The 144,179-nt window shown below is 39.5% G+C and overlaps 1 protein-coding gene across 1 annotated transcript; it reads left to right on the forward strand.

Annotated features, from left to right (window-relative positions):
- Positions 1-39,884: 39,884 nt before the first annotated feature.
- Positions 39,885-105,009, forward strand: LOC128664955 (carboxypeptidase A1). The gene is made up of 11 exons (XM_053719745.1): positions 39,885-39,967; positions 62,867-62,948; positions 63,504-63,638; positions 63,977-64,075; positions 64,380-64,481; positions 65,976-66,074; positions 70,296-70,406; positions 70,916-71,006; positions 75,253-75,452; positions 102,478-102,562; positions 104,675-105,009. The coding sequence occupies exons 1-11, from the start codon at positions 39,903-39,905 to the stop codon at positions 104,860-104,862; spliced, it is 1,257 nt and encodes a 418-aa protein (XP_053575720.1). The 5' UTR covers positions 39,885-39,902; the 3' UTR covers positions 104,863-105,009.
- The last annotated feature ends 39,170 nt before the right edge of the window (positions 105,010-144,179 follow it).

Raw genomic sequence — 144,179 nt, forward strand, 5'->3', positions numbered from 1 at the left:
CACAACTGTTTGCGAACATTACAGTGGCAATTGTCTAACTTCTTAACTATGCTATGCACAAGTACTCACCAACGAGCCACCCATGGGAAAACTGTCTGTCCTCAAACTGTTGTCAGAGTGAGCACTGCCTGAGGATATGGGCGTCGTGACTGGCGCCCCTGAAATTCGCAAACACGTTCATAATTTGCATCCGTGCGTCGCAAATTAACTGCATGTTCAAACTATGAAAGTGTTTGCGATTTCGGAAAGGACCCACAGAGCAACATGGGTGTAATCTATTGCTCCCAAAATATTTGACATTTCGCTATTTGATAGAATTCCCTCTTGAGGTGTCTCCAATCGTCCTCATTTGGAGGGAATCCTATGAAAACATCAAAAAAGACAATCCCACACTCCGACAATTAAAATAGCAAAATTTTATTCCCAAAAATTTAAAACTTGACAGCTTGCCACCTACAAAAAATAATAATGTGAGAGGAGAGCGCAGCACACGGGCTTACGCGTTTCGGCAGTCTGCCGTATTCATAGCCTAGTGTGTCTATTCCTTCCTAAATCTATATATATATATATATGAAAAGCCTACAAATTCTTTTCATGGCGTTCAGAAACCTGTCAAAAACCACAGAGAAGGTTCATTGAGACATACAGGACAAGTAACCCTCTGCGGATTGAAAGCTTCCGGATGCCAGGACATGTATACAGCAAAGCATCTTGGACATGCCAGGTATAGCAGTGCGCATACATCTGCGTGGCTCCTGATAAGGTCTTAGTACATTGTACAGGTTCAATAGCTGCTGTCAAAAACCTCGGCATCGCTCATGTTATCCAAGGTGAGCCTCACCCTGTGAACAGGAGGAGCCCTAATCCTCAGGTGTTCCACATGCTCCTCTTCGAGGCGCCGCACCCGCCTGAGTCTGTTATACATAACTTGTCCAACAGCACCAACATAATCTAACTGGGGGTTGTCCATATTTGCAGAGCCAAGCAGCACAAGCCTAATAGCAGAGCAAACAGGAAATGAGTAACAAGGTATTCAAACACACAAAAAGCGATCCGATAAAATGTCGGTCATAAGGGACGTATTGGCCATGGTGTTTGGGTGATTTATAGTGCAAAATGTCCAATGGTAGCGTGTTCGTAATGATTGATGATTGTGTACACTTGATTGTATCTGAGCGGCGCGAATGCTTTCAAAGTGGACGTTTTTCTTTTTTGTTGTGTTTGTTGAGATTTTGATATTCCCTATTAAATCGTAACGTGAAAGTGTTAAAGTGTAAAATATAACATATACAGTGTATCTTCGTAATGTTTGTTCATAAGCATAACAAATACTTAGTATACACAATGTTATATTAAAAACCACAAGTCCATGCTAACATGATTCAAAGTGCATACTTGTGTATAATGTGTGCATAGACATGGCATAGAATCTGATTGAGCAATGTTGCTGCAATATTGTTGCAAAACTATAAAGCAATGGCTGACATATAATATTATATATATAAGTGATTGTCGAGATTTCAATATTTCATGTGTACCATTGAAATCGCAATAATAATGAAGATCTTCCAAACCTCTTGTCTACGTATATGTAAGTGAGAAACTGATTAAAGAGGTAGTAAAGTCCTAATGATACAATCCCTATGGTTCAAGCTTAGAATGATGTTGTCATATTAGCTACATGCCTGTCTACTTTCCAAATATTCGTTCTCTTGTTCTACTTTGCAATATTATTATTGTGTGATGATTAAAAAGATAAATATGTGTTTTGTTGTTGTGTGATGTGTGTTATGTAAATATATCTATGTATTGTGATTCTCCCCCACATATGTTCATTTAAATAAAGCAGTATAGCATTGTTGTTCCTTCCAAAAAAGCGACAAATAGAATATTTTCTAATGATATATTTGAATTAGACTAAATACCTAATGGTATATTATGTTTAAATCCTGATCTTAATGGGACAATAAAGCCATAATTTATCTTTCATGATTCAGACAGAGAATACTATTTTAAACAACAATTACAATGTACTTCTATGATATAAATAGCTTCATTCTTTATATATCCTTTGTTGAAGAAATAGCAATTTACATGGATGAGGCAATCACACAAGGCATCTATGTGCAGCAACCAATCATCATCTACTGAGCCTATCTAGATATGCTGTTCATCAAAGGATATCAAGAGAATAAATCAAATGATATAATAGAAGTAAATTAGAAAGCTGTTTAAAAATTGCATACTCTTTCTGAATCATGAAATATAAAAATGGTGTTTTATGTCCCTTTAAATATGTGTTAATTTTTTAAAATGATTTCCTATTTGGGATGATACAATTGATCGTGCTTTATAGTTGATGTAATGTAATTTCCTAAATGGTTTTGACCTTGTACTGATGTTCACACATGTAAAACATATAACTACAGTGCCAAATAGTATATTTTGTTATCTATTTGTCATTGTGGGACCTACGCAAGAATGAATGAATTAGCGCAAACCGTAGACTGCCAGTATTACAAGTTTACATTTTTTTTATTTATTTATTTTTTTTATATTTTATTAAAAATTAAGTTATTGTACAGTGTTTGTATGAGTGTAAGTGTACTTTGTATAATATTTTTGAAGTGATTAGTGAAGGTTTTTGATTGCGATATATCAATAACTACTGGTCTTGGATAACGTTATGGATTTGTGCGTAGATGGAGATTTTTGTTGCGTAATGTAGGTTTTTTCAAACTTGTAATGGCTGCGTTATGGAAATTGATGCGTTATGGGCCATAACGCTACAATTTGAGTCGTAACGCACAACTTGTAATCTAGCTGTATGTTTCCTATCATATTTTACTTTAGAAACTGACCTATATCAATCAGTCATTTTCATATTTTTATGGGTCAGTCACTGAGTCCAGTATGGGTGACCAATCAGTCAGTATCAAAAAGCTCCATAAAGGTAAGAATAAAATTTGTTTTCAATATTATTTAGGAACCTACTAATTTTTAACCTGTGAAATGAGTACTTAGTTTAGGTTTATTATATCTCTTTTTAAAACATGTTTCATCACAACTGTAAATGTTCATAAAAAGTTATCTATACTAAAACATAAAAACATACGGTCACTTTATAGCTTAGTGCATAAATGGAACGTTTTTCTGTGAGTGAGCAAAGCTGTGAAGAAAAATGTTGAGCATTTTTGTTTTGAGTTTTGTTAACTGTCTATATTGCTCTGTGATATTTAACCTTGGCATTTAGGCACTGTGGCAAACCTCGCCACTTATGAACTATGCGGGAATTGTTATTTAGGCTAATGGTTAAAATGTATGTTACTGTAATACAATTATATGTTGATGATGTCATTGTATCAGTTCGGAAACCCCTTCTAGGGGAGACTGTTTTAAAAGTTGGTTGTTTTTGCCGTTGTAAAATAAGTCGTTGTTAACTCCCAGACTATGTGTACAGCAAGTCGTAGGACATGTGATGTATACGAACGGACGGTGAATGGGGACAGATTATACCAGACTAAAGCGAACTGCATTGAAGGAATTACTGGAGATGAGAGGAATTATTGCCAGCAATAAAACCAAAGCAAGGCTGATTGCGGAGCTCATGGAGGGAGACTGGGTAGCAGGTACGTCCATACCCATGGCGAACAACGAAACTGAATTCCAAAAAGAGATGCGGACACGGTTGGCTTTTTTTCCGCTACCCCATTCAGAGGAGCTCCTGACATGGACATCAGCAGATGTACAGGAGTACTTGATGGTGACCCGACAAACGAACCCGAGACCCGGAGAGGGGCTACCAGTACACTCCAGTGCTGGTACAGGGAAAGCTAAGATTCCCTACCACGCATTCAAGGATCATACCGACACGGAGGATATCGATGGGTACCTACAGGACTTTGAGCGACCAAGTTCCCCTACTGGCTGGCAAGTTATCCAGGCGCTGAAGCCTACCGCACCATACCAGATGAGGACAGCAGGGACTACCAGAAGGTAAAACAGGCCATCCTGACTAGGTATGCTATTACCCCGGAGGCATACCGACAGTGGTTCCGAGACCTGAAGAAGCTGGAGAAAGATACCCACACTGAGTCGGCGCATCGGCTAACCAGGGCCCCTAAAGGCTGGTTGCAGGCAGCCCAAGTCACCCAGTTGGAAGACCTTTTACAACTCCTGTTGATGGAGCAATTCTTCCAAGGGGTGTCCACCGAATTGCAAAACTGGCTGAGAGATTGAAAACCGTGCACGGTATATACCGCAGCGACCTTGGCCGACGAATACCAAGACGCCCGGAGAGCTCAACGAACACAGCAATGCTCCAGTATTGGGGTCACCCCAAACCCCACTGCAGCTCCCACACCTCTGCTACCCCGACCTGGAGGGGGAATCCACCCACCCCTCCCCGATACCAGACTCGATCAGCTATCCGTTGCCATCTTTGTAACCAACAAGGGCACATTCAGAGAGACTGTCCCAGGAACAAGAACCGATCCACCTGGAACAACCAGAACAACCGTGCAGCTGTACACTGCTACCAGAACGAGCCCCGACTACAGACCCAACCCGCAGTCTTCCACAAGGAACCCTTGGGCATCTTACACGAAGTAAACCCAGTACAGGCCGCGTCAGACAACCTACAAAGCCACCGCCAGGTGGTCTATATGGAGGGCTGACGTGTCCAAGGGCTGCGTGACTCTGGGGCCACCATAACCTTGCTCCGGCAACATTTTGTTTCCACCAATCAACTCACCGGAGACTGTGTAGCTGTCCGGGTGGCTGGGGGAGCCATTTACAAGATTCCCACGGCCAAAGTACACTTGGATTGGGGAGCAGGGTCGGGGAACGTAGAAGTGGGCCTTATGCAAAATTTGCCCGCAGACATTATTTTGGGCATCGACTTAGGGGAGCTGACTTCAGCGTTTGCACCCCGAACCTCCCCACAAGCAGCACTGCCCGTGGTTACCCGACAACAGGCCCGCACCAACGCACTGGCTGATCACTCTGAGGCTCAGGTAAGCAATCACCCCTCTAATGTCTCTTGGGCCCCTCCACTAGAGTTTGGTAGCGAAGTGGCCACTGACACCTTGTTGCAAGTATATAAGGATAAGGTAGACCAGAATCAGGTGGGGTTGGAAGAAGAGAGGTACGGTTGGAACAAGGGGTTACTGTACAAGTATGCAGAGAAGATAGTGGCCGGATCTATTCCCCTGTCCATTCAGCAGTTAATAGTACCTCAGAGGTATAGACGAGAACTGCTACGGGTTGTCCACGATATTCTGCTGTCAGGCCACTTAGGAGTTAGTCAGATGAAGCATTGCCTAACTCAGAATTTCTTTTGGCCAGGGATCACCAAAGATATTAGGCAATATTGCCAGACGTGTGACACCTGCCAATGAGTAGGGAAAAGAGGAGACCGATATAAGGCGAAGCTACACTCCCTCCCCATAATAGAGGAGCCTTTTAGTCGAGTGGGGGTGGACCTCATTGACCCCCTAGCCAAGCCTAGCCCCTCGGGAAAGAGGTATACACTCACAGTCGTGGATTATGCCACCCGATATCCCGAGGCGGTGGCTCTGGCTAATATTCATGCCGAGACCGTGGCGGATGCCCTCGTCAAAATCTTCTCCTGCATGGGATTTTCCGGGAGATTATTTTGGACCGGGGCACCCAGTTTACGGCCGAGATTACCCACCAGTTGTGGAGGGCATGTGGGGTGAAACCCATTGTAAATTCCGCTTATCACCCCCAGTCTAATGGGCTCTGTGAACGGTTTAACGGAACACTGAAACAGATGCTCTGCATGTTCATGGATACCCAGAAGAACTGGGAGCGATTTGTTCCCCATTTGCTTTTCGCCTACCGGGAGGTACCTCAGGAGTCCATGGGGTTCTCTCCCTTTGAATTATTATTCGGAAGGAGGGTACGGGGTCCCCTATACTTAATCCGAGAGCATTGGGAGGGGGAAGTCACTAGTGCTGGAGTTTAGGGAGCACCTGGAGGCCCTGACTCGGACCATCCGCTCCAACCTCCAGACGGCTCAAACTCGTCAGCGCCGTTGGCATGATAGGGGCGCCAGGGACCGCAGTTTTCAGACTGGGTAGAAGGTGCTAATCTTAAAACTGGTCAAAAATGATAAACTGCAGGCCTCCTGGCAGGGCCCATACAAGGTGGTGGAACAAATCTGTGCTGGAGCAGGCGGTAAACGCATACTCCATGTAAATATGTTGAAGCCGTACCATGAACGCGCAGAGGAGGTGAATGCTATTTGCTCCCTGCCGCGGACGACGCAGACAGTTTACCTCTTCCCGACCTCCTAGGAATGAAGAACCGGAACGAAGGTCTGGGAGAGGTACAATTGGGTGAGCGGTTAAGTCCTCAGGAACAAGCTCAAATAGTGGAACTACTGCAGGAAAAGAGAGAAACGTTCTCCAACGTGCCTGGATATACCCGACTGGCCACCCATAGGGTAGAAACCCCAGGTCACCTCCCCATACGTCAACCTCCTAACCGCATACCAGAATCGGTGAGAGAACATATGCAGAAGGAGATTGACAAGATGCTACAGTTAGGAGTGATTGAGCACTCGGACAGCCCCTGGGCCTCGCCGGTAGTTCTAGTGCCGAAGCGGGACGGCACGACCCGCTTCTGCGTAGACTACTGGAAACTTAATGATAAAACTGTCTCTGATGCCTACCCTATGCCCGGATAGATGAGCTCCTGGATAAAATGGCTCGAGGCCAGTACCTCACCACCATAGATTTGTGTAAGGGGTGCTGGCAGATCCCACTAGCCGAGGATGCCATCCCCAAGTAAGCGTTCGTCACCCCGTTTGGCCTGTACCAATTCAAGGTCATGTCATTCGGGATGAAGAACGCTCCAGCTACTTTCCAGCGGATGGTAGATCGGCTACTGGATGGGTCCCAAGAGTACGCATGCGCCTATTTAGATGACATAGCTATATTTAGCAGCTCCTGGGATGAACATTTGAACCATATAGGGGCGATCCTAGATCGCATTTGGGAGGCAGGATTAACCCTTATGCCTAGCAAATGCCATATAGGGATGGCGGAGGTCCAGTACCTAGGGCACCAAGTAGGTAGCGAGCAGCAGAAGCCCAAACCGGCCAAGGTAGAGGCCGTAGCCAAGTGGCCCACTCCCCATACCAAGACCCAAGTGCTAGCTTTTCTAGGTACCGCAGGCTATTATAGGAAGTTCATACCTAATTATAGTACCCTAGCCAAACCCCTCACCGACCTCACCCGTAAAAACCTTCCTAAGATTGTTACCTGGAGCCTAGAGTGTGAACAAGCATTCCAAGAACTGAAAAATGCTCTTGTAAATGCCCCTATCCTTGCTGCCCCGGATCCATCTAAACGCTTTCTCGTCCATACAGACGCTTCTATGTTTGGATTGGGAGCCGTGCTGAGCCAAGTAGGGGCTTATGGCGGCGAGCATCCTGTGGCCTACCTAAGCAGGAAACTGTTACCCCGAGAAGTTAGCTACGCCGCCATCGAAAAGGAATGCCTGGCCGTGGTGTGGGCCCTCAAGAAACTTCAGCCATATCTATATGGACAACAATTCTCCCTGCTCACAGATCACAACCCGTTGGTGTGGCTGAACAGGGTATCCAGAAGCAATGCCCGGCTGTTGCGCTGGAGTTTGGCGCTGCAGCCGTTTGACTTAACAATCCATTACTGCCCTGGGAAGCAAAACGGCAACGCCGACGGGTTGTCCAGACAAACCGAACTTGAACCTTGATCTATGAACACTCCTCCGGATCTCCCCAAGCCAATCCGTTTGGATCAGACTGGGTATGCCGGCTTGGTTCTGGGGGAACATTGTGGCAAACCTTGCCACTTATGAACTATGCGGGAATTGTTATTTAGGCTAATGGTTAAAATGTATGTTAAAATGTATGTTAATGTAATACAATTATATGTTGATGATGTCATTGTATCAGTTCGGAAACCCCTTCTAGGGGAGACTGTTTTAAAAGTTGGTTGTTTTTGCCGTTGTATATTAAGTCGTTGTTAACTCCCAGACTATATGTCGTCTAGTTACTTGCTTGTCTCTGCCTACCAAAAAGATATTACAGATCCTACTACCTCTCCGCTACAGGCACTTTGAGGTGTCACAACAACCTACTAGTGGTGACCAAAATTTGTGATGAGTGCGACAATTATCAAAAGGGCTCATTATATGTTTTTTTCTTTCCAATAGCATATAGAGTCCACAAATCCATTCTAATTACTAGTGTGAATTCAACTCCTGGCCACCAGGAGGAGGGCGAAGAACACCCCAGTATAGCTGTTAAGTATCACTCCCACTTCCCATAAACCCCCAGTCATTCTTTGCCTTGTACATCAGGAGGATGTGCGAAGATGGTGTCTGAAGATATTAATCCTTTAATGGGTACTTTTCCCTGCCAGCAAGGATTGGGGCTATGCTGTGTCCATGTGTCCATCTTTAGTAAGAGTAATGGTGGCTTTTAGCAGTTAGAAGGCGGCGAGGTAGTCCTTGCTTACCTTCTAACATTTATGCTACCCCTTATATGGAAAACCAGGGTTGGTTACTCTGCTTTTCCTTTCTCTCCAGGTCCCTGTCAGAGGCCATCTGGATCTGTCAGACCTGGAATATGGTTCCTGCCCTGCAGCTGAAGCTCTAAGGTCCCTGTCAGGATGAGGATTTTTCAGTCAGACTACGGGCTTAACAGGGACTTACCAGCTGCAACACTGGTAAGTCCCTGGATTCCCTTATCCCTCGATGACTTGTGGTCTAAGTGAGGGGGGCTTAATGGCTAAGGGTGGGGGACTTTTGCCATTTTTTGTTTTTTCACATATCATTTTTATTGAAATTGGGTAGAGCAATACACATATCATCAGTTAATGGTAGTGTAGATACAAGAAAAAGAAAAACATACATTACATAGCAATGATATAAATAATGCACAGGTCATCTACAATCAGTACAGCAAATTGGTAAGAAAACAGGTTGCAAAACTGTGAATTGTGATCCATTCCTAGCTGTATAAGTCTGTGATGTGTTCTTATTAAGCAAAATTTCTGACATTTCTTTTTTTATTTTTTATTTAAAGAACAATGACATACAAACAAAACAACACACACAGGGTTTACAATAATAAAATCAAATTTTGTAGATTTTTTTTTTTATTTTTTATACAAGTATCGCTTAATTGTATTACTTCCTTTTATGCTATTACATCCTTACCCACCTTATTACCCTGAGGCAGATGGAGAAACTTTTGTTAACCTCTCCCACAGAACTTTTGCTTCCCTAGGGATCTCATATCTATTCCTTTGTAGGAAATAATATTCCTCATTCAACATATTTTCATTGACTTTATTAATCCATTCTTCTTTTGTAGGGACCTCTGCTGTTTTCCACTTAGATAAAATTAAGTTTTTTGCACTATTAAGCATTATCTGATATAAATATCTTCTAACTTTATCACCCTTTAATTCTAAGTTATTTAATATGGCCATAGTAAAAGTCTGTAGTTTCTTCCTGTCTTCTCTTCTATCTATTACTTGTAAGATGGATCCCCAAAAAAGCCTTATTTTGGGACAATACCACATAATATGAGATAGTGATCCCTTTTCCCCACACATTCTCCAACATCTATCTTGAGTATGTGGATATATTTTTTTAATTCTAGTTGGGGTTAGGTACCATCTCGTTGTTATCTTTAAATTTTGTTCCAGCATTTTCGCTGAGACGGAGGATTTAGCTATATTCTGGAATATGTTTAGCCATGTCCTATGGTCTATATCTTGTTCTAATTCATCAGTCCAATTCTTACAATAATTTGGTAGAGATACTTTCTGCTCTTGTACTATGCTATATGCTTTAGAGAGAGTATGCTTTATATTAATTTTAGCGTTACATAAATTTTCCATTTTTGTTAATGCCCTAAATATCTTCTCTTTTTCTTTGAACGTTAATACGTAATGATGTACCTGAGAGTAAGTAAACCAATCCGTTATTTCCATTAAGCCCTTCATTCGAAGGGCTTTATGTGATTTCAATTTGCCCCTCTCTATTAAATCTAACATACGATAACAGTTCTCTTTTTCGTCTCCTTTAAATTGTCCAGCTAAAAAGTTTTTATTCTCCACTAGGGCTAATAATGGGGATGGGATTGATGATATTTCTCCTTTTTTCCTTATTATTTTATCCCATATCTTGAAATTTTCTTTCATTATACTATAATTTTCTATTTTTATAGATCTATCCTTTGGGTGTAACCAACACTGGTTACTTAAAAATTTCCTATCTATAAGGTCTCCTTCCAATTTTACCCATCTTTTCCCTTTCTCTTTCACATGCCATTCTATTATCCTTTGGAACATAGTTGCTTGTCTATATTTAGCCAAGTTAGGTAACCCCATTCCTCCCTCCATCCTTTTCCTATACATTGTCTCAATACTTATTCTTGGGTGTATTTTCCCCCATACATAATTATTAATTATTTTTTGTACTTCTATTATGTATTTAGACGGTAGAGGAATTGGTAATGCCTGTAACAAATATAAAAATCTAGGTAAAATATTCATCTGAATTATGTTTATCCTCCCTAACCAGGATATCCTTTTGGGAAACCAGGATAGCAGCTCATTTGTTATAGTTTTCTTAAGTTTAATATAGTTAAGATCATACATTTCCTTCATTGACTTCGCTAAAACTATCCCTAGATATTTCACCGTCTCTACCTTTTTGAAGGGTGAGAGTTTAAGAATATCTTGTTGAGTCCTATCGTCTATTTCTACTTGAATTAATTCTGATTTATCTAAATTTACTGAAAAATTAGATAAGATCCCAAAAATCCTAAACTCTTCCTTCAATTCCTTAATTGAAAGAACCGGGTCAGATAGAGACAGGAGAATGTCGTCTGCGAACAAAGAAGTTTTATATTCACTATCTCGTACTTTAATCCCCTTTATCTCATTGTTGTACCTAATACGTGCTGCTAAAATTTCTATCGATAAAATAAATAATGTTGGGGATAGTGGACAACCTTGTCTCGTACCATTATGAATCTCAATGCTATTGGACATACTCCCATTTATCTTTATCTTAGCTGTTGGGTTTGAGTATAGGGCCATTATCCTCTTGATCATTACCTGATTGATATTAAATAAGTCTAGTGTTTTTTCTAGGAATGACCATTTGACCCGGTCGAATGCCTTTTCGGCATCCACCGAGACAAATACTGAAGGTATTTTTTTATGTTGCACATATTCCATTAAATGTATATTCTTAATGATGTTATCTCTAGCTTCTCTGTTCTGTACAAAGCCAACTTGGTCCAAATGAATAATTCTTTCCAGTATATTTCTTAAGCGGTTAGCTATAATTTTTGCATAAATTTTTAAATCTAAATTTAAAAGTGAAATTGGTCTATAATTTTTAACCTCTTCCTTATTTTTGTCTGGTTTGGGAATCACTATTATACAGGCTTCCTGCATTTCTGTGGAGAATTTCTTCCCTTCATCTATTGATCTAAATAACCTCCATAGGTGTGGTGTTAAGATCTCCTTATAGTTCTTATAATAGGCCGCCGTAAAGCCATCTGGCCCTGGTGCTTTTCCTTCTGGGAGGGATTCAATTGTCTCTTGTATTTCCTGTATAGTTATTATTTCCTCTAGCTTTTGATTTTCCAGATCTGTAATTTTATTTAATTTTAGTTTATTTATATACTTAATCCAGTCTATGTCTTCACTATTTCGGGAGTCTATATTATATAGGGAATTATAGAATTTTTCAAATTGTATACTAATTTCTTGTTGGTTCTTGCAGAGTTTTTTTTTTATCATTTCTTAATTTATATATCCCATTACTTATTTCTTTTTTCTTGATCGCCCTGGCCAAGAGCCGACCGTTTTTATCCCCTTCTGTATAGTATTTACGTTTTAACCACATAGCTTTTCTTTTATTTATATTAGACCAATATTCCTGTATATTCTTTCTTTTCATTGCTAATTCTTCTAGAATCTTTTTATTATCTGGGTCTAATTTATGTTTCCTATCTAATATATAGATCCTGTTCATTGTTTCCTGAAAAAGCTTATCCCTTGATCTTTTTTGTTCCGCTCTCATTTTAATTAATTCTCCTCTCATAACGCATTTATGTGCGTCCCAGAGAACCGTGACTGATATATCTTCTGTATTATTTAAATCGAAGTATTCTTCCATTATTCTTGCTATCTTATCTTTATCTTCTGATCTCTTTAAAATATGGTCATCCATTCTCCATGTATATTGATACTTCTCCTGTGTTCCCCATTTTAAAATCAACTTTACTGGGGCGTGATCTGACCATGTCATTGGTAATATTTGAGATTCCTGTATTTTTGATAACCCTTTTAAGTTAAGACAAAGATAATCTAATCTTGAATAAGATCTATGTGGATGCGAATAAAAAGTGTAATCTCTTTGAACAGTGTGTACCAGTCTCCATGAATCATACATAGCTATCTGTTTTAGACAATTGTTAACTTGATTTACTATATATTTCGATGTAGCCGATTTTTTTTTTGAGTTATCCAGAAATGGATCCAAAGTAACATTAAAATCTCCCCCTAATATTGTCACCCCTTCTTGGAAGTCCAAAATGGGGTTAATTAATTTCTTGAAAAATACATTCTGTTTGGTATTGGGGCCATACACATTAACTATTGTCACCATTTCCCCTTGTAGTTTTCCTTTTATCCCTATATATCTACCTTCTTTATCTTTTAATTGTTCCTTTAGTTGGAAATTCATATTTTTATGAATTACAATACAGACACCATTCCTCCTACCTCTATCCGACGCCATATAGCATGTTTTATATTTTTCATCCGTAAACCTAGGTTCTCTATTCCTTCTAAAGTGGGTCTCTTGAAATAACAATATGTCCCCTTTTAATTTCTCCATCTCCCTCAGAGCCATGGATCTCTTCTGGGGAGTATTCAGCCCTTTGGCATTTAAAGAAATAATGTTTATATCATTCATTTTGCACTATATCTCTCCCAAAGAGATTCCAAGGTATTATCCAATATGCATATATTTAACCAAAAATCTTTATGCTTTATTCTATGAAACCAATTTGTAAGCCCTGACATAAACATACTAATTACATACATAACAACTAAATAAAACACATAAAACATAAACTCTATGTTACTGACGGGGTAGACTTTTCTCCCTGACGGAATTATATCTCTTCTATTACAGAGAAGAGGAAAAGAAAAAAAATAATAAAAAAAAAAATATATATATATATATATATATATATATATATATATATATATATATATATATATATATATATATATACAGTATATATATATATAAAAGTTGTGCCATGTGCTTCACCCTATATAAATAGTGGGGGAATAAAAAAAAAAAAAAAACACAACCCACACGTGATACTGGGTGTATTATAAATCAGCTTGCGTTGATCTGGTAAGTAAAAAAGTGACCACACATATTATAAGTGTTAGATATCCAGAATGTGCATTCTCCAAGACTTTGAAGAGGAGAAACAAAAAAAACAAAAAAAAAAATAATATATAACAATAAAAAAAGTGATCATATGTGTTGTGTGTACAACCTTGTTTTAAGAGTGATCTTCCCCGGAGGGGGGAAAAAAAAATTCTTACTCTTCCTTTTGAGGAATATTGTTTATTGTATGTTGTGAAATACATAAAGATCCAGTGCTTTGTGCAATCTCTGGTGTCTTAAAAACACCTTATCCGTGTTCTAAAATTTATGACCACTTGATAAGTGGAGTGCTGTGAAAAACCACAAAAACAAAAAAAAAAAAAAAAAAAAAAAAAAAAAAACTTACTCTTCCTTTTGAAGATTATTGTTTATTGAATTTCTGACCACCTAATAGGTGGAGTGGTGTGAAAAACCACAACAAAGCAAAAAAAAAAAAAAAAAAAAAAAAAAAGAAAAAGAGAAAGGAAGAAGTCATTTTTACTGCCTCCTCCTTTCTCTTGATACCCTTCCTGTATGTCCTTAAGTGGTAGAAACCCTTTATTCTAGCTATATTACTTCTATAATGGAGCTATTTTTCTCACACATTTTTCTGCTCTATTATGTATTATTCACTAACTGGGGTAATTTATTTTGGGTTGTGGCTCTTCTTTTTTTGGCTTCCTCCAAAGACTGTTTCTTTTGTTTTTGGCCTGTCTCAAAGGATCTCTGCCATATCTCATATTGTTCTTCTCTCTCAAAGTCCTCCGGTACTTCTATCGGTATTTGTAGTTTAGTTTTTATTTGCCAAATATCTTCCTTTGTTCTATAACATAATGTGTCCCCTTTGTAAGAAATTATTAGGCCAAATGGGTATGTCCATTTATATCTGATCCCATTTTCTTGCAGGGGCCTGGTTAGAAATTTAAGATCTCTCCTCTTCTTTATTGTAGCTGCGCTCAGATCTGCAAAAATCTGTAAATCCCATTGTTGATATTTAAGAGTATGCTCCTTTTTTGCGATACCTAATATTCGAAAAAAAGAAAACACAGAGGCGCCAAACATGGCCTAGTATAGCCAGATACCAGATATAACAATTAACAGGGTAGCAATTGGATACTCACAAAGGAGACGCACCCAATGGTGCTATTGAAGCAGACTGGAGCCTCTCAGTGGTCCAGCTCACTGATGTGTCTCACGTATCAGTTGTGGTCCTTGGTGATGGTGATTAACAGGTTCCTGAGTGAACAAAAAATATGCAAACCATAGCCCAGTAACGTTTGTACAAGTGAATGGCAATCTGAGCAATCCTACTTACAAGATCCAAAGCACCTGCAGGTGCATACACTGCAAACTGGAACCAAACAGTCGCCCAGTAGACTGATCCCTCCAGGTGAAAGCAGATTAACTCTCAGGTGCCAATCAAAGTTTGAGCAGCATGTAAATGATATAAAGATTGTCCAAAAAGCAAGTGTATTTCTGTAAAAATCTTTATTAAAATGCGACGCGTTTCTCAGCTATAACAAGCTGTTTCATCAGGCTAAAAAATTATAAAAACACATTCAGAATACACTTGCTTTATACAAAACTAAACCTACTAATTAGCCAATCAGATGGCTCCAACCTTGATGGTCATTAAGTGTTAGCACCTGTCTGCTAGAAGGTTGGTATGGCAACCAACAGCCCAAACATAATTTAGTACAGATACCAAACTTCAGCAGACCATACTAGTGACCAAATCATCGTTTGTGTGCATCAAAATAAATCATCATTGTGTATTGATGATAATAAAAAACATAAGCAAAACACTGTTAAGAACAGGAACACATTTCCTATAAAATTGTACTTCATAAAATATAAATAAACAAACTAATACATATAATGATATGTTTCCCATACCTATTCAGTCTACATAAATCGTGCTTTTATAATTTCAGCCTTAACTTCCTCTTAAAAAATGTTAAATTAAATATGCGACTTAATAACAAGTTAAGGACAGGCAAAGCAATGCTGTCAAACTTATTGTTAAACTAATGTTGCAAACCCAAGTGTTCGTTAATACGACTCTTGCTTCCTGATGTCAAATAGCACAATAGCTGATTCTTCAAAAATAAATGGGTGGAATTTGTTTGACGAAAATCTTGTGAGACCTTGATGACAGGTGTATATTAACAGCCGCTGGGTATAAGGCTATTTTATGTGCGATCCTTGTATGTCAGTGTGTTTACCACTGATCCGGTGGCTTGTCGGTGTTTAACCGGGTTTATCTCTATATGCGGTATTGCCTAAACATTTGGGTGTAAACTATTTGTATAGCATAGAATCCTACACCAATGGCTGCTTTGGCCTGTGTGGGTGGGTGTGAACTATTCCTATAACGTATAAACATGTACCAATGATTGCGTAGGCATGTGCAGATGGGATTGGCTTAACCTGACAACGTCAGCATACTGTGTGTCAAGCGTACAACCTCAATCTTGCGTGTAGAGGTGTCAACCCACGCAATCTCCGTGAACGACAGTTCAAATAACATTATGCGATCCTATCTATTTGGCAGGGGATGTTATATCCAAAGTATATCTAGGCTGCCTGCACTCATAAATAGAGCGTTGTGTCACAACTCTGAGCACCAAATGTAATACTGTCATAGACATCTAGTAGGCACTCGGTTCTAATCAAAACATATAGTATTATTATGTTGAATTTATCCGACCTTTGTAATCATATGCTGATAATAAAATATCAAATTGTGTTTATCCATGATGTGATGATATAGTGAGATTAGTGATGTGAGATAGGGTGATGTGCAGATTGTGCTGTAATGATCTGCCATCATCATGGTTATGAGTGGGAAGTGTATGATATTAATATGTGATTAACAACATGTAGTGTTAGATCGTTCTTAGTGAATATTATAAGTGTGATGTGTATGGTGTTAGTGTGTATTCTACTGTGAATGGTGTGTGGATCATACTTTAAGGAGAATGTAATGTGCTGTGCAAACGTGTGAGTGATGGCCCAATCCAACGGGCACTTCTAATAGTGATATTCTCTACGTGGTGTATGAATAACATACTGCTAGAGATATAGGGGAAGGAAAATATGAAGAGAAAAGGAGGACTCTCTCATACCAGAATATAAAAGTTAAAATAAAAGAACTTTCTAAACCAGATATTAGCCCTGGCTATAGGGCTAAAACAAAGGGGTTCAGGTGCAGGAATTAAGGTACCTATACCATCACCTTATTGGTCTAAGTGGGTATTAAAACCATATTTGTGACGTATAAGCAGTCAATGTTATTTATAAAAAACTAATAATAAGTTAAGGCACTGGTCATTTCACTAGTGTAAGGGGATACCGTCTTCTAGTAAATAGAGGTAGGCGCAGCATATGTCTGCTTTCTAAATCCATTGTGCCTAAGCTGTGCCTATCCCTATCCAATGGATTTAGAAAGCAGACATATGCTGCGCCTACCTCTATTTACTAGAAGACGGTATCCCCTTACACTAGTGAAATGACCAGTGCCTTAACTTATTATTAGTTTTTTATAAATAACATTGACTGCTTATACGTCACAAATATGGTTTTAATACCCACTTAGACCAATAAGGTGATGGTATAGGTACCTTAATTCCTGCACCTGAACCCCTTTGTTTTAGCCCTATAGCCAGGGCTAATATCTGGTTTAGAAAGTTCTTTTATTTTAACTTTTATATTCTGGTATGAGAGAGTCCTCCTTTTCTCTTCATATTTTCCTTCCCCTATATCTCTAGCAGTATGTTATTCATACACCACGTAGAGAATATCACTATTAGAAGTGCCCGTTGGATTGGGCCATCACTCACACGTTTGCACAGCACATTACATTCTCCTTAAAGTATGATCCACACACCATTCACAGTAGAATACACACTAACACCATACACATCACACTTATAATATTCACTAAGAACGATCTAACACTACATGTTGTTAATCACATATTAATATCATACACTTCCCACTCATAACCATGATGATGGCAGATCATTACAGCACAATCTGCACATCACCCTATCTCACATCACTAATCTCACTATATCATCACATCATGGATAAACACAATTTGATATTTTATTATCAGCATATGATTACAAAGGTCAGATAAATTCAACATAATAATACTATATGTTTTGATTAGAACCGAGTGCCTACTAGATGTCTATGACAGTATTACATTTGGTGCTCAGAGTTGTGACACAACGCTCTATTTATGAGTGCAGGCAGCCTAGATATACTTTGGATATAACATCCCCTGCCAAATAGATAGGATCGCATAATGTTATTTGAACTGTCGTTCACGGAGATTGCGTGGGTTGACACCTCTACACGCAAGATTGAGGTTGTACGCTTGACACACAGTATGCTGACGTTGTCAGGTTAAGCCAATCCCATCTGCACATGCCTACGCAATCATTGGTACATGTTTATACGTTATAGGAATAGTTCACACCCACCCACACAGGCCAAAGCAGCCATTGGTGTAGGATTCTATGCTATACAAATAGTTTACACCCAAATGTTTAGGCAATACCGCATATAGAGATAAACCCGGTTAAACACCGACAAGCCACCGGATCAGTGGTAAACACACTGACATACAAGGATCGCACATAAAATAGCCTTATACCCAGCGGCTGTTAATATACACCTGTCATCAAGGTCTCACAAGATTTTCGTCAAACAAATTCCACCCATTTATTTTTGAAGAATCAGCTATTGTGCTATTTGACATCAGGAAGCAGGAGTCGTATTAACGAACACTTGGGTTTGCAACATTAGTTTAACAATAAGTTTGACAGCATTGCTTTGCCTGTCCTTAACTTGTTATTAAGTCGCATATTTAATTTAACATTTTTTAAGAGGAAGTTAAGGCTGAAATTATAAAAGCACGATTTATGTAGACTGAATAGGTATGGGAAACATATCATTATATGTATTAGTTTGTTTATTTATATTTTATGAAGTACAATTTTATAGGAAATGTGTTCCTGTTCTTAACAGTGTTTTGCTTATGTTTTTTATTATCATCAATACACAATGATGATTTATTTTGATGCACACAAACGATGATTTGGTCACTAGTATGGTCTGCTGAAGTTTGGTATCTGTACTAAATTATGTTTGGGCTGTTGGTTGCCATACCAACCTTCTAGCAGACAGGTGCTAACACTTAATGACCATCAAGGTTGGAGCCATCTGATTGGCTAATTAGTAGGTTTAGTTTTGTATAAAGCAAGTGTATTCTGAATGTGTTTTTATAATTTTTTAGCCTGATGAAACAGCTTGTTATAGCTGAGAAACGCGTCGCATTTTAATAAAGATTTTTACAGAAATACACTTGCTTTTTGGACAATCTTTATATCATTTACATGCTGCTCAAACTTTGATTGGCACCTGAGAGTTAATCTGCTTTCACCTGGAGGGATCAGTCTACTGGGCGACTGTTTGGTTCCAGTTTGCAGTGTATGCACCTGCAGGTGCTTTGGATCTTGTAAGTAGGATTGCTCAGATTGCCATTCACTTGTACAAACGTTACTGGGCTATGGTTTGCATATTTTTTGTTCACTCAGGAACCTGTTAATCACCATCACCAAGGACCACAACTGATACGTGAGACACATCAGTGAGCTGGACCACTGAGAGGCTCCAGTCTGCTTCAATAGCACCATTGGGTGCGTCTCCTTTGTGAGTATCCAATTGCTACCCTGTTAATTGTTATATCTGGTATCTGGCTATACTAGGCCATGTTTGGCGCCTCTGTGTTTTCTTTTTTTCTAGTTACCCATCTTTCAGGAAGACCATCCTAAGACCGAGAGCTGCCTACTACTGTTTTTTTTGGACTTACCACTGATTGGGACTATATCTATATCACTTACTGGACTTTATGTTGGTACACTTTTATATATATGTATGTTTCTGTATATATATATCTCTTATAAGTATTAATTTAGTTAACTGATATTGTTTGAACATATGTTTAGTTGTTAGGCTATAGGAGGCGCCCCCTAAGGGCAGTAATACACATTGATGTGTATTACACCCTCATTTCATCCTCGATACCTAATATTCGTTCTTTTAATTCAAAATCTTGTAAATTTAGTATCACATCTCTTACTCTCCCTGGGATAGCATGATTTGTTATTCTGTGTATCCTTACGATATTTATATCTCCAGCTTGTGAGTTTGGGGTGAGTGAGCACAAAAATTTCTGCGTAAATGCTCTTAACTCTTCTATTTTAATTTCTTCTGGTATACCCTTTATCCTCAAATTCCCCCTTCTCGACCTGTCTTCTAGGTCCGCTATTTTATTTTGTATCTCACTTATTATACAAGTTTGAGTATATATAGTTTCATTAGCTTGCTTTAGATCTTTCCTCATTTCTTCCTGTTGGTTCTCCACTGCATTAATTCTTTGGCCCACATCTTTCAAATCTTTTTTCATTTCTGCTAGTTCCGCTACTATGCAGTCTTTTATAGACACAATGTCCTCTTTTGTAGCCAAATTCTTTATCTCTTCCATACTTAGCTGAGTACTCATAACTATTGGGTTTGTGCTTTTGGGGCTAGTATGAGTCTCCATACTCATATTTTGAAAAAAAGGGTTATCTTTTACACTTGGAGATTTATTATTTTTATTTCCTTTATCCTGTTTCAGCCCTTTTTTTGAAGCCATTTAGCTCTAGCTTCTTTTATTTTTCTTTATTTGCTTAGATCTAGGTTTTCTTTTACAACTTCCCTCTTTCTTTTAAAATTTCTGTATGTGGAAGCTGGGTTTAACCCAGACAATATTTTATTTTATGGCACACCCTTATTATATACAGTTTCTCCTAAGGGCTAGTATTTTATACTTGGGGATTGCTCAGAGTTTTAATGTAGACGGCTTTATCTTCTGAACCCCACTACTTATATGTCTATTTGTGTCCGCCGCTAACTTTTTACAACCATAGCAGTTTTGCATTCTTTCCCCAGTATTACAACTCTACAACTACATCAGTAGCGCATTACCTGAGCTGACTGGATCTAGTCACCTCTGCTTTTTGCAGTCTTTCTTTGTTGCTTCTCTCCGCTTTCTCCACTGGGGATATGCTTGTCAGGCTTCTCACCTATCCCTTGGGCGTTTTTGGCTTTACCTTCCAGTCCACGTGATTAGACCCAGCGTCTCTATAGCCAGCCCGGCTTTTCTCGACCACAATCTCCTTTCTCCTAGGATCCGCTCGCTTTTTCTTTAGTATCTCACCTCAAGCGGCTACCGAGTCAATCACTTTGTCTCTATTGCAAACTGACACTCGCCCGGTTAATTCCTAGTCCTTACAGCGCCTCAGTTCTCCTCTCCTTCACCTGCGGCCGCACATATTGTTCACTCTCTTCCTCCACAGGTGTGCATATACTTATTTAGTTTGAGTCTGTACCGTTACTCTTCTTGCTGTATCGTATATAATCCTTGTTTGCTGTTCTTCGGGTGTTTTTTAACTTTGTCTTTCAGTCTTCTTGTGTGGTCCCGGTATCTCTGTATCCTGTGCGGTACCTCCACAGGCTCAGTCTCCTTTCTCCTAGGGGCTTGTCGCTGTGTCCCTACTCTCTCTCAGCGAGCAGCAACCGAACTTGGCTCGTTGTCCTCCCCTGATCATAGACACACGCCTGGGCAATTCCGAAACCACACAGCGCCACAGTTCGCTGAGTCGGAGCATGGGGGAGGAGCCTGCTGCATGCGTGAGGATGGCAGCAGAGGAATGAAGCTCCTATGCTCTCCCTGACGGAATGTTAAGCTTACTGAATTAAATAACATAATTAGGTGCTAAAATGGAGCTGTAAAGAACCGGCCAAGCTATAGCAAAAAATAAAAGCAAGAAGGGTAATAAGACGCCACATACACAGCCAAACAAACATATACATACCTGCTGTGGAGGAAGTGCATAGAGGATATATGCGGCGGCAGGTGAAGGGAACATTTCTGACATTTCTATGTGTTCACTCAACCCCAGTCTCCTTATTTTCCAATAATTTAACATTTCTACCTAAAACCTAACTACATTAATCTAAACATCAAAACTTAACAAAAAACTTAAGGAATTCCTACGAGATAATCCAAAATGTGCCAACTTGTGGACCGGCGGTGGTGGAGGAAAAAAAAAAAAAAAAAGGAGGGGGGGACAGGAGACGAGAGGGGGGGGGTGTTGCAGAGGGGGAAAAGAGGAAGGCATTCTCATCCTAGGGTTATTGTTTCTGTGAATAAGTGTTCCCATTCACCCCTCAATTCCCCTTCCATAAAAGCAGCTGAGTCTTTAAATGGCATTATGATCAATCTCTGGATCTCTAGTTCAAAAGTTAGAATACGCCTGCGCCACTTGCGTAGGAAGAGGCCCAGTCTATTTTGGACATCCATCCTGACATCCATTTGTTCAATGATTATCTGCGTTCTGAGTAGGTTTCTAAAGCCTTGGAAAGAAGGACCCCTTCTCACCGTCCAGCTTTTTAGAATACATTTTCTGGCTATTAGTAGTACCAAGGTCAGCACTGCATCATGTTGCTTGTGTTGTTGTGCCCAGTGTAGAAAAATGACCGTTTCTGGCTGGAGTGTGAGTCTTATCTGCAAGATTTGATTAATCCAGTATTGGATTTTACCCCAATATTGTCTAACTGAAGGACATACCCATAGGTAGTGTAAGAGGGTAGGGGCTTCCATGGAGCATTTTGGACATTCATTAGGGCATGAAGGTACCCATTTGGCCAAATGTCCAGGAGTGAGGTATGCTTTATGAAGAAAACGCACCTGGGTTTCCCTGAACATGGCAGACAAAGTGGTCGACTTAGTTCTTTCTAGTCCTAACCGTATATCCTCCCATGTAATTCCGCCAATTCCCTCCCTAGTCCAGCCCCCCTGCAACTTCTCACGTACACTCTCCGAGTGCTGATGTATGAGCGATTGGTAAATTTCAGATAGGGAAAATCTCCCCATCTGATAAAGAGCTTGTGTGATCTTGAAAGGAGAACTCTCCCAGAGCTCCGGTGTGTTTCTTATTAAGGTGGTGACATAGTGTCTCACCTGTAAGAAGGCGAAGAAGTGAGTTCTCGGCAGGTCAAATTCCCTTTGTAAGGCCCCAAAGGTTTTTATCTCCTTTGAAAGTGGGTCTAGCAGCTGTTTAATTGATCTCAGCCCTCTCCTCTCCCATATCAGGAAAGGTTGAGTATCTGAGCCCGCCGGAAAGTCCGGGTTTTTAACCATCGGTAAGTAACTGGAGGCTTGGCATGATTTCTTCAGGAATTTATGAGCCTGGTGCCAGGCTCTTAAGGGATCTGTAAATAGCGTGTTGAGGCCTAGGGTTTTTACTGACTTCATGTTTGGGATGTGCGGCAAATATGACAGCGAGATATTCCCCAGTACAGCCTGCTCCAGAGAAGGTTGACAGAAGTGGTGTGTTCCCACCTGCCAGTCCAGTACCAGTCGAATTAGGGCGGCCCAGTTGTACAGCCTGAAGTCTGGCAAAGCCAGACCCCCGTTGAGGAAGTTCATACTTAACTTCTCTCTTGAGATACGCGGTTTGCCCCCCCGCCATATGAAGCGGGTCACTGCTGAGTTCAGCATTTTAATGTCTGATTTGTATAAGAGCAAAGGCAACATTAGGAGCGGGTAAAGAAGACGGGGTAGGACTATCATTTTTAGCAAGTTGATCCTGCCCGATAGCGAGAGAGGTAAAGATTTCCAGCTATTCATCTGGGTTTGTAATTTCGCACAAATGGGAGTCAGATTGTTAGCATACAATTTGTTGGGGTTGGCAGAGATCTTAACGCCTAGGTAAGTGATATCCCGCCTAGCTACCGTAAACGGAAAATCTCCGTCCCCAGAGAACTTTCGGTGTAACCATAAGATCTCCGATTTCTGCGTGTTCACCTTGTACCCGGAAAACTGGCCAAAGTTAGTGAGCGATTCCAGAACAGTCGGGATGTGCGTTTGAGGGTCTTGAACAAACAGTAGCATGTCGTCCGCGTATAATGCTAAGTGTTGCGGCTGACCCATGACATCAATGCCAGGAAAAGCCTGCCGAAGTGTGATCGCCAGTGGTTCAAGGGCAATATTGAAGAGTAAAGGCGACAGAGGGCAACCTTGTCGCGTTCCTCTGTGGAGATGAATATTTGTTGAAAAAGTATTATTAACAAGTATGTTGGCATACGGAGAGTGATACAGGTTCCTAATGAACTCAAGGAACGGGCCAGAGAAGTTGGCCTTGGTCAAGGTATTGAAGAGGTGATCCCATTCAACACGATCAAAGGCCTTCTCTGCGTCCAGGGACAGCAGGAAGGCCTCCTTACCATTTTTTACTGAGTCATTATGTTTATTGGTCCAGTAGTGTTGTATAACTTTTAGGACTCGACGAACATTAACCACTGATGACCTCGCGTGCATGAATCCCGTTTGATCACTGTGAATAATATCTGGTAAGATATATTTGAGTCTCTCTGCCAACAGTTTTGTCAATATCTTGTAGTCCGAGTTTAACAGCGAAATCGGACGGTACGATTCTGGTAATAGGCTATCCTTCTCTGCCTTCGGGATCAAGGTGATGTAGGCCGCGGAGAACTCAGGGACCGGGGCTCTTTCCCCTTCAAAATAAGAAGAGTATAGAGCTGCCAAGATTGGGGATACTTGTTCCTTGAGAAGTCGGTAGAATTCCACTGGCAACCCATCGGGGCCCGAGGCCTTGCCCAGTGACATTGCCATTATTGTCCTCTGGATCTCTTCCTCTCCTATATGGGCATTTAATTTCTCCAACTGAGATTCTGAGATCTGTGGGATGTTAACACCTGGACTTTTGCCATTTTAGTTAATACTCTGTGTGGGCACACACTATTGAAGTACCTTAGAGGCATTTTATTATTATGAAGCATATAGTGTTTAGCTTCTTAATGTCGGTAAGTCTCCCTTGTCAGCGACAGCACCTCCGTTTACAGGTGGAGGTCATTGCACACTGTTCTGTGGGCTCTTATATGGAGTTGAAACGGACCTCTGAGCACCTCATAGGATAGGTCTGGTAACAGAGGTATTTGCCTCGGCTTGATCTGAGTTTTATATAGGGTTTTTTTTGTTACTGTAAGCCCGGATTCAGTCCTAGAGCTTCCTTTTACTGTGTTCGCTTATATTGGGGTGATTTTATTTAGCGCAATATGCACACTTTAATATCTCACAGTGAAGGTGGTGCCATTTTAAGTCCCAGATACGCTGCAACTCTTCCCGCCATTGACGGTCTGTTTTGGCGCTTTTAAGCATCATACAATTGTGAGACTGCTCTCAGCATAAGTACTTTATGCTTTGAATCTCGTTCCCAGTACTGTTTATCTTGATCTGCTTATGACTTGTTTAGCACAGTCTAGTGATCGAATTGATCTAATTGTTTAAGTGATCAGAAATAGAAACAATGTGTGGGGCTCTGAGATTGGTGTGCCTAGAGGGATATTGCTCAGTGTGCCTAGAGGGATATGGCTGCACCTCACTGTCGAGGCCCACAATAGGCCGAAACGTAGGTCTGGGGTTTTGCTGTTTCTCTCGTTCAGAGAGGGATTGCCTGGTATTTCGGGGCTGGACTGTACTGTGAAGTCAGGATCAGACTGATATGCTTCAGGAAAGTTCTTCTCTGTGAAAGGCACATGTTGAGCAAAAGGAGGCTACTTCTTGGGTGGTAACTAGCCACAGAACAAGCTATTATGCTATTGTTCATTCCCAGGTTGAGCGCTTCTCTCTTTTTATTTATGTTCTGAGAGTGGTGCTCAGATTTACTTGTGGTGTCGCTGCCATCTAGTGTGTCGCTGCCATCTAGTGGCTGTTTTTTTTATATTAAACCTTGTGAATATCTAGTTTTGTGTAATTTCATCTAGAGGTGGATATTTAACTACTTCAGTAGTTTCATCATATGATGACTTCACTTGTGTATTTTGCAGAAGATCCTGACTTATATCTATCTATATGGCCCTATCGGAGGGTCGTAATCTCAGATATGATGTTCATGACTGTTTATGTTTCTGAGTCTTTAAGAAACTTTTAACGGTAATAACAGGGTTTATTCCTTGGTATTGGCCTCCATCTAGTGGCAGTTTAAAGTAGTTTCTCTACTGCAGATATTTTTCTTTCTTTAATTAAGGAAATAATTGTTTGTCTAGTTTATTTATTTTTTATATACTGGATATGTTATAAGCATTATGTCTGCTTATTTTATCCTTTGTCTGCTGTCCATTCTAAATATATATTTAGGGATTATTAAACATTTCATCCCTATCTTTTTACAGTAGACATATATTCTGGGGATTATATAAGCCTTAGGTCTGCTTATTTTTTATTTAGTCTGTTGTGCATATTAAATGTAGGTTTTTTTAGGGATATGTACTGCTTATTTTATCTTTTGTCTTTTAGACAGATCAAATATATGTGTGGGGATTATTAACATTTACATAAATTATCCTTATTTTTCTACAGTAAAAGTATATTCTGGATTTTGTTATAAGCAGGATGTCTGCTTATCTTTACATATTAAATGTATGTTTTTAAGGATTAATCACTGTCAATCCTATCTTTCTACAAACTGGGCCTTGTTATCCTTATTTTTCTACAGTAAAAGTATATTCTGGATTTTGTTATAAGCAGGATGTCTGCTTATCTTTACATATTAAATGTATGTTTTTAAGGATTAAGCACTGTCAATCCTATCTTTCTACAAACTGGGCCTGTTAGCACAATAGATAGCGTGTCAGTCTCATAATCTGAAGGTCCTGAGCTCAGGCCTCACATGGGGCACTTGCCCCTTAGATTATCCTATCCTTGTATTATGCATGTATATGTAGGTTTTCGGGATCATTAACATTATCATGTTTTATTTTTTTCCTCTGAGTGACATGGAGGCTAAATTTGCAGCCAAGACAGCAACATACTGGAGACCTGTGTTAATCCTGGGGATGTTACAGGAACACTGCTATTACTGTTCTATACTAGAAAATTTATAAGCATTATATCTGTTTATTTTATTTTTCTTCTTCTGGACTTATTAATGTGTGCGGTTAGGGATTATTAGCATTCTCATGCTTTATGCCTATCTTCTACAGTGTTCCTGTCAGGGTTTTTTCCCTGCTTTATTTGCCATGTGCTGCTGGCAGCCATTTTACTCACCTCTCTTGCTGACTCTGGGGCATAGTGTGTGATGCTGCTCATTTCCTGCACTTCCTTTTATGGTCAGACCTGTTTGTGAGTGCCTGTGTTCCAGTTCCTGTGTTTACCTGGCTGTCTGACGTCCCTCCTGGTTCCTGATCCCTGGCTTGTTCCTGACTCTGCTGTTCTCCTTGTTCCTGATTCCAGCTCGTCTGACTACTCGCTTTGGCTCCTGACTTGGCTCGCCTGACTACCAGCTCTGGTTTTGACTCCTGGCTTATTATTTGACTTGTGGACTTTTTATTATTTTTTGTTATTAATAAAGGTGTGATTATTTTTGCACTTCTCAGTCGAATTCCTGGCACCCTGACATTATGCAAGGGCCATGAATCCTGATGATGCTAATAATCCACCTTTACCTACCATCATTTCCAGGATGGATGAACAGGATCACCGCTTGGATCAATTTGCACTAGCCCTGCAAACCCTGCTGACTCGCACTGCACATTTGGACCAAAGAGTCCCGCAAGTTATGGCTGCTCCTGTTTCCGCTGCTGCACCTAGTCCTACCAGGAGCATGTCCAGTTCTGCACCTCTACCTCCGCGATATGGATGCGATCCTATTCAGTGCAGAGGGTTTTTGAACCAGGTGGGCATTTACTTTAAAGGGACACTGAACCCAAATTTTTTCTTTCGTGATTCAGATAGAGCATGCAATTTTAAACAACTTTCTAATTTACTCCTATTATCAATTTTTCTTCATTCTCTTTCTTTCTCTATTTGAAAAAGAAGGCATTTAAGCTATTTTGTTGGTTCAGAACCATGGAAAGCACTTGTTTATTGGTAGGTGAATTTACCCACCAATCAGCAACAACAACACAGTGTGTTCACCAAAAATGGGCCGGCCTCTAAACTTACATTCTTGCATTTCAAATAAAGATACCAAAATAATGAAAAGAATTTGATAATAGGAGTGAATTAGAAAGTTGCTTAAAATTGCATGCTCTATCTGAATCACGATAGAAAAAAATTGGGGTTCAGTGTCCCTTTAAGATGTTACCTCAGGCGTTTCCCTCTGACAGAGCTATGGTGGGATTTCTCATCTTGTTACTCTTTGACACAGCTCTTGCCTGGGCTAATACCTTGTGGGAGACTAATAAACCTGTGATTTCAAATTACCCTGAATTTGTGGCCTCCTTTCAAAGGGTATTTGATGTTTCGGCTCGCTCCTCCTCTGCTGCTACATGACTCATGTCCATTGAGCAAGGTACAAGATCTGTAGGAGCTTTAGAGATCTTAGCCAAGTACTTGGCTGAGGTACCTTGTATGCCTGAAAAGAACGCTTTCTGCTTTTGATTGTATATGTACTGTATATGTTATGAATAAGATATTGTGGAAAAAAAGTCTAGAATTATTTGCTGAGTATTGCTCACTATGGCCTATCTCCAGGGAGATGATGGCGTGATCTGATAGTACTATTTCCCATATATCTGATTTAATATCCATCCCCATCATATGGTTTGCAATTAAAAAAAAGTCTATTCTAGAGAAAGTCCTATGTACTTAAGATGCGCAAGTATACTCTCTGCTATCAGGATTTTGTGTTCGCCAGATATCTTTCAATGCCAATTTCTAGCAGCATCTTCAATACTTTCGATTCTTTGTTTTCTTAGAAGTGTATCTCATATTGGATCTTTCTAAAATATATGAAAAGGCCATATTAAAGTCAACCAAAATCACTATATTTTTTCCCAATAAACTGGAACAGTTTCAAACTAAGGTCATCCCAGAACTCTTTCTCCACCGTATTCGGCCCATATATATTACAAAACACAAAACTGGTTTCTATTAATTTCCACTTCTATTATCTGGTATCTCCCTTCTGGGTCATTATCTGCTGATACTATATGGTAATGTAAATGTTTATGGAACAGTATAGCTAAACCTCTTTTTGAATTATCATATGGGGTAAACACCACCTCTCCCACCCATTTGGATTTAAGTTTAATGGCTTCCTGGGGCTTAAGGTTCGTCTCTTGAACAAACGCTATATCCGGTTTTTGTGCCCCTAAATGTTTTATCATTAGCTTCCTTTTAATTGGGGACGATATCCCTCCAATATTCCATGATACTCATTTTAATTTGTTCATAGATCACTACGACAGAGAGTCAGTGAGGGATCCATAGAAAAGGCAGAGAAAGAAAGGGGTAGGAGAAAAAAAACTAAAAAACCCAGACCGTCCTTCCTGATATACCATTTAAAAGATGATTCCTTATATAGAGGTCGCCTAGTTAAAAAAGAGAGAAAACCCTTTCACTTACATAGATATTATTGGCTATCTTAGCACCTACATATTTATTCAACAAGCACGAAAACATCAAGTACAATAAAAAAAAAAGAAGAAAAGAAATGGACCTTTTTATATGCATAATTATATCTGGCCAGCCTAAATTCTGCATATTTAATCTACACCATTATTGTGACAGAAAGCCTGGACTTTTTATTTTTAATTTTATTAAAGGTCAAAATGTCGCCATCTTTATCCAAAATTATTTTAGCAGGATAAATTAGTCTCGCCTTTAAATTAGCTTTGATTAATTTGGAGCAATATGATGCCATTTCCCTGCGTTTGACCTGTGTCTCTGCAGAAAAGTCCTGAAACAGCAGCACTTTATGGGGCTCTTTCATAATGTTGTTATTTTTATGATATAGCCTAGGTATATGGAATTCAGAAATTTGATTACTACCACTCTTGGCTTCATTGTGCCATCAGGGTTTCTTCGAATAGGACCTATTCTATGGGCCCTTTCTATAAGGATCCTCACATTGTCTAAATTGCTGCTGACTAATTGAGGAAGTTTAATAGATGCAAAGTTTAATAAATCTTGAAAGTCCCCTATCTCTGGAAGCCCAATAACCCTAAGGTTATTGCGCTGGGCGGAACCTGTCCTCTAATTCTTCTATTCTGGAATGTAAGCTGTTTAGTTTACTATCCTGGGAGGTAATGGCCTGTTCTTGGATGATGGATCTATCCTCCATATCTGAGACTCGGGTTTATAGTTCGGTCATGCGTGTTGAAAACTGTTTAACTTCACTAGTAAGGTTAGCCATTTCCTGTTTAAAGGAATCAAATTGTGGCATTAGTAATTCTGAAATTTGTTGTAATAACACAGTGGTATCCAGATCGCCCATGCTTATCTCATTATGGGTTTCTACCGAACTATCATTGGGCTTGAGTTTTCTGTCTTTATATTTAGGTGGCTTGATGGTGAGTTGGGTTTAGAATGTGAGATAAATCTTTCCATAAGGAAGGACAAGGGCAAGGGATACTCACATCACTCTTATCATGAGAAAAATTAAGTGTTTAGACAAGAGTAACCAAATAGATGGTTACATAGAAGAAAAAAATAAAAATTAACAAAGAGAATTTGAAAAAACAATCAAACAAGGAGGAAAAAAATGTTCTAGTGTAGTGAAGCATATCCAAGGAAAGACAATGGTGTATCAATATACACGTTCTCATGTGAAAGACCAATAAATATAAAGAGGCCTATTTATCAAATGTCTATCGGACCTGATCCGACAGTGAGGATCAGGTCCGACAGACATCGCTGAATGCCGAGAGCAATACGCTCTCCATATTCAGCATTGCACCAGCAGCTCACAAGAGCTGCTGGTGCAACGCCACCCCCTGCAGACTCGTGGCCAATGGGTCGCGAGCAGGGAGGTGTCAATCAACCCGATCGTACTTGATCTGGTGGAATTGTGGCGATTCCTATCCGCATGCTCAGAGCTGAAGACTCGCCAGAAACACGGGCCCTCAAGCTCCATTCAGAGCTTGATAAATGGGCCTCATTGTGTTAAGTCAACACTGATTGTGTGAAGTGCACTAGAATGCCACTAGTAAACGATTAGCAATTCATTAATATTCTTGTTATCACAAAGAACCACTGAATGTAGTTAAAGGGTTTAACTTAGATAAGGTTATTAGATTAATCCTGTATAGCAACAAACAGCACTCTAGATTGTTAACCAGAAATGGAAATCAATTACATAATAATCAAAGACCGCCTCATATGAGAAAAGAGAAAAGTACTCGGACACAAATAAACTTTAGCTGAAACCTTAATCTAGTGCTATTTAGATACTCTTGGCAGTACCCTGGGTGCGATTTTAGGCACTTTAATAATATTGTATGTCCATTCAAACCATATTATTGCCATTTCAACAGAAGCCCCAAATTACTTTCAATAATATGTATGATGAAATGGGAAGCAATGTCCTTAACATTTCTATTTCTTTCCCTGTACATATTTCAACATTCTGGCTCTCTTCATCATCATGGAGTACCCAATGTTGCTGATTCGCATCTGTCAACATTCCCATATGTTAATGTTTTGGGCACATATTACTGTGTACGTATATTACATCTATCTGAAACATGTTCGCTTATACACTTAAGGAATAGACTCACGATATGTATTTCCATACTAATTGTTTGCAGTGATTTCCTCTATTTAAGTTAGAATTTGTTGGATACCTGCTGCACAATGAAATGTCTGTATATCTGTTTAAATACGTCTTCCTACCTGATGCCGTTCCATATTAAGTTTTATATTAAAGCATTTTAGACTGGCATGCTATATTATATTATATGCAAATTGCAATACTTCACAACCCAACTGTTTAGCCAGCCTATGATGAGACTTTAATTTAACTTTTAGTCAAAGTCTGAGTTCTCAATCGTGTATCATTTATATTGTTTATATTATGTTACCTGATCATGTATCATTTTTTCTTATACTAACTCTAAACACACTATTGCGCAATTTTATTCTTCTCATATGTGATTGGTAAATTCTCCCTAAGGAAACTCAGGCTATATGTTACTATACATATATATGCTATCATATATGTTTTTTTAAGAAATATATATGTTTTTTTTAAATATAGGTTTTAAATATAGGTTTTAAACATATCTAAACTTATATTCCTTTTTAATATTCCTTCCAAATACATTCTATATATAGGGTTCTTATCTAGCTCTTTATACATAACATATTAATGTGGCATACATACAAATATGCATTATAAACTTTTTATAAACTGTTTATTAATTTTACACTAACATTATTCGTATCTCAATGTTCATCTCTTTTAAATTATATTGTTAAGGGTACATTTACATTTCCCTGACACATAGACCTTTATTTTTGAGATACCATATGTCTCCCTCATATAATATACAAATTCCGTTTATTCGTTTTAGTAAAATACAATCTTTTATTGACTATATGATTATTAATCGCTACTGACTTTCAGTTCTCATCAATTATTATACCGCCTGCCCCTAACCAAGATGTTAGCCTAAGCATGTAGGTCTGCCCGCCGGAAATGACATCATCACGTCATATGGCGACTGGAAACCATATACACAGTGACATGCACAAACCGGAAGCCCCAGAACCAGAAGTGACATACACGGAAGCAATTTCCGGCGGTTTTGAAGTAGAATTTGGTGGTCTTTTGCCAATGACACTTTTTACATCCGATAGGCTACAGTAGCCTTTAAATATTTCCATACTTTTACAAGCTGGTATTGTCTTGATAAAGGCCAAAGCGCGTTGGCTCTTTTGACATACCAGCCCAAGTTTCCTGAATACCGATCTGGTAAGCCTATTACTAATTTAGGCAAGCTAGCCCCTCAGATCTTGTGCACCTTGTTCTTTGTTTTTTCCACAGGTACCTTATGGATATCTCCAAGAATCCTCCATCTACTGCACTGCACATTAATCTTTGGATATAAGATCTTCTTCATTTTTATATATATATACATTTTTTTCCTGGACTTTCACACTCAGGACTTCAGTGGCCCTCATTTGGTCTTTTCATTCCACACTTTTAACATTATTATTATTTTTCCTTTTCTTTTTTGACATGTCATTTTTCTTTTTTACAGTTCATTTGGGTCACTTACCCCTATATAGGGTACACTTCTTTGAACTGGTTCATATATATATTTTTTCTCTACTACTTACTGTATATACACTGTATTTTGTACTTGCACATTGTTGCTTTTACCCTCTGTTTTATGCGTGTTGTATAACTTCTTATGTAATAAATCTGTTTAAGTTTATTTTGTATGTATTTTAGTCTTTATGCACACTTTTTTTGGCGCTCCTTACCCTTTCAGCCTGATTCTTGTTAAACGATCCTGTTAGGTGGTCGTTTCTCTTTAAGTGAGCTTGTGTGCACACACATTTGGCGCTGTTTACTATATGTTTCCTTCTAATGAACAAACGCCCCCTGCCTTAAACCCAGATAGATAGATTAGTTTTTATATGGTACATGTCACGGCACGTCCTGGTAGCCAAAAAAACTATGACCTAGATTTGAAGTTTGGCGTTAGCCGTGAAAACCAGCGTTAGAGGCTCCTAATGCTGGTTTTAGGCTACCGCCGGTATTTGGAGTCACTCAAAATAGGGTCTAACGCTAACTTTTCAGCCGCGACTTTTCCATACCGCAGATCCCCTTACGTCAATTGCGTATCCTATCTTTTCAATGGGATTTTTCTAACTCCGGTATTTAGAGTAGTTTCTGAAGTGAGCGTTAGACATCTAACGACAAAACTCCAGCCGCAGGAAAAAAGTCAGTAGTTAAGAGCTTTCTGGGCTAACGCCGGTTTCTAAAGCTCTTAACTACTGTACTCTAAAGTACACTAACACCCATAAACTACCTATGTACCCCTAAACTGAGGTCCCCCCACATCGCTGACACTCGAATACATTTTTTTAACCCCTAATCTGCCGACCGCCACCTACATTATCCTTATGTACCCCTAATCTGCTCCCCCTAACACCGCCGACCCCTGTATTATATTTATTAACCCCTAATCTGCCCCCCTCAACGTCGCCTCCATCTGCCTACACTTATTAACCCCTAATCTGCCGACCGCAAAGCGCCGCCACCTACGTTATCCTTATGTACCCCTAATCTGCTCCCCCTAACACCGCCGACCCCTGTATTATATTTATTAACCCCTAATCTACCCCCTCAACGTCGCCTCCATCTGCCTACACTTATTAACCCCTAATCTGCCGAGCGGACCTGAGCGCTACTATAATAAAGTTATTAACCCCTAATCCGCATCACTAACCCTATAATAAATAGTATTAACCCCTAATCTGCCCTCCCTAACATCGCCGACACCTAACTTCAATTATTAACCCCTAATCTGCCGACTGGAGCTCACCGCTACTCTAATAAATGTATTAACCCCTAAAGCTAAGTCTAACCCTAACACTAACACCCCCCTAAGATAAATATAATTTACATCTAACAAAATTAATTAACTCTTATTAAATAAATTATTCCTATTTAAAGATAAATACTTACCTGTAAAATAAATCCTAATATAGCTACAATATAAATTATAATTATATTATAGCTATTTTAGGATTTATATTTATTTTACAGGTAACTTTGTATTTATTTTAACCAGGTACAATAGCTATTAAATAGTTAAGAACTATTTAATAGCTAAAATAGTTAAAATAATTACAAAATTACCTGTAAAATAAATACTAACCTAAGTTACAATTAAACCTAACGCTACACTATCAATAAATTAATTAAATAAACTACCTACAATTACCTACAATTAACCTAACACTACACTATCAATAAATTAATTAAATACAATTCCTACAAATAAATACAATTAAATAAACTAGCTAAAGTACAAAAAATAAAAAAGAACTAAGTTACAAAAAATAAAAAAATATTTACAAACATAAGAAAAATATTACAACAATTTTAAACTAATTACACCTACTCTAAGCCCCCTAATAAAACAACAAAGCCCCCCAAAATAAAAAATGCCCTACCCTATTCTAAATTACTAAAGTAGAATCCTATCAGCCAATCAGAATTCGAGGGACGCCATCTTGGATGACGTCCCTTAAAGGAACCGTCATTCTTCAGTTGGACGTCGCCGGAAGAAGATGGGTCCGCGGTGGAAGTCTTCAGGATGGAGCCGGTCGTCATCGGATGAAGATAGAAGATGCCGCTTGGATCAAGATGGTTGCCGGTCCGGATCGCCTCTTCTTCCCGGATAGGATGAAGACTTTGGAGCCTCTTCTGGACCTCTTCAGCCACCGGATGATGGATCGCCAACCCCCGCTTGGGTTGGATGAAGATTTTGGAGCCAGGACGGATCGGTGATACCTGGTGAGGTGAAGACAAGGTAGGATGATCTTCAGGGGCTTAGTGTTAGGTTTATTTAAGGGGGGTTTGGGTTAGATTAGGGGTATGTGGGTGGTAGGTTGTAATGTTGGGGGGGGGGGGGCTATTGTATGTTTTTTTTTTACAGGCAAAAGAGCTGAACTTCTTGGGGCATGCCCCGCAAAGGGCCCTGTTCAGGGCTGGTAAGGTAAAAGAGCTTTTAACTTTAGTAATTTAGAATAGGGTAGGGCATTTTTTATTTTGGGGGGCTTTGTTGTTTTATTAGGGGGCTTAGAGTAGGTGTAATTAGTTTAAAATTGTTGTAATATTTTTCTTATGTTTGTAAATATTTTTTTATTTTTTGTAACTTAGTTCTTTTTTATTTTTTGTACTTTAGCTAGTTTATTTAATTGTATTTATTTGTAGGAATTGTATTTAATTAATTTATTGATAGTGTAGTGTTAGGTTAATTGTAGGTAATTGTAGGTAGTTTATTTAATTAATTTATTGATAGTGTAGTGTTAGGTTTAATTGTAACTTAGGTTAGTATTTATTTTACAGGTAATTTTGTAATTATTTTAACTAGGTAGCTATTAAATAGTTCTTAACTATTTAATAGCTATTGTACCTGGTTAAAATAATTACAAAGTTGCCTGTAAAATAAATATTAATCCTAAAATAGCTACAATGTAATTATAATTTATATTGTAGCTATATTAGGGTTTATTTTACAGGTAAGTATTTAGCTTTAAATAGGAATAATTTATTTAATAAGAGTTAATTAATTTCGTTAGATTAAAATTATATTTAATTTAGGGGGGTGTTAGTGTTAGGGTTAGACTTAGCTTTAGGGGTTAATCCATTTATTAGAATAGCGGTGAGCTCCGGTCGGCAGATTAGGGGTTAATAATTGAAGTTAGGTGTCGGCGATGTTAGGGAGGGCAGATTAGGGGTTAATACTATTTATTATAGGGTTAGTGAGGCGGATTAGGGGTTAATCCATTTATTATAATAGCGGTGCGGTCCGCTCTGCAGATTAGGGGTTTATAAGTGTAGGCAGGTGGAGGCGACGTTGTGGGGGGCAGATTAGGGGTTAATAAATATAATATAAGGGTCGGCGGTGTTAGGGGCAGCAGATTAGGGGTACATAGGGATAATGTAAGCAGCGGCGGTTTACGGAGCGGCAGATTAGGGGTTAATAATAATATGCAGGGGTCAGCGATAGCGGGGACGGCAGATTAGGGGTTAATAAGTGTAAGGTTAGGGGTGTTTAGACTCGGGGTACATGTTAGAGTGTTATGTGCAGATGTAGGAAGTGTTTCCCCATAGCAAACAATGGGGCTGCGTTAGGAGCTGAACGCGGCTTTTTTGCAGGTGTTAGGTTTTTTTTTAGCTCAAACAGCCCCATTGTTTCCTATGGGGGAATCGTGCACGAGCACGTTTTTGAGGCTGGCCGCTTGCGTAAGCAACTCTGGTATTGAGAGTTGAAGCTGCGTTAAAAATGCTCTACGCTCTTTTTTTGGAGCCTAACGCAGCCTTTATGTGGACTCTCAATACCAGAGTTATTTTTATGGTGCGGCCAGAAAAAAAGCCGGCGTTAGTTTTTCGGGTCGTTACCGACAAAACTCCAAATCTAGCCGTATATTAGCCTTACACAGCCACATAAGCCCTCAGATCTCTATAATAATAATAATAATAATAATAATAATAATCACTCCTCTCTCCTTTCCTTGATGCCGCTCGCCATATTTCTTCTTCTTCTCCAAAGAGCTTGAGGCAATGACATCTGCAAGTCTGGCGTAGAAACCAGGTAAGTAAAACTCTACGTTCATCAGCGGCTCTAGTACAGTTGGACGGTGCTTGCTTATCGATATATTGCCAGGCCTCAAGTTATCAGTCCAACACTTCAGCTCCTTGTGTAGTGCATTGCAATTGAAAAACCAAGAAGGTAAATTTGTCATAAGTAGCTCTGTCCTAGACATTATGCTAAATGAAGACCAGTTGTAATACACAAATTCAGAGTTGCTTCTTGGTCAGCATTATTTTACAGCATAGCTGGTTTATTCAGTAGGGAAGGAAGAGCATGACAGTGAAGACTCACTTTAATAGCCCGAAAGGCTCAAAATTTAGCTTCTTCAGATCTGTGCAATATAAAGAGTCTCTCCTTTCTCGAATATAAGCTGGATAATTAGTAGATTGTATAAATCTTTTGAGAGCTCTTCTGTGTCATGACCTATCATGTCTGTTGCAAAAGATAAAGGATGGAAGCTCACCAGTTTGCCAAAAGTGATTTACTTTATTGTAGAGACAGCAAGGACCAACAACTACAACGTTTCGGGGCAATGTGCCCCTTAATCATGATTCCATCCTTTATCTTTTGTCACTGTTATATGGGAGTTTGGTAGTAACTCCTTGGAGCTCAGACCATTGGCGCTTGTCCTGGATACCTCTCTATTTGCTATCATGTCTGTTGCCCGTAAGCTCCACCCTCAAAATTATTTTTATCATGCAATAGTCTAGTAAGTGCTAACATGAGGTAATTCCTCATATAATAGACTTCTAAGGGGTTCTCAGTAAAATTCATATCGGAAAACGCTCTGTCTCTAAGTCGATGGAACACAAAAAATCTGCTCAAGTGGTTCTTCATTTAGTTTTGTGCTATTCTATTTCAACAAAACTTAAGCATAAAAAACTTCACACTTTTAACTCTTTCCCAATCCTGACCCTTTTAATGTACCATACACTTTTAATTCTGCCACAAAACCTTTATTTTGTATACATATATTTTGAAATGCAGTGATTGATGTCTGATACAAATCCATAATATACATTTAATTTCCCTTCTTTTACACTAATATTAATGTTTTCTATGGAATTGTGAGAATAACTTTCAGTCTTGTAATCATGTTGCCTGGAGAGAGACCAAAAAAGTAGACTTTTCATACAAAAACAATTCTGAAGCCAATGCTGATTTATCTCAGTGTCCTTCACTGACCAAAACAGCTGCTGCAGGTTACACAGCTCTGTGTGAGAACACTTATGACCTAAGCAGCAGAAAAGGATTGCATTTTAAAATAAATAATGTGGAGGACCTGTACATAACACACCTACTAAATAGATAAGGAAATGCCCATCAATATAGGCTTGTCTTGTTGGAACTGATAATGTACCAGGAATATGTTACAGGTGCTGTTCATCTGAGGATATGTTTTGTTTTGTGCCTAGGTCAGGGAATGGTTACCTTTTTGATGCATGCGTCCAAGATGGCGAACATCTCCTAAAACATTCTCTTATGTGACAATGCAAACACAAGTTAAGGACCACATGATTTGTTCAGGAAAATTGATAAGCCCTAATCTTTTGCAATTGGTTGTTCGAGGGCAGGGCTATGGGTTACACAAGGACTTGCTTGTGTAATGCTAAATGCGGGGCAGCAGATGCCACCTCACTAGCCCTGAACTTAGGTGGATAGGTTCTCTTGTATAGAGCTTTGTCCATCTGCAGTTTGTTAAATAAGACCCTAAATATCAACAATAACATCTTAATTGCTTGTATATATTTTGGATTCCTAAGAAAAAAATTTCTTAAACACAAACTAAAATTACAAATGGAACCAAGCAGTATGGGAATAGCCCAGATTGTTAGTAAATTTGTTACATGTGTCAGCTTGGATGCTGGGGCCATTACTTCACCCTTGGTCTAGATTATAATAGCAAGACTACAAAATGTTACATAACCATATGGCGACAATAGTATTTTTAGATCTGTAATTCCTCTGGTGACATTTTAATGGCAGCAGTAATGTGGATAACATTCTTGCAGAGGCAGTAATATCACCACAACACTATATTGCGGAGAGTGAAAAGTTTAGGAACCCTTTGGATGCCAGATGCATAACTAAAAACACAAAAATAATAATATAATTTGGCGCCATAAAAGATCATACAAACTTCCCAAAAGACCTCTTAATTTGATCCTAAAAGTAAACAATAATACAACTGGAAGCGCCTGAAAAGGCCAAAGTGTGAGAGTTATTTGTACATTCAATTTATATAAAAATATATATTAATGCCTATCTCACACTTTGGTCTTTTGAAGGGCTTCCAATCGTATTAGATGTTGTATACCTCACTATCTTCCCTTCTGATGTTTCCAGTGGAGGTTCTAATGTGGTACACAAAGTTCTAGGTTCCTCAAATAATTTATATTACATCAATTCTCAAAAGAGTAAAATTAATTTGAAAGTCAGCACCTTACTTACTTGTCCTTTGTTCTTGCAGAAGAGAAACTAATGGGGATATAAAGGGTATTCAAATAAAAAGCAGAGAATAAATAGCTGAAAAGGAAAATCTGTCTCCCATAGTATGATCCACCTGTCTTGAGATTGCATTGTGGTGACCTTTGTTAGCAACCTTAATATTATAGTCTAGAAACACCCATGGATATTTGTGAGGAAATGGGCAGAATTCCCTACCCATGAGGATCCTATAGGATCTGGGAAGGATGGGGGGGAGTCTGTGGGGGTTCCTGACCTCTCCGTTTCTCTAGAGCCTCTGCTTGTGCAAAATATATGAGATAAAAACCAGTTGTTAAAGAGGCAATTTTAATGTTGATTTAATATGCACCTATTGCAATTAAATAACACAAAATGGGCCCTGAAATTGCAATTCACCATATTCTAATTGGATAAATGTACTCGTATCAACTTCTTCTAGTATACTTGATAATTGCTGGTATATAAGTGAAGGAATAAGGGACTAAATAATACAAGAAAAGAAAATTAATTTACAAAACTTTGCTCCCAATTTCATGACTGCCCTAATAAAAACACAGCTAAACAAACAAAGGTTAATACTTGGAACAAACACTGATTTGGAGGAAGAATTTATTCTGATCATTTCTAGGGTGAGTGTAGCAGGACATGACTAATGATCTCCATTACAAAACGTCCCTGATAAACAAAAACCTTATAAATGAACTACAGCAGGTGCAGGGCTCATTTTGTCCAACGTATCTACAAACATGCAGATATCATTGGTGTTTAGTGTTCTTCTGACATCTGTATGGGCCCAAACAGACTTTGTTGGGTGAGTATATTATCTGTGTATATAAAACAAATGGGTCTGGCGTTTAAAAATGTGTTGTTAAAAATAATCTACAGGAAATTAAAAGGATAATAAATACAACATGAATCCCCCTTAAAGGGACAGTTTAGTCAAAATTAAACTTTCATGATTCAGATGTAATTTTAAACAACTTTCCAACTTGCTTTTATCATCAAATTTGATTTGTTCTCTTGGTATTCTTTTTTTATTTTTTATTTTTTTATTTATTTTATTGATATTTCAACTCAGGGATCTCTTGGTATTCTCAGTTGAACCCAGGCAAGCCCTTGAAGGCTGCCTCTTATCTGAATGCATTTGACAGTTTTTCACATCTAACGGGCGTTAGATCACGTATGTCATATAGATACCATTGTGCCCAAGCCCGTGGAGTTACTTATGAGAGGGCCCTGATTGGCTGAAATGCAAGTCTGTCAAAAGAACTGAAATAAGGGGGCAGTCTACAGAGGCTTAGACACAAGGTAATCACAGAGGTAAGAAGTAAATTAATATAACTGTGCTGGTTATGCAAAACTGGGGAATGGGTAATAAAGGGATTATCTGTCTTTTTAACAACAAAAACTCTGGAGTAGACTGTCCCTTTAAAGGACTATTAAATAGCGTAGACTAGCATAATTCATAAATACATAATAATAAAAAGACATTGTCTTTTTATTATGTATTTATTATTAATTTTAAATGAGTAGATTTTTTTCGGGCAAATTTTAAAGTTAATTCCATTTCCCCTCCCCCTGAATCGTGTGATAGGCATCACCCAATCACAAATTGCATATATGTATATTCTGTGCATTCTTGCACATGCTCAGTAGTAGCTGGGGCCTCAGACAGTGTGCGTATAAAAAGATCGTGCGCATTTTGATAACGGAAAAAATAGCATGTTCTATCTGAATCATAAAAAAAATGTTGGCTTTAGTGTCCTTTAAAGATGTTTAATAGGATGGAAAATAATAATTGGAAATTTATTTTATGAACTGAATCATGAAAGTTACATTTTTACTTCCTTTTTCCTGTAATATAAATTGCAGTTCATTTAGGTTCTGCTGAATATTTTTTGTTCAGCTAACTCCCAGTAGTGCTTTGCTTCTCCTTCAACAAAGGATTCCAAGAAAACTAAGAAAAATGAGAAAAGGGTATAAAATTGTATGTTGTATTTGAATCATGAAAGAAAAAAATTGTGTTTCATATCCCTTTAACATTTCACCTTGATTAATACAAATTAAAATGACAATACAATATATGAGTGGTGTTAGTGCTTAAAAGGGCTATTTTTTTTGTGCTCCTCTTGTAATCTAAGCCTAAGGGTGATATTTATCAAAGGTCTGGCGGACCTGATCTGACAGTGCGGATCAGGTCCGCCCGACCTCGCGGAATGCGGAGGGCAATACGCTCTCCGTATTCAGCAGTGCACCAACAGCTCTTGTGAGCTGCTGGTGCAACGCTGCCCCCTGCAGATTGGCGGTCAATCAGCCGCCAGCAGGGAGGTGTCAATCGTACTCGATCGGGTTGATTTTCGGCATGTGTGCCTGTCCGCTCAGAGCAGGCGGACAGGGTTATGGAGCAGCACTGCTGTTTCTAGCGAGCCTGCAGGCTCGCCAGAAACACGGGCCCTCAAGCTTGTTAAATGGGCCCCTCAATGTTTTCAAAATATTTTGTATTGCTTATATACCATGTATATATATTAATTACATTACTGCAACTTTAAATCCTGCCTTGCATGGGTGGTGTCTTTTCTATAATGTGCATGCATGGGTGGTGTCTTTTCTATAATGTGCATGCATGGGTGGTGTCTTTTCTATAATGTGCATGCATGGGTGGTGTCTTTTCTATAATGTGCATGCATGGGTGGTGTCTTTTCTATAATGTGCATGCAGGGTGGTGTCTTTTCTATAATGTGCATGCATGGGTGGTGTCTTTTCTATAATGTGCATGCATGGGTGGTGTCTTTTCTATAATGTGCATGCATGGGTGGTGTCTTTTCTATAATGTGCATGCATGGGTGATGTCTTTTCTATAATGTGCATGCATGGGTGGTGTCTTTTCTATAATGTGCATGCATGGGTGGTGTCTTTTCTATAATGTGCATGCATGGGTGGTGTCTTTTCTATAATGTACATGCATGGGTGGTGTCTTTTCTATAATGTGCATGCATGGGTGGTGTCTTTTCTATAATGTGCATGCATGGGTGGTGTCTTTTCTATAATGTGCATGCATGGGTGATGTCTTTTCTATAATGTGCATGCATGGGTGGTGTCTTTTCTATAATGTGCATGCATGGGTGGTGTCTTTTCTATAATGTGCATGCATGGGTGATGTCTTTTCTATAATGTGCATGCATGGGTGGTGTCTTTTCTATAATGTGCATGCATGGGTGGTGTCTTTTCTATAATGTGCATGCATGGCTGGTGTGTTTTCTATAATGTGCATGCATGGGTGATGTCTTTTCTATAATGTGCATGCATGGGTGGTGTCTTTTCTATAATGTGCATGCATGGGTGATGTCTTTTCTATAATGTGCATGCATGGGTGGTGTCTTTTCTATAATGTGCATGCATGGGTGGTGTCTTTTCTATAATGTGCATGCATGGGTGGTGTCTTTTCTATAATGTGCATGCATGGGTGGTGTCTTTTCTATAATGTGCATGCATGGGTGGTGTCTTTTCTATAATGTGCATGCATGGGTGGTGTCTTTTCTATAATGTGCATGCATGGGTGGTGTCTTTTCTATAATGTGCATGCATGGGTGATGTCTTTTCTATAATGTGCATGCATGGGTGATGTCTTTTCTATAATGTGCATGCATGGGTGGTGTCTTTTCTATAATGTGCATGCATGGGTGGTGTCTTTTCTATAATGTGCATGCATGGGTGGTGTCTTTTCTATAATGTGCATGCATGGGTGATGTCTTTTCTATAATGTGCATGCATGGGTGGTGTCTTTTCTATAATGTGCATGCATGGGTGGTGTCTTTTCTATAATGTGCATGCATGGGTGGTGTCTTTTCTATAATGTGCATGCATGGGTGATGTCTTTTCTATAATGTGCATGCATGGGTGATGTCTTTTCTATAATGTGCATGCATGGGTGGTGTCTTTTCTATAATGTGCATGCATGGGTGGTGTCTTTTCTATAATGTGCATGCATGGGTGATGTCTTTTCTATAATGTGCATGCATGGGTGATGTCTTTTCTATAATGTGCATGCATGGGTGATGTCTTTTCTATAATGTGCATGCATGGGTGATGTCTTTTCTATAATGTGCATGCATGGGTGGTGTCTTTTCTATAATGTGCATGCATGGGTGATGTCTTTTCTATAATGTGCATGCATGGGTGATGTTTCTATAATGTACATGCATGGGTGATGTCTTTTCTATAATGTGCAATGTGCATGCATGGGTGATGTCTTTTCTATAATGTGCATGCATGGGTGGTGTCTTTTCTATAATGTGCATGCATGGGTGATGTCTTTTCTATAATGTGCATGCATGGGTGGTGTCTTTTCTATAATGTGCATGCATGGGTGATGTCTTTTCTATAATGTGCATGCATGGGTGATGTCTTTTCTATAATGTGCATGCATGGGTGATGTCTTTTCTATAATGTGCATGCACGGGTGATGTCTTTTCTATAATGTGCATGCACGGGTGATGTCTTTTCTATAATGTGCATGCACGGGTGATGTCTTTTCTATAATGTGCATGCATGGGTGGTGTCTTTTCTATAATGTGCATGCACGGGTGGTGTCTTTTCTATAATGTGCATGCACGGGTGGTGTCTTTTCTATAATGTGCATGCATGGGTGATGTCTTTTCTATAATGTGCATGCATGGGTGTGTCTTTTCTATAATGTGCATGCCATGGGTGGTGTCTTTTCTATAATGTGCATGCATGGGTGATGTCTTTTCTATAATGTGCATGGATGGGTGATGTCTTTTCTATAATGTGCATGCATGGGTGGTGTCTTTTCTATAATGTGCATGCATGGGTGGTGTCTTTTCTATAATGTGCATGCATGGGTGGTGTCTTTTCTATAATGTGCATGCATGGGTGGTGTCTTTTCTATAATGTGCATGCATGGGTGGTGTCTTTTCTATAATGTGCATGCATGGGTGATGTCTTTTCTATAATGTGCATGCATGGGTGGTGTCTTTTCTATAATGTGCATGCACGGGTGATGTCTTTTCTATAATGTGCATGCATGGGTGGTGTCTTTTCTATAATGTGCATGCATGGGTGGTGTCTTTTCTATAATGTGCATGCATGGGTGGTGTCTTTTCTGTAATGTGCATGCATGGGTGGTGTCTTTTCTATAATGTGCATGCATGGGTGGTGTCTTTTCTATAATGTGCATGCATGGGTGGTGTCTTTTCTATAATGTGCATGCATGGGTGATGTCTTTTCTATAATGTGCATGCATGGGTGGTGTCTTTTCTATAATGTGCATGCATGGGTGGTGTCTTTTCTATAATGTGCATGCATGGGTGGTGTCTTTTCTATAATGTGCATGCATGGGTGGTGTCTTTTCTATAATGTGCATGCATGGGTGGTGTCTTTTCTATAATGTGCATGCATGGGTGGTGTCTTTTCTATAATGTGCATGCATGGGTGATGTCTTTTCTATAATGTGCATGCATGGGTGGTGTCTTTTCTATAATGTGCATGCATGGGTGGTGTCTTTTCTATAATGTGCATGCATGGGTGATGTCTTTTCTATAATGTGCATGCATGGGTGGTGTCTTTTCTATAATGTGCATGCATGGGTGGTGTCTTTTCTATAATGTGCATGCATGGGTGGTGTCTTTTCTATAATGTGCATGCATGGGTGGTGTCTTTTTCTATAATGTGCATGCATGGGTGATGTCTTTTCTATAATGTGCATGCATGGGTGGTGTCTTTTCTATAATGTGCATGCATGGGTGATGTCTTTTCTATAATGTGCATGCATGGGTGATGTCTTTTCTATAATGTGCATGCATGGGTGATGTCTTTTCTATAATGTGCATGCATGGGTGGTGTCTTTTCTATAATGTGCATGCATGGGTGATGTCTTTTCTATAATGTGCATGCATGGGTGATGTCTTTTCTATAATGTGCATGCATGGGTGGTGTCTTTTCTATAATGTGCATGCCATGGGTGATGTCTTTTCTATAATGTGCATGCATGGGTGGTGTCTTTTCTATAATGTGCATGCATGGGTGATGTCTTTTCTATAATGTGCATGCATGGGTGTGTCTTTTTCTATAATGTGCATGCATGGGTGGTGTCTTTTCTATAATGTGCATGCATGGGTGGTGTCTTTTCTATAATGTGCATGCATGGGTGATGTCTTTTCTATAATGTGCATGCATGGGTGGTGTCTTTTCTATAATGTGCATGCATGGGTGGTGTCTTTTCTATAATGTGAATTGCATGGGTGTTGTCTTTTCTATAATGTGCATGCATGGGTGATGTCTTTTCTATAATGTGCATGCATGGGTGGTGTCTTTTCTATAATGTGCATGCATGGGTGATGTCTTTTCTATAATGTGCATGCATGGGTGGTGTCTTTTCTATAATGTGCATGCATGGGTGGTGTCTTTTCTATAATGTGCATGCATGGGTGGTGTCTTTTCTATAATGTGCATGCATGGGTGGTGTCTTTTCTATAATGTGCATGCATGGGTGGTGTCTTTTTCTATAATGTGCATGCATGGGTGGTGTCTTTTCTATAATGTGCATGCATGGGTGATGTCTTTTCTATAATGTGCATGCATGGGTGGTGTCTTTTCTATAATGTGCATGCATGGGTGTGTCTTTTCTATAATGTGCATGCATGGGTGGTGTCTTTTCTATAATGTGCATGCATGGGTGGTGTCTTTTCTATAATGTGCATGCATGGGTGGTGTCTTTTCTATAATGTGCATGCATGGGTGGTGTCTTTTCTATAATGTGCATGCATGGGTGATGTATTTTTCTATAATGTGCATGCATGGGTGGTGTCTTTTCTATAATGTGCATGCATGGGTGATGTCTTTTCTATAATGTGCATGCATGGGTGATGTCTTTTCTATAATGTGCATGCATGGGTGGTGTCTTTTCTATAATGTGCATGCATGGGTGGATGTCTTTTCTATAATGTGCATGCATGGGTGGTGTCTTTTCTATAATGTGCATGCATGGGTGATGTCTTTTCTATAATGTGCATGCATGGGTGTGTCTTTTCTATAATGTGCATGCATGGGTGGTGTCTTTTCTATAATGTGCATGCATGGGTGGTGTCTTTTCTATAATGTGCATGCATGGGTGGTGTCTTTTCTATAATGTGCATGCATGGGTGGTGTCTTTTCTATAATGTGCATGCATGGGTGGTGTCTTTTCTATAATGTGCATGCATGGGTGGTGTCTTTTCTATAATGTGCATGCATGGGTGGTGTCTTTTCTATAATGTGCATGCATGGGTGGATGTCTTTTCTATAATGTGCATGCATGGGTGATGTCTTTTCTATAATGTGCATGCATGGGTGGTGTCTTTTCTATAATGTGCATGCATGGGTGATGTCTTTTCTATAATGTGCATGCATGGGTGGTGTCTTTTCTATAATGTGCATGCATGGTGGTGTCTTTTCTATAATGTGCATGCATGGGTGGTGTCTTTTCTATAATGTGCATGCATGGGTGGTGTCTTTTCTATAATGTGCATGCATGGGTGGTGTCTTTTCTATAATGTGCATGCATGGGGTGATGTCTTTTCTATAATGTGCATGCATGGGTGGTGTCTTTTCTATAATGTGCATGCATGGGTGGTGTCCTTTTCTATAATGTGCATGCATGGTGTGTCTTTTCTATAATGTGCATGCATGGGTGGTGTCTTTTCTATAATGTGCATGCATGGGTGATGTCTTTTCTATAATGTGCATGCATGGGGTGATGTCTTTTCTATAATGTGCATGCATGGGTGGTGTCTTTTCTATAATGTGCATGCATGGGTGGTGTCTTTTCTATAATGTGCATGCATGGGTGGTGTCTTTTCTATAATGTGCATGCATGGGTGGTGTCTTTTCTATAATGTGCATGCATGGGTGGTGTCTTTTCTATAATGTGCATGCATGGGTGGTGTCTTTTCTATAATGTGCATGCATGGGTGGTGTCTTTTCTATAATGTGCATGCATGGGTGGTGTCTTTTCTATAATGTGCATGCATGGGTGGTGTCTTTTCTATAATGTGCATGCATGGGTGGTGTCTTTTCTATAATGTGCATGCATGGGTGGTGTCTTTTCTATAATGTGCATGCATGGGTGGTGTCTTTTCTATAATGTGCATGCATGGGTGATGTCTTTTCTATAATGTGCATGCATGGGTGATGTCTTTTCTATAATGTGCATGCATGGGTGGTGTCTTTTCTATAATGTGCATGCATGGGTGGTGTCTTTTCTATAATGTGCATGCATGGGTGGTGTCTTTTCTATAATGTGCATGCATGGGTGGTGTCTTTTCTATAATGTGCATGCATGGGTGGTGTCTTTTCTATAATGTGCATGCATGGGTGGTGTCTTTTCTATAATGTGCATGCATGGGTGATGTCTTTTCTATAATGTGCATGCATGGGTGGTGTTTCTATAATGTGCATGCATGGGTGATGTCTTTTCTATAATGTGCAATGTGCATGCATGGGTGATGTCTTTTCTATAATGTGCATGCATGGGTGGTGTCTTTTCTATAATGTGCATGCATGGGTGATGTCTTTTCTATAATGTGCATGCATGGGTGATGTCTTTTCTATAATGTGCATGCATGGGTGATGTCTTTTCTATAATGTGCATGCATGGGTGATGTCTTTTCTATAATGTGCATGCATGGGTGGTGTCTTTTCTATAATGTGCATGCATGGGTGGTGTCTTTTCTATAATGTGCATGCATGGGTGGTGTCTTTTCTATAATGTGCATGCATGGGTGGTGTCTTTTCTATAATGTGCATGCATGGGTGGTGTCTTTTCTATAATGTGCATGCATGGGTGGTGTCTTTTCTATAATGTGCATGGATGTGCATGCATGGGTGATGTCTTTTCTATAATGTGCATGCATGGGTGGTGTCTTTTCTATAATGTGCATGCATGGGTGGTGTCTTTTCTATAATGTGCATGCATGGGTGGTGTCTTTTCTATAATGTGCATGGATGGGTGATGTCTTTTCTATAATGTGCATGCATGGGTGGTGTCTTTTCTATAATGTGCATGCATGGGTGATGTCTTTTCTATAATGTGCATGCATGGGTGGTGTCTTTTCTATAATGTGCATGCATGGGTGGTGTCTTTTCTATAATGTGCATGCATGGGTGGTGTCTTTTCGATAATGTGCATGCATGGGTGGTGTCTTTTCTAATATGTGCATGCATGGGTGGTGTCTTTTCTATAATGTGCATGCATGGGTGGTGTCTTTTCTATAATGTGCATGCATGGGTGGTGTCTTTTCTATAATGTGCATGCATGGGTGGTGTCTTTTCTATAATGTGCATGCATGGGTGGTGTCTTTTCTATAATGTGCATGCATGGGTGGTGTCTTTTCTATAATGTGCATGCATGGGTGGTGTCTTTTCTATAATGTGCATGCATGGGTGGTGTCTTTTCTATAATGTGCATGCATGGGTGGTGTCTTTTCTATAATGTGCATGCATGGGTGGTGTCTTTTCTATAATGTGCATGCATGGGTGATGTCTTTTCTATAATGTGCATGCATGGGTGGTGTCTTTTCTATAATGTGCATGCATGGGTGGTGTCTTTTCTATAATGTGCATGCATGGGTGATGTCTTTTCTATAATGTGCATGCATGGGTGATGTCTTTTCTATAATGTGCATGCATGGGTGGTGTCTATAATGTGCATGCATGGGTGGTGTCTTTTCTATAATGTGCATGCATGGGTGATGTCTTTTCTATAATGTGCATGCATGGGTGAGGTCTTTTCTATAATGTGCATGCATGGGTGGTGTCTTTTCTATAATGTGCATGCATGGGTGGTGTCTTTTCTATAATGTGCATGCATGGGTGGTGTCTTTTCTATAATGTGCATGCATAGGTGGTGTCTTTTCTATAATGTGCATGCATGGGTGGTGTCTTTTCTATAATGTGCGTCTCTCTTGATATAATCCTGTGTTGTGGATCAACACGTTTCAGCTATTTCTAAAATTGAACATAGATGACTTGTGAATAAGCTACATTTCAAAACTCAGTGCTTGTCATCACTAGAGGGCGCTCACATCCAATGGAAAAGCTCAGTGTAAAGTTGTAATTTCTCCTTTAAAGGGACAATACATTTAAAATTGTCTGTACATTTTTCCTCTTTAATTTGTCTCCAATGATCCATTGTACTTGCTGGAGTGTATTGAACTTTTTACAAATCTATTTTGTCCATTAAAATAGATGATTTTGCCCATTGAATCTGCTATCTATGTTCAAAATGTCAGTAAAGTATTTACTATAGAAAAGCTGTGTGATCAAGAACCAGCAGAAGAAATTACACTATCAGTTGGGGAGTGGGAGTAAAAAATACTAAAATTTCATTTTCAATTGTTGTGTGAGATGATATAAACAGATCTTCCAGCACTGCAAGATCCCTCATGAGATTCTAAAAAGGCACATTTTGCTTTACTTTTCTAAGGGGGACTCCCTGCATTTCTATGTGAAAGAGAGAAAGGCCCAGTGCATTATAGCACTGCATGACATGAAAGTTCTGCTGCATTTACACCCTGTGCTTTGTATTCAATATTAATTTACACTTCAGATTAACCCCTTAAGGACAAGGCCATTTTTCAATTTCTTTCCCTTAAGGACCAAGGCTATTTTTACATTTCTGCGGTGTTTGTGTTTAGCTGCAATTTCCCTCTTACTCATTTACTGTACCCACACATATTATATACCGTTTTTCTCGCCATTAAATGGACTTTCTAAAGACACCATTATTTTCATCATATTTTACAATTTACCATAAAAAATTTTATAAAATATGATGAAAAAATGGAAAAAAACACACGTTTTCTAACTTTGACCCCCAAAATCTGTTGCACATCTACAACCACCAAAAAACACTCATGCTAAATAGTTTCTAAATTTTGTCCTGAGCTTAGAAATACCCAATGTTTACATGTTCTTTGCTTTTTTTGCAAGTTATAGGGCCATAAATACAATTAGCACTTTGCTATTTCCAAACCATTTTTTTTCAAAATAAGCGATAGTTATATTGGAACACTGATATCTTTCTGGAATCCCTGAATATCCCTTGACATGTATATATTTTTTTTAGTAGACATCCCAAAGTATTGATCTAGGCCCATTTTGGTCTATTTCATGCCACCATTTTACCGCCAAATGCGATCAAATAAATAAAATTGTTCACTTTTTCACAAACTTTTTCACAAATATCAGGTTTCTCACTGAAATTGTTTACAAACAACTTGTGCAATTATGGCACAAATGGTTGTAAATGCTTCTCTGGGATCCCCTTTGTTTAGAAATAGCAGACATATATGGCTTTGGCGTTGCTTTTTGGTAATAAGAAGGCCGCTAAATGCCGCTGCGCACCACATTTGTATTAGGCCCAGCAGTGAAGGGGTTAATTAGGTAGCTTGTATGGAGCTTGTAGGGTTAATTTTAGCTTTAGGGTAGTGTAGTAGACAACCCAAAGTATTGATCTAGGCCAATTTTGATATATTTCATGCCACCATTTCACCGCCGAATGCGATCAAATAAAAAAAAATTGTTCACTTTTTCACTAACTTTGGGTTTCTCACTGGAATTATTTACAAACAGCTTGTGCAATTATGGCACAAATGGTTGTAAATGCTTCTCTGGGATCCCCTTTGCTCAGAAATAGCAGACATATATGGCTTTGGCATTGCTTTTTGGTAATTAGAAGGCCGCTAAATTCCGCTGCGCACCAAACTTGTATTATGCCCAGCAGTGACAGGGTTAATTAGGTAACTTGTAGGGAGCTTGAAGGGTTAATTTTAGCTTTAGTGTAGAAATCAGCCTCCCACCTGACACATCCCACCCCCTGATCCCTCCCAAACAGCTCTCTTCCCTCCCCCACCCCACAATTTTCCCCGCCATCTTAAGTACTGGCAGAAAGTCTGCCAGTACTAAAATAAAAGTTTTAATTTTTTTTTTATTATTATTTAAAAAAATAATAATCATATTCTGCTGTGTAGGATCCCCCCCTTAGCCCCCAACCTGCCTGATCCCCCCCAAAGAGCTCTCTAACCCTCCCCCCACTAACTATTAGTAACCATTTTGGGTACTGGCAGCTGTCTGCCAGTACCCACTTTGCAAAATAACTTTTTTTTTTTAAACCTAACATTTTCTGTAGTGTAGCTGCCCCCCTCCATACCCTACACCCTCCCCCTCCCAGATCACCCCCAGATCACTCCTTGATCACCCCTCCACCCCACCACCATCTTCCAGCCAAAAAAATTTCACATAACAATTGCGTTAGATCGCGAACGCGCACCCGCCCCTCACCTCCAGCGCGCGCTCCCGCGCGCACCCGGCATAGTAAACAGCCGGAAGGAAGTTCCCCAGTGATGGGCCACCCACCCACCTCCCTGCAATGGCTCCCACCCACCAACGATCAGGCACCATCACTGGCCGATGCAGAGAGGGCCACAGAGTGGCTCTCTCTGCATCGGTGTGCCTAAAAAGGTATTGCAGTGATGCCTTAATATTGAGGCATCACTGCAATACCTTGAAAGCGGCTGGAAGCGATCAGGATCGCTTCCAGTCGCTTGAAACCCTTAACAACGTACAGGGTACATCTCTGGTCTTTAAAAACCAGCTTGTGTAAGACGTACCCTGTACGACATGCGTCATTAAGGGGTTAAGTTGTATTACAGTTAATATATTTACATATAGATTCTGTATACAACAGTGTATTTAGGATTGTGATTTTACAAATTCTGATTATGCTTTCGCAGTTTCTGTTTACCTTTAACAAATTAGGCTCATACTTTGTATATTTGTGTGTATCTTTTACAAATTACATTGCACTTTGCAATTCTTCTATTTAAAATAAAACTGAAAAACTGACAGCTTCAGTTTCCCAGAGAGCTTCATTACTTTCCCAGAGAGCTTCATTACTTTCCATGGGCCCGATAAGCAAAGATTCTCTAGTTTGGAGATAAATTATAGTACAGACTTTGAAGGTACTGAACACACTGGATTCTGTAAGAAAAAGGGCAGAACCTGGAATTAACCTGGGATATAGAATTTCACAGGGGAGAGAGAAGTTAATAGGAGAACACTTAGGGCTGATATAAAGGCTCAGTTTGCAGCAAATACAAGTTAAATTGAAATGTTTTCACTACAATTTAACTTGATTTTGTATATATTACTTTTCACAATAGAGAAAATACAAAGTGCAATGTGATTTGTAAAATATACACAGAAATATACTAAGTAAGATAATAATTTGTAAAAGTAACACAGAAACTTTCAAATCATAATTCGTAAAATCACTGCTGGATCTAAATGTATTTAGAGGTATTTAGCGTTCCACTTATAATATTGCCCTAAATGTTTACCAAGGCATTCATTAACACCCTCAAATGTCTTTATAACAGGTGGTATTTTTTTGGGGGGGAGGGGGAATGGGATCCCAAATTGTCTATAATCTTCTAAAAAAATATTCTCAAATGCCCATGGTACCATTAAAAAATGTAATTGGATATTAAAGAACCAATAACAAATATTTTTTTCTTTTTAAAATCCATAACTTATATCACCAACTAAATGAACATGCAACTCATTTTTTTCTTCATGATTCAGATATAGCATTCACTTTTAAACAACTTTCCAATGTATTTCTAATATCAAATTTGCTTCATTATCTTAGTATCTTTTTTTGAATTATCAGAAATATACTACTGAGGAGCTAGCTGAATCAGTGAGCCAATAACAAGAGGCATATACAGTATGTGCAGCTACCAATCAGCAGCTAGTTCTCAGTAGGGCACTGCTGTTCCTGAGCCTACCTAGACATGATGTTCAACAAAGGATACTAAGGCCTAGATTTGGAGTTTGGCGGTAGTCGTGAAAACCAGCGTTAGAGGCTCCTAACGCTGGTTTTAGGCTACCTCCGGTATTTGGAGTCAGTCAAAAAAGGGTCTAACGCTCACTTTTCAGCCGCGACTTTTCCATACCGCAGATCCCCTTACGTCAATTGCGTATCCTATCTTTTCAATGGGATCTTTCTAACTCCGGTATTTAGAGTCGTGGCTGAAGTGAGCGTTAGAATTCTAACGACAAAACTCCAGCCGCAGAAAAAAGTCAGTAGTTAAGAGCTTTCTGGGCTAACGCCGGTTCATAAAGCTCTTAACTACTGTGCTCTAAAGTACACTAACACCCATAAACTACCTATGTACCCCTAAACCGAGGTCCCCCCACATCGCCGCCACTCGATTAATTTTTTTTAACCCCTAATCTGCCGACCGCCACCTACGTTATACTTATGTACCCCTAATCTGCTGCCCCTAACACCGCCGACCCCTGTATTATATTTATTAACCCCTAACCTGCCCCCCACAACGTCGCCGCCAGCTACCTACAATAATTAACCCCTAATCTGCCGACCGCAAAGCGCTGCCACCTACATTATAGCTATGTACCCCTAATCTGCTGCCCCTAACACCGCCGACCCCTATATTATATTTATTAACCCCTAATCTGCCGCCCTCAACGTCGCCTCCACCTGCCTACACTTATTAACCCCTAATCTGCCGACCGGACCGCACCGCTATTATAATAAAGTTATTAACCCCTAATCCGCCTCACTAACCCTATAATAAATAGTATTAACCCCTAATCTGCCCTCCCTAACATTGCCGACACCTAACTTCAAACATTAACCCCTAATCTGCCGACCGGAGCTCACCGCTATTCTAATAAATGTATTAACCCCTAAAGCTAAGTCTAACCCTAACACTAACACCCCCCTAACTTAAATATAATTTAAATCTAACGAAATTAATTAACTCTTATTAAATAAATTATTCCTATTTAAAGCTAAATACTTACCTGTGAAAATAAACCCTAATATAGCTACAATATAAATTATAATTATATTGTAGCTATTTTAGGATTAATATTTATTTTACAGGCAACTTTGTATTTATTTTAACCAGGTACAATAGCTATTAAATAGTTAAGAACTATTTAATAGCTAAAATAGTTAAAATAATTACAAATTTACCTGTAAAATAAATCCTAACCTAAGTTACAATTAAACCTAACACTACACTATCAATAAATTAATTAAATACAATACCTACAAATAACTACAAAATATGAAATAAACTAACTAAAGTACAAAAAATAAAAAAGAACTAAGTTACAAAAAATAAAAAAATATTTACAAACATAAGAAAAATATTACAACAATTTTAAACTAATTACACCTACTCTAAGCCCCCTAATAAAATAACAAAGCCCCCCAAAATAAAAAAATGCCCTACCCTATTCTAAATTACTAAAGTTCAAAGCTCTTTTACCTTACCAGCCCTGAACAGGGCCCTTTGCGGGGCATGCCCCAAGAAGTTCAGCTCTTTTGCCTGTAAAAAAAAACATACAATACCCCCCCCCAACATTACAACCCACCACCCACATACCCCTAATCTAACCCAAACCCCCCTTAAATAAACCTAACACTAAGCCCCTGAAGATCTTCCTACCTTATCTTCACCATACCAGGTTCACCGATCGTTCCAGAAGAGCTCCTCCGATGTCCTGATCCAAGCCCAAGCGGGGGGCTGAAGAGGTCCATGATCCGGCTGAAATCATCATCCAAGCAGGAGCTGAAGAGGTCCATGATCCGGCTGAAGTCTTCATCCAAGCGGGAGCTGAACAGGTCCATGATCCGGATGAAGTCTTCTATCAACGGCATCTTCAATCTTCTTTCTTCGGGAGCCATCATCTTCCATCCGACGCGGAACATCCTCCTCTCCCGACGCCTACTAGCCGAATGATGGTTCCATTAAGGGACGTCATCCAAGATGGCGTCCCTCGAATTCCGATTGGCTGATAGGATTCTATCAGCCAATCGGAATTAAGGTAGGAAAATTCTGATTGGCTGATGGAATCAGCCAATCAGAATCAAGTTCAATCCGATTGGCTGATCGGATCAGCCAATCAGATTGAGCTCGCATTCTATTGGCTGTTCCGATCAGCCAATAGAATGCGAGCTCAATCTGATTGGCTGATCGGATCAGCCAATCGGATTGAACTTGATTCTGATTGGCAGATTCCATCAGCCAATCAGAATTTTCCTACCTTAATTCCGATTGGCTGATAGAATCCTATCAGCCAATCGGAATTCGAGGGACGCCATCTTGGATGACGTCATTTAAAGGAACCGTCATTTGGCTAGTAGGCATCGGGAGAAGAGGATGTTCCGCGTCGGATGGAAGATGATGGCTCCCGAAGAAAGAAGATTGAAGATGCCGTTGATAGAAGACTTCATCCGGATCATGGACCTCTTCAGCTCCCGCTTGGATGAAGACTTCATCCGTATCATGGACCTCTTCAGCTCCCGCTTGGATGAAGACTTCAGCCGAATCATGGACCTCTTCAGCCCCCCGCTTGGGCTTGGATCAGGACATCGGAGGAGCTCTTCAGGACGGATCGGTGAACCTGGAATGGTGAAGATAAGGTAGGAAGATCTTCAGGGGCTTAGTGTTAGGTTTATTTAAGGGGGGTTTGGGTTAGATTAGGGGTATGTGGGTGGTGGGTTGTAATGTTGGGGGGGGGGTATTGTATGTTTTTTTTTACAGGCAAAAGAGCTGAACTTCTTGGGGCATGCCCCGCAAAGGGCCCTGTTCAGGGCTGGTAAGGTTAAAGAGCTTTGAACTTTAGTAATTTAGAATAGGGTAGGGCATTTTGTTATTTTGGGGGGCTTTGTTATTTTATTAGGGGGCTTAGAGTAGGTGTAATTAGTTTAAAATTGTTGTAATATTTTTCTTATGTTTGTAAATATTTTTTTATTTTTTGTAACTTAGTTCTTTTTTTTTCCGTACTTTAGTTAGTTTATTTCATTGTAGTTATTTGTAGGAATTGTATTTAATTTATTTATTGATAGTGTAGTGTTAGGTTTAATTGTAACTTAGGTTAGGATTTATTTTACAGGTAAATTTGTAATTATTTTAACTATTTTAGCTATTTAATAGTTCTTAACTATTTAATAGCTATTGTACCTGGTTAAAATAAATACAAAGTTACCTGTAAAATAAATATTAATCCTAAAATAGCTATAATATGATTATAATTTATATTGTAGCTATATTAGGATTTATTTTACAGGTAAGTATTTAGCTTCAAATAGGAATAATTTATTTAAGAAGAGTTAATTAATTTCGTTAGATTTAAATTATATTTAACTTAGGGGGGTGTTAGTGTTAGGGTTAGACTTAGCTTTAGGGGTTAATACATTAATTAGAATAGCGGTGAGCTCCGGTCGGCAGATTAGGGGTTAATAATTGAAGTTAGGTGTCGGCGATGTTAGGGAGGGCAGATTAGGGGTTAATACTATTTATTATAGGGTTAGTGAGGCGGATTAGGGGTTAATAACTTTATAATAATAGCGGTGCGGTCCGCTCGGCAGATTAGGGGTTAATAAGTGTAGGCAGGTGTAGGCGACGTTGTGGGGGGCAGATTAGGGGTTAATAAATATAATATAGGGGTCGGCGGTGTTAGGGGCAGCAGATTAGGGGTACATAGGGATAATGTAAGTAGCGGCGGTTTACGGAGCAGCAGATTAGGGGTTAAAAATAATATACAGGGGTGAGCGATAGCGGGGGCGGCAGAATAGGGGTTAATAAGTGTAAGGTTAGGGGTGTTTAGACTCGGGGTACATGTTAGGGTGTTAGGTGCAGACGTAGGAAGTGTTTCCCCATAGCAAACAATGGGGCTGCGTTAGGAGCTGAACGCGGCTTTTTTGCAGGTGTTAGGTTTTTTTCAGCTCAAACAGCCCCATTGTTTCCTATGGGGGAATCGTGCATGAGCACGTTTTTGAGGCTGGCCGCGTCCGTAAGCAACTCTGGTATCGAGAGTTGCAGTTGCGTTAAATATGCTCTACGCTCCTTTTTTGGAGCCTAACGCTGACATTATATGGACTCTCAATACCAGAGTTATTTTAAAGGTGCGGCCAGAAAAAAGCCGGCGTTAGCTACGCGGGTCGTTACCGACAAAACTCTAAATCTAGCCGTAAGAAAACAAAGCAAATTGGATAATAAAAATAAATTGAAAAGTTGTTTAAAAATTGCACGTTTTTTTTTTTAGAATCATGAAAGTTTAATTTTGACTTTACTGTCCCTTTGAAGCTTAAAAGTTAATCTAATAATGGGAAATGGTTACAAAAAAGTTCAAATTTACACTATTTAGACAAGAAAGGCTTCAAAAGTTCAAACTTACACTATTCAATGACAATTTGTCAGTTGATTAATTCCTGTGACAACCTATGCATATGTAAACTTCAATTTTTCTTCTTGGCCAGTCCTTACCCTATTAAAAAAATAGAAGAAAATTATAAAAATATTATTTTGTGCTGCTACTGGCTTACAGTAGTAGCACTAGATACTACTTCAAATTTATTTAAATTAAAGCAGCTGCACAGAAGACATTTCCCATAGGAAATAGCAGACAGATGGATTTTCGTTAACAAAATCTGAATGAGCCCCTTAAAGGCACGAAACCCAATTTTTTTCTTTCATGAAAACTTTCTAATTTACTTCTATTATCTAATTTGCTTCATTCTCTAAATATCCTTTGTTGAAAAGCATATCTAGATAGGCTCAGTATTTCCTCGGGTGATTGGCTCACCCATGTGCATAGATATTTCTTCAAGAAAGGATATCTAAAGAATGAAGCAAATTAGATAATAGAAGTAAACTGGAATGTTATTTAAAATTGTATTCTCTATCTGAATCATGACAGAATTTTTTTTGGTTTAGTGTCCTTTTAACAAATATCAGAAAAAACTAAAGAAAATATATTTTTCTACCCAAATGATTCATTCAAAACAATATTTTATATGCACCTGTCTATTGAAAAATACATAATACTAATATCACTAAGAGTTGTCTCCGGCTCCTCCATGTTTACTGACCTCACAAGACGTGCCAGATTCACCAGTTCCTATGTTAGTCTGTGCAGCTGTGAATTTTATCCACTCTGTTGATTATTGTAAAAGAATGATATAATTAGTTTATGGGAACCATTTATCAATCTGTTGGTGGACAAGGTTCCTAATTAGCGAATATGTCCACTTGTGATAGCGATGAACGAGTGAACAGCGCTGGGCTGCCCAAATTTATCATTGCACAAGCCACAGCTTTATCATACACTGCACTTGGCTTTTGCACAACTAATTGCGTGATAGCCAGGGCTGCCAATAACCCCAGTACAGGGTGATTTTTGTAAACCGCCAGTTCAGAGGTGGCAGATGGTTAAGAAACATTGGTCTTAAGCTGCTGCAGAAAGATTTCTACCGTTAGAAGCAGGGTATAGCCAGTGAGCCAATCAAGAGCCACGTAATTACCAGTCACTGGCGGTTTACTGCTTGGGAATTGCAATGCCTCTGATACCTGTCTCCTTAATGCTTTTTGTCCATAAAAGTAATACAACAAAATCTCATATTTAGGTTCCCAGATCACAAGAAACTAATATGAATTATATAATGTTTATCAATGAGTCAGTGTAGCAATTAATAGGTTGGTATTCACTGGCACTTTTGTTTTTGGTTGGTGCCAGCTACCCGAGCAGATAATCCCAGTTACTATTAATCACCAGGATGTAAAAAATACTTGAAGATTGTAATACATAATCGGCTAGATTACGAGTTTTGCGGTAAGAGGGGTGCATTGCTAACTTGCACGTTATTGTCACCGCTCACTTACCTACAGCGCTGGTATTACAGGTTTTTATAAACCCGGCGTTAAAAGACAAGAAGTGAGCATAGAGCAAAATTGTGCTCCATACCGCACTCCAATACCAGCGCTGCTTAAGTCAGCGGTGAGCTGGTTGTACGTGCTCGTGTACGATTTCCCAATAGACATTAATGGGGAGAGCCGGCTGAGAAAAAGTCTAACACCTGCAAAAAAGCAGCGTAAAGCTCAGTAACGCAGCCCCATTGATTCCTATGGGGAAACACATTTTATGTTTACACCTATCACCCTAACATGAACCCCGAGTCTAAACACCCCTAATTTTACACTTATTAACCCCTAATATGTCGCCCCCGACATTGCCGACACCTACATCATACTTATTAACCCCTAATCTGCCGCTCCGGACATCGCCGCCACTATAATAAACATATTAACCCCTAAACCTCCACACTCCTGCATCACAAACATTAGTTAAATATTATTAACCCCTAATCTGCAGCCCCTAACATCGCCACCACCTATCTACATTTATTAACCCCTAATCTGCCGCCCCAACGTCGCCGCCACTTCACTAAATTTATTAACCCCTAACCCTAAGTCTAACCCTAACCCTAACACCCCCTAACTTAAATATAATTAAAATAAATCTAAATAAAACTATCATTACCTAAATAATTCATATTTAAAACTAAATACCTATAAAATAAACCCTAAGCTAGCTACAATATAACTAATAGTTACATTGTATCTAGCTTAGGGTTTATTTTTATTTACACAGGCAAGTTTGTATTTATTTTAAATAGGTAGAATAGTTACTAAATAGTTATTAACTATTTACTAACTACCTAGCTAAAATAAATACAAATTTACCTGTAAAATAAAACCTAACCTGTCTTACACTAACACCTAATTAAATCAATTACCTAAATTAAATACATTTAACTAAATTAAATACAAATACCTAAATTACAAAAAAAACCCCACTAAATTACACAAAATAAAAAACAAATGACCAGATATTTAAACTAATTACACCTAATCTAATAGCCCTATCAAAATAAATCCCCCCCAAAATAAAAAAAACCCTAGCCTAAACTAAATTACCAATGGCCCTTAAAAGGGCCTTTTGCGGGGCATTGCCCTAAAGAAATCAGCTCTTTTACCTGTAAAAAAGATCCACTTATAGTTTTGAAGAGCCAACATCCATCCTCAACGAAGCCAGGAGAAGTCCTCATTGAAGCGGAAAGAAGTCCTCAACGAAGCCGGGAGAAGTCTTCATCCAAGCCGGGAGAAGTGGTCCTCCAGACGGGCAGAAGTCTTCATCCAGACGGCATCTTCTATCTTCATCCATCCGGCGCAGAGCGGGTCCACCTTCAAGACATCCGGCGCGGAGCATCCTCTTCTTCCAACGACTCCCGACGAATGAAGGTTCCTTTAAGTGACGTCATCCAAGATGGCGTCCCTTAGATTCCGATTGGCTGATAGAATTCTATCAGCCAATTGGAATTAAGGTTGAAAAAATCCTATTGGCTGATCCAATCAGCCAATAGGATTGAGCTTGGATTCTATTGGCTGTTCCTATCAGCCAATCGGAATCTAAGGGACGCCATCTTGGATGACATCACTTAAAGGAACCTTCATTCATCAGGTAGTCGTCGGCAGAAGAGCATGCTCCGCGCCGGATGTCTTGAAGATGGACCCGCTCCGCACCGGATGAATGAAGATAGAAGATGCCGTCTGGATGAAGACTTCTGCCCATCTGGAGGACCACTTCTCCCAGCTTGGATGAAGACTTCTCCCGGCTTCGTTGAGGACATCTTTCTGCTTCGATGAGGACTTCTCCCGGCTTCGTTGAGGATGGATGTCGGCTCTTCAAAACTGTAAGTGGATCTTCAGGGGTTAGTGTTAGTTTTTTTAAGGGTTTATTGGGTGGGTTTTATTTTTAGGTTAGGGCTTTGGTCTGCAATATAGCTAAATGCCCTTTTAAGGGCAATGTCCATCCAAAAACCCTTTTCAGGGCAATGGGGAGGTTAGGTTTTTTTAGTTAGGGTTTTATTTGGGGGGTTGGTTGTGTGGGTGGTGGGTTTTACTGTTGGGGGTTGTTTGTATTTTTTTTTACAGGTAAAAGAGCTGATTTCTTTGGGGCAATGCCCCGCAAAAGGCCCTTTTAAGGGCTATTGGTAGTTTAGTTTAGGCTAGGGTTTTTTTTATTTTGGGGGGCTTTTTTTATTTTGATAGGGCTATTAGATTTGGTGTAATTAGTTTAAATATCTTGTAATTTGTTTTTTATTTTGTGTAATGTAGTGTTTTATTTTTTTTGTAATTTAGGTAATTGTATTTAATTTAGTTAATTGTATTTAATTTAGGTAATTTATTTAATTGTAATGTAGTGTTAGGTGTTAGTGTAACTTAGGTTAGGTTTTATTTTACAGGTAAATTTGTATTTATTTTAGCTAGGTAGTTAGTAAATAGTTAATAACTATTTAGTAACTAGTCTACCTAGTTAAAATAAATACAAACTTGCCTGTGAAATAAAAATAAACCCTAAGCTAGATACAATGTAACTATTAGTTATATTGTAGCTAGCTTAGGGTTTATTTTATAGGTAAGTATTTAGTTTTAAATAGGAATTATTTAGTTATTAATTGTAGGTTTTATTTAGATTTATTTTAATTATATTTAAGTTAGGGGAGTGTTAGGGTTAGTCTTAGGTTTAGGGGTTAATAAATATAGTATAGTGGCGGTGATGTTGGGGGCGGCATATTAGGGGTTAATAAATGTAGGTAGGTGGCGGCGATGTTAGGGACAGCAGATTAGGTGTTAATATTTAACTAGTGTTTACGATGCGAGAGTGCAACAGTTTAGGGGTTAATATGTTTATTCTAGTGGCGGCGATGTTGGGAGCGGCAGATTAGGGGTTAATTTTTTATTTTAGTGTTTGCGATGCGGGAGGGCCTCGGTTTAGGGGTTAATAGGTAGTTTATGGGTGTTAGTGTACTTTTTAGCACTTAAGTTATGAGTTTTATGCTACAGCTTTGTAGTGTAAAACTCATAACTACTGACTTTAGAATGCATTACGAATCTAGCGGGATAGGCTGTACCGCTCACTTTTTGGCCAAAAAAAAAAAAGCTTGTAATACCGGCGCTATGGAAGTCCCATTGAAAAAAGACTATATGCAAATTGCGTAAGTTGATTTGCGGTAAGTCCAAAAAAGTGTACGGGACAGCTGTACCTACAAGACTCGTAATAGCAGCGGTAGTAAAAAAGCAGCGTTATGAGGCTTAATGCTGCTTTTTTACTCATAACGCAAAACTCGTAATCTAGCGGAATGTTTGTTGTGTGAAGTAAAACATTTTGCGCTATACCTTCATTAGTTACTTTGCCCCTTTTTACTGTAATTTACCTGTAATGAACCTGGCAGGACTCTCTTGTACAATGCTGCCGCCTGCTGTCACGCAACAAGTTTCATGTGAGCAGGGGTTGTCAATCACTCTGTTCAAATCAATTTTGGGGGTGAATTTAACCCTACCAACTTTGAGGTGGCAGATTGGTTAAGAAGCAACATTCTTACATACTCTGCTTCTTTACTTGTGGTTCACAGGGTGGTATGAGCAAGCCTGCCCTGCAAGGGCTCCAAATTGGCAGCATCATAAATAGGGCCCTATTGCTTAGCCATGTATGTTCAACATATATTCAAGTGTCACTCTTAACAGGTTGTTACCAAAACCAAAACAAAGCAGAGGTACAATTGATACAGAACCCCAAAAATGAATAGCAGTCAAACATGATACAAATAAAAACAGTCCAGTGCCATGCCAGTGCAATATCTCTTTTATAATTAGTGTAATGTAACATTATTATGACTATACATTACTATGTTGCATATATGGATACACTGGTACAGGGAAGAATCTATTGTGACATATTACTTATCAATTATTTTTTCTGTCTCCTAATATAGGGACCAAGTCCTCCGGGTGGAGGTGAAAGATAATGAACAGCTAGAGATTCTTAGAGAACTTGAAACCATGAAACACCTCCAGGTGCTTTACTATCTTATACAATGACTTAAACACATAAGTAAAGGCTGTTACTGATGTTGCTGATGTAATAGTTTCTGATATGAAATATTTTGGCTTCTGTCACAGAAAGCTTGTTCATGCAAATAAACTAATGTACAGTTTTGAACCTTATAACATAGTTTCTTCAGACTTTGAAAGCTACCTTTGAAAGGCATTTTGCATTTCTAATGGCATCACAGAAAGTGTCATGTCATAAACAAATCTACTGTAGCATACAAATTGTCTAATTAAAAGAACATTGAAAATGAGACATGCTCTAATATGTTTCGGCTTGAACTATTGTTTGCATAAAACGTGTTCAACTCATAATCACCACTGGAGGGAGATTAACAAGGGCAGGAGTGCTAATAAACAGCAGCATATTTACATAGCTGCCAATCATTGGCCATGTCTAGCTCATAACTGCTACTCTGAAGCAGTATTTGTTTAACACATACACATAGGGAAGGAAATGCTCTAATATTTTGGAGAATGAGATGATTCAATAACATTTAAAATGTGCATTTTATTAAACAGATTGACTTCTGGCGGAGTCCTGCTAGGCCGAATCTTCCAGTGGACATGAGAGTTCCATTCCGAAGTCTTCAGGCAGTAAAGATGTTGTTGGAATCCAGCAGTATCTCCTACTCCATCATGGTAGACGATGTTCAGGTACATGGGTCACTTATTGATGAATCACACATAGATTGTTATGGAAAGACAGACATGCCCTACACTACTCCTCAATATACTGAAAGAGACCAAGTGTAAAATACTTAGTAAATAAATTACTAGTACACAATATCTGTTTGCTGTACATAGTAGAAGCCAGATGTCATTGACAGAGTCAACATTCTGAGACACTATGAGATAAACTGAAAATACTTATTAGCAAATGAGTAGAGTTGAATTTCTTGTCTATCATCAATAGGTTTGTTTCTGTGTCTAAGTATAGGAAAAAATACATATTCTTCTTATAAATAAATGAATGCTTCTTATATAATCCCCAGACATTACTGGATCAAGAACAGCAGGAAATGAAACGTTCCAAGATGCAAGCGAGGAGCAGCAACAGCTTCAGCTATTCAACCTATCACACGCTGGATGAGGTTCTGATACATCAGATAGTGTTTAAAATCAAATAACCTGAGTGTATAAGTGACTTGTTCAGCTCATATATATATATATATAATATAATATATGTAATATAATGTAATGTATAATATAATAAAATGTAATATATAACATAATATCATGTAATATATCATATAATGTAATATGTAATAAAATATAATATAATACAAAATACATTGTGGCGTAAAGCATAATTGTAATGCTGTTGTGCTTCCTGTGTATTACCAGATAGCTAATTGCAGAAGGAGTTTACTGGATTTAACAAATTGTATGTTTCAGATTTACATGTGGGTTGACAGCTTGATAGCTGAGTATCCAAAACTCATCAGCAAGATTCATATTGGGAACAGCTTTGAAGGTCGCCCAATATACGTTTTGAAGGTGAGTTGTGTGCGTCAATACCGCCTCTCAAACACTGAGAGAGGAAACCTCTACAGCAGCTTAAAGGGCAGTACGCTTCATGCGTTAGACAGAGCATGCAGTTTAAAACAACTTTCCAACATATTTCTATTATCTAACTTGCTTTATTACTATTGTATTCTCTGATGAAAAGCATACCTAGGTATGCTTAGCAGCAGCAATGCACTACTGGGAGTTGTCTGGTGATTGGTGTCTACACATATATGCTCTTGTCACTGGCTCATCCAATGTGTTTAGCTAGCTCCCAGTACTGCATTGCTTCTATTTCAGCAAATAATAATAAGAGAATGAAGCAAATTTAATAACAGAAGGAAAGTTGAAAACAAAATAATTTATAGTCAAGAACATTCTTTCTTTTAATGTTGTAAATATTGTTAATGTCTTCATGCATTTTTGGATATGTAATTTAAATATATGAATTTTTGCGATTGTGGGATATTTGTGAATTCAGTCCTCTGTACAGAATGTAAAGGTTGTAGCTATAACGATAATTGTGTGTGGTGGTTGTTATTTATATATGGATTTATCTATGCACAAAACATTTAACTCAAAATAACTCAAAATGAATCTTTTATAATAAAGACAGAACATATCATTTAAAAAAATAAATAATTTGCTTCTGTTATCAATTGTTGTTATTTCTCTTGGTATCTTTTGTTGAAGAGCATACCTACATATGCTCAAGAGCATGCATGTGTTTAGAACTCTATCGCAGTGGTGCTTGCAACAATGTTTGTATACAATATTATACATTGTTGCACACTAAAGTCATCCAGTGCTCGAAAGTGTATAACATTGTTACAAACATTGATGTAACACTGCTAACATACAGGGCTCAAAAAATGCACATTCCTAAGACTTAAAAGGGGCAATCTACTCCAGCATTTTTATTGTATAAAAAGATAGATAATCCCTTTATTACCCATTCCCTAGTTCTGCATAACCAACACAGTTATATTAATACACTTTTTACCTCTGTGATTACCTTGTATCCAAGCCTCTGCAGACTGCCCCCTTATTTCAGTTCTTTTGACATACTTGCATTTTAGCCAATCAGTGCTGGCTCCTAGGTAACTCCATGGGCGTGAGCACATTGTTATCTGTATGACACACATGAACTAACGCCTTCTAGTTGTGAAAAAAAAATCAAATTGCATTTAGATAAGAGGCGGCCTTCAAGGGCTAAGAAATTTGCATATGAGCCTACCTAGGTTTAGCTTTCAACTAAGAATACCAAGAGAACAAAGCAAAATTAATGATAAAAGTATATTGGAGAGTTGTTTAAAATTGCATGCCCTATCTGAATCATTTAATTAATTAATTTTGACTAGCCTGTCCCTTTAACTATAGAAAAAAAAGATTATAAAAAGATTATAGCCGTGCTTTTAAATAAAACTAAATGACCCCCTGCAGCACAAACGTATTTCAGATTCTGGTGCTCTCTTTCTCTTGCAGTTCAGCACCGGAGAAAACAAACCGGCAATCTGGATGGACTTTGGCATTCACTCCCGAGAGTGGATTACCCAGGCCACTGGCATATGGACGGCAAAGAAGGTTACAAGGATGGGTGCTACTAGACCTGAAAGATAGGGGTGGTAACAAAGTCTGGCACAATGCCACCTATCATGGTGGGAGGTTTTACTGATACAGGGATATCATTTTCTGCTGGATTTCACAGAGTTTTTGCTTAAATCACTATTTTACTACATTAGATGGTTGGGGGCGGCAGCAATGTCCCCTCCAATGCCACCACTGGTTGCAAATAACATCAAATCTTTATTGTAATGAAGTACTTGGTATAAACCTTCTGCTACCCCAGGGCAGCTTTTAGACAGAAAGAGGATAAGGGATAGGCAGGATAATGGTAATATGGGTCCCTAAACAGAGGAAGGTGACTGTGAACACAGTGTGAAACGACTGATGGAGAGAAAAAAAAAATGGCAAACAGGAGAAAACAGAGAGAAAGAAAAGGGGAACAGAGAGAAAGCAATGGAGCAAATAGAACAAAAGTAGAAAAAAGGAGGAAAAGAGTTAAGATAGAACCACAGAGTAGGTCAAATGAAATGATAGGATTGTAGAGAGAGGTACAAGGTAACAGAAAAAACAAGCAACTGCCAATAGAGAGAGGAGGGGGGATGAGAAAATGGAAGATCAGAACAATGATATGATTGGGAATGATTTCTGAGTTCACAATTTCTTCTGTCCTTTATAGGGGTCTTGATCATTTTTGGTCAAGCTGATAGACTGTAGCCATAAAAAGTCAACGTTACCAAGCACAGAGTGTATGTTCCCTGAAGAGCTTACAACCTTCAACCCCTTTATAGAGAAGGAACAATGGCACTACTCAGAACTTGATAAAGTATACAGAACGTTCCCCTATAAGCCCAAAATGATGGGTTTGTTAAGTCTCGATAAATTTGAATAATCACAGTCTAGTTAGGGGTTGGTGCTTGTACCTACTTATAAACTATACAGAGAATCAATAAGGAACTGACTAAAGGGTGCAAATATAGCACTCATGAACGTGTAGAAATATATGAGAGATTATGTGTTAAAAAATAACTTTTATTAGATCATGATAAAAAAACGGGGGTCACACACACATATTAAAATACACTTGGTCTACTACCATATAGCCATAAAAATTGGTACTGGCTAGAGAAAACAATACAACCAAGTAAGGATTGGTATTGAATTTGATATGGGAATGACTAGCTACGATTCCTTACATGGGTAATTAGAGTGGTTTTACATAATAGTGGGTCCTCTTAATTATGATGTTGGGACGATTGTAAAAACATGGCTCAAGGTACACAGTAAATAGAAATAGGTAGGAGGGGAATGATACTATCACTTGAGGTTAGTACAAAAGATTAATTAGAGTGATATATTGTTACCCCTGGAAATTGAGAATATATTGTTACCACTGAAAAAACCTAGTCACCAATGGGCTAGATAATTGAAGGTGTCTACTCGGTAGTCAGGAAAAGCCTGACTGGTTACCTTATTAGTACCGAATATGATGGTCTGTGGGTGGTTTGGGAAAAGCCCAAATCATATACCTCGTTATTATTGTGGGTTTGATAGCCACTAGAATATGGGTAATATATTGTTGCCACTAAGATGACCTAGTTATAAATGAACTAGATAATTATGGATGTTCGTCTGGTAGTCAGGAAAAGCCTGACTCGTTACCTTATTAATACCAAATGTTGTCAGATAGTCAGGAAAGCCTGGCTGGTTACTTTGTTAATACCTAATATTGTAGTCTATAGGTGGTTTGGGCAAAGCCCGAATTCAATACCTTGTTATTACCGTAAGTGGGTTAGAACAAATAATCAACCATTATTCAGTTGAGTAAGATATTGTTTTGATTACCTTATTATTACCGTGATAGAAACAGTTTTTTCTAAGTTTAGGAAGAGACCTAACTAATGTACCTTGTAAATACCATACATTAATTATAAATAGTGAAGGAACTGGAGCTAGATAAAATCCCAATTGGGAAGCATCTAACTAAGTTACCTTTTAATATCTCTAAAGAGTACCCAGTATCCAGGTTAGGAAAGACCTAACCACTATACTTCATAATTACCGTTAAGATTACCCAATATCAAGGTTAGGAAAAGCCTGACCACTATACCATATTAATACCGTTATGAAATATATTGATATATGTTAGGAGAAATCCCCTGTTGGTTAGGCTTGTTCGATAGCGTAGCGTAACTGAATTAATTAGTGCATTAGTGGCATTCCCCCTTTCCCTTCTTGTTGTTTTTATTAATTTGTGTACTACTACCTAATATAGAATGACTATTTAACTTTGGCGGTCAGAAATTAATTCAGTTACGCTACGCTATCGAACAAGCCTAACCAACAGGGATTTCTCCTAACATATATCAATATATTTCATAACGGTATTAATATGATATAGTGGTCAGGCTTTTCCTAACCTTGATATTGGGTAATCTTAACGGTAATTATGAAGTATAGTGGTTAGGTCTTTCCTAACCTGGATACTGGGTACTCTTTAGAGATATTAAAAGGTAACTTAGTTAGACGCTTCCCAATTGGGATTTTAGCTCCAGTTCCTTCACTATTTATAATTAATTTATGGTATTTACAAGGTACATTAGTTAAGTCTCTTCCTAAACTTAGAAAAAACTGTTTCTATCACGGTAATAATAAGGTAATCAAAACAGTATCTTCCTCAACTGAATAATGGTTGATTATTTGTTCTAACCCACTTACGGTAATAACAAGGTATTGAATTCGGGCTTTGCCCAAACCACCTATAGACTACAATATTAGGTATTAACAAAGTAACCAGCCAGGCTTTCCTGACTATCTGACAACATTTGGTATTAATAAGGTAACGAGTCAGGCTTTTCCTGACTACCAGACGAACATCCATAATTATCTAGTTCATTTATAACTAGGTCATCTTAGTGGCAACAATATATTACCCATATTCTAGTGGCTATCAAACCCACAATAATAACGAGGTATATGATTTGGGCTTTTCCCAAACCACCCACAGACCATCATATTCGGTACTAATAAGGTAACCAGTCAGGCTTTTCCTGACTACCGAGTAGACACCTTCAATTATCTAGCCCATTGGTGACTAGGTTTTTTCAGTGGTAACAATATATTCTCTCACTCTAATTAATCTTTTGTATTAACCTTAAGTGATAGTATCATTCCTCTCCTACCTATTTCTATTTACTGTGTACCTTGAGCCATGTTTTTACAATCGTCCCAACATCATAATTAAGAGGACCCACTATTATGTAAAACCACTCTAATTACCCATGTAGGGAATCGTAGCTAGTCATTCCCATATCAAATTCAATACCAATCCTTACTTGGTTGTATTGTTTTCTCTAGCCAGTACCAATTTTTATGGCTATATGGTAGTAGACCAAGTGTATTTTAATATGTGTGTGTGACCCCCGTTTTTTTATCATGATCTAATAAAAGTTATTTTTTAACACATAATCTCTCATATATTTCTACACGTTCATGAGTGCTATATTTGTACCCTTTAGTCAGTTCCTTACTGATTCTCCTTACTGATTCTCTGTATAACCTTCAACCCCTCTCCGCTACTTTTTATTGCTTAACCATCTCTCTCCCCCACTGACAATGGAATTGAACATCTCCTGAGTATTCAATATATGACTTAAATGTTCAGTGTTGCTCTTGTGAGATCCTGGGGCTACATATGTGTATGATACTGGTTGCCCATCACTGACAACCAGATGTGCTAAATACATGTCTTGATGACCAAACACATATGAGGTCAAGACCGTTATTGAATTTTCCTGTGACAGATTAAATAGACACTGAACCCAAATTATTTTATTTCATGATTCAGATAGAGCATGACATTTTAAGCAACTTTCTAATTTACTCCTATTATCAAATTTTCTTCGTTCTCTTGCTATCTTTATTTTAAAAGCAGGAATGTAAATCTTAGCAGCCAGCCCATTTTAGGTTCAGCACCATGGATAGCGCTTGCCTATTGGAGACTTACATTTACCCACCAATAAGCAAGCATAACCCTGGTTCTCAACCAAAAATGGGCCGGCTCCTATGCATCACATTCCTGCTTTGTAAGTAAAGATAGCAAGAGAACAAAGAAAAATTGATAATAGGAGTAAATTAGAAATAATTTTTTGGGGTTTAGTGTCCCTTTAAGCATTTACTGACAATGGCTGATATTATTTCCCTTCTGGGGAGATTAAAGTTACTCTCTCTTTCTGAGTACAGATTGCCAGCAGCTATGGGATTGACCCATCCGTTACATCAGTTCTGCAGAACCTGGACATCTTAATGGAGATTGTGACAAACCCAGACGGTTATGCTTACACACACAGCACGGTAAATATTTACTTCTTTAATAATTTACTTATGCTGATTGCAATGAGCAAAGCCAATTCTGTTTTTGATCTCCATGATTTTAGAGATGTTGCATTTACTTAAAACTCTCAGGGGCCTATTTATCAAATGTTTGTCCAACATGATTCGATTAGCGGATCATGTCCGACAGACATCGTTGAATGCGGACAGCATTACGCTCTCCACATTCAGCACTGCACCAGCAGTTCTTGTGAACTACTGGTGCAACGCCACCCCCTGCATATTCCCAGCCAATCGACAGCTAGCAGGGGGTGTCAATCCACCCGATCGTATTTGATTGGGTTGATTTCTGGCGATCGCTGTCCGCCTCCTCAAAGCAGGCGGACAGGTTATGGAGCAGCGCTGCTTTATAACTTGCCAGAAAAACGGGCATCAAGCTCCATATGGAGATTGATAAATAGGCCCCTCAGTATACATAGATATTGATCCATTAATTCCATTCTTTGTAAACTGCTGATCGTTTACTTTAGAATCGTATGTGGCGTAAGACCAGGTCAATCAATGCTGGTTCTTCATGTGTTGGAGTAGATCCCAACAGGAACTGGGATGCCGGCTTCGGAGGTAAATCATTTGTATTTAAAAAGTACTAATTGCAACACTGTTTCTGGAAAAAATCAAGAGAAAATCAAGCTGGCTGTAGAAAGTGATACATTTATGATTAATAAATTGTATCTCCCCTTATGTTGTGGAGAAATATCCAAATTCCACAAGTTTTGTCTTTAAACATGTAGAAAAAATTATGTTTGAAGTTGAAAAAAAAATCTATATTTCTTTGCTTATACATTGTAACATTATTTTTCTTATCATTATAATTTATCTGTATAGCGACACAAAATTCAGTAACATTCCCTGTAAGTAAATTCTCGTCTTCCTTTAGGGTCTGTCCCACATAAGTAGCTCTTCACCCAACACCGATTGAACGCCTGTTACTCACAGGCAGCTACATGCTACTTCTAGGACATTATTGTAGTTTATACTGGTGTCTACCTCTGTTTCCATTCCACCCCTTCAAGTTGTCAGTATATAGCAGGGTTATAATACAATTTAACAACTAACAAAGTAATTGTACAAGATTATACAATTAAGTATAAAGAGCTTTTTATCTGCGTTAGAAAGTAAGAATTCTGCTTATAGTATATTTGTCAGCCGTTTAACATTAATAAAAATTAAATTATCATTCACTCTAAATAACTTTATTCAAAATATCTTAAAAAATTAAGGAAGAGAAAACACACACACACACAAACAGCTTGAGCTCATATTATTAAAAATGCTTATACCAGCAATAAAACTTGCACACCCATTTAAATAATGAAGTTGAATACAAACCAGCAGTGACTATAACAGACTATCAAAAGCCCTTACAATTTGAGGGCTAAATTTTAATTATTTTAATCATTAACATTTTAAGCTAACTGCTGGATTTGAATATTGCGGTATATATGGGAGATCAGTTTATAAGCATGGTAAGCAGGATAAAACAATGGAGAGACAGGGCTACTCCAAAAGACCCCTGAAGCGCGTCTCACAAAAAGCGTTTTTGTGAAATACACGTCAGGGGTCTTACCGAGTAGCCCTGTCTCTCCGTTGTTTTATCCTGCTTACCATGCTTATAAACTGATCTCCCATATATATATATATATATATATATATATATATATATATATATATATATATATATATATATATCTCAATATTCAAATCCAGCAGTTAGCTTAAAATGTTAATGATTAAAATAATTTAAATTTAGCCCTCAAATTGTAAGGGTTTCTGATAGTCTGTTATAGTCACTGCTGGTTTGTATTCAACTTCATTATTTAAATGGGTGTTCCAGTTTTATTGCTGGTTTAAGCGTTTTTAATAATATGAGCTCAAGCTGTTTGTGTGTATGTGTGTGTTTTCTCTTCCTTCATTTTTTAAGATATTTTGAATAAAGTTATTTATTATTTTACTAATGTTAAACGGCTGACAAATATACTATAAGCAGAATCCTTACGTTCTAATGCAGATAAAAAGCTCTTTATACTTAATTGTATAATCTTGTACAATTACTTTGTTAGTTGTTATTTGCTCTTAGCTTTTGACCTGCGGCAGGTAGTCTTATTATATACATAATCAGAAATTATTTCAGATACTATTTACTTATATAATCCTCCTGTTTAAATCACTCTGCTTCCCCCACCTTATATTGTAACTTAATTTTATTTATTATTATTCTTTAAAACAAACCCCCAATAAAAATGTATATACGAAACAATTGAAATTAATCATTATTCCTAAATTTTTTAGATTAGTTAATATTTATAAACACATTTAATTATATTTATAGAAACTAGATTATGAACCAACCATACACATTTATGCTGTTATAATATTCCTTACAAAGATCATAAATGATATACCCTTAAAATTAACTTTACTCACAGTAATCGCATTAAGATACCACAATAAAATACCAGAATCTTCTGTTATTAACCAATAACTCTAGTTCAATGCCCAATATGGATTACCAACTTACTATGCTTAATTAATAACTACCAGGGAATTAATCACAATAACCAGTTTATGTACAGTTCTGGAAGAGTTCACTATAATGATTGACTTATAAATCTGGAGTGCAAAACCCTGTCTAGCAAATGAATTATTTAGCGTTGAATATAACTTTTTCAAATTTACACAGGGCTATGGATATAACTTATAACAAAAATATGTTCTTTAAATTACTAGCTGCAACTTAACTATAGCCTTAGAATACCTTTGTTTAAAATATTAAAAATATAGAACAGTCATACATCATCATATGAACCAATTGATGGTCTCAGCTTTCTCTGATAAGTCCAATTTCACCTCATAAAATAAGAGAGATATTTTGCAATATGGATAAGAAAAGGTTAGCCCAATTTCTCTTATAGTGACTCTGTCCCAAAATGGCAGCAAAGTTATCAGTCAAAATTTAGCAAAGACCTCTTCTTTCTCCTATGCATGAGCTTTTCAAGTGATAGACCCCTCCCTTTTTATTCTAATCATTGGTGAATATGGGATATGCACCACAGAGCTTGTCTCTGATAGGCCATAATGGAGCTGAGCATTGATTGGTTATTTGGATTTGCATGTGTTCTAATATTCAATTCATTTGGCTGTCATACCATTTCTGAACTATTGGTGGCAGCAGATAACCAGAAATGCAGTCTTGCCATCAATTATTGCTGCAGTTTAAATATCTCACCTTAAAATGTTTATTTAATATACTATAATGTCCTGTGTTAATAAACTTATCTGGTCAGCATATATATCCCATTTAATATAATTGAAAATGTACAATTTGAGATCAAACACAAGTATATTATCAATTCTATGTTAAAATATGCTTATTGGAGTCTCATTCCTTTTCAATATAAATATAGCCCACATCTTTGTATATCTCTTGCTGAATATATCACTATACTCCTGGGAAAATCAAGAAGATGTTATTTGTTTCATACATCTTTAAAATACGGTTATATAGTTGTTCATTTAATTTATTACAAACCTGAAATGCATTTCTCAGATCCATGGAGATATACATTTGTATACAAGACTGAGGTATACCTTATTTAAATCTAAACATAAGGTGTACTTTAAAATGAATTTCAAAGTTAAAATTCAAACGTGTTTCTGCTAGTTAATCTTCACATAGATGTAACATCTGGAATTTGTGCATTCAACTCGACAGGGGTAATCAACTCTTGCATATACTTAGGCTTTAAAGAGATCATTTCCAATGTTTATCCTTCATGTGGAGCTATGAGCTTCAAAGGCTAAATGTTTATTTTCTATCTTCACTAATTGAACCAAATGTTTTCCTTTTGTACTTAGCTTGTCTTAAGCAGCAAGGATGGGGCAGGGGTTGTAGTGAGACCAATCCAAGTTAGATATTAGCCAAAATGAAATATTAGATTCTGTGATACATTTGTAGTTTATTCAATGTTATTTCACAGGTACCCTGACAAAGTCCTTAATAAAACTTTGTGTTCTGATGCTTGTGAGATGCCCCTTTCTACCAATAGAGTTGTTGGTCCTCATTAGCCAATGGATTACTGGATACTGCAGTATGAATTGTGTACAAAAAATAATTTCCTGTTTCAGTATCAGTTTAAACCGATTTACCTTTTATGGTCTTATGTATGTGAAACAAGTTAAAAAGTTTTTGTTGTGAATAATATTAAATAAAAATTTGTTTATTTTGATATTAAACCTAACAGGAAGTGCACAACTGGCCTGTAAGATAGTAGCTCATTGGCTGATTATTAAGGCTTAGCTCTATAGGTGGATAGCAACATACTTACAAAAACCTTTATTTTTCTGCTCAGGAACATTCGTTTTAAAAAAAAGCAAAAAGTGTAATATACCGTATATTAAAAAGCAGCAAAACCCCCAAAAATTACTTTAATTACTGGCAGATGGTTCCCTTTCTCCACAACTCTATCTCCCAAGCATTAGTGCACAGTGACATCATGCTGTGACATCATCCCATTACAGCTGTGTATCTCTTCTCTTATTGAGCTCTGCTGCACTCTTATAAACATGTAGTACCCTTATATGTATTGCAGTCAACTCCATAATACCATGTACATTTTATTCTAACTCACATCATACATATTATTAAAACAAGAAGGAAACAACCTTTAACTCTTTGCAAGGCACAATGTTTTGCAGCTCTATCTAATTGGCCAGGGTTTAGGAAACTGTATGGTACCTTCAGTTAACGTTTTAAGTGAGTTTGGTCTTTTATTTAGTCATTGTGTATTTTCTTACTGCTTATGGCCAGGTCCTGGTTCCAGCGGTAACCCATGTGATGAAACTTATCATGGTCCATATCCTCACTCGGAGTCAGAAGTTAATTCTGTTGTGGACTTTGTTCAAGCTCACGGAGAAGTGAAGGCTCTGCTCACCATCCATAGTTACTCTCAGATGTTCTTGTTTCCTTACGGCTACACTCACACCCTTGCGCCGGATCATCAGGAACTGGTAAGTCATGGTGCACAGATGGGGTTCCCTCTTCTGTCTGCTAGATATAGCTGACTATTAAAGGGACCTTGTGCAAATTATTTTCAGCCAAAAAGTATTGTAAGGACTCAAAACACAATTTTTTTTATTTTATTATTCAGATGGAGCAACATTCTAATTTACTTCTATTACCATAATGTTTTCGTTCTCTTGGTATCCTCTGTTGAAAAACAGGAACGTAAGCTACGTAGTGTGCACATGTCTGGAGCACTATTTGGCAGCAGTTTTGCAAGAATGTTACCCATTTGTAAGAGCGCTAGAGGGCAGCACTATTCCCTGTCATGTAGTGCTCCAGACAACTACCTAGGTATCTCTTCAACAAAGAATACCATGGGAACAAAGCTTATTTAATAACAGAAGTAAACTGGAATATTTTTATAAAAAAGTACGCTCTGTCTGAATTTACAAAAGAAGTATTGGTCACACACAAACATAAATTTGCTGTTTCAATAGTTTCTCCTTAACCTTTACAAATGAAATATAATAAAAAAAACATTTAACATGTTTAATAGCTAGTATTACATATGCATGATAAAACATCTTTAGCCCAATGTCCCTTTAATGCAGTGTTTCAGTTTTTAAAGGGACAGGAAACCCCAAAAATTACTTTCATGATTTAGATAGAAGATACAATTTCAAACAATTTTCCAATTTACTTCTATTATTTACTTCATTATTTCGTTATCCTTTGCTGAAGGAACAGCATTGCACTTCTGGCAGCTAGCTAAACACATCTAGTTAGCCAATCACAAAACACAAATATGTGCAGACACCAATCAGCAGCTAGCTCCAACTAGTGTAGTCTATGTGCATATTCTTTTTTAACAAGGGATACCAAGAGAACAAGGCACATTTGAAACTAGAAGTGAATTTAAAAGTGTCTTAAAATGACCTGCTCAATCGGCATCGTGCTAGTTTAATTTTGACTTTCCTATCCCTTTAAGTGCACATAAAAGCGCAACAATAACCAGGTCTGATGGGATATTAAACTATAGCTTGCACAGAACTCGCAGCTACCTTGTTAGCTCTGCCTTTTTGTTTGCTGTCATTCTCCATATCAGAAACAGCTTCATTATTCCCAAGGAGAAGTGATGAATTTTCAGACAATATCAGCACTATTGTCACATACATGTCATGCTACAGAAACACTTTCATTATTCCCAAGGAGAAGTGATGAGTTTTCAGACAACATCGGCATTATTGTCACATACATGTCATGCTACAGAAACACTTTCATTATTCCCAAGGAGAAGTGATGAGTTTTCAGACAATATCAGCATTATTGTCACATACATGTCATGCTACAGAAACACTTTCATTATTCCCAAGGAGAAGTGATGAGTTTTCAGACAACATCAGCATTATTGTCACACACATGTCATGCTACAGAAACACCTTCATTATTCCCAAGGAGAAGTGATGAGTTTTCAGACAATATCAGCACTATTGTCACATACATGTCATGCTACAGAAACACCTTCATTATTCCCAAGGAGAAGTGATGAGTTTTCAGACAATATCAGCACTATTGTCACATACATGTCATGCTACAGAAAAACTTTCATTATTCCCAAGGAGAAGTGATGAGTTTTCAGACAATATCAGCATTATTGTCACATACATGTCATGCTACAGAAACACCTTCATTATTCCCAAGGAGAAGTGATGAGTTTTCAGACAACATCTGCATTATTGTCACATACATGTCATGCTACAGAAACACTTTCATTATTCCCAAGGAGAAGTCATGAGTTTTCAGACAACATCAGCATTATTGTCACATACATGTCATGCTACAGAAACACCTTCATTATTCCCAAGGAGAAGTGATGAGTTTTCAGACAATATCAGCATTAATGTCACACACATGTCATGCTACAGAAACACTTTCATTATTCCCAAGGAGAAGTGATGAGTTTTCAGACAATATCAGCACTATTGTCACACACATGTCATGCTACAGAAACACTTTCATTATTCCCAAGGAGAAGTGATGAGTTTTCAGACAACATCAGCATTATTGTCACATACATGTCATGCTACAGAAACACTTTCATTATTCCCAAGGAGAAGTGATGAGTTTTCACACAACATCTGCATTATTGTCACATACATGTCATGCTACAGAAACACCTTCATTATTCCCAAGGAGAAGTGATGAGTTTTCAGACAACATCTGCATTATTGTCACATACATGTCATGCTACAGAAACACCTTCATTATTCCCAAGGAGAAGTGATGAGTTTTCAGACAATATCAGCATTATTGTCACACACATGTCATGCTACAGAAACACTTTCATTATTCCCAAGGAGAAGTCATGAGTTTTCAGACAACATCAGCATTATTGTCACATACATGTCATGCTACAGAAACACCTTCATTATTCCCAAGGAGAAGTGATGAGTTTTCAGACAATATCAGCATTATTGTCACACACACATGTCATGCTACAGAAACACTTTCATTATTCCCAAGGAGAAGTGATGAGTTTTCACACAACATCGGCATTATTGTCACACACATGTCATGCTACAGAAACACCTTCATTATTCCCAAGGAAAAGTGATGAGTTTTAAGACAACATCAGCATTATTGTCACACACATGTCATGCTACAGAAACACTTTCATTATTCCCAAGGAGAAGTGATGAGTTTTCAGACAACATCAGCATTATTGTCACATACATGTCATGCTACAGAAACACCTTCATTATTCCCAAGGAGAAGTGATGAGTTTTCAGACAATATCAGCACTATTGTCACATACATGTCATGCTACAGAAACACTTTCATTATTCCCAAGGAGAAGTGATGAGTTTTCAGACAATATCAGCACTATTGTCACACACATGTCATGCTACAGAAACACTTTAATTATTCCCATGGAGAAGTGATGAGTTTTCAGACAACATCTGCATTATTGTCACACACATGTCATGCTACAGAAACACTTTCATTATTCCCAAGGAGAAGTGATGAGTTTTCAGAGAACATCTGCATTATTGTCACATACATGTCATGCTACAGAAACACTTTCATTATTCCCAAGGAGAAGTGATGAGTTTTCAGACAACATCGGCATTATTGTCACATACATGTCATGCTACAGAAACACCTTCATTATTCCCAAGGAGAAGTGATGAGTTTTCAGACAATATCAGCATTATTGTCACATACATGTCATGCTACAGAAACACTTTCATTATTCCCAAGGAGAAGTGATGAGTTTTCAGACAATATCAGCATTATTGTCACATACATGTCATGCTACAGAAACACTTTTATTATTCCCAAGGAGAAGTGATGAGTTTTCAGACAATATCAGCATTATTGTCACATACATGTCATGCTACAGAAACACCTTCATTATTCCCAAGGAGAAGTGATGAGTTTTCAGACAATATCAGCACTATTGTCACACACATGTCATGCTACAGAAACACTTTCATTATTCCCAAGGAGAAGTCATGAGTTTTCAGACAACATCAGCATTATTGTCACATACATGTCATGCTACAGAAACACCTTCATTATTCCCAAGGAGAAGTGATGAGTTTTCAGACAATATCAGCATTATTGTCACACACATGTCATGCTACAGAAACACTTTCATTATTCCCAAGGAGAAGTGATGAGTTTTCACACAACATCGGCATTATTGTCACACACATGTCATGCTACAGAAACACCTTCATTATTCCCAAGGAGAAGTGATGAGTTTTCAGACAACATCGGCATTATTGTCACATACATGTCATGCTACAGAAACACTTTCATTATTCCCAAGGAGAAGTGATGAGTTTTCAGACAACATCAGCATTATTGTCACACACATGTCATGCTACAGAAACACTTTCATTATTCCCAAGGAGAAGTGATGAGTTTTCAGACAACATCAGCATTATTGTCACACACATGTCATGCTACAGAAACACTTTCATTATTCCCAAGGAGAAGTGATGAATTTTCAGACAATATCAGCACTATTGTCACATACATGTCATGCTACAGAAACACCTTCATTATTCCCAAGGAAAAGTGATGAGTTTTAAGACAACATCAGCATTATTGTCACACACATGTCATGCTACAGAAACACTTTCATTATTCCCAAGGAGAAGTGATGAGTTTTCAGACAACATCAGCATTATTGTCACATACATGTCATGCTACAGAAACACCTTCATTATTCCCAAGGAGAAGTGATGAGTTTTCAGACAATATCAGCACTATTGTCACATACATGTCATGCTACAGAAACACTTTCATTATTCCCAAGGAGAAGTGATGAGTTTTCAGACAATATCAGCACTATTGTCACACACATGTCATGCTACAGAAACACTTTCATTATTCCCAAGGAGAAGTGATGAGTTTTCAGACAACATCTGCATTATTGTCACACACATGTCATGCTACAGAAACACTTTCATTATTCCCAAGGAGAAGTGATGAGTTTTCAGAGAACATCTGCATTATTGTCACATACATGTCATGCTACAGAAACACTTTCATTATTCCCAAGGAGAAGTGATGAGTTTTCAGACAACATCGGCATTATTGTCACATACATGTCATGCTACAGAAACACCTTCATTATTCCCAAGGAGAAGTGATGAGTTTTCAGACAATATCAGCATTATTGTCACATACATGTCATGCTACAGAAACACTTTCATTATTCCCAAGGAGAAGTGATGAGTTTTCAGACAACATCGGCATTATTGTCACATACATGTCATGCTACAGAAACACCTTCATTATTCCCAAGGAGAAGTGATGAGTTTTCAGACAACATCTGCATTATTGTCACATACATGTCATGCTACAGAAACACCTTCATTATTCCCAAGGAGAAGTGATGAGTTTTCAGACAACATCAGCATTAATGTCACACACATGTCATGCTACAGAAACACTTTCATTATTCCCAAGGAGAAGTGATGAGTTTTCAGACAATATCAGCACTATTGTCACACACGTCATGCTACAGAAACACTTTCATTATTCCCAAGGAGAAGTGATGAGTTTTCAGACAACATCAGCATTATTGTCACATACATGTCATGCTACAGAAACACTTTCATTATTCCCAAGGAGAAGTGATGAGTTTTCAGACAACATCGGCATTATTGTCACATACATGTCATGCTTCAGAAACACCTTCATTATTCCCAAGGAGAAGTGATGAGTTTTCAGACAACATCTGCATTATTGTCACATACATGTCATGCTACAGAAACACCTTCATTATTCCCAAGGAAAAGTGATGAGTTTTCACACAATATCCGCATTATTGTCACACACATGTCATGCTACAGAAACACTTTCATTATTCCCAAGGAGAAGTCATGAGTTTTCAGACAACATCAGCATTATTGTCACATACATGTCATGCTACAGAAACACCTTCATTATTCCCAAGGAGAAGTGATGAGTTTTCAGACAATATCAGCATTATTGTCACACACATGTCATGCTACAGAAACACTTTCATTATTCCCAAGGAGAAGTGATGAGTTTTCAGACAATAGCAGCATTATTGTCACACACATGTCATGCTACAGAAACACTTTCATTATTCCCAAGGAGAAGTGATGAGTTTTCACACAACATCGGCATTATTGTCACACACATGTCATGCTACAGAAACACCTTCATTATTCCCAAGGAGAAGTGATGAGTTTTCAGACAACATCAGCATTATTGTCACACACATGTCATGCTACAGAAACACTTTCATTATTCCCAAGGAGAAGTGATGAGTTTTCAGACAACATCAGCATTATTGTCACATACATGTCATGCTACAGAAACACCTTCATTATTCCCAAGGAGAAGTGATGAGTTTTCAGACAATATCAGCACTATTGTCACATACATGTCATGCTACAGAAACACTTTCATTATTCCCAAGGAGAAGTGATGAGTTTTCAGACGATATCAGCACTATTGTCACACACATGTCATGCTACAGAAACACTTTCATTATTCCCAAGGAGAAGTGATGAGTTTTCAGACAACATCTGCATTATTGTCACACACATGTCATGCTACAGAAACACTTTCATTATTCCCAAGGAGAAGTGATGAGTTTTCAGACAACATCTGCATTATTGTCACATACATGTCATGCTACAGAAACACTTTCATTATTCCCAAGGAGAAGTGATGAATTTTCAGACAACATCGGCATTATTGTCACATACATGTCATGCTACAGAAACACCTTCATTATTCCCAAGGAGAAGTGATGAGTTTTCAGACAATATCAGCATTATTGTAACATACATGTCATGCTACAGAAACACTTTCATTATTCCCAAGGAGAAGTGATGAGTTTTCAGACAATATCAGCATTATTGTCACATACATGTCATGCTACAGAAACACCTTCATTATTCCCAAGGAGAAGTGATGTGTTTTCAGACAATATCAGCATTAATGTCACATACATGTCATGCTACAGAAACAGTTTCATTATTCCTAAGGAGAAGTGATGAGTTTTCAGACAACATCGGCATTATTGTCACACACATGTCATGCTACAGAAACACTTTCATTATTCCCAAGGAGAAGTCATGAGTTTTCAGACAATATCAGCATTATTGTCACATACATGTCATGCTACAGAAACACCTTCATTATTCCCAAGGAGAAGTGATGAGTTTTTAGACAACATCGGCATTATTGTCACATACATGTCATGCTACAGAAACACCTTCATTATTCCCAAGGAGAAGTGATGAGTTTTCAGACAACATCAGCATTATTGTCACATACATGTCATGCTACAGAAACACCTTCATTATTCCCAAGGAGAAGTGATGAGTTTTCAGACAACATCTGCATTATTGTCACATACATGTCATGCTACAGAAACAAATTCATTATTCCCAAGGAGAAGTGATGAGTTTTCAGACAATATCAGCATTATTGTCACATACATGTCATGCTACAGAAACACCTTCATTATTCCCAAGGAGAAGTGATGAGTTTTCAGACAACATCGGCATTATTGTCACATACATGTCATGCTACAGAAACACCTTCATTATTCCCAAGGAGAAGTGATGAGTTTTCAGACAACATCTGCATTATTGTCACATACATGTCATGCTACAGAAACACTTTCATTATTCCCAAGGAGAAGTGATGAGTTTTCAGACAATATCAGCATTATTGTCACATACATGTCATGCTACAGAAACACCTTCATTATTCCCAAGGAGAAGTCATGAGTTTTCAGACAACATCGGCATTATTGTCACATACATGTCATGCTACAGAAACACTTTCATTATTCCCAAGGAGAAGTGATGAGTTTTCAGACAACATCAGCATTATTGTCACACACATGTCATGCTACAGAAACACTTTCATTATTCCCAAGGAGAAGTGATGAGTTTTCAGACAACATCTGCATTATTGTCACATACATGTCATGCTACAGAAACACCTTTATTATTCCCAAGGAGAAGTGATGAGTTTTCAGACAACATCGGCATTATTGTCACATACATGTCATGCTACAGAAACACCTTCATTATTCCCAAGGAGAAGTGATGAGTTTTCAGACAACATCTGCATTATTGTCACATACATGTCATGCTACAGAAACACTTTCATTATTCCCAAGGAGAAGTGATGAGTTTTCAGACAATATCAGCATTATTGTCACATACATGTCATGCTACAGAAACACTTTCATTATTCCCAAGGAGAAGTGATGAGTTTTCAGACAATATCAGCATTATTGTCACATACATGTCATGCTACAGAAACACCTTCATTATTCCCAAGGAGAAGTCATGAGTTTTCAGACAACATCGGCATTATTGTCACATACATGTCATGCTACAGAAACACTTTCATTATTCCCAAGGAGAAGTGATGAGTTTTCAGACAACATCTGCATTATTGTCACATACATGTCATGCTACAGAAACACCTTCATTATTCCCAAGGAGAAGTGATGAGTTTTCAGACAACATCGGCATTATTGTCACATACATGTCATGCTACAGAAACACTTTCATTATTCCCAAGGAGAAGTGATGAGTTTTCAGACAACATCAGCATTATTGTCACACACATGTCATGCTACAGAAACACTTTCATTATTCCCAAGGAGAAGTGATGAGTTTTCAGACAACATCAGCATTATTGTCACACACATGTCATGCTACAGAAACACTTTCATTATTCCCAAGGAGAAGTGATGAATTTTCAGACAATATCAGCACTATTGTCACATACATGTCATGCTACAGAAACACTTTCATTATTCCCAAGGAGAAGTGATGAGTTTTCAGACAACATCAGCATTATTGTCACACACATGTCATGCTACAGAAACATCTTCATTATTCCCAAGGATAAGTGATGAGTTTTCAGACAACATCTGCATTATTGTCACATACATGTCATGCTACAGAAACACTTTCATTATTCCCAAGGAGAAGTGATGAGTTTTCAGACAACATCAGCATTAATGTCACATACATGTCATGCTACAGAAACACCTTCATTATTCCCAAGGAGAAGTGATGAGTTTTCAGACAACATCGGCATTATTGTCACATACATGTCATGCTACAGAAACACCTTCATTATTCCCAAGGATAAGTGATGAGTTTTCAGACAACATCAGCATTAATGTCACATACATGTCATGCTACAGAAACACTTTCATTATTCCCAAGGATAAGTGATGAGTTTTCAGACAACATCGGCATTATTGTCACATACATGTCATGCTACAGAAACACCTTCATTATTCCCAAGGAGAAGTGATGAGTTTTCAGACAATATCAGCATTATTGTCACATACATGTCATGCTACAGAAACACCTTCATTATTCCCAAGGATAAGTGATGAGTTTTCAGACAACATCAGCATTAATGTCACATACATGTCATGCTACAGTAACACTTTCATTATTCCCAAGGATAAGTGATGAGTTTTCAGACAACATCAGCATTATTGTCACATACATGTCATGCTACAGAAACACTTTCATTATTCCCAAGGAGAAGTGATGAGTTTTCAGACAACATCGGCATTATTGTCACATACATGTCATGCTACAGAAACACCTTCATTATTCCCAAGGATAAGTGATGAGTTTTCAGACAACATCGGCATTATTGTCACATACATGTCATGCTACAGAAACACCTTCATTATTCCCAAGGAGAAGTGATGAGTTTTCAGACAATATCAGCATTATTGTCACATACATGTCATGCTACAGAAACACTTTCATTATTCCCAAGGAGAAGTGATGAGTTTTCAGACAATATCAGCATTATTGTCACATACATGTCATGCTACAGAAACACTTTCATTATTCCCAAGGAGAAGTGATGAGTTTTCAGACAATGTCAGCATTATTGTCACATACATGTCATGCTACAGAAACACCTTCATTATTCTCAAGGAGAAGTGATGAGTTTTCAGACAACATCGGCATTATTGTCACATACATGTCATGCTACAGAAACACCTTCATTATTCCCAAGGATAAGTGATGAGTTTTCAGACAACATCGGCATTATTGTCACATACATGTCATGCTACAGAAACACCTTCATTATTCCCAAGGAGAAGTGATGAGTTTTCAGACAATATCAGCATTATTGACACATACATGTCATGCTACAGAAACACCTTCATTATTCCCAAGGAGAAGTGATGAGTTTTCAGACAACATCAGCATTATTGTCACACACATGTCATGCTACAGAAACACTTTCATTATTCCCAAGGAGAAGTGATGAGTTTTCAGACAACATCGGCATTATTGTCACATACATGTCATGCTACAGAAACACTTTCATTATTCCCAAGGAGAAGTGATGAGTTTTCAGACAACATCGGCATTATTGTCACATACATGTCATGCTACAGAAACACTTTCATTATTCCCAAGGAGAAGTGATGAGTTTTCAGACAACATCAGCATTATTGTCACATACATGTCATGCTACAGAAACACTTTCATTATTCCCAAGGAGAAGTGATGAGTTTTCAGACAATATCAGCATTATTGTCACATACATGTCATGCTACAGAAACACTTTCATTATTCCCAAGGAGAAGTGATGAGTTTTCAGACAACATCAGCATTATTGTCACATACATGTCATGCTACAGAAACACTTTCATTATTCCCAAGGAGAAGTCATGAGTTTTCAGACAACATCAGCATTATTGTCACATACATGTCATGCTACAGAAACACTTTCATTATTCCCAAGGAGAAGTCATGAGTTTTCAGACAACATCAGCACTATTGTCACATACATGTCATGCTACAGAAACACTTTCATTATTCCCAAGGAGAAGTTATGAGTTTTCAGACAACATCAGCATTATTGTCACATACATGTCATGCTACAGAAACACTTTCATTATTCCCAAGGAGAAGTCATGAGTTTTCAGACAATATCAGCACTATTGTCACACACATGTCATGCTACAGAAACACTTTCATTATTACCAAGGAGAAGTGATGAGTTTTCAGACAACATCGGCATTATTGTCACATACATGTCATGCTACAGAAACACCTTCATTATTCCCAAGGAGAAGTGATGAGTTTTCAGACAATATCAGCACTATTGTCACATACATGTCATGCTACAGAAACACTTTCATTATTCCCAAGGAGAAGTGATGAGTTTTCAGACAATATCAGCATTAATGTCACATACATGTCATGCTACAGAAACACCTTCATTATTCCCAAGGAGAAGTGATGAGTTTTCAGACAATATCGGCACTATTGTCACACACATGTCATGCTACAGAAACACTTTCTTTATTCCCAAGGAGAAGTGATGAGTTTTCAGACAATATCAGCATTATTGTCACATACATGTCATGCTACAGAAACACCTTCATTATTCCCAAGGAGAAGTCATGAGTTTTCAGACAATATCAGCATTATTGTCACATACATGTCATGCTACAGAAACACTTTCATTATTCCCAAGGAGAAGTCATGAGTTTTCAGACAACATCGGCATTATTGTCACATACATGTCATGCTACAGAAACACCTTCATTATTCCCAAGGAGAAGTGATGAGTTTTCAGACAACATCAGCATTATTGTCACACACATGTCATGCTACAGAAACACTTTCATTATTCCCAAGGAGAAGTGATGAGTTTTCAGACAATATCAGCATTATTGTCACATACATGTCATGCTACAGAAACACTTTCATTATTCCCAAGGAGAAGTGATGAGTTTTCAGACAATATCAGCATTATTGTAACATACATGTCATGCTACAGAAACACTTTCCAAGGAAATAAAATATTTATCATATATCAGTTATGCCCAGCTTTACAATGTTATATCCCACAGTACCCAAAGCTTATTGTTCGATATCTAAAATTTTCTGTAAATTTCCGTACTGTCAATATTTATATTCTCATTACACATTTCCTGGCTAAATTCTCTAACTTAAAGGAAACCTATAAATACAAATCTGCTCCCGACGCTCTTGAGCAGGAACTCTTTATTTAGCAACAGATTCAAATGTAGATATGAAGAGAAAGCGTAACTTAGGAATTTCTATTATTTTTCAGGATTTGTAGTGAATGTTACTGCAACTCACCAAATTTCAGTATCATTAGAATCCATCAATGCATTTAAGTCCACGTGTGCACACACATGGTTGCAAGCATTAACATGCACACATACACGTGCACACACATGGTTGCAAGCATGAACATGCACACATACAAGTGAACACACATGGCTGCAAGCATGAACATGCACACATACACGTGCACACACATGGTTGCAAGTATTAACAAGCACATATACATGTGCACACACATGGGTGTAAGCATACACACACACATGCACAAACCTGCACACAAGCATACACACACATACATCTGCACACACAGGGGTGCAAGCACACACACATAGGCATGCACACATGGGTACAAGCATACACACACATACACCTGCACACAAGCATACATGCACACATGGGTACAAGCATACACACACATACACCTGCACACAAGCATACATGCACACATGGGTACAAGCATACATAAACATACACCTGCACACACATGGGAACAAGGATACACACACATACACATGCACACACCTGGGTGCAAGCATACATGCACACACATAGACATGTACACACATGGGTACACACACACACATATACACACACACACATGGGTACAAGCATACACATGCACACACACATAGGCATGTACACACACATACACGTGCATACACGCACACACATATACACACACACATGGGTACAAGCATACACATGCACACACACATAGGCATGTAAACACATGGGTACATGCACACACATATACACACACACACACACACACATGTGTACACGCACACACATATACACACACACACATGGGTACAAGCATACACATACACACACACATAGGCATGTACACACACATACACGTGCATACACGCACACACATATACACACACACACATGGGTACAAGCATACACATGCACACACACATAGGCATGTAAACACATGGGTACACACCCACACATATACACACACACACACACACATGGGTACACGCACACACATATACACACACACACATGGGTACAAGCATACACATGCACACACACATAGGCATGTACACACATGGATGAAAGCATACACATACACGCATACATACACACAAACATACATGCAGATACACATCATACATACCACATATGCAAGGGGAATTAACTGTTGGACGGACATGATCCGCTGTAGCCAGTAGATCAGTAGTTTTTGAGATACTCAGACCAGCCCGTCTGGCACCAAAAACCATGCCATGTTCAAAGTCAATTAAATCCCCTTTCTTCCCCATTCTGATGCTCGAACTTCAGCAAGTCATCTTCACCACGCCTAGATGCTTAAATGCATCGAGTTGCTGCCATGTGATTGACTGATTAGCAATTTATGTTACCAAACAATTGATCAGGTGTACCTAATAAAGTGGCCATTTAGCGTATATATATATATATATATATATATATATATATATATATATATATATATATATATATATATATCCTATTATATAAAAGGCCAAGTGTGTTTGTCCGAAGCTGTCATGCGCAGTAGAGTCAGCACGAGGACAAACACACCTGGCCTTACCTGACAATCCATGCTGTTTGCGGCGAAAGTGGGTGTGGCCGGACAGGAGCGCGGGCGTGACCGGAGTGACCGGGCATGGTCGGGGACGTGGTCGGGTGTGGCGGGGACATGGTCGGGCACAACAGAGAGGGAGAGAGAAATAGAAAGAGAGGGAGAGACAAAAAGAGATAGGAAAGAGCTAAAGAGAGGGGGAAGAGCAGAAGAGAGGGGAAAGTGCAGAAGAGAGGGGGGAGAGAGAGCAAAAGAGAGGGGAGAGAGACAGAGCAAAAGAGGGAGGGGAGAGAGGGAGAGAGAGGGGGAGAGAGAGAGCAAAAGAGAGGGGGGAGAGAGAGCAAAAGAGAGGGGGGAGAGAGAGCAAAGGAGAGGGATCGAGAGAAAGAGCAAAAGAGAGGGATGGAGAGAGAGAGCAAAAAAAAAAGGAGAGAGATACAGAGCAAAAGACAGGGGGTGAGAGAGTGCAAAAGAGAGGGGGAGAGAGAGCGCAAAAGAGAGGGAGGAGAGAGAGCGCAAAAGAGAGGTGGAGAGAGAGCAAAAGAGGAGTGGAGAGAGAGTGCAAAAGAGAGGGGGAGAGAGAGAGAGAGAGCGCAAAAGAGAGGAGGAGAGAGAGAGCGCAAAAGAGGGGGGAGAGAGACAGCGCAAAATAGAGGGAGAGAGAGAACGTGCAAAAGAGGGGGAGAGAGAGAGCGCAAAAGAGAGGGGGGGAGAGAGAGCGCAAAAGAGAGGGGGAGAGAGCGCGCAAAAGAGGGGGGGAGAACACAAAAGAGAGGTGGAGAGAGAGCGCAAAAGAGGGGGGAGAGAGAGTGCAAAAGAGAGAGACAATGCAAAAGAGAGGGGGAGAGACAGAGTGTAAAAGAGAGGGGGAGAGAGAGCGCAAAAGAGGGGAGAGAGAGCAAAAGAGAGGGGGGAGAGAAAGCAAAAGAGAGGGGGAGGGGGAGCAAAAGAGAGGTGGAGAGAGAGAGCAAAAGAGAGGTGGAGCGAGAGAGAGCGCAAAAGAGAGGGGGAGAGAGCGCAAAAGAGAGGGGGAGAGAGTGCAAAAGAGAGGGGGAGAGAGCGCAAAAGAGAGGGGGAGAGAGCACAAAAGAGAGGGGGAGAGAGAGAGCAAGGGGTGGGACCGCTGTACTTAAAAAAATGGCCCGTGTGAACGGGGTTTAGGACTAGTATATATATATATATATATATATATATATATATATAAATACTAATTTTTTACTATGTGAAGATCATTGGAATGTACAGTATAACACATAAAATATTAAAATTGAATAAAAATGATTTTTCATATTTTAAGGTATTTGAGTGGAAAGGAGTCAACAGTGTATATATATGTGTGTTTAAATGTGTATATATGTATGTATATACAATTATAAATACTTATAATTATTTGTGTATATATAACAGAATTTATGCTTACCTGATAAATTACTTTCTCCAACGGTGTGTCCGGTCCACGGCGTCATCCTTACTTGTGGGATATTCTCTTCCCCAACAGGAAATGGCAAAGAGTCCCAGCAAAGCTGGTCACATGATCCCTCCTAGGCTCCGCCCACCCCAGTCATTCGACCGACGGACAGGAGGAAATATATATAGGAGAAACCATATGATACCGTGGTGACTGTAGTTAGAGAAAATAATTCATCAGACCTGATTAAAAAACCAGGGCGGGCCGTGGACCGGACACACCGTTGGAGAAAGTAATTTATCAGGTAAGCATAAATTCTGTTTTCTCCAACATTGGTGTGTCCGGTCCACGGCGTCATCCTTACTTGTGGGAACCAATACCAAAGCTTTAGGACACGGATGAAGGGAGGGAGCAAATCAGGTCACCTAAACGGAAGGAACCACAGCTTGCAAAACCTTTCTCCCAAAAATAGCCTCCGAAGAAGCAAAAGTATCAAATTTGTAAAATTTGGCAAAAGTGTGCAGTGAAGACCAAGTCGCTGCCTTACATATCTGGTCAACAGAAGCCTCGTTCTTGAAGGCCCATGTGGAAGCCACAGCCCTAGTGGAGTGAGCTGTGATTCTTTCAGGAGGCTGCCGTCCGGCAGTCTCATAAGCCAATCGGATGATGCTTTTAAGCCAAAAGGAAAGAGAGGTAGAAGTCGCTTTTTGACCTCTCCTTTTACCAGAATAAACAACAAACAAGGAAGATGTTTGTCTGAAATCTTTAGTAGCCTCTAAATAGAACTTTAGAGCACGGACAACGTCCAAATTGTGTAACAAACGTTCCTACTTTGAAACTGGATTCGGACACAAAGAAGGTACAACTATCTCCTGGTTAATATTTTTGTTAGAAACAACTTTAGGAAGAAAACCAGGCTTAGTACGCAAAACCACCTTATCTGCATGGAACACCAGATAAGGAGGAGAACACTGCAGAGCAGATAACTCTGAAACTCTTCTAGCAGAAGAAATTGCAACCAAAAACAAAACTTTCCAAGATAGTAACTTAATATCTATGGAATGTAAGGGTTCAAACGGAACCCCTTGAAGAACTGAAAGAACTAGATTTAGACTCCAGGGAGGAGTCAAAGGTCTGTAAACAGGCTTGATCCTAACCAGAGCCTGAACAAATGCTTGAACATCTGGCACAGCTGCCAGTCTTTTGTGTAGTAAGACCGATAAAGCAGAGATCTGTCCCTTTAGAGAACTTGCAGATAATCCTTTCTCCAAACCTTCTTGAAGAAAGGAGAGAATCTTAGGAATTTTTATCTTATTCCATGGGAATCCTTTGGATTCACACCAACAGATATATTTTTTCCATATTTTATGGTAAATTTTTCTAGTTACAGGTTTTCTGGCCTGAACCAGAGTATCTATCACCGAATCTGAAAACCCACGCTTTGATAGAATCAAGCGTTCAATCTCCAAGCCGTCAGTTGGAGGGAGACCAGATGTGGGTGTTCGAATGGACCTTGAACAAGAAGGTCCTGTCTCAAAGGTAGCTTCCATGGTGGAGCCGATGACATTCACCAGGTCTGCATACCAAGTCCTGCGTGGCCACGCAGGAGCTATCAAGATCACCGAGGCCCTCTCCTGATTGATCCTGGCTACCAGCCTGGGAATGAGAGGAAACGGTGGGAATACGTAAGCTAGGTTGAAAGTCCAAGGTGCTACTAGTGCATCTACTAGAGTCGCCTTGGGATCCCTGGATCTGGACCCGTAGCAAGGAACCTTGAAGTTCTAACGAGACGCCATCAGATCCATGTCTGGAATGCCCCATAATTGAGTTATTTGGGCAAAGATTTCCGGATGGAGTTCCCACTCCCCCGGATGAAATGTCTGACGACTCAGAAAATCCGCTTCCCAATTTTCCACTCCTGGGATGTGGATCGCAGACAAGTGGCAGGAGTGATCCTCCGCCCATTGAATTATTTTGGTCACTTCTTTCATCACCAGGGAACTCTTTGTTCCCCCTTGATGATTGATATAAGCAACAGTCGTCATGTTGTCTGATTGGAACCTTATGAATTTGGCCTTTGCTAGTTGAGGCCAAGCTCTGAGAGCATTGAATATCGCTCCCAGTTCCAGAATGTTTATCGGGAGAAGAGACTCTTCCCGAGACCATAGACCCTGAGCTTTCAGGGATTCCCAGACCGCACCCCAGCCCACTAGACTGGCGTCGGTCGTGACAATGACCCACTCTGGCCTGCGGAAGCTCATTCCCTGGGACAGATGGTCCAGGGTCAGCCACCAACGGAGTGAATCTCTGGTCTTTTGATCTACTTGAATCATTGGAGACAAGTCTGTATAATCCCCATTCCACTGTTTGAGCATGCACAGTTGTAATGGTCTTAGATGAATTCGTGCAAAAGGAACTATGTCCATTGTTGCAACCATCAATCCTATTACTTCCATGCACTGCACTATGGAAGGACGAGGAACAGAATGAAGCACTTGACAAGAGCTTAGAAGTTTTGATTTTCTGACCTCTGTCAGAAAAATTCTCATTTCTAAGGAATCTATTATTGTTCCCAAGAAGGGAACTCTTGTTGACGGGGACAGAGAACTCTTTTCTTTGTTCACCTTCCATCCACTACTGCAATGCCCCTTGGTCTTAGAACCGCTAGAAGGGACCCTAGCACCTTTGTGAAAATCCTTGGAGCAGTGGCTAATCCGAATGGAAGAGCCACAAACTGGTAATGTTTGTCCAGAAAAGCGAACATTGATGATGTTCCTTGTTGATAGGGATATGTAGGTACGCATCCTTTAGATCCACGGTAGTCATAAATTGACTTTCCTGGATGGTGGGTAGAATCGTTCGAATAGTTTCCATTTTGAACGATGGTACCCTGAGAAATTTGTTTAGGATCTTCAAATCCAAAATTGGTCTGAACGTTCCCTCTTTTTTGGGAACTACGAACAGATTGGAATAAAATCCCATTCCTTGTTCCTTTATTGGAACTGGGTGTATCACTCCCATCTTTAACAGGTCTTCTACACAATGTAAGAATGCCTGTCTCTTTATTTGGTTTGAGGATAAGTGAGACTTGTGGAACCTTCCCCTTGGAGGTAGTTCCTTGAATTCCAGGAGATAACCTTGAGAAACTATTTCTAGCGCCCAAGGATCCTGAACATCTCTTGCCCAAGCCTGAGCAAAGAGAGAGAGTCTGCCCCCCACCAGATCCGGTCCCGGATCGGGGGCTACTCCTTCATGCTGTCTTGTTAGCAGTGGCAGGCTTCTTGGCCTGCTTACCTTTGTTCCAGCCTTGCATTGGTTTCCAGGCTGGTTTGGGTTGTGAGGTATTACCCTCTTGCTTAGAGGATGCAGAATTAGAGGCTGGTCCATTTCTGCGAAAGGGACGAAAATTAGGCTTATTTTTAGCCTTAAAAGACCTATCCTGTGGAAGGGCGCGGCCCTTTCCCCCAGTGATGTCTGAAATAATCTCTTTCAAATCAGGTCCAAATAAAGTTTTACCTTTGAAAGGAATGTTAAGTAATTTTGTCTTGGATGACACATCCGCTGACCAAGACTTTAGCCAAAGCGCTCTGCGCGCCACAATAGCAAACCCTGAATTTTTCGCCGCTAATTTTGCTAATTGCAAAGCGGCATCTAAAATAAAAGAGTTAGCCAATTTAAGTGCGTGAACTCTGTCCATAACCTCCTCATATGGAGTTTCTCTACTGAGCGACTTTTCTAGTTCCTCGAACCAGAACCACGCTGCCGTAGTGACAGGAACAATGCATGAAATTGGTTGTAGAAGGTAGCCTTGCTGTACAAAAATCTTTTTAAGCAAACCTTCCAATTTTTTATCCATAGGATCTTTGAAAACACAACTATCTTCGATAGGAATAGTAGTGCGTTTGTTTAGAGTAGAAACTGCCCCCTCGACCTTGGGGACTGTCTGCCATAAGTCCTTTCTGGGGTCGACCATAGGAAATAATTTCTTAAATATAGGGGGAGGAACAAAAGGTATGCCAGGCTTTTCCCACTCTTTATTTACTATGTCCGCCACCCGCTTGGGTATAGGAAAAGCGTCGGGGGGCACCGGAACCTCTAGGAACCTGTCCATCTTGCATAATTTCTCTGGAATGACCAAATTGTCACAATCATCCAGAGTAGATAACACCTCCTTAAGCAGTGCGCGGAGATGTTCTAATTTAAATTTAAATGTCACAACATCAGGTTCAGCTTGATGAGAAATTTTTCCTGAATCTGAAATTTCTCCCTCAGACAAAACCTCCCTCATGGCCCCTTCAGATTGGTGTGAGGGTATGACAGAACAATTATCATCAGCGTCCTCTTGCTCTTCAGTGTTTAAAACAGAGCAATCGCGCTTTCTCTGATAAGTAGGCATTTTGGATAAAAGATTTGCTATGGAGTTATCCATTACAGCCGTTAATTGTTGCATGGTAATAAGTATTGGCGCACTAGATGTACTAGGGGCCTCCTTCATGGGCAAAACTGGTGTAGACACAGTAGGAGATGATGTAGTATCATGTTTACTCCCCTCATTTGAGGAATCATCTTGGGCAATATCATTATTTGTGGCAGTACTGTCCTTACTTTGTTTGGACGCTATGGCACAATTATCACATAAATTTAAATGGGGAGACACATTGGCTTTCATACATATAGAACATAGCTTATCTGAAGGTATAGACATGTTAAACAGGCTTAAACTTGTCAACAATGCACAAAAAACGTTTTAAAATAAAACCGTTACTGTCACTTTAAATTTCAAACAGAAAACACTTTATTACTGAATATGTGAAAAAGTATGAAGGAATTGTTCAAAAATTACCAAATTTTCACCACAGTGTCTTAAAGCCTTAAAAGTATTGCACACCAAATTTCAGAGCTTTAACCCTTAAAATAACGGACCCCTATACAGTCCCAGATACAGTCTTTGCTAAGACCCAACCAAGCCCTGAGGGGAATACGATACCAAATGACGCCTTCTAAAAGCTTTTTCAGAGATTCTTAGATCCACACACATGCATCTGCATGCCCTGTTCTCAAAAAACAACTGCGCATTAATGGCGTGAAAATGAGGCTCAGTCTATGACTAGAAAGGCCCCCTGACTGAAAAAGGTGTCCAATACAGTGCCTGCCGTTTTATAAACGTTCCCCAAGATTATAAATGTCAATAGTTAGCCTAAATTTGAATAATATGCACAAATAAAGCAATCGATTTAGCCCATAAAAATGTCTACCAGTTTTTTAGCCCATAATAAGCCCTTTATTCTGTTTGTTTTTGACTAAGAAAATGGCTTACCGGTCCCCATCAGGGGAAATGACAGCCTTCCAGCATTACACAGTCTTGTTAGAAATATGGCTAGTCATACCTTAAGCAGAAAAGTCTGCTAACTGTTTCCCCCAACTGAAGTTACTTCATCTCAACAGTCCTATGTGGAAACAGCAACCGATTTTAGTTACTGTCTGCTAAAATCATCTTCCTCTTACAAACAGAAATCTTCATACTTTTCTGTTTCAGAGTAAATAGTACATACCAGCACTATTTTAAAATAACAAACACTTGATAGAAGAATATAAACTACATTTAAACACCAAAAAACTCTTAACCATCTCCGTGGAGATGTTGCCTGTGCAACGGCAAAGAGAATGACTGGGGTGGGCGGAGCCTAGGAGGGATCATGTGACCAGCTTTGCTGGGACTCTTTGCCATTTCCTGTTGGGGAAGAGAATATCCCACAAGTAAAGATGACGCCGTGGACCGGACACACCAATGTTGGAGAAATATATATATATATATATATATATATATATACTTTTCATGTGCTAAGTGCCTGTTTTCTAAAGAGAAAAACTGGGAGGTCTCCCAAAACTGAATTATACAACCGCCCATTCGCACCTCTTAAGGTTACAGTAACCTCTTTGTTCCCACTGCAAGGTAAATACTCATTTACATGTGTGACATGAATCTGCTATCATTAGGATCCATCCTCAACAATGATTAACTATATGAATGCCATAGGCATCTTGGCATGATGGACATACTTCTTTAGCTACATTAAAATACCAACATCTACAAATAGAGTGTTTTATTTTTTATTTTAATATTTGATTAAAAGTCACACTCAAACTCGTTATTGTCACTAACAGTACTGGCGTTATTAAAATCATGTTTTAAAAGGGGATCGCTTAATTATGACTTTCATAGGATCCTATTGTAATCTTTTTCTATCCGCAGCACTGCTAAATGATCTGAATGCATCTTTTAGGTTGTCAGGATGGGCAGACTATGCACCTTTTTTTCTATTGCTAATATGATCACTGTGCAACTGTTTAGTACAATATCTATTTATATTGTTTATTAAATCATCGTTTTTATTTTGACGTGAACAAAAAACAAGGTGGCGACTAAGGCCTAGATTTGGAGTTCGGCGGTAGCCGTCAAAACCAGCGTTAGAGGCTCCTAACGCTGGTTTTAGGCTACCGCCGGTATTTGGAGTCAGTGATTAAAGGGTCTAACGCTCACTTTTCAGCCGCGACTTTTCCATACCGCAGATCCCCCTACGCCATTTGCGTATCCTATCTTTTCAATGGGATCTTTCTAACGCTGGTATTTAGAGTCATTTCTGAAGTGAGCGTTAGAGCTCTAACGACAAAACTCCAGCTGCCTGAAAATAGCAGGAGTTAAGAGCTTTCTGGCTAACGCCGGTTCATAAAGCTCTTAACTACTGTACCCTAAAGTACACTAACACCCATAAACTACCTATGTACCCCTAAACCGAGGTCCCCCCCACATCGCCGCCACTCGATTAAAATTTTGAACCCCTAATCTGCCGACCGCCACCTACGTTATACTTATGTACCCCTAATCTGCTGCCCCTAACCCCGCCGACCCCTATATTATATTTATTAACCCCTAACTTGCCCCCCACAACGTCGCCGCCAGCTACTTAAAATAATTAACCCCTAATCTTCCGACCGCAAATCGCCGCCACCTACGTTATCCTTATGTACCCCTAATCTGCTGCCCTAACATCGCCGACCCATATATTATATTTATTAACCCCTAATCTGCCCCCCTCAACGTCGCCGACACCTGCCTACATTTATTAACCCCTAATCTGCCGAGCGGAGCTCACCGCTATTCTAATAAATTGATTAACCCCTAAAGCTAAGTCTAACCCTAACACTAACACCCCCCTAAGTTAAATATAATTTTTATCTAACGAAATAAATTAACTCTTATTAAATAAATGATTCCTATTTAAAGCTAAATACTTACCTGTAAAATAAACCCTAATATAGCTACAATATAAATTATAATTATATTATAGCTATTTTAGGATTAATATTTATTTTACAGGCAACTTTGTAATTATTTTAACCAGGTACAATAGCTATTAAATAGTTAAGAACTATTTAATAGTTACCTAGTTAAAATAATAACAAATTTACCTGTAAAATAAATCCTAACCTAAGATATAATTAAACCTAACACTACCCTATCAATAAATTAATTAAATAAACTACCTACAATTACCTACAATTAACCTAACACTACACTATCAATAAATTAATTAAACACAATTCCTACAAATAAATACAATTACATAAACTAGCTAAAGTACAAAAAATAAAAAAGAACTAAGTTACAGAAAATAAAAAAATATTTACAAACATAAGAAAACTAATTACACCTACTCTAAGCCCCCTAATAAAATAACAAAGCCCCCCAAAATAAAAAATTCCCTACCCTATTCTAAATTAAAAAAGTTACAAGCTCTTTTACCTTACCAGCCCTGAACAGGGCCCTTTGCGGGGCATGCCCCAAGAATTTCAGCTCTTTTGCCTGTAAAAGAATAAATACAATACCCCCCCCCAACATTACAACCCACCACCCACATACCCCTAATCTAACCCAAACCCCCCTTAAATAAACCTAACACTAAGCCCCTGAAGATCTTCCTACCTTGTCTTCACCATCCAGGTTCACCGATCCGTCCTGAAGAGCTCCTCCGATGTCCTGATCCAAGCCCAAGCGGGGGCTGAAGAGGTCCATGATCCGGTCAAAGTCTTCATCCAAGCGGGGCAGAAGAGGATCTTCCATCCGATTGAAGTCATCATCCAGGCGGCATCTTCTATGGTCTTCCATCCGGAGCGAAGCGGCAGGATCCTGAAGACCTCCAGCGCGGAACATCCATCCGGACCGACGACTGAACGACGAATGACTGTTCCTTTAAGGGACGTCATCCAAGATGGCGTCCCTTGAATTCCGATTGGCTGATAGGATTCTATCAGCCAATCGGAATTAAGGTAGGAATTTTCTGATTGGCTGATGGAATCAGCCAATCAGAATCAAGTTCAATCCGATTGGCTGATCCAATCAGCCAATCAGATTGAGCTCGCATTCTATTGGCTGTTCCGATCAGCCAATAGAATGCGAGCTTAATCTGATTGGCTGATTGGATCGGCCAATCGGATTGAACTAGATTCTGATTGGCTGATTCCATCAGCCAATCAGAAAATTCCTACCTTAATTCCGATTGGCTGATAGAATCCTATCAGCCAATCGGAATTCGAGGGACGCCATCTTGGATGACGTCCCTTAAAGGAACAGTCATTCGTCGTTCAGTTGTCGGTCCGGATGGATGTTCCGCGCTGGAGGTCTTCAGGATCCTGCCGCTTCGCTCCGGATGGAAGACCATAGAAGATGCCGCCTGGATGATGACTTCAATCGGATGGAAGATCCTCTTCTGCCCCGCTTGGATGAAGACTTTGACCGGATCATGGACCTCTTCAGCCCCCGCTTGGGCTTGGATCAGGACATCGGAGGAGCTCTTCAGGACGGATCGGTGAACCTGGATGGTGAAGACAAGGTAGGAAGATCTTCAGGGGCTTAGTGTTAGGTTTATTTAAGGGGGGTTTGGGTTAGATTAGGGGTATGTGGGTGGTGGGTTGTAATGTTGGGGGGGGGTATTGTATTTATTCTTTTACAGGCAAAAGAGCTGAAATTCTTGGGGCATGCCCCGCAAAGGGCCCTGTTCAGGGCTGGTAAGGTAAAAGAGCTTGTAACTTTTTTAATTTAGAATAGGGTAGGGAATTTTTTATTTTGGGGGGCTTTGTTATTTTATTAGGGGGCTTAGAGTAGGTGTAATTAGTTTAAAATTGTTGTAATATTTTTCTTATGTTTGTAAAAAAAAATTTATTTTCTGTAACTTAGTTCTTTTTTATTTTTTGTACTTTAGCTAGTTTATTTAATTGTATTTATTTGTAGGAATTGTGTTTAATTAATTTATTGATAGTGTAGTGTTAGGTTAATTGTAGGTAATTGTAGGTAGTTTATTTAATTATTTTATTGATAGGGTAGTGTTAGGTTTAATTATATCTTAGGTTAGGATTTATTTTACAGGTAAATTTGTTATTATTTTAGCTAGGTAACTATTAAATAGTTCTTAACTATTTAATAGCTATTGTACCTGGTTAAAATAATTACAAAGTTGCCTGTAAAATAAATATTAATCCTAAAATAGCTACAATATAATTATAATTTATATTGTAGCTATATTAGGATTTATTTTACAGGTAAGTATTTAGCTTTAAATAGGAATCATTTATTTAATAAGAGATAATTAATTTTGTTAGATTTAAATTATATTTAACTTAGGGGGGGTGTTAGTGTTAGGGTTAGACTTAGCTTTAGGGGTTAATACATTTATTAGAATAGCGGCGAGATTCGGTCGGCAGATTAGGGGTTAATAATTGAAGTTAGGTGTCGGCGATGTTAGGGAGGGCAGATTAGGGGTTAATACTATTTATGATAGGGTTAGTGAGGCGGATTAGGGGTTAATAACTTTATTATAGTAGTGCTCAGGTCCGCTCGGCAGATTAGGGGTTAATAAGTGTAGGTAGGTGTCGGCGACGTTGAGGGGGGCAGATTAGGGGTTAATAAATATAATATAGGGGTCGGCGATGTTAGGGCAGCAGATTAGGGGTACATAGGGATAACGTAGGTTGCGGCGGTTTACGGAGCGGCAGATTAGGGGTTAAAAAAAATATGCAGGGGTCAGCGATAGCGGGGGCGGCAGATTAGGGGTTAATAAGTGTAAGGGTAGGGGTGTTTAGACTCGGGGTACATGTTAGGGTGTTAGGTGCAGACGTAGGAAGTGTTTCCCCATAGGAAACAATGGGGCTGCGTTAGGAGCTGAACGCTGCTTTTTTGCAGGTGTTAGGTTTTTTTCCAGCTCAAACAGCCCCATTGTTTCCTATGGGAGAATCGTGCACGAGCACGTTTTTGAGGCCGGCCGCGTCCGTAAGCAACTCTGGTATCGAGAGTTGCATTTGCGGTAAAAATGCTCTACGCTCCTTTTTTGGAGCCTAACGCAGCATTTGTTTAAACTCTCGATACCAGAGTTAAATTTATGGTGCGGCCAGAAAAAAGCCCACGGAGCGTTAACAGCCCTTCTACCGCCAAACTCCAAATCTAGGCCTAAGTGTTTATATGCAAAGGGATTATATTATCTTCTTTTACTGGATTTTTATATTTTAACCCGCTGCCTTGTTTCCTTGTACATCTGCTACATCTGCCTAGGAGACCCTTAAACGCCTTTGTGAACGATTTTTATAGGGGATGTGCCTCCTTGCATAAGAGTGCATTTCAACGTGCTTGCACCTACGTTATTGAACCCACAGTCACAAGTTCAATGATGGTGCACAATCTGCCCATCCTGACAACCTAAAAAGATGCATTCAGATGGTTTGGCAGAGGTGCAGACCAAAGTCCTATGAAAGTCGCAATGAAGTTATCCCCTTTAAACACGACAATGAAAATGTAACTTGAAATCAAATATTAAAATGTAAGATAAAAACAAGCCATTTCTAGATGATGGGGTCCTGAAGTGACTTTCAAACAGATCCTCTTATCTGTAAAGTATATCACATAGTGCACATCTATAATATATATATATTTCTATGTACCTATACACATGTAAATCTGTGTCCTATTTAGTGTAAAAAGCCTCTCCAATAGAGTATAATGAATCAATAGCATGCTAATCAACCTATTGAATGTCTCTTGTGGCCATTTAAGAGTGTTTAGAACATGTACAAGATGCATTGTTTAAGTGCCTAGAGGTGTTAAATAAGAAAAGGTAAAACTGTGCTCAAAATATTGTTCAAAAGTTACTCAAAAATGTATTGTGATCTCTGAGGAATTTTCAGCCCCATAGAAGAAATAAGGCTTTTATCAAGAGTCCGAAATACTGTTTGTGAGTGCATTAAAGAACCGAAAACATTCTGTTGTGATCTCGCCCAGGGGTCAAGTACTACAAAAAAAAGTGTGGGAACTCATCAAGACTTCCACCACCCCCTCACAATTAATATTGTGTTTATATATATATATATATATATATATATATATATATATATATATATATATATATATATATATATATATATACAGAATATATATAATCTATACTTTTTGGTTAATAAAAGCAAATTAAATCCAATGAAGGGTTGAATGGTTGTCTTTAGGCCTGAGAATATGGCTCTGTCAAAGAGTTTCACCCACTTAAGGTGCAAAAGTTGTATTTCTGCTGAGGTGAGTTAAATAACCCCAGAGCAAGCCACACAGAAATGTAAGCAACATGTGTTACACACAGTGCAGGGTGTTCACACAGCAGGACCATTGACATGCTTGGAATTAGTGTATTGTGGGAATTGTTACTGCCCATTACTAGAGGATCTCACTATCCCTCTAATCATATTGTGCTCCAGCTCCTTCCACCAGCAGTAGCAATGTTTACTGAAGTGTTTCTGTTCTCTGTCCAGAGGGAACTTAGTTCCACCTGCAAAAATAGTGCAGGAACTCCATTCCCATGCGTTCCCGCTCGACTTGACCCCTGATCTCGCCAAATTGAAAAGTAGCCTGTTTGGTCCATAAAAGAGAGGAAAAAGCCACAGCTGATAGATTGTGATCAAGGTCAATTTATCAGACTTTATATCAGTGCAGGTGCTCCCCTGATAACCTCGCCTGTGAGATTCTCTTTCCCCGACAGCCTGATTACTTTCTTTGGGAGGCAGATCTCATCTCTCTAAGGACCCGATTCTCTAATGCTCTCTGGTTTGGTGAGATTCTATAATATGCCCCTTTTCTTAGAGAATTCACTGGGTTAAGCCCCCTGTGAAGTCTTCACTACTATTTTACTTCAAATTGGAGATTTTTTTTATTATTGTGACTTGAAATTAGCAATAGATTGAGAATATATATATATATATATATATATATATATATATATATATATATATATATATATATATAAAAAAAATCACACACTGCCTGTAAATGTTCTTGTCTTCTAAAATAAACTGCATTGTGTTTTCAGAATGATCTAGCCAAGGAAGCAGCAGATGCCTTATCATCTTTGCATGGAACCAAATACACCTATGGCACCACTATTGCCACCATCTGTAAGTGTTAATGCTGCCTCCCTTATGCCTTTAACTTCTTAGCTGCCAGACTGGACTGTAAGACACCACAAAGCAGTTATTACTGCTGAGTGGTCCATAAGTGTTTTGGGTGTCCTAAATGACATGAAGCTCAAAATTCTATTATTAAAGTGACCTCTTCCTCTTGGTATACTATGGGCAAAATGTATCATGGTTGCGGGCAGACAGGTTCGCAACTAGAGAATCTATCCACCTGCAATCGCCACTTGTAATGCTGCATCACATGACTTTGTTGTGCATTGTTGCCCCTTGCCCTTGTACAATCAGCTGTGCCAGAGAGCAGGGCATGTCAATCACCAGAATGAGCTGGTGTCAGTGTGATTGATCTCACAAGGTGCCTGCTCCACATAACCTCAAAAGCTGCAAATGCCACTTAATACATTTACCCTTCTTAATTAATTTACCCTTTTGTTGAAACATGGTTGCATTATATACAGTATTTAGACAGAGTTTACATTGCTGGTGTTAATTTTGAGCAGCAAATGGTTAAACAATTTAGCTGGTGTGAAGTTATTTTGGCTTCCATATTCACCTATGTTTACATTCTTCCTCATTCTCTAAAAATTCTTCTAGTGTAACCCTAACTACATTTTCATTTACATTCAGCAACTTAGTAGTCTTAGTGTCTAGAGGGTAGATTTAACAAAGGTCGAACGGTCATTATTCGCTGTAGCGAATCTTGTCCGCTCAACCTCACTAAATGCTGACAGCATACGGGATGATGTCAGTCGGCCAAATAAAAGGTGGTGGAGAAATTAAGGAGCAGCGGTCTTACGACCGCTGCTTCTTAACTTCCATTTCAGGAGGACCTGAAACGATGGGGCTCCGAAGCAGAATCTGCTGCTTAATAAATCGAGCCCTAAGCTGCTAAGCAGCTCTATCCTGATGGTATAAAAGACTAGTTTTGTGCATGTTACATACACCTGTGATCGACTAAGCTGCAATATACATGCAAATATATTTAAAAATTTCTCTTAAACTATTTAATTTACTTCTATGTTTAATAAATATAGTTTTTTTGCATAGTTTTAAAAACGTATTGTTATAATTAGCAATTCCTTATTATGATATAATATTTCACATTTTAAGATATTTTCATAATCATATGTACCTTTTATTTGTAAATATTAGAGTCAACATAATTCTTAAATATTTATATGTTTAAAAAAAATGCTATCATTAGAGTTTCACTTTTGGTAATACTAGTTGTAAAGGGCATTTTGTACCTTTACTCCTAGTTGAGGAAACCAAAAACGTGAGTCTGTTAACAGCATATCACAAACTGAAAGCCATTAGGAGGCTCATTGTAAAATAAATTCAAATGATAATCTTTTAAGCTTCCATTGACTTTAATAGGAGCCAAAAACAAGCTTCTGCTTTTAGATTGTGGCTAGCAGATAGCTTTGTAGCCGCTAGATGGTGTCAACCTTTTAGGCAGCATTTTTAATGGCTATAAACCAGCTGAAAATGATAAACACCAGCAATGTAAACTCTGCCAGTGTGCAGACCTCCCAACTATCCAATACAATATTGCACAATTGTCACAGGTAGGGCAGTGACTCTTCCCAACCCAACATGCCCAGTCCCACTAACAAACAAAGGTGGGCATGGCCACCTTTAGCATTTATGGGGGCCCTGGGCAAGAAATTTGTGGGACCCTTCAGTCCAATGTCCTTATTTCCCTTCCCTGTATCATGCCCTCTCTTCTGTATGGCCAACCACTGCCAGTGTTACCTAAATAGAGAATAACAATATATATTACACCCACTGATACCATAAACACTTCTTCATAAACAAAATACAGGATTTACATTGCACCTTCTTATATCTTCACCCCTGACATTGAAGGGCACCCCAAAGACTGAGACCCTGGGAGGATTCCCCTTTTGCCCTGCAGGGGGCCACAAATCTTCCTCATGTCCCTGTCCTGGAAAGCCTCTGTGAAATGTAGGGGGGGTATGGGTTCTAGATTTTACAACTTTAATATTGCATACCTATGTTAATGCAGAGGGTGCTAGTTTTGTTTGAGGGAAACCAAGGATAAATATTCTAATGTTCCTCTTTGTTTCTCAGACCAGGCTGATGGTACAACTACAGACTGGGCCTATAATAATGGGATCAAATATTCCTACACGTTCGAATTACGGGACACTGGGAAATATGGCTTCCTTCTGCCTGCTGAACAGATAATATCAACAGCCGAGGAGACCTGGCTGGCTCTCATAAAGATAATGGAGCATGTTAAGAATAACCCATATTAGCCAAACACTAGGACATTCCCATGATGAACCATCTTACTGAGAGAAGTGTTGTGAGGAATAAATGTCCCTTATAGTTAGGAAAACTGACTATTATTATTAATAATAAAAATAATAATATGCTAATAAACAAATAAAGTAATAAAATAATAAAGTTTTTTTTCTTTGAATCTGAGTAACTTTTGAAAAAAATGTCCTTGATACCACACTACTTGCTAGTCTGACAGATGTTCATAAAAATACATTTTTGCTGTAAAAAAGTACAGGTACAAATCCCCAAATCCATAATTATGCCGAAATACAGACTTTTTCATTAATATTTTATTTTTATTTTTATTAAATTACAATTTTTCCTTGACAGTAATTCAAAATTTTCTTTGCTGTGTCTTTGGCTTTGTTTCTGTGTTCTAAATCGCAAATGATCATCTATTTTTTTTTTAAAAACAACAACTATTACCTTTCTGATTATAGTACTTACTCTTTTTATGGTGTTACTATGTATAAAGAATCAGAATCAGGCAAAAGGTCAGATCCAGGAGAACAGACCAAGGCACAATAGGCTAGACTGATTCAGGGTCAGAATCAGGCAGTAGGTCAGACCAGGACAACATACCAAGACACAATAGGCTAGACTGTTTCAGGGTCAGAATCAGGCAGTAGGTCAGACCAGGAGAACAGACCAAGACACAATAGGCTAGACTGTTTCAGGGTCAGAATCAGGCAGTAGGTCAGACCAGGAGAACAGACCAAGACACAATAGGCTAGACTGTTTCAGGGTCAGAATCAGGCAGTAAGTCAGATCCAGGAGAACAGACCAAGACACAATAGGCTAGACTGTTTCAGGGTCAGAATCATTCAGTAGGTCAGATCCAGGAGAACAGACCAAGACACAATAGGCTAGACTGTTTCAGGGTCAGAATCAGGCAGTAGGTCAGATCCAGGAGAAAAGGCCAAGGCACAACAGGCTAGACTGTTTCAGGGTCAGAATCAGGCAGTAGATCAGACCAGGAGAACAGACCAAGACACAATAGGCTAGACTGTTTTAGGGTCAAAATAAGGCAGTAGGTCAGATCCAGGAGAACAGACCAAGACACAATAGGCTAGACTGTTTCAGGGTCAGAATCAGGCAGTAGGTCAGATCCAGGAGAAAAGGCCAAGGCACAACAGGCTAGACTGTTTCAGGGTCAGAATCAGGCAGTAGATCAGACCAGGAGAACAGACCAAGACACAATAGGCTAGACTGTTTTAGGGTCAAAATAAGGCAGTAGGTCAGATCCAGGAGAACAGACCAAGACACAATAGGCTAGACTGTTTCAGGGTCAGAATCAGGCAGTAGGTCAGATCTAGGAGAACAGGCCAAGTCACAACAGGCTAGACTGTTGCAGGATTTAATTCAGGCAATGATACATATCTAGGAGAGCAGGAAAGTTGTAGCCAAAAGAAAAGGCTAGATTCAGCAACAGGAATACAGACAGGAAAACATAGAAACATAGAATTTGAAAGTAGATAAGAACCAAAGGCCCATCAAGTCTACCCATATTACATGTTACTTTTTTCTTAGGCTAGCCTTATGCATGTCCCAGTCATTTTTTTATTTCTTTACAGTTTTTGTGTTTACCACCTCAGTTGGAAATTTATTCCATGAATCCACCACCCTTTCTGTAAAAAAACGCTTCCTCAAATTTCTCCTGAATCTGCTACCCTCTAACTTTAGAATGTGACTCCTTGTTTTGGCATTTGTTTTTTGTGGAAAATGCTTTTATCATGTCACCTCTTTCCATTCTATCCTCTAAACTATACATATTTAGGTCTTGAAATCTTTCTTTGTAGGATTTATTTTTTAGACCATGTACTATTTTAGTAGCCCTCGTTTGGACAGCTTCTAGTTTAGAAAACTAGAAAAGGCAACTTCAGAAAACTTAGAGACTCAAGTACATGGGTAAGGGGAAACAAACAGTATCACTATAAATAGCAGTGCAATGGTGTGAAAACAAATGCAACCTGATGGCAGTACCCAATGTAAGGCCACAAAGATGGTGGTACCCACAGTCCACTGTGCAGCATCACTGACAATATGGCAGCACTGACTGTAAAGGTCAAAATGAGATTGTGTAAAAGACTTAATCAGCAGGTCATTCTGTTATCAGCAGGACATTCTGTTATCAGCACAACATTCTGTTATCAGCACGACATTCTGTTATCAGCACAACATTCTGTTATCAGCAGGACATTCTGTTATCAGCATGACTTTCTGTTATCAGCATGGCTTTCTGTTAGCAGCACATTCTGTTTATAGCACAACATTCTGTTATCAGCAGGACATTCTGTTATCAGTAGGACTTCCTGTTATCAGCAGGACATTCTGTTATCAGCAGGACATTCTGCTATCAGCAGGTCATTCTGTTATCAGTAGGACTTCCTGTTATCAGCAGGACAATCTGTTATCAGTAGGACTTCCTATTATCAGCAGGACAATCTGTTATCAGTAAGACTTCCTGTTATCAGTAGGACTTCCTGTTATCAGCAGGACATTCTGCTATCAGCCCGACATTCTGTTATCAGCAAGACATTCTATTATCAGCCCGACATTCTGTTATCAGCAGGACATTCTGTTATCAGCATGGCATTCTGTTATCAGCCGCACATTCTGTTTATAGCACAACATTCTGTTATCAGCAGGACATTCTGTTATCAGCACGACATTCTGTTATCAGCAGGACATTCTGTTATCAGCACAACATTCTGTTATCAGCAGGACATTCTGTTATCAGCACAACATTCTGTTATCAGCACAACATTCTGTTATCAGCAGGACATTCTGTTATCAGCACAACATTCTGTTATCAGCACAACATTCTGTTATCAGCAGGACATTCTGTTATCAGCAGGACATTCTGTTATCAGCATGACTTTCTGTTATCAGCATGGCATTCTGTTATCAGCAGCACATTCTGTTTATAGCACAACATTCTGTTATCAGCAGGACATTCTGTTATCAGTAGGACTTCCTGTTATCAGCAGGACATTCTGTTATCAGCAGGACATTCTGCTATCAGCAGGTCATTCTGTTATCAGTAGGACTTCCTGTTATCAGCAGGACAATCTGTTATCAGTAGGACTTCCTATTATCAGCAGGACAATCTGTTATCAGTAAGACTTCCTGTTATCAGTAGGACTTCCTGTTATCAGCAGGACATTCTGCTATCAGCAGGATATTCTGTTATCAGTAGGACTTCCTGTTATCAGCAGGACATTCTGTTATCAGTAGGACTTCCTTTTATCAGCAGGACAATCTGTTATCAGCAGGACATTCTGTTATCAGTAGGACTTCCTGTTATCAGCAGGACATTCTGTTATCAGTAGGACTTCCTGTTATCAGCAGGACAATCTGTTTATTGTACTTTATTTTATTTTATTTTATTTTATTGTAATTAATTGTAGGTAATTTAGTAAATTAATTTAATAATAGTGTAGTGTTAGGTGTAATTGTAACTTAGGTTAGGGTTTATTTTACAGGTAAATTTGTCTTTATTTTAACTAGGTAGTTATTAAATAGTTAATAACTATTTAATAACTATTGTACCTAGTTAAAATAAATACAAAGTTGCCTGTAAAATAAAAATAAACCCTGAGATAGCTACAATGTAACTATTAGTCATATTGTAGCTATCTTAGGGTTTATTTTATAGGTAAGTATTTAGTTTTAAAAAGGAAGTTAATTGTAGTAATTTTATTTATATTTATTTAAATTATATTTAAGTTAGGGGGTGTTAGGGTTAGACTTAGGTTTAGGGGTTAATAACTTTATTATAGTGGCGGCGATGTTGGCGACGGCAGATTAGGGGTTAATAAGTGTAGGTAGGTGGCGGCAACATTGGGGGCGGCAGATTAGGGGTTAATAAATAAAAAGTAGGTGTCGGCGATGTTGGGGGCAGAAGATTAGGGGTTCATAGGGATAATGTAGGTGGCGGCGGTGTCCGGAGCGGCAGATTAGGGGTTAATAATATAATGCAGGTGGCGGCGATGTCGGGGACGGCAGATTAGGGGTTAATAAGGGTAAGATTAGGGGTGTTTAGACTCGGGGTTCATGTTAGGGTGTTAGGTGTAGACATAACTTTTTTCCCCCATAGGAATCAATGGGGCTGCTTTAGAAGCTGAACGCTGCTTTTTTGCAGGTGTTAGGTTTTTTTTCAGCCGATTCTGCCCCATTGATTCCTATTGGGAAATCGTGCACAAGCATGTTTTACCTGCTCACCGCTACCGTAAGCAACGCTGGTATTGAGGTGAGATGTGGAGCTAAATTTTGCTTTACACTCACCTTTTTGCGGATAACGTCGGGTTTAAAAAAACCTGTAATACCAGCGTTACTTTAGGTGAGGGAAAACTGTGCGTTAGCAACGCACCACTGTTACCGCAAAACTCGTAATCTCGGTGATTGTGTTGAGTACTCAGTGACAAAAGTCACACCTTCCAAAACGTTTAGGGGCCTTTTTGAATGTTGAACTATATACTAGGTCACTCCTCTTCATGCTATCTACTTCCTGTTTTGCCTTTTGTAGATCACTGTCCATATAGCCTCTATCTTTCAGCCTACCAACTAAAGAAGTTACTTGGTTTTCATAATCAGTCTCATTACTGCAATCTCTCTTAGCTCTGATCATTTGTCCCTTTGCGATAGCGTATGGGACATGGCGTGGATGGCAACTTCTCTTATGTAGAATTGTGTTGCCCAAGATCTGTTTTCTTTAGAGAGTAGTGGTGATTTTGCCTCCATGTTCAGGAGCCAAAAGTGTAATGTCAAGGTAATTAATCTTTTCACGATCAAATTCCATAGTGAATTTCATACCCAAAGCATTTTCATTAATGTAGATCAGAAAATCTATACTACGCTTGTTATCCCCTTTCCAGATAAAAATCAGGTCATCAGTGTACCTTTTATAAAATATTATATTCTGACTTTGAATTATTACTTTTATTATTATACTTTATTTATGAAGCACCAACATATTCCGCAGCGCTGTGTCAGGGTGCCAGGAATCAGATTGAGATGAGAAGTGAAAAAATAATCACACCTTTATTAATAGCAAAAAATAATAAAAAGTCCACAAGTCAAATAACAAGCCAGGAGTCAAAACCAGAGCTGGTAGTCAGACAAGCCAAGTCAGGAGCCAAAGCGAATAGTCAGACGAGCCGGAATCAGGAACAAGGAAAACAGCAGAGTCAGGAACAAGCCAGGGATCAGGAACCAGGAAGGACGTCAGGCAGCCAGGTAATACACAGGAACTCTCACAAACAGGTCTGAGACAACGCAAAGGCAAAGCATACTGAACAGAGGCCCTTTAAATAATAAGTGATGACATCACAATTCTGAGACTGCATCCTGTCTCACACGGATGATGCACACCAGTCTGGCCATAAAAGGAAGTGCAGGAAATGACCAGCATCCCCCACAATGCACCATAGTCAGGAAGAGAGGTGAGTAAAATGGCTGCCAGCAGCACATGACAAACAAAACAGGGAAAAACCCCTGACAGTACCCTCCCCTCAATGACCCCTCCGGGAGGACAAAAGGCTTATTGGGGAAACAGGCATGGAAGGCACGGAGGAGGGTGGGAGCATGAACATCAGAGGAGGGAACCCAAGAATGCTCCTCCGGACCGTAGCCCCTCCAGTGAACCAAATACTGTACACGGCCCCTGGACATATGAGAGTCAATAATGATGCTAACCTCATACTCCTCATGGTTGTCAACAAAGATAGGACGGGGACGAGGCAACACAATGGTAAACCGATTACAAACCAATGGTTTCAAGAGGGAGATATGAAAAACATTGGAGATTTGCATTGCAGGAGGAAGGTCAAGAGCGTAGGCCACAGGATTAACCCGTCGGAGTATTTGAAAAGGACCAACATAACGGGGAGCCAATTTATTGGAAGGCACATGAAGGTTCAAGTTGCGGGAGGACAGCCAAAATCTCTCACCAACCTGGTAGGAAGGTGAGGGCAGACGCCTACGATCAGCCTGGAACTTTTGGCGCTGCATAGAACGATGAAGGCAATCCTGAATCTGCACCCACGTGGAACGGAGCTGCCGGAGATGCTCCTCCAAAGCTGGAATACCCTAAGACATGAATGAATCGGGCAACAAGGATGGTTGAAACCCATAATTCGCCATGAACTGGGATAACTTGGAGGAAGCATTAATAGCACTATTACGAGCAAACTCTTCCCAAGGTAACAGTTCATACCAATTATTGTGGTGATCTGAGACATAGCAACGGAGGAACTGTTCCAGAGCTTGATTAGACCATTCCGCAGCCCCATTGGATTGAGGGTGATATGCCGAGGAGAAGGAAAGCTGGATCCCCATTTGAGCACAAAAGGAACACCAAAATCTGGAGACAAACTGGCTACCCTGGTACCCTGATGCTTGAGAAAGGGCTTATTGTTAGCCCAAAACATTGCTGTATTTGACCTTTGTTTGAAAATTTAAGTTACTTTGCTCACTGCTGGAGATTACCCTTTTTTACCCTGGTCCAACACTATCTCCTTGGGTAACCCATGTAAATGGAAGACCTCCCGGGCAAAGATTGAAGCAAGCTCCTGAGTGGTAGGCAGCTTCATCAAGGGAATGCAATGTGACATTTTAGAAAAACGGTCAACCACCATAAGGATAACGGTATTGCCATTGGAAACAGGGAGCTCGACAATGAAGTCCACGGTAAGATATGTCCAAGGACGCTCACCATTAGCAATAGGTTGAAGAAGACCCACAGGAAGACGTTGAGGAGTCTTATTCTGTGCACAAACTGAGCAGGAGGCAACATACGCAGCAACATCAGAACGAAGACCTGGCCACCAGAATTGTCGAGTGACAGACCAAATCATTTGGTTCTTGCCTGGGTGACCTGCGGCTTTAGGATAGTGGTAAGTGTGCAAAAGTTTAGTTCGAAGATTCTCAGGAAAAAAACACTTACCACTAGGTTTCTCAGGAGGTGCATTGGTTTGTGCAGCCAGAATGTCCTCCCCCAAGGGAGAAGTCAAATTAGTACGTATGGTAGCCAAAATATGGTCAGGAGGTATAACAGACTCCTCCTTGGACAGAGGCGAAAATTGTCGAGAGAGGGCATCAGCCCTAACATTCTTACTACCAGGCAGGTAGGAAACCACATAATTAAACCGAGACAAAAATAGCGCCCATCTGGCCTGTCAGGGCAACAAACGTTTTGCTTCAGATAGATAAGTTAAATTCTTGTGGTCAGTAAGAATGAGCACTGGCACGCTAGTACCCTCCATTCCTTGAGTGCCAAAATTATGGCCAGTAATTCCCTGTCGCCAATTTCATAATTGCACTCCGCAGGAGACAATTTCTTAGAGAAGAAACCACATGGATGCAAGTAACCGTCAGGCATAGGACATTGAGACAAGAGGGCACCTACTCCAGTCTCAGACGCATCGACCTCAATAACGAAAGGCAGGACAGGGTTAAGATGAGCCAGAACTGGAGCGGCAGCAAAGGCAGTCTTAAGACTATCAAAGGCCTTAATGGCAGTAGGTGACCAATGGAGTGGATCATTCTCTTTACGGGTCATGTCTACGATAGGTTTGACTTGGAAGAAAAGTTTTTAATAAACTTTCTATAGTAATTGGCGAACCCCAAAAAATGTTTTGTAGATCGAAGACCAACTGGGCGAGGCCACTGCAGAACTGCAGATAACTTCATGGAGAACCCTGCAACGGAGATAACATAACCTAGGAAGGTTACTTGAGTCTGATGGAACTCACATTTCTCGAGTTTACAAAACAGGCCGTTCTCATGTATTCTCTGAAAAATCAGTGTAACATCAGAACGATGAGCCTCAAGTGTGGGTGAGTGTATGAGGATGTCGTCTATGTACACCACAACACACTGTTGCAACATATCTCGTAGGACATCAATAATAAATTCCTGAAAAACAGCAGGAGCATTACATAGGCCAAAGGGCAATACAAGATACTCATAATGCCCTCTCCTGGTGTTAAATGCTGTTTTACATTCGTGGCCCTCCTTAATCCTAACGAGATTGTACGCTCCTCTCAAATCAAGTTTAGTAAAGACCGTAGCAACCTTGAGGCGGTCAAAGAGTTCCGTAATGAGCAGAATAGGGTAAGCATTCTTAATGGTAAGACGATTAAGACCCCTATAATCGATGCATGGTCTTAACTCGCCACCCTTTTTCTTCATAAAGAAGAATCCAGCCCCTGCAGGAGAGCAGGATTTACGGAAGATCCCCCGCGACAGAGCATCGGCAACATTCTCCTCCATAGCACAATTCTCTGCAACAGACAGAGGGTACACCTGGCCCGAGGAGGAATGGCTCCGGGTTGCAGGTCTATGGCACAATCGTAAGACCGGTGAGGAGGCAACGTACCGGCACGCACCTTGTCAAAAACGTCTAGTAACTCTCGGTACCCCTCTGGCAATTGAGATACCGAAGAAGTGCACAAGACTTTAACTGGTTTCCGAAGACAAGTGGAAATACATTGCAGGGACCACGACAAAATTTCGGACTTGCGCCAGTCAAGACTGGGATTGTGCTTTTGGAGCCAGGGATAACCCAGAACAACCAGAAAATGCAGAGAGTTTATCACCTGGAACTGGAGAGTTTCAAAATGGAGAGTCCCAACAGCCATGGACAACGGAGCAGTTTCGTGAGTAACGAATGCGGGCTGAAGGGGCCTGCCATCAATGGCCTTAATAGCAAGTGAAACTGACTGAGGCAAAACAGGAATGGAGTGCTTTGATACAAAAGCACTGTCAATGAAATAGCCCGCAGCACCGGAGTCAACAAGAGCCTGAGTAACTATGGAGGAGTTCACCCAGGAAAGGACAACCATGACCAAAGTTTTCTCCTTAAGCGGTTCCGGGGACGAGGATAAACCACCCAAGGTCTGCCCCAGACAGGACCTTAGGTGTGAGCGTTTCCCAGCCATGTAGGACAACACCTTCAAAAGGTGGCTCTGTAACCCAAAAGAGTTTTGGATATTAGAGTAAAGGGAAACTGCATCCACCATTACCCATGAATAACCCTCTAACTAATAGAAAATCAAATATTTGTTGGTCAATTAAACCTGTATGTATACCATCATCTAGCAGTGCCCTTAGTTTCAATTGAAACCTATTCGTGACATTAAAATTTAACTCTATGTTATGTGTCTCATCCTTAAGTTGCCTATAAACTTCTGTAATATAGGCTTCTCTACTCCAGACCACCACACTGCCCCCCTATTCTGCCATTTTAATGACCAACTCTGTGTTATTTCTTAGGCCATCCAGGGTTAAATTATAAGGGGAGCATTTTGGTGCCCTGGAGAGCTCAACCTGATCTTGATCAATCCTCTTTGAAAGGTTTCTAGAATTACACCCCTAGTCTGTGTTGGATAAAATACTGATTTGGGGCGAAAGCAGGGGTCAGCAACCTTAGACACCCAGATGTTTTAGAACTACATTTCCCATGATGCTGAGACACTATTTAGCCTGTCTGAGCATCATGGGAAATGTAGTTCCAAAACATCTGGGGGCCCAAGGATGCTGACCCCTGGGTGAAAGCCTGAATGCTGACTGATATGTCCTAAATTGTCTGTGTGCTGTTGTAATGTGAGTAGGTCCTCTTATGTTTGTACCCCACATTGAACAGTATATGTCAGTGTAGTTTATTGGCACAGAGCAATATAGTGACTTAATACAGACATAATTATTATTTACGGTATATTTTTTCATACATTTTGTACATGAGTAGTTAGGTTGTTACTTTGTATGTATTAATATGCATCCGTATACTGTGAGTTATCACTAATTATAATAGTTAATCACAGGCTGTTATTTCATATCAGTCCTCTTTGTGAAATTATAATACAAAGTATTAGGCACATGAACAATTTCTTTCATTTAGTAAGAGAGAGAGATTATTGTCTGCACATTGCATTGTACTAGGGTCACTTAGTTCAATGAACATTGTATATAAATATGTTTAAATATTGTGCTTGCCTTTAAGTTCTAAAAAAAGTTGACTGTTTCTTTAAGCCTGTGTAAGTATCATGATGGTTAAATTGAACATGGGATCAAGAATGTACCAATGATGTTTCAGTGTTGATTTTAAAACCATTGGGTTAACATGATTGTAACAGCATCTATGGTTAAGGCAACAGCCGAAACGCGTTAGTTGTGTTTCACGGAGCATTATGGCTCTCATTATGCTGAATAAATGTACTAACTGTGTTTTTTAATGGAGTGCCGACTTCTGTTTTCTTTGATAATGCTAGGATTACCCAATTTCTTACTTTACCCGCAACATCTCACTGTCAAGAACATGTGTACTTCCCCTTTAAGTAATTTTGTCACATGACAGATTTACCCAATTTGTCGTCATTTCCCATAATCACCTTTGCTAAATAATTTGTTTCTCATTGATACATGCTTTCAATTGCAGAGTTCTACTAGCAAATCCTGACCTCTCTAGGGTTATTCTGCAGTATTCTACTACTTCTTTATGGGCTTCCAAGTGCCTCTAATTCAACTATCTGGATACCACTAACCTCTTGTATATTCTTTACTCAGCTGGGCTCACGCTGTTTACCGGAGTCAGTGTATCCAAACACGCCGGAGCTTGTGACGTCTTTCTTGGAGACCGCAGCCATTGTCTGCAAGCTGCTTGCATTAGATCAGAAAGGACTTGACAAGTATACGGTATCCTTGATCTATGTTATAACCAACATCTACATTTACTTAACTGTGGCTAACTCCTTGGACACTTACTACGACAGCTTAACTCCTTCTGTTTCATTAACGCTACTAATCAATGCATGTACCGCTCTCATTGTTTCTTGTGCAACCTGCTGTATTCTGATAAGTTCAGTGACTGTTCTAATAACAACAACAGTTTGTTCACAAATCCATGCTTTACTAATCCTAACTCTGCATAATGCTATAAGGCCCTAAAGTTCTTGACCTATCTCATTTGTATTATTTTTTTTTATGTAAAAGTGTGCTTATAGTAGATCCTGAGGTCAGTACTTTTTAGTGAGCTTTTTCTTATATTTTTCCTTAGGCAATAGAGAACTTATCTGCTGCTTAGATTTTTTATGTCTTGACCCCTAGAGGTCACCCTCTGTTCTATGAGCACAATTAGGATATTAAATCTACTGTAATATCCATGGTTTGGTGAGACTGAGTGGAGCTGTAATATATATATATATATATATATATAATGTAGCAAAAAGAGCGCACTCCCACTCAAAAGGCATCCACCAGGGTGCAGGCAAATGTAATAATAAACCAAGAAAGAGGCTTGCACTCGCTGGATTTGTGATAAAGTGCTTTAATTAGCACAAAAAAAAGTGACGTTTTGGGGATCAATCACCCCTTCATCAGATCAAACAAGAAGTGAACAAACAACAGTGTTTAAATCAGGTGTTAACCCCTCCCCCAAATCAGAGTTGGACAGCCCCAATTCGATCATGTGATATATCACCAATCATATTAACAACAAAACCATTTTTACAATCAAAAAATGTCACGTCTCATGAAAAACATAAATTACTAGTGATAAAGCTATATTTAAATGAATATACACAATTAAACAATATAAGCATATAAAGATATAAATATATAGAGGGGCTGAATCAGTGCACGGCTAAATGAATAGTGATAAATACCCATCCACTAACTATAGAAAAAACTATAAAAATGCAATAGAGCAATTCTGTTACAATCATAATGACTACATAATAGTGTCACCAGACTTATATCATTTGTTACATCTTAGTTACATCAACCATGGATAATAACGTATAACCCAAATTATATGTCATATTGATATTTGATGATACTCACAGGTAATACTTAGATCAATATCATAGCCATTGCAGCTAGCGAAACCGCCAAACACTTGCATCGTGGGCGTGGCCAAAAACGGACCCTGAGTGCTGAACGTCATCAGACCCTCCCCTGCAGGGAGTGATTGATGCAGCATGACAGGCAGGCTCGGTAGTTGCAAGGGAAGAACAAATATTGGCGAAAACTATGCTTTACACATAATTAAACTTTGCACATGATTATATACTTAGTTTTATACCAAAGATGGCCCAATAAAGTGTTTAAAGATTACAGGATCTTAACTAACACAGGAGACTGTCCTTTGTGATCATGGAGTAGCGACAACCAATCATCAGCCCTGTTAACATAGGTGACGTTCACCATGTGAATGGGAACCAATCATTAGATTTGTTGATATGGATGACATTTCCCATGTGAGAATATCTGCCCATCATGGGTCACAACATATCCTTTACACAGAAATGGTCAATACATGTAAATGGGACTAGTCAGATAATAGTTAGATCAATAACGAAACCATTGCAGTTAACGAAACCGCCAAACATATGCAACATGGGCGTGGCCAAAACGTGAACCCTGAATGCTGAACATCATCAGACCCTCCCTTTCAGGGAGTGAGTGATGCAGCATGACAGGCAGGATCCTGAAAGGGAGGGTCTGATGACGTTCAGTATTCAGGGTCTGTGTTTTGGCCACGCCCACATTGCATATGTTTGGCGGTTTCATTAACTGCAATGGTTTTGTTACTGATCTAACTATTATCTGACTAGTCCCATTTACATGTATTGACCATTTCTGTGTAAAGGATATGTTGTGACCCATGATGGGCAGATATTCTCACATGGGAAATGCCATCCATATCAACAAATCTAATGATTGGTTCCCATTCACATGGTGAACGTCACCTATGTAAACAGGGCTGATGATTGGTTGTCGCTACTCCATGATCACAAAGGACAGTCTCCTGTGTTAGTTACGATCCTGTAATCTTTAAACACTTTATTGGGCCATCTTTGGTATAAAACTAAGTATATAATCATGTGCAAAGTTTAATTATGTGTAAAGCATAGTTTTCACCAATATTTGTTCTTCCCTTGCAACAACCGAGCCGACCTGTCATGCTGCATCATTCACTTCCTGCAGGGGAGGGTCTGATGACGTTCAGCACTCAGGGTCCGTTTTTGGCCACGCCCACGATGCAAGTGTTTGGCGGTTTCGCTAGCTGCATTGGCTATGATATTGATCTAAGTATTACCTGTGAGTATCATCAAATATCGTTATGACATATAATTTGGGTTATACATCATTATCCATGGTTGATGTAACTAAGATGTAACAAATGATATAAGTCTGGTGACACTATTATGTAGTCATTATGATTGTAACAGAATTGCTCTATTGCATTTTTATATTTTTTTCTATAGTTAGTGGATGGGTATTTATCACTATTCATTTAGCCGTGCACTGATTCAGCCCCTCTATATATTTATATCTTTATATGCTTATATTGTTTAATTGTGTATATTAGTTTAAATATAGCTTTATTTATGTTATTTATGAGACGTGACATTTTTTGATTGTAAAAATTGTTTTGTTGTTAATGTGATTGGTCATATATCACATGATCGAATTGGGGCTGTCCTACTCTGATTTGAGGGAGGGGTTAACACCTGATTTAAATACTGTTGTTTGTTCATTTCTTGTTTGGTCTGATGAAGGGGTGATTGATCCCCGAAACGTCACATTTTTTTTGTGCTAATTCAAGCACTTTATCACAAATCCAGCGAGTGCAAGCCTCTTTCTTGGTATTGGTATATATATATATATATATATATATATTTTGGTATTCCCATACGTATCCTTACACTCACAAAAGTGAGTACACACCTCACATTTTTGTAAATATTTTATTATATCTTTTCATTTGACAACACTGAAGAAATGACACTTTGCTAAAATGTAGTGAGTGTACAGCCTGTAAATTTTCTGTCCCCTCAAAATAACTCAACACAAAGCCATTCATTTCTAAACCATTGGCAACTAAAGTGAGTACACCCCTAAGTGGAAATGTCCAAATTGGGCCCAAGTAGCCATGTTCCCTCCCCGGTGTCATGTGACTTGTTAGTGTTACAAGGTCTCAGGTGTGAATGGGGAGCAGGTGTGTTAAATTGGGTGTTATCGCTCTCACACTCTCTAATACTGGTCACTGGAAGTTCAACATGGCACCTCATGGCAAAGAACTTTCTGAGGATCTGAGAAAAAGAATTGATGCTCTACATAAAGATGGCCTAGGCTATAAGAAGATTGCCAAGACCCTGAAACTGAGCTGCAGCACGGTGGGCAAGGCCATACAGCGGTTTCACAGGACAGGTTCCACTCAGAACAGGCCTCGCCATGATCGACCAAAAAAGTTTAGTGCACGTGCTTAGCGTCATATCCAGAGGTTTTCTTTGGGAAATAGAAATATGAGTGCTGCCAGCATTGCTGCAGAGGTTGAATGGGTGGGGGGTCAGCCTGTCAGTGCTCAGACCATACGCTGCACACTGCATCAAATTGGTCTGTATGGCTGTCGTCCCAGAAGGAAACCTCTTCTAAAGATGATGCACAAGAAAGCCAGCAAACAGAAGACAAGCAGACTAAGGACATGGATTAATGAAACCATGTCCTGTGGTCCGAGGAGACCAAGATAAACATATATTTGGTTCAGATAGTGTCAAGCGTGTGTGGCGGCAACCAGGTGAGGAGTACAAAGACAAGTGTGTCTTGCCTACAGTCAAGCATGGTGGTGGGAGTGTCATGATCTGGGTCTGCATGAGTGCTGCTGGCACTGAGGAGCTACAGTTCATTGAGGGAACCATGAATGCCAATATGTACTGTGACATACTGAAGCAGAGCATGATCCCCTCCCTACGGAGACTGGGCAGCAGGGCAGTATTCCAACATGATAACGACCCCTAACACACCTCTAAGACGACCACTGTCTTGCTAAACAAGCTGAGGGTAAAGGTGATGGACTGGCCAAGCATGACTCTAGACCTAAACCATATTGAGCATCTGTGGGGCATCCTCAAATGGAAGGTGGGGGAGCGCAAGGTATCTAACATTCACCAGCTCCGTGATGTCGTCATGGAGGACTGGAAGAGGACTCCAGTGGCAACTCCATGCCCAAGAGGGTTAAGGCAGTGCTGGAAAATAATGGTGGTCACTCAAAATATTGACACTTTGGGCCCAATTTGGACATTTCCACTTAGGGGTGTACTGACTTTTGTTGCCAACGGTTTAGACATTAAAGGCTGCGTTTTGAGTTATTTTGAGGAGACAGCAAATTTACACTGTTATACAGGCTGTACACTCACTACTTTACATTGTAGCAAAGTGTCATTTCTTCAGTGTTGTCACATGAAAAGATATAATAAAATATTTACAAAAATGTGTGGGGTGTATTCACTTTTGTAAGATACTTTATATATATATATATATATATATACACTGTGTGCAGAATTATTAGGCAAATGAGTATTTTGACCACATCATCCTCTTTATGCATGTTGTCTTACTCCAAGCTGTATAGGCTCGAAAGCCTACTACCAATTAAGCATATTAGGTGATGTGCATCTCTGTAATGAGAAGGGGTGTGGTCTAATGACATCAACACCCTATATCAGGTGTGCATAATTATTAGGCAACTTCCTTTCCTTTGGCAAAATGGGTCAAAAGAAGGACTTGACAGGCTCAGAAAAGTCAAAAATAGTGAGATATCTTGCAGAGGGATGCAGCACTCTTAAAATTGCAAAGCTTCTGAAGCGTGATCATCGAACAATCAAACGTTTCATTCAAAATAGTCAACAGGGTCGCAAGAAGCGTGTGGAAAAACCAAGGTGCAAAATAACTGCCCATGAACTGAGAAAAGTCAAGCGTGCAGCTGCCAAGATGCCACTTGCCACCAGTTTGGCCATATTTCAGAGCTGCAACATCACTGGAGTGCCCAAAAGCACAAGGTGTGCAATACTCAGAGACATGGCCAAGGTAAGAAAGGCTGAAAGACGACCACCACTGAACAAGACACACAAGCTGAAACGTCAAGACTGGGCCAAGAAATATCTCAAGACTGATTTTTCTAAGGTTTTATGGACTGATGAAATGAGAGTGAGTCTTCATGGGCCAGATGGATGGGCCCGTGGCTGGATTGGTAAAGGGCAGAGAGCTCCAGTCCGACTCAGACGCCAGCAAGGTGGAGGTGGAGTACTGGTTTGGGCTGGTATCATCAAAGATAAGCTTGTGGGGCTTTTTCGGGTTGAGGATGGAGTCAAGCTCAACTCCCAGTCCTACTGCCAGTTTCTGGAAGACACCTTCTTCAAGCAGTGGTACAGGAAGAAGTCTGCATCCTTCAAGAAAAACATGATTTTCATGCAGGACAATGCTCCATCACACGCGTCCAAGTACTCCACAGCGTGGCTGGCAAGAAAGGGTATAAAAGAAGAAAATCTAATGACATGGCCTCCTTGTTCACCTGATCTGAACCCCATTGAGAACCTGTGGTCCATCATCAAATGTGAGATTTACAAGGAGGGAAAACAGTACACCTCTCTGAACAGTATCTGGGAGGCTGTGGTTGCTGCTGCACGCAATGTTGATGGTGAACAGATCAAAACACTGACAGAATCCATGGATGGCAGGCTTTTGAGTGTCCTTGCAAAGAAAGGTGGCTATATTGGTCACTGATTTGTTTTTGTTTTGTTTTTGAATGTCAGAAATGTATATTTGTGAATGTTGAGATGTTATATTGGTTTCACTGGTAAAAATAAATAATTGAAATGGGTATATATTTGTTTTTTGTTAAGTTGCCTAATAATTATGCACAGTAATAGTCACCTGCACACACAGATATCCCCCTAAAATAGCTATAACTAAAAACAAACTAAAAACTATTTCCAAAACTATTCAGCTTTGATATTAATGAGTTTTTGGGTTCATTGAGAACATGGTTGTTGTTCAATAATAAAATTAATCCTCAAAAATACAACTTGCCTAATAATTCTGCACTCCCTGTATATATATATATATATATATATATATATATATATATATATATATATATATATATAACACACAGAGAAAACCCAGCACTCACTTACAAGCTCTCAGCTAAGATTTAAAAGCAAAAATGGAAAGGTTAGTCACCGCATCTGGCCAAATGGGACAAGCTCAGGTACCACGTCAAGGTCCTCTCCAATACCTGAGACCCTAAAACAGCCACACAATGCAAGCTTTCAAATCCAAACAAACTGAAAACAAAAAAAGGGTGCACAGGAATATGTAATCACCCTAGACATATACAAAACACGGAAGGGAACTGCACTCTCATACCGGACCGGGTACACATCCTGTGACCCTCCAACATGCTCAGCCCTGGGTGCCACTGGCACTCACAGGAAGCTGTGCTGTCCCCAGAGCCACAAGCAGTTAACCCCAGACAGGTCTGGGTGCAAGAACCATAGGGAAAATTACAAAACAAATTAATACAACACACAGAGAAAACCCAGCACTCACTTACAAGCTCTCAGCTAAGATTTAAAAGCAAAAATGGAAAGGTTAGTCACCGCATCTGGCCAAATGGGACAAGCTCAGGCACCACGTCAAGGTCCTCTCCAATACCTGAGACCCTAAAACAGCCACACAATGCAAGCTTTCAAATCCAAACAAACTGAAAACAAAAAAAGGGTGCACAGGAATATGTAATCACCCTAGACATATACAAAACACGGAAGGGAACTGCACTCTCATAACGGACCGGGTACACATCCTATGACCTGATGATATGAGTGCCAGTGGCACCCAGGGCTGAGCATGTTGCAGGGTCATAGGATGTGTACCCGGTCCGGTATGAGAGGGTCTCAGGTATTGGAGAGGACCTTGACGTGGTACCTGAGCTTGTCCCATTTGGCCAGATGCGGTGACTAACCTTTCCATTTTTGCTTTTAAATCTTAGCTGAGAGCTTGTAAGTGAGTGCTGGGTTTTCTCTGTGTGTTGTATTAATTTGTTTTGTAATTTTCCCTATGGTTCTTGCACCCAGACCTGTCTGGGGTTAACTGCTTGTGGCTCTGGGGACAGCACAGCTTCCTGTGAGTGCCAGTGGCACCCAGGGCTGAGCATGTTGCAGGGTCACAGGATGTGTACCCGGTCCGGTATGAGAGTGTAGTTCCCTTCCGTGTTTTGTATATGTCTAGGGTGATTACATATTCCTGTGCACCCTTTTTTTGTTTTCAGTTTGTTTGGATTTGAAAGCTTGCATTGTGTGGCTGTTTTAGGGTCTCAGGTATTGGAGAGGACCTTGACGTGGTACCTGAGCTTGTCCCATTTGGCCAGATGCGGTGACTAACCTTTCCATTTTTGCTTTTAAATCTTAGCTGAGAGCTTGTAAGTGAGTGCTGGGTTTTCTCTGTGTGTTGTATTAATTTGTTTTGTAATTTTCCCTATGGTTCTTGCACCCAGACCTGTCTGGGGTTAACTGCTTGTGGCTCTGGGGACAGCACAGCTTCCTGTGAGTGCCAGTGGCACCCAGGGCTGAGCATGTTGCAGGGTCATAGGATGTGTACCCGGTCCGGTATGAGAGTGCAGTTCCCTTCCGTGTTTTGTATATGTCTAGGGTGATTACATATTCCTGTGCACCCTTTTTTTGTTTTCAGTTTGTTTGGATTTGAAAGCTTGCATTGTGTGGCTGTTTTAGGGTCTCAGGTATTGGAGAGGACCTTGACGTGGTACCTGAGCTTGTCCCATTTGGCCAGATGCGGTGACTAACCTTTCCATTTTTGCTTTTAAATCTTAGCTGAGAGCTTGTAAGTGAGTGCTGGGTTTTCTCTGTGTGTTGTATTAATTTGTTTTGTAATTTTCCCTATGGTTCTTGCACCCAGACCTGTCTGGGGTTAACTGCTTGTGGCTCTGGGGACAGCACAGTTCCTGTGAGTGCCAGTGGCACCCAGGGCTGAGCATGTTGCAGGGTCATAGGATGTGTACCCGGTCCGGTATGAGAGTGCAGCTCCCTTCCGTGTTTTGTATATGTCTAGGGTGATTACATATTCCTGTGCACCCTTTTTTTGTTTTCAGTTTGTTTGGATTTGAAAGCTTGCATTGTGTGGCTGTTTTAGGGTCTCAGGTATTGGAGAGGACCTTGACGTGGTACCTGAGCTTGTCCCATTTGGCCAGATGCGGTGACTAACCTTTCCATTTTTGCTTTTAAATCTTAGCTGAGAGCTTGTAAGTGAGTGCTGGGTTTTCTCTGTGTGTTGTATTAATTTGTTTTGTAATTTTCCCTATGGTTCTTGCACCCAGACCTGTCTGGGGTTAACTGCTTGTGGCTCTGGGGACAGCACAGCTTCCTGTGAGTGCCAGTGGCACCCAGGGCTGAGCATGTTGCAGGGTCATAGGATGTGTACCCGGTCCGGTATGAGAGTGCAGTTCCCTTCCATGTGTTGTATATATATATATATATATATTGAGAAAAGAGCAATCAATAAAAGTAAAAAGGCGCTCAGCTATATAGACAGTCTTTTCTGTATGCAGTAAAAATTAAAAGTCTTTCATAGGTGTGACAGATCTTAATTGATAGCTGTGTGCTGTTACTTCTTATAGTTGTATAATGATGTAAGGAATGCTTGCTTACCATCTCAGACCTCAATCATATGAGGTAAGGTGTCTGCTCTGCGTGATTAGAGATGATCTTGGCCTCAGTATGGTATCTTTGGATTTTCTTGATCCACCCTTTTGATCCCAGGAATGATCTGCCACAGAGTAACCCTTCCAATGTACCAGATTACTGCAGTTGTCTGTGCCTGTATCTGGAGTCCAGGATCTTAGCAACCTCTTACTCAGTGTCACCACGGACCAGGAGCGGAGGAGGAAGAGCTCGAAACCGGGTATATCTATTCTTGATGTAAGTAGTGAGATGTGGAAGAGTGGGTGTATGTGCAGTGTTGTGGGCAAGGCCACTTTGTAGGCAAACTGTGGACCTCTGTTGGAAACAATATTCACAGGAATGCCATGAAGTTGTACCATATGCAAGAGAAAAAGAGACGATAATTCTTGGGCAGAAGGCAGTTTTGTTAGGGGTACAAAATGATCCAGTCTGGAAAAAGCGATCCACCACAACCCAGATAACTGTATGGTGGTCAAAAGGAGGAAGGTCCACAATGAAATCCATTGTTATGTGTGTCCATGTTTGTTTGGGAATGGACAATAGTTTGAGAAAGCCAGGAGGCAAGGATCGGGGAGTTTTGTTGGCAGCACAAGTTGTGCAGGCTTTCACATAATCCTGAGCATCAGACTTCATAGAAGGCCACCATATGTGTGGGGAAAGATGCTTAAAAGTCCTTGTTAAACCAGGATGTCCTGAGAGTTTGCTATCATGAGTCCAGGACAGCACAGGAGTGTGAAGGTTTAGAGGTACAAAAAAGATATCAGAAGCCACGGGAGTTTCAGGAGGTTTACTAGACTGGCACATTGCAGTCTTTGAAGAAGGGTGGTATTCAGTTGAGCAACTACACAGGAGGGAGGTATGATGTGTTCAATAGGAGCTTCAGAGGAATCACTTGAGTGAGGAAACTGACGGGAAAGGATGTCAGCCTTCTTGTTTTTGGTCCCAGGAAGATAAGAGACCACAAAGTTAAAAAGAACAAGGCCCACCTGGCCTGTCGAGGATTGAGTCGATGAGCAGTCTCTAGGAAAGTCAAATTCTTGTAGTCGGTGAGAATCTGGATGGGATTGGTGCCATTCAGTCCAGGCCATCTTAATGGATAAGAGTTTATGATCACCCACATCGTAATTCCTCTCAGCAGGAGTAAAGCGTTTAGAGAAAAAGGCTACAGGGTGCGACTTGGAGGTTAAAGGATCCCTTTGGGTTAGAACTGCTCCAGCCCCTATCTCGGAGGCATCAACCTCTAAAGGGAACTGTAGGTCAGGATCAGGATGGCGGAGCACAGGAGCAGAACAGCCTTTTTTAGATGAGTGAAGGCATATATGGCCTCAGGGGACCAATGTTTACAGTTTTTGTTCCATTTTGTGAATTCCATGAGAGGAGTGACTGTTTGAGAAAAGTTCTTTATAAACTTGCAGTAATAATTATAAAACCCCAAGAATCGCTGTAATTCCTTTAAGGAAGTAGGTTGAGGCCATTCTAAAACTGCAGTGAGTTTAGCAGAATCCATGACAAAACCTTCTTTCTAGATGATATAACCAAGGAACTGGATCTGAACTTGGTCAAACTCACATTTTTCTAGTTTAGCTACCAAGGAGTTGTCTCTGAGATGTTGAAGTACCTGTCTCACGTGCTTATGATGCTCCTCCAGAGTGGAAGAAAAAATAAGGATGTCATCCAGGTAGACAATGACAATGCAATTGAGGAGGTCACGGAAGACATCTTTGACAAATGCCTAGAAGACTGCAGGGGCGTTACACAGCCCAAAGGGCATTACAAGGTATTTGTAATGCCCTGATCTTGTGTTGAAGGTGGCCTTCCATTCGTGGCCTGGGAAGATACGGATCAGATTGTATGCCCTACGTAACTCCAGCTTGGTGAAGAAGCGAGCATTCTGGAGTGTTCGGTGATAAAAGAAATGGGATAGCGATTCTTGATAGTGATGTTGTTCAAGGCCCTGTAGTCGATGTAGGGTCTGAGCCCACCATCCTTCTTACTGACAAAAAAGAAGCCTGCCCCAGCAGGAGAGGAAGGGCGAATGAAACCTTTAGCTAGTTTCTCTTGGATATACTCCTCCATGGATTTGGTTTCAGCTTTGGAGAGAGGATAAGTCTTCCCTTTAGGAAGTGGGGCTCCAGGAAAGAGGTCAATTTTGCAGTCATAAGGAAGGTGGGGTGGCATCACGTCAGCTGCTTTTTTCTCAAACACAAATGCGAAGTCCGGATATACTGAGGGAAGGTTTGGAGGAGTCTGTATACTGGCTATGGGGATGCGGAGCAAAGGAGTGACTTTAGCAAGGCAGGAGTTGAAACAGAAGGTACCCCAGGAGGCCAGTTGCCCTTCAGCCCAGTCAAACTGTGGATTCTGTATACAAAGCCAAGGAAGACCAAGGATGACAGGCTGGGCTGGGGAATGAATGACCTCGAACTGCAGCTGTTCGGTATGAAGGACTTCCACAGTCAGGGTCAGGGGTGCTGACTCAAAATTGATCAACCCCGAACTAAGGGGGGTGACATCCAGAGTAGTTATTTTGAGACATACGGCTAGATTACGAGTTTTGCGATATGAGTGAAAAAGCAGTGTTAAGGCTCTTTTTCACTACCGCTGTTAGTACGAGTCTTGCAGGTTTAGGGGCACCGCACACTTTTTTGGCCGTAACGCAACGTAATTACTGCAGCTTTCAAAAAGTCATTTTTCAATGGGACTTCAAGAGCGCCGGTATTACGAGTCTGCCTGGGAGGCCAAAAAGTACACCCTATACCGCCAAGATCCATACCGTAAACTGAAAGTCAGTAGTTATGAGTTTTACGCTACAAAGCTATAACATAAAACTCATAACTAAAGTGCTAAAAAGTACACTAACACCTACAAACTACCTATTAACCCCTAAACCGAGGCCCTCCCACATCGCAAACACTAAAATAAAATTATTAACCCCTACTCTGCCACTCCGGACATCGCCAACACTATAATAAACATATTAACTCCTAAACGGCTGCACTCCCGCCTCGCAAACACTAGTTAAATATTAGTTACCCCTAATCTGCCACCCCTAACATCGCCGCCACCTACCTACATTTATTAACCCCTAATCTTCCGCCCCCAACGTCGCCGCCACTATACTAAATTTATTAAGCCCTTAATCTAACCCTAACCCTAACACCTACTAACTTTAATGTAATTAAAATAAATCTAAATAAAACCTACTATTAATAACTAAATAATTCCTATTTAAAACGAAATACTTACCTGTAAAATAAACCCTAAGCTAGCTACAATATAACTAAGAGTTACATTGTATCTAGCTTAGGTTTTATTTTTATTTCACAGGCAAGTTTGTATTTATTTTAACTAGGTAGAATAGTTACTAAATAGTTATTAATTATTTACTAACTACCTAGCTAAAATAAATACAAATTTACCTATAAAATAAAACCTAACCTGAATTACACTGACACCTAACCTTACACTACAATTAAATCAATTACCTAAATTAAATACAATTAACTAAATTACAAAAATAAACACTAAATTACACAAAATAAAAAAAGAAATGATCAGATATTTAAACTAATTACACCTAATCTAATAGCCCTATCAAAATAAAAAAGCCCCCCCTGTAAAAAAATACAAACAAACCCACAACAGTAAAACCCACCACCCACACAACCAACCCCCCAAATAAAATCCTAACTAAAAAAACCTAAGCTCCCCATTGCCCTGAAAAGGGCATTTGGATGGGCATTGCCCTTAAACGGGCATTTAGCTCTTATTCCGCCCAAAAGCCCTAATCTAAAAATAAAACTCACCCTATAAACCCTTAAAAAAACCTAACACTAACCCCCGAAGATCCACTTACAATTTTTGAAGACCCGACATCCATCCTCAACGAAGCCGGCAAAAGTCCTCAACGAAGCGGCAGAAGTCTACATCCAACCAGGCAGAAGTCTTCAGCCAGACAGCATCTTCTATCTTCATCCATCCGGCACGGAGCAGGTCCATCTTCAAGACATCCGGCAAGGAGCATCCTCTTCTTACGACGACGCTTCCAGAATGAAGGTTCCTTTAAGTGACGTCATCCAAGATGGCGTCCCTTGAATTTCGATTGGCTAATAGAATTCTATCAGCCATTCGGAATTAAAGGTGAAAAAATCCTATTGGCTGATGCAATCAGCCAATAGGATTGAGCTTGCATTCTATTGGCTGTTCCAATCAGCCAATAGAATGCAAGCTTAATCCTATTGGCTGATTGGATCAGCCAATAGGATTGAAGCTCAATCCTATTGGCTGATTGCATCAGCCAATAGGATTTTTTCACCTTTAATTCCGATTGGCTGATAGTCATCCATCTTGGATGACGTCACTTAAAGGAACCTTCATTCTGGAAGAGTCATCGTAAGAAGAGGATGCTCTGTGCCGGATGTCTTGAAGATGGACCCGCTCCGTGCCGGAAGGATGAAGATAGAAGATGCCGTCTGGATGAAGACTCCTGCCCGGTTGGATGAAGACTTCTGCCCGGTTGAATGAAGACTTCTGCTGCTTTGCTGAGGACTTCTGCCAGCTTCCTTGAGGATGGATGTCGGGTTTTCAAAAACTGTAAGTGGATCTTCGGGGGTTAGTGTTAAGTTTTTTAAGGGTTTATTGGGTGGGTTTTATTTTTAGATTAGGGCTTTTGGGTGGAAAAAGAGCTGATTTCTTTGTGGCAATGCCCCGCAAAAGGCCCTTTTAAGGGCTATTGGTAGTTTAGGCTAGTTTTTTTTTTATTTTGGGGGGGCTTTTTTTATTTTGATAGGGCTATTAGATTAGGTGTAATTAGTTTAAATATCTGATAATTTCTTTTTTTATTTTGTGTAATTTAGTGTTTGTTTGTTTTTGTAATTTAGTTAATTGTATTTAATTTAGGTAATTGATTTAATTGTAGTGTAAGGTTAGGTGTTAGTGTAATACTATAGAGAGAGAGAGCGCTGAAAAAAGCCCAGTCATATTAAACATATTAACCCCTTAGTGACCGAGGACGTGCAGGGTACGTCTGAAAAAAAAAAGGCAGTTAACGCCTGACGACGTACCCTGCACGTCCTCGGCTAAAGTGAGTGCTGGAAGCGATCAAGATCGCTTCCAGGCACTATTACAGTACTGCAGGGATGCCTCGATGTCTGGGCATCCCTGCAGTGCTGTTACGGAGTGCCGGGACCGGAGCGATCACTCCCCCTTGAGTGATCACTTCCGGTTTTGCTCCACGTGGAGCCCGGCAGTGCAGCAGAGCATCGGAAGCGATCGGACACGCTTCCGATGCTCTGCTAGTGTGCTAAGTGCCTCGGTGGGTCGAGGCACTTAGTTAGTATATAAATAAAATAAATAATGGGAATAAATAAATAAAATATAAAATAAAAAAGCCCCACATATAGCGCCCCCCCCCCTCCCCCATGAGGCTTCCAAAATGGCGATGCCCGGTGCATCATGGGGCATCTGGGGGTGTCCCTAGCCTGTCTCACCATAGGGGCAAGCTAGGGTCACCCAATCTGAGCCTTCTTAGAAAAAAAAAATAATAATAATAAAATACCCCATTTGTCTGATCATGTCAATATTTGTAAATATTGACTCTGATCAGTGTGGATCTCCCTCCCTCTCCTCACTTGCCATTTTGTTGGAGAAAGAGAGAGACCTGTATTTTAGCAGAGAGAGATTTATTTCTTTTATTTGTTAAAAAATTTAAAATCCAAAGGCTCTTTTCAGAGCCATTAACCCCTAGCTTGCCAGTGATCACTATAAATCACTGGCAGTAGCACAGCTGCACTTTTTTTTTTTAGGGGTTAATTTTTGTTGTATTTTTTTTTAAAAACTCAAAGGCTCCTTTCAGAGCCATTTAGCTAATTTAATTTAATTTAAAGACTATTTAACCCCTAGCTTGCCAGTGATCGCTATACATCACTGGCATTAGCATAGCTGTACTTTTTTGCTGTCTGTGCATTTTTTAGGGGTTAATTTTTGTTGTTGTAATTTTTTAAAAACCTAAACGCTCCTTTCAGAGCCATTTAGCTAATTTAATTTAATTTAAATAGTATTTAACCCCTAGCTTGCCAGTGATCGCTATACATCACTGGCATTAGCATAGCTGTACTTTTTTGCTGTCTGTGCATTTTTTTAGGGGTTAATTTTTGTTGTTGTAATTTTTTAAAAACCCAAAGGCTCCTTTCAGAGCCATTTAGCTAATTTAATTTAATTTAAAGAGTATTTAACCCCTAGCTTGCCAGTGATCGCTATAAATCACTGGCATTAGCATAGCTGTACATTTTTGCTGTCTGTGCATTTTTTTAGGGGTTAATTTTTGTTGTTGTCATTTTTTAAAAACCCAAAGGCTCCTTTCAGAGCCATTTAGCTAATTTAATTTAATTTAAAGAGTATTTAACCCCTAGCTTGCCAGTGATCGCTATAAATCACTGGCATTAGCATAGCTGTACTTTTTTTTAAAAAAACCCAAAGGCCATTTAGTTAATTTAATTTAAAGAGTATTTAACCCCTAGATTGCCAGTGATCGCTATAAATCACTGGCATTAGCATAGCTGTACTTTTTTTAAAAAAAAACCCAAAGGCCATTTAGTTAATTTAATTTAAAGAGTATTTAACCCCTAGCTTGCCAGTGATCACTATAAATCACTGGCATTAGCATAGCTGTACTTTTTTTTTAAAAAACCCAAAGGCCATTTAGTTAATTTAATTTAAAGAGTATTTAACCCCTAGCTTGCCAGTGATCGCTATAAATCACTGGCATTAGCATAGCTGTACTTTTTTTTAAAAAAACCCAAAGGCCATTTAGTTAATTAATTAATTTTGGTTTTCTGTGACAGATACAAAAATGTCACAGAAAAGATATAGTGTTGAGGAGGCGTATGCCATCCTTGCGTCAGAGTCAGATGCCTCTATGTCTGACTCAGACCCCAATTTTGACCCTGCCATATGCTCAGATACATCATTAGATGCAGTCTCAACTGATAGTGATGTATCTGTGGATGCTAGCCCCCCTGCCAGCCCCCCTGCTAGCCCCCCTGCCAGCCCCCCTGCTAGAAGGAGGCGTGTTGCTGCCATTGCCGCTGAAGAGTGGGTAACGCCTCATCTCCAGAGGCCAGATATCCCACCCTTCACAGCAAATGCTGGCATAAATATAGATGTGGCAGGTTTTAGCCCCCAACAGTTTCTGGAGGTGTTTCTGGGTGATGATGTATTGGGGAACATTGTCGCCCAAACTAATTTATATGCCCATCAGTACCGTGCTGCAAAGCCTGAAACATATTTGGCAAAGCAGCAATGGGCCCCCATCAATGTGCCAGAATTTAAAAAATTCTGGGCATTGACTATGCTGATGGGCATCATAAAGAAACCCTCCGTTCGCTCCTACTGGAGCAGTAGCCCCATCTGCTCTACCCCCATTTTCTCCCAGAGTATGTCGAGGCAGAGATATGAAATGATTCTTCATTTCATGCACTTCAGCGACAACAGCCTGTGCCCCCCTAGGGAGCATCCCCAATTTGACAGGCTGTATAAAATCCGCCCCCTGATTACCCACTTTTCTGCCAGGTTTGCAGAGGCTTATACACCTGGAAGGAATATATGCGTTGATGAATCCCTGATGAAGTATAAGGGAAGGCTGGGATTCAAGCAGTATATTCCTTCCAAGCGCTCCAGGTATGGGGTAAAGGTGTATAAGCTCTGTGAGAGCGAGACTGGGTATACTCAGGCCTTCCGGGTGTATGAGGGAAAGGATAGCCACCTTGACCCTCCAGGTTGCCCAGAACATATGGGAACCACTGGCAAGATTGTCTGGGACCTGATATTACCCCTAATGAACAAAGGGTATCACTTGTACTTAGACAATTTTTATACAAGTGTCCTTTTGTTCAAGCTACTGTATTGCTTTGATACAGTAGCTTGCGGTACTATTAAAAAGAACCGCAAAGGTTTCCCAGGACAACTTGTACGCACCCGGCTACGAAGGGGGGAGACCTCTGCTCTGCGCCAAGAGGAGCTGTTGGCACTGAAGTACAGAGACAAGAAGGATGTATACCTTCTTACCACCATCCACACAGAGAGGACGGTGGCGGTCTCTGTACGTGGCAGAGCTGAGATCATAAGGAAGCCAGTGTGCATCAAGTCTTATAACAGACATATGGGTGGGGTTGATCTGGCAGATCAGCTGCTGCAGCCCTACCTAATTATGCGGAAGACAAGGGCCTGGTACAAAAAGGTTGCAATTTACCTAATGCAGATTGCAACCCACAACGCTTTTTTGTTGTTCAAAAAAGCAAACCCCGGAATGAAACTGACTTTTTTACAATTTCAGCTCCAGATCATTTCGGGGATTTTGTACCATGATGCACCTGCTCCCCGGGCGGTGATGGGAGAGAGCAGAGTTGGGGCTACTCATTTTATTTTTAAAATCCCCCCTACTGCCGCAAAGCAGAGACCACAAAAAAAATGCAGAGTCTGTACCAAGAGGGGGCAGAGAAGGGACACTGTATATCACTGTCCTGATTGCCCTGGACAGCCTGGACTCTGCATTGGGGACTGCTTCAAGCGGTACCATACAATGGTCAATTTTTAAAAAATAAATAAATTTGCTGTTATTTTTTTTGTTGTTATGTTTACTGTTAAATTTTTTGTTATTTTTTTACTTTTAATGTGCCAGATTTTTACATTTCACTAATATATTTTTTTTTCTAAAATGGGGCTGTTCTTTTTTTTTTTTTTACAAAAACCCCTGTCAAACCTATGCATGGGGACATAGGTGTACTCAGGGTGCCTAGCAGAAAACAACCTGTAGTATTTTTTTTGCACTAACTTACAACAGTCTCTCCTAAATCATAGTCAAAAAGCAATGTGTGTGTAAAAATGAAAATTGAAAAAATGCCACCATACACTTTCTCCAATTTTTTTAGCTAAAACAGTTTCTTCAAATGCATCAAAGCACACCATATACAATACCTTGGGGTGTCAACATTTCAAAAATATGCACATTCATGGCAATAAATAAAAGTGGGGTTTACAATAGGCCCCAAACTAAAGATAGGCCTATCAGAAGAAATACTCTCACTTAATAACTAAAATCACAAGTCATAAAATTGTAACATAACCTTCCCAAAATCCTGGCAAACCTATGCATGGGGGGCATAGGTGTACTCAGGGTGCCTAGCAGAAAACAACCTGAAGTTTCTTCAAATGCATCAAAGCACACCATATACAATACCTTGGGGTGTCAACATTTCAAAAATATGCACATTCATGGAAACAAATAAATTGGGGTATGTTAAAATACCCCCAAAAAGACAATAGGCAAAGAAAATATGTTAAATGTGAAAAAAAAATCACAAACGCATGTTGGACATTTGGCATTACACCCCCCGAACAAGCCAAGAAACTTATGCATAGGTGGTATCACTGTACTCAGGAGATGTTGGTGAACACATATTGGGGTCTTCTTTGGCAGTAACACATAACAGGAGCTGAGAATTCATGTCTAAAGTACAATGTGTGTGAAAAATAACACACAAAAAATGACTGCCTAATAGTTTGACAAAGAATTAGTGCATGGAAAGTGTTAAAATACCAGCATTTGAAATACCCTAGGGTGTCTACTTTTCAAAAATATATGGTTTGATGGGGGTAAATTACATTGTCCGGCTTCAGAAATGTCCTACATAGGACATGGGTGCATGGGATGTGAAAATTCCAAGTTGAAAAACTGGAATGCGCACCCTAAAAATAAGGCCTTTTAGCCCCCAGAGAACCCAACACACCTATACATGGGTGGTATCACTGTACTCAGGAGATGTTGTTGAATACATATTGAGGTTTTTTTTGGCAGTAACACATAACAGGGACTGAGAATATATGCCTAAAGTACAACGTGTGTGAAAAATAACACAAAAAAAATGACTACCCAAAAGTTTGACAAAGACTAGTGGTTGAAATAGTGCATGGAAAGTGTTAAAATACCAGCATTTGAAATACCCTAGGGTGTCTACTTTTCAAAAATATATGGTTTGATGGGGGTAATTTACATTGGCCGGCTTCAGAAATGTCCCAAATAGGACATGGGTGCATGATGACAGATGTGAAAATTCCAAGTTGAAAAACTGGAATGCGCCCCCTACAATTAAGGCCTTTTAGCCCCCAGAGAACCCGACACACCTATACATGGGGGGTATCACTGTACTCAGGAGATGTTGTTGAATACATATTGAGGTTTTTTTTGGCAGTAACACATAACAGGGACTGAGAATATATGCCTAAAGTACAATGTGTGTGAAAAATAATGCAAAAAAAATGACTACCTAAAAGTTTGACAAAGACTAGTGGTTGAATTAGTGCATGGAAAGTGTTAAAATACCAGCATTTGAAATACCCTAGGGTGTCTACTTTTCAAAAATATATGGTTTGATGGGGGTAATTTACATTGGCCGGCTTCAGAAATGTCCCAAATAGGACATGGGTGCATGATGACAGATGTGAAAATTCCAAGTTGAAAAACTGGAATGCGCCCCCTAAAATTAAGGCCTTTTAGCCCCCAGAGAACCCGACACACCTATACATGGGGGGTATCACTGTACTCAGGAGATGTTGTTGAATACATATTGAGGTTTTTTTTGGCAGTAACACATAACAGGGACTGAGAATATATGCCTAAAGTACAATGTGTGTGAAAAATAATGCAAAAAAATGACTACCTAAAAGTTTGACAAAGACTAGTGGTTGAATTAGTGCATGGAAAGTGTTAAAATACCAGCATTTGAAATACCCTAGGGTGTCTACTTTTCAAAAATATATGGTTTGATGGGGGTAATTTACATTGGCCGGCTTCAGAAATGTCCCAAATAGGACATGGGTGCATGATGACAGATGTGAAAATTCCAAGTTGAAAAACTGGAATGCGCCCCCTAAAATTAAGGCCTTTTAGCCCCCAGAGAACCCGACACACCTATACATGGGGGGTATCACTGTACTCAGGAGATGTTGTTGAATACATATTGAGGTTTTTTTTGGCAGTAACACATAACAGGGACTGAGAATATATGCCTAAAGTACAATGTGTGTGAAAAATAATGCAAAAAAATGACTACCTAAAAGTTTGACAAAGACTAGTGGTTGAATTAGTGCATGGAAAGTGTTAAAATACCAGCATTTGAAATACCCTAGGGTGTCTACTTTTCAAAAATATATGGTTTGATGGGGGTAATTTACATTGGCCGGCTTCAGAAATGTCCCAAATAGGACATGGGTGCATGATGACAGATGTGAAAATTCCAAGTTGAAAAACTGGAATGCGCCCCCTAAAATTAAGGCCTTTTAGCCCCCAGAGAACCCGACACACCTATACATGGGGGGTATCACTGTACTCAGGAGATGTTGTTGAATACATATTGAGGGTTTTTTTGGCAGTAACACATAACAGGGACTGAGAATATATGCCTAAAGTACAATGTGTGTGAAAAATAATGCAAAAAAATGACTACCTAAAAGTTTGACAAAGACTAGTGGTTGAATTAGTGCATGGAAAGTGTTAAAATACCAGCATTTGAAATACCCTAGGGTGTCTACTTTTCAAAAATATATGGTTTGATGGGGGTAATTTACATTGGCCGGCTTCAGAAATGTCCCAAATAGGACATGGGTGCATGATGACAGATGTGAAAATTCCAAGTTGAAAAACTGGAATGCCCCCCTAAAATTAAGGCCTTTTAGCCCCCAGAGAACCCGACACACCTATACATGGGGGGTATCACTGTACTCAGGAGATGTTGTTGAATACATATTGAGGTTTTTTTTGGCAGTAACACATAACAGGGACTGAGAATATATGCCTAAAGTACAATGTGTGTGAAAAATAATGCAAAAAAATGACTACCTAAAAGTTTGACAAAGACTAGTGGTTGAATTAGTGCATGGAAAGTGTTAAAATACCAGCATTTGAAATACCCTAGGGTGTCTACTTTTCAAAAATATGTGGTTTGATGGGGGTAATTTACATTGGCCGGCTTCAGAAATGTCCCAAATAGGACATGGGTGCATGATGACAGATATGAAAATTCCAAGTTGAAAAACTGGAATGCGCCCCCTAAAATTAAGGCCTTTTAGCCCCCAGAGAACCCGACACACCTATACATGGGGGGTATCACTGTACTCAGAAGTTGTTGTTGAACACATATTGAGGTGTTTTTGGTCAGTAACATATAACAGGAACTGAGAATCCATGCCTAAAGTACAATGCGTGTGAAAAATAACACACCAAAATGACTACCCAAAAGTTTGACAAAGACTGGTGGTTGAATTAGTGCATGCAAAGTGTTAAAATACCAGCATTTGAAATACCCTAGGGTGTCTACTTTTTAAAAAACAGAATTTATGTTTACCTGATAAATTACTTTCTCCAACGGTGTGTCCGGTCCACGGCGTCATCCTTACTTGTGGGATATTCTCTTCCCCAACAGGAAATGGCAAAGAGCCCAGCAAAGCTGGTCACATGATCCCTCCTAGGCTCCGCCTACCCCAGTCATTCGACCGACGTTAAGGAGGAATATTTGCATAGGAGAAACCATATGGTACCGTGGTGACTGTAGTTAAAGAAAATAAATTATCAGACCTGATTAAAAAAACCAGGGCGGGCCGTGGACCGGACACACCGTTGGAGAAAGTAATTTATCAGGTAAACATAAATTCTGTTTTCTCCAACATAGGTGTGTCCGGTCCACGGCATCATCCTTACTTGTGGGAACCAATACCAAAGCTTTAGGACACGGATGAAGGGAGGGAGCAATCAGGTCACCTAAATGGAAGGCACCACGGCTTGCAAAACCTTTCTCCCAAAAATAGCCTCAGAAGAAGCAAAAGTATCAAACTTGTAAAATTTGGTAAAAGTGTGCAGTGAAGACCAAGTCGCTGCCCTACATATCTGATCAACAGAAGCCTCGTTCTTGAAGGCCCATGTGGAAGCCACAGCCCTAGTGGAATGAGCTGTGATTCTTTCGGGAGGCTGCCGTCCGGCAGTCTCGTAAGCCAATCTGATGATGCTTTTAATCCAAAAAGAGAGAGAGGTAGAAGTTGCTTTTTGACCTCTCCTTTTACCAGAATAAACAACAAACAAGGAAGATGTTTGTCTAAAATCCTTTGTAGCATCTAAATAGAATTTTAGAGCGCGAACAACATCCAAATTGTGCAACAAACGTTCCTTCTTTGAAACTGGTTTCGGACACAGAGAAGGTACGATAATCTCCTGGTTAATGTTTTTGTTAGAAACAACATTTGGAAGAAAACCAGGTTTAGTACGTAAAACCACCTTATCTGCATGGAACACCAGATAAGGAGGAGAACACTGCAGAGCAGATAATTCTGAAACTCTTCTAGCAGAAGAAATTGCAACTAAAAACAAAACCTTCCAAGATAATAACTTAATATCAACGGAATGCAAGGGTTCAAACGGAACCCCCTGAAGAACTGAAAGAACTAAATTGAGACTCCAAGGAGGAGTCAAAGGTTTGTAAACAGGCTTAATTCTAACCAGAGCCTGAACAAAGGCTTGAACATCTGGCACAGCAGCCAGTTTTTTGTGAAGTAACACCGACAAGGCAGAAATCTGTCCCTTCAGGGAACTTGCAGATAATCCTTTTTCCAATCCTTCTTGAAGGAAGGATAGAATCCTAGGAATCTTAACCTTGTCCCAAGAGAATCCTTTAGATTCACACCAACAGATATATTTTTTCCAAATTTTGTGGTAAATCTTTCTAGTTACAGGCTTTCTGGCCTGAACAAGAGTATCAATAACAGAATCTGAGAACCCTCGCTTCGATAAAATCAAGCGTTCAATCTCCAAGCAGTCAGCTGGAGTGAAACCAGATTCGGATGTTCGAACGGACCCTGAACAAGAAGGTCTCGTCTCAAAGGTAGCTTCCAAGGTGGAGCCGATGACATATTCACCAGATCTGCATACCAAGTCCTGCGTGGCCACGCAGGAGCTATCAAGATCACCGACGCCCTCTCCTGATTGATCCTGGCTACCAGCCTGGGGATGAGAGGAAACGGCGGGAACACATAAGCTAGTTTGAAGGTCCAAGGTGCTACTAGTGCATCCACTAGAGCCGCCTTGGGATCCCTGGATCTGGACCCGTAGCAAGGAACTTTGAAGTTCTGACGAGAGGCCATCAGATCCATGTCTGGAATGCCCCACAGCTGAGTGACTTGGGCAAAGATTTCCGGATGGAGTTCCCACTCCCCCGGATGCAATGTATGACGACTCAGAAAATACGCTTCCCAATTTTCCACTCCTGGGATGTGGATAGCAGACAGGTGGCAGGAGTGAGACTCCGCCCATAGAATGATTTTGGTCACTTCTTCCATCGCTAGGGAACTCCTTGTTCCCCCCTGATGGTTGATGTACGCAACAGATGTCATGTTGTCTGATTGAAACCGTATGAACTTGGCCCTCGCTAGCTGAGGCCAAGCCTTGAGAGCATTGAATATCGCTCTCAGTTCCAGAATATTTATCGGTAGAAGAGATTCTTCCCGAGACCAAAGACCCTGAGCTTTCAGGGATCCCCAGACCGCGCCCCAGCCCATCAGACTGGCGTCGGTCGTGACAATGACCCACTCTGGTCTGCGGAATGTCATCCCTTGTGACAGGTTGTCCAGGGACAGCCACCAACGGAGTGAGTCCCTGGTCCTCTGATTTACTTGTATCTTCGGAGACAAGTCTGTATAGTCCCCATTCCACTGACTGAGCATGCACAGTTGTAATGGTCTTAGATGAATGCGCGCAAAAGGAACTATGTCCATTGCCGCTACCATCAACCCGATCACTTCCATGCACTGAGCTATGGAAGGAAGAGGAACGGAATGAAGTATCCGACAAGAGTCTAGAAGCTTTGTTTTTCTGGCCTCTGTCAGAAAAATCCTAATTTCTAAGGAGTCTATTATTGTTCCCAAGAAGGGAACCCTTGTTGACGGGGATAGAGAACTCTTTTCCACGTTCACTTTCCACCCGTGAGATCTGAGAAAGGCCAGGACAATGTCCGTGTGAGCCTTTGCTTGAGGAAGGGACGACGCTTGAATCAGAATGTCGTCCAAGTAAGGTACTACAGCAATGCCCCTTGGTCTTAGCACAGCTAGAAGGGACCCCAGTACCTTTGTGAAAATCCTTGGAGCAGTGGCTAATCCGAAAGGAAGCGCCACGAACTGGTAATGTTTGTCCAGGAATGCGAACCTTAGGAACCGATGATGTTCCTTGTGGATAGGAATATGTAGATACGCATCCTTTAAATCCACCGTGGTCATGAATTGACCTTCCTGGATGGAAGGAAGAATAGTTCGAATGGTTTCCATCTTGAACGATGGAACCTTGAGAAACTTGTTTAAGATCTTGAGATCTAAGATTGGTCTGAACGTTCCCTCTTTTTTGGGAACTATGAACAGATTGGAGTAGAACCCCATCCCTTGTTCTCTTAATGGAACAGGATGAATCACTCCCATTTTTAACAGGTCTTCTACACAATGTAAGAATGCCTGTCTTTTTATGTGGTCTGAAGACAACTGAGACCTGTGGAACCTCCCCCTTGGGGGAAGTCCCTTGAATTCCAGAAGATAACCTTGGTAGACTATTTCTAGCGCCCAAGGATCCAGAACATCTCTTGCCCAAGCCTGAGCGAAGAGAGAGAGTCTGCCCCCCACCAGATCCGGTCCCGGATCGGGGGCCAACATTTCATGCTGTCTTGGTAGCAGTGGCAGGTTTCTTGGCCTGCTTTCCCTTGTTCCAGCCTTGCATTGGTCTCCAAGCTGGCTTGGCTTGAGAAGTATTACCCTCTTGCTTAGAGGACGTAGCACCTTGGGCTGGTCCGTTTCTACGAAAGGGACGAAAATTAGGTTTATTTTTTGCCTTGAAAGGCCGATCCTGAGGAAGGGCGTGGCCCTTACCCCCAGTGATATCAGAGATAATCTCTTTCAAGTCAGGGCCAAACAGCGTTTTCCCCTTGAAAGGAATGTTAAGTAGCTTGTTCTTGGAAGACGCATCAGCCGACCAAGATTTCAACCAAAGCGCTCTGCGCGCCACAATAGCAAACCCAGAATTCTTAGCCGCTAACCTAGCCAATTGCAAAGTGGCGTCTAGGGTGAAAGAATTAGCCAATTTGAGAGCATTGATTCTGTCCATAATCTCCTCCAAAGGAGGAGAATCACTATCGACCGCTCTTATCAGATCATCGAACCAGAAACATGCGGCTGTAGCGACAGGGACAATGCATGAAATTGGTTGTAGAAGGTAACCTTGCTGAACAAACATCTTTTTAAGCAAACCTTCTAATTTTTTATCCATAGGATCTTTGAAAGCACAACTATCCTCTATGGGTATAGTGGTGCGTTTGTTTAAAGTGGAAACCGCTCCCTCGACCTTGGGGACTGTCTGCCATAAGTCCTTTCTGGGGTCGACCATAGGAAACAATTTTTTAAATATGGGGGGAGGGACGAAAGGAATACCGGGCCTTTCCCATTCTTTATTAACAATGTCCGCCACCCGCTTGGGTATAGGAAAAGCTTCTGGGAGCCCCGGCACCTCTAGGAACTTGTCCATTTTACAAAGTTTCTCTGGGATGACCAACTTGTCACAATCATCCAGAGTGGATAGTACCTCCTTAAGCAGAATGCGGAGATGTTCCAACTTAAATTTAAATGCAATCACATCAGGTTCAGCCTGTTGAGAAATGTTCCCTGAATCAGTAATTTCTCCCTCAGACAAAACCTCCCTGGCCCCATCAGACTGGGTTAGGGGCCCTTCAGAAATATTATTATCAGCGTCGTCATGCTCTTCAGTATCTAAAACAGAGCAGCCGCGCTTACGCTGATAAGTGTTCATTTTGGCTAAAATGTTTTTGACAGAATTATCCATTACAGCCGTTAATTGTTGCATAGTAAGGAGTATTGGCGCGCTAGATGTACTAGGGGCCTCCTGAGTGGGCAAGACTCGTGTAGACGAAGGAGGGAATGATGCAGTACCATGCTTACTCCCCTCACTTGAGGAATCATCTTGGGCATCATTATCATTATCACATAAATCACATTTATTTAAATGAATAGGAATTCTGGCTTCCCCACATTCAGAACACAGTCTATCTGGTAGTTCAGACATGTTAAACAGGCATAAACTTGATAACAAAGTACAAAAAACGTTTTAAAATAAAACCGTTACTGTCACTTTAAATTTTAAACTGAACACACTTTATTACTGCAATTGCGAAAAAACATGAAGGAATTGTTCAAAATTCACCAAATTTTCACCACAGTGTCTTAAAGCCTTAAAAGTATTGCACACCAAATTTGGAAGCTTTAACCCTTAAAATAACGGAACCGGAGCCGTTTTGAACTTTAACCCCTTTACAGTCCCTGGTATCAGCTTTGCTGAGACCCAACCAAGCCCAAAGGGGAATACGATACCCAAATGACGCCTTCAGAAAGTCTTTTCTAAGTATCAGAGCTCCTCTCACATGCGACTGCATGCCATGCCTCTCAAAAACAAGTGCGCCACACCGGCGCGAAAATGAGGCTCTGCTTATGCTTTGGGAAAGCCCCTAAAGAATAAGGTGTCTAAAACAGTGCCTGCCGATATTATTATATCAAAATACCCAGATAAAATGATTCCTCAAGGCTAAATATGTGTTAATAATGAATCGATTTAGCCCAGAAAAAGTCTACAGTTTTAATAAGCCCTTGTGAAGCCCTTATTTACGATCGTAATAAACATGGCTTACCGGATCCCATAGGGAAAATGACAGCTTCCAGCATTACATCGTCTTGTTAGAATGTGTCATACCTCAAGCAGCAAGAGACTGCACACTGTTCCCCCAACTGAAGTTAATTGCTCTCAACAGTCCTGTGTGGAACAGCCATGGATTTTAGTGACGGTTGCTAAAATCATTTTCCTCATACAAACAGAAATCTTCATCTCTTTTCTGTTTCTGAGTAAATAGTACATACCAGCACTATTTCAAAATAACAAACTCTTGATTGAATAATAAAAACTACAGTTAAACACTAAAAAACTCTAAGCCATCTCCGTGGAGATGTTGCCTGTACAACGGCAAAGAGAATGACTGGGGTAGGCGGAGCCTAGGAGGGATCATGTGACCAGCTTTGCTGGGCTCTTTGCCATTTCCTGTTGGGGAAGAGAATATCCCACAAGTAAGGATGACGCCGTGGACCGGACACACCTATGTTGGAGAAATATATGGTTTGATGGGGGTAATTTGCATTGTCCGGCTTCAGAAATGTCCCAAATAGGACATGGGTGCATGACGACAGATGTGAAAATTCCAAATTAAAAAACTGGAATGCGCCCCCTAAAAATAAGGCCTTTTAGCCCGCAGAGAACCCAACAGACCTATACATGGGTGGTATCACTGTACTCAGGAGATGCTGCTGAAGACATATTGGGGTGTTATTTGGCAGTAACCCTTAACGTTCTCAGTAAATGTATTCTTGAATTGCTATTTTGTCAAAAAATCACCACTTTTTTTTTTTTTTCAAACTTTGGCATAGATTGGTGGTAAAATAGTTGCATGGAAAGAGTCAAAATACCCCATGTTTAATACCTTAGGTTGTGTTCTTTTAAAAAATATATATATGTGAAGGGTTAATCAGGGATTCCTGACAGATATCAGTGTTCCAATGTAACTATCGCTAATTTTTTTTAAAAAATTTTGGAAATAGCAAAGTGCTACTTGTACTTATTGCCCTATAACTTGCAAAAAAAGCAAAGAACATGTAAACATTGAGTATTTCTAAACTCAGGACAAAATTTAGAAACTATTTAGCATGGGAGTTTTTTGGTAGTTGTTGAAGTGTAGGAGATTTTGAGGGTCAAAGTTAAAAAAGTGTGTTTTTTTCAATTTTTTCCTCATATTTTATAAAAATTTTTATAGTAAATTATAAGATATGATGAAAATAATGGTATCTTTAGAAAGTCCATTTAATGGCGAGAAAAACGGTATATAATATGTGTGGGTACAGTAAATGAGTAAGAGGAAAATTACAGCTAAACACAAACACCGCAGAAATGTAAAAATAGCCTTGGTCCCAAACGGACAGAAAATGGAAAAGTGCTGCGGTCATTAAGGGGTTAAAGGGGGAGCAATAGAAACTTTTGAAAAAATGGTCTTAGACGATATTAAAAGTTTAGACGAAAATAAATTAAATAAAACACGCTCAAATATAGATAAAAATCAATATGAAGCTATAAAAAGACTAGAAAAGAACAAAGATATTATAGTCAAACTGGCAGACAAAGGTGGGGGCATAGTTATTTTAGATAAAGAAAAATACATGGATATGGCATATACTCTACTAAATGACACTAAGACATACAAAATTTTAAAAAGAGATCCCACCCCTATCTATAAAAAGGAATTAGAGGTACTTCTTTCAAGGCATTCAGGCATTCTGAATGATAAGGAATATGCCTTTCTGTCTATGAAGTTTCCAAAAATCCCACTGTTCTATTGCCTACCCAAGATACATAAATGTCTCATTTCTCCTCCAGGCCGCCCAATAATATCAGGGATAGGCTCACTTACGGCCAATTTATCACAGTATGTAGACCAATACCTACAAAAATATGTAGTAAGCCTCCCCTCATATTTAAAAGACTCCACAGAAGTCCTGACTACACTACAAAATTTAGAATGGGAAAGCGATTATATCTTGGCCATGTGCAATGTATCGGCCCTTTA

Source organism: Bombina bombina, chromosome 6, assembly GCF_027579735.1.
Source record: "Bombina bombina isolate aBomBom1 chromosome 6, aBomBom1.pri, whole genome shotgun sequence".
In the NCBI taxonomy this organism is placed as follows: Eukaryota; Metazoa; Chordata; class Amphibia; order Anura; family Bombinatoridae; genus Bombina; species Bombina bombina.

Coding starts and splice junctions, on each gene's coding strand:
- LOC128664955 (XM_053719745.1), top strand. CDS start 39,903: ATGCAGATATCATTGGTGTTTAGTGTTCTTCTGACATCTGTATGGGCC. Junction 71,007..75,252: donor CTGGGATGCCGGCTTCGGAG/GTAAATCATTTG, acceptor GCTTATGGCCAG/GTCCTGGTTCCAGCGGTAAC. Junction 75,453..102,477: donor CGCCGGATCATCAGGAACTG/GTAAGTCATGGT, acceptor TTGTGTTTTCAG/AATGATCTAGCCAAGGAAGC.